This window comes from Chanodichthys erythropterus, chromosome 9 (assembly GCF_024489055.1).
Source record: "Chanodichthys erythropterus isolate Z2021 chromosome 9, ASM2448905v1, whole genome shotgun sequence".
NCBI classification, from domain to species: Eukaryota; Metazoa; Chordata; class Actinopteri; order Cypriniformes; family Xenocyprididae; genus Chanodichthys; species Chanodichthys erythropterus.
In genome coordinates this window covers 20,534,640-20,657,485 of record NC_090229.1, presented here as the reverse complement: position 1 = coordinate 20,657,485, position 122,846 = coordinate 20,534,640, and the positions used below count along the sequence as shown (strand labels likewise).

Sequence of the window (122,846 nt, the reverse complement as noted above, 5' to 3'; positions counted from 1 at the left end):
GATTTCAAGGCAACCAAGCACAATTATTTTCAGCACTTACTGCAAGGAATTTTCTTTGTCAGTTCCATGAGGTGCCAAACATACTCAAACATACAGACATTCACAAAATCATTACTTGACTCCCATTCTTTGCCAGCTGACATTCTACAGCAGATATGTCATTTGCTCAAAAAAAAGGGCAATGGCCGGAAATAGGAAGGCGAGTTGGAAGCTTTAAAAAAAATTACCGGTTTCTTCGAAAGCCTTGTGTGAACTCCTACGCAGAGTCAGAAATGTCAGATGTTCCCTCATGTAAACAAACACCCAACCACCAAAGACGCTTCCAACACTATAAACACACTGTGCCTTACTCAAACTATGGCCTTATTCCAATCAGCATTAAATCAGTAATGTTTTACATTTTCTTAAGCATTCTAATGTTTTTTTATGTTTATTATGGCTTGGAATTACAAAATCCCAAATGACTAAAGCACAACTGTTGAGACATTTAATTCCTAGTTCCTCTACAAACCTTGCAGCTGTCAACAACGCACTGAGCTGCTGTGATAGAGGAATTATCCCACATACAACAGCGGATGCTAATCCTGTTACTCTTGGATAGCAACCGATGCTAATGTGGTTTGATGTAAATCCAGCCGCAACTTCTTTCCTCAAAATACTTCAAATAAAGTTTTATGAAAGGAATACGAAGCAATTTAAAAGACAATATTTTGTTATTGGTTTACAAAGGGAGATTTTTCGGATCACTTTTAGATTATGAATTTTAGATAGTCATGTGTGGAACAACAAAATAAGGCCGGGGGGAACTGATAATTCAGTAAGAGAGGCTGGAGGAGTGTCTTATCAAAGCTGTATAGGAATGTTTGGACTCAGATACAAAACCAAAAAACAGAGGAATGGTTATTAATATTAAACGTTCCACCCACGTTTGTATGACGGATTCCATTTATTTACTCATTGCTATATCGATACTGCATAGAACAATTGTGCAAAAATTCAAACATTTGGGGTTTGTAAGATTTTTTTATTTTTTATCTTGTGCTCACTAAGACTGCATTTGTTTGATCAAAAATACATTAATATTGTAAAACATTATTAAGTTGGCTTGAAAAAGTCAACTTACTGTTATGCTTTTTTCTTCTGAGACTAAAATTTCTGACTCTAACCAAAGTCCCTTTAAGACAAGTCATTTCACTCGGCGGCCATCTTTGAAACGCCTCTTGGGCATCCTGGGCATCATGCAGCTCCTATCTCTTTGAATGGGGAAACATCAGATTCTGCAAAACTGTTCGTCAACCTTACAATTACATTTCAGAAGGTGGGACTTATTCCGCCATATTGCGCGTTACACTTTCTCCCATTCAAAACAATACGAGTGACACGTCTTGTGTTATTCTATAGTCTTTGCTTTAACTTCTCCTAGAGCTTTAACTCTACAAACTCCAAAATCGGCTCAAACCTTCAGACTGATCTGACTTAGGGCCCTATCTTGCACCCAGCGCAATTGACTTTGTACACAACGCATGTGTCATTCCTATTTTGCAGCCGCGCAAAGCGCGCTTTTCCCTCCACAGAAGCACGTCGCTAAACTAGTGAATGAACTTGCGCTCCCTGGGCGGTTCAGCGCAAAAAAGGAGGCGTGTTCCGGCGCAAACAATCCCTGGTGCTATTTTGCTGTTCCATTAAACACTTGCGCCACTGACCAGAAAAAACCTAGTCTAAAGTCAGTGGCGCGTTGCGCGTTGTTCATTATGCTATTTTAAGGGCGCATGCTTGACCATAATGTATAGCGTGCACAACGCGCATACACTTTGCTCATGTAATCTACACAGATGCAACAGTTATTTTTGCAAATCATATGTTACACTAAAAAAATATTAACACATGAGATGACGGAAATCATTGTGGTGTGCCACGAAAATGTGAAAAAACCTGTTTAACCGACGCTATTTTGGGTGGGTTTCTCCCATCCCCATACAACACAACTTCTCTGTCTTTCACTGCTCTTACAAGAACATCAGTCTCCTCGGCTGTGAACCGCTCCTGGCGTGCGCCTGGTAAATACGACATAATAATAGCAATCCATAATGGAACTTGCGCACCTGCTTTTAAAGGGAATGTTGGATGACGCTCTGATTGGTTTATTTCATGTTACGCCCAAACCACACCTATGAATAATGAAGCTACTTCAGACCAACCCATTTATCCCGCCGGGAAAATAGCAACAGCGCCGAGACCCGCCCACAAAGTTACTTGCGCTTTGACACTTGCATTTCAGATCGTTAAAATAGGGCCCTGTGTGTGCTATATCTTTTCTAACTGATCCAACTTACGGTTTTCCTAAAAATGACTATTAAAACTCTGAAAAATCCCATTGACTTTCATTGTCAGAATGTACAAATGAGCCAAGACTTTCAAACTCCAAATCACCCTGGCAACATCCTAGAAACCAGTCCGAGTACCCTAGCAACTGCACAGCAACACCCTAGCAACCACCCAGAATACCTAAGTAACCACATAGTAACACCCTAGCAACCACCCTGAGTACCCTAGCAACCTCATAGCAACACCTTAACAACCACCCCAAGTACCTTAGCAACCTCATAGCAACACCTTAGCAACCACCCCGAGTACCCTAGCAACTGTATAGCAACACCCTAGCAAAGACCCCGAATACCTTAGCAACAGCATAGCAACACCTTAGTAACCACTCCAAGTACCTTAGCAACCACACAGCAAAACCATAGCAACCACCTTGATTACCCTGACCTCTATCTATCTATCTATCTATCTATCTATCTATCTATCTATCTATCTATCTATCTATCTATCTATCTATCTATCTATCTATCTATCTATCTATCTATCTATCTATGTGACAGAGTGACCTGTCCCTGTTGGTTAGCGCAGCACACACACACACACACACTCAGCCCAACTTACCTCATCCTCCATTCCCTGCTGAGGCGTTGTGGGTGCACACGCACGCCATTGGCACGCTGGTCATCATACACGCAAACATATCCACTCCATTTCCATCCCCATCAGAATCCACGCTGCGCATAACAACATGCATACATACCTGAGTTGTTTTCGTTTTTGTTTCTATGTTTTGTCATGTTATCGTGTTAATACATACCTGAGTTGTTTCGTGGTTGTCAGCGTCTGTGTTGCCGGTTTTTCGCGTTGCTTCTCCACCATCAGTCGGCCGAACCCGAGCGTCACCCAGCGGCCAGGATAACTAGTGCCGGGATCGCTGTGTGTGGACGCGTCGGCGCGAAGCAACCGGAAGTCGGCTCGTCCACTGTCTTGTTAATATGGGGGGGGGGGGGGGGGTAATGGAAAGTTGCACTATTATTATGTGTTTATTATTATTTATGTCTATATTTGTATTTGTTATTTTGACTTTATTTTTTTTTGTTCATATATATTTCGTTATTTTATGTGTGTAAATATTTATGTAATGTTGCAATATACTCACCTGAGTACTTACCCACTCATGTTGATGATGGTTTTAACAAATGGGTGGGGCTTGGACTATAAAGAGGAGCCCCAAATAAGAAAAGGTTGTCAGTTAACCTGGCGAGCAAGCGAGCAAGTGTGGTGCCGTGAGCGATTTATTTGACATTTTGACATTGAGGTAGTTTGCGTGTATATATTTATATATATACATTTTTTTCTTTCTTTGTTATTTTGTGCAGTTTTTTTTTCCCTATTTGTTTTTTTTTTGTTTGTTACTTTTGTAAATAGCTTTGGTTGTTTGTCTACTGGGACTGTTTCACCTCTCGAGCACTGTAAATAAACATCATTTTACACTTACATCTCTGCGAGTATTGCCATATTTTTTTTTTAGATTTTTTTTTTTTTTTTTTTTTTTTTTTTGGGCAAACCCAGTTTCGCCTGACAGCGGGCCTGCGAAGACCCGTTGTCCCACATATGGTGTCAGAAGTGGGATGGCTACTCGCAAAACTGCGCCGAGAGGCAGGAAGCCTAGGATGGGGCTTCGGTCCCAGACCCAAGCTGTCACTGAGACGGATGTGGCCTGGGACACTGCTGAGTCGACAGAGGAGGAGAGAGAGGAGAGAGAGGAGAACCCTCCACCAGTTCGTCCCAAGTCCACATCACCTCAAGAGTCCATGTCTTCTGCTCCAGCATCTAGTGGTGGGATGTTTGCAGTGATGCGCGACTTCCTGAGCGCACAGGAGCAGAGAGAGCAGCGGTACGTAATGGAGCTACGGAGTCTGCGTGAGTCGATTATGCAAGCTGTCCGGCCAGCCGAGGTGTTGAGTGAGGCTGAAAGTCCACGGATGGAGCTTCCAACTCCAGCTCAACGTAGAAGCACCGCTGGTCAAAGAGATCGAGACTCACCGACGGACATGGGGTACTACCGCCAGCCAACACCGCGAACGGAGCCGAGGTTGCCAGTCCTCCAGCAGGGGGAGGACATTGAAAACTTCTTGCGCCGTTTCGAGCGTCTGGCCAGAACCTGGAGGTGGCCAGAGGATGAATGGAGTTACCATCTGGTTCCACTGCTGTCTGGGCAAGCGCTGGAGGCCTATTTGGCCATGGACGAGGACCGAGCGGAGGTTTACAACGACCTGAAGGAGGCGCTGTTGGAAAAGTTTAATATCTCGCCAGAAACTTACCGCCAGCGGTTCCGGGCCACTTCTACTCCAGCTGGAGAGTCACCGACGGAAACGTATAATCGACTGCGGAATTTGTACCGACGCTGGGTGAGACCTGAGCTGCGCACAAAGGAGGAGATCGGTGAGACAATAGTCCTGGAACAGTTTCTGCGTGTTCTACCCTGTGAGATTCGAGTCTGGGTCAAGGAACATGAGCCGGCAACTGGACTGGATGCTGCTAAACTGGCTCAGCAGTACATCAACGCTCACCGTGGCAGTCAGCGATCTCAACCAATGAAAGGTAACTTTAAAACCCCTCCCAGTAGTTCTGGGGAACCTAATACAGACTCTAATGTTACTCAGGCACAGAAAGTGGCTCCTGAGAAAAAACTTGTTTGCTTTTACTGCCAACAACTGGGTCACAAAGCAACAGTGTGTCCAGTGCGTAAAGCTAAACTGACTGGCTTTTGTTATGTCCCAAGAGAAGAGGACAGTATGAACAATGTGTGCAAAACCCAGAATGTGCAAGTGACTGTAAATGGAAAATGTATGAATGCTTTGTTGGACACTGGAAGCTCCTTGTCGCTACTAAAAAAAAGTCATGTGTTACATGTTCCATTTGATAATTTGGTCAATGTACAATGTGTTCACGGGGATGTCAAGCAGTACCCCCAAACAGAAGTTAATGTATGTGTGCAAGACCAAACTTACCTGTTGAATGTAGCAATTGTAGATGACTTACCTGCTGATATGATTTTGGGAAGAGACTTACCAGTGCTCACTGAATTGTTGCATTCTGTTGGAACTTGTGTGTCCACCTCGAATGCTGTCAATGTTGCTTGTCCGGTAATGACACGAGCCCAGGTTAAAACAGGTCTGCAGCCATTGCCAGACTTTCATCATAGTCTGCTGCAAGGCGGGACCAAGGGCCCCAGGAAGACACGTCGCCAACGGCGACTGGAAAAAGGCCTGGGTACACCAGCTCCTAAGATCCAAACCGAGGGTCTGGGAATTCATGACTGGCAGGTCCCAAAGAATATTGCAGAACTGCAAAAAGCTGACGAGTCTTTGAAACCTCTGTTTACTAAAGTGTTGGAGGGAAAACAAGCTGACTTGTGTGGGGAAAAATATGTTGTTGTCAATGATATATTGTACATGCAAACACCTGATTCTACCCGTTTGGTTGTCCCTACATGTTGTCGCCCCCTTGTGTTACACCTAGCACACAGTGTTCCATGGGCAGGGCACATGGCACTGCAAAAGACCTATGCACGCATTAGCTCGCGATTTGTTTGGCCCTCCATGTACACTGATGTACAAACATACTGCACCACATGCCATCCATGTCAAAAGACCAGTGCTGTGCGCCAACGAGATAGGGCACCATTACATCCTCTGCCTGTGATATCTGTCCCCTTTCAGCGCATCGCCATGGACATTGTCGGGCCGCTGGAAAGAAGCAGTGCAGGGCACCAATATATCCTGGTCGTCAGTGACTATGCGACAAGGTATCCCGAAGCTTTCCCTCTCCGTTCCATCACTACACCCAAGGTCATCAATGCTCTCGTCCAGCTGTTCTCCCGAGTGGGAATACCCGAGGAGATCCTCACAGATCAAGGGACTAACTTTACGTCACGGCTGATGAAGTTACTGCACCGGCAGCTGGGCATCACCGCTATAAAGACTAGTCCATACCATCCACAGACCGATGGGCTGGTGGAGCGTTTTAACCAGACGCTCAAGAACATGCTTCGCAAGTTTGTGTCAGACACTGGAAGGGACTGGGACAAATGGCTACCATTCGTGCTGTTCGCCTACAGAGAGGTACCACAAGCATCGACAGGCTTCTCTCCGTTCGAGCTCTTGTATGGATGGCGGGTTCAAGGACCACTGGATCTCCTACGTAAAGGTTGGGAGACTGCTTCATCTGGAGAGGTAACTAAGCCTGAGAAGGGCATTGTCCAGTACGTCCTTGAGATGAGGGACCGCCTGGAGAGCTACAGGGAGCAAGCCCAAGGAAACCTCCGACAGGCACAAAAGGCACAGAAGACATGGTACGACCAACACGCCAGATCCCGAGAATTGAAACCTGGAAAAAAGGTTTTGTTACTGCTCCCGACATCGACGAACAAACTACTGATGAAGTGGCAAGGCCCATACACTGTAGTTCGTAAGATGGGACCAGTAACATATGAAATTCATCACCCTGACAAGGGCAAGACTGTACAAACTTATCACATCAACCTCCTGAAGGAGTGGAGAGAACCACCAAGCAAGCCAGAAACATCGCTGCTGATTCGTGAGGTGGAGGATGATCAGGAGGATGAACAGCCAGAGCCGAAGGTGAGAGAGCCAGCAGAGGTTGATCTCCGTCATTTGGGAGAGGATAAACGAGCTGAGCTGCACCACCTTCTGGGTCGATATCCCTCGTTGTTCCGTCAGAGGCCTGGGCGGACCAAATTGGTACAACACCAGATCCACCTGCTCAATCAGAACCCTTCACGACAGCGACCGTATCGTGTTCCAGAGAGGCTGGTGGCACCTCTGAAAGCAGAGATTGGGACGATGCTAGAGTTAGGAGTTATTGAGCCCTCTAAGAGCGAGTGGAGCAGCCCCATAGTTATCGTCCCGAAGAAGGATGATACATTACGTATCTGCATTGACTTTCGAAAGCTGAATGCTCAGTCAAGGTTTGATGCCTATCCAATGCCACGCATTGATGACCTACTGGAACGTATCGGCCAAGCCAGGTACATTACAACTTTGGATTTATGTAAAGGATACTGGCAAGTCCCCCTGGAGGAGGCGTCCAGACCCTACACGGCATTCCGGACCCCACTGGGACTATACCAGTTCACCGTTCTACCATTCGGGCTGCATGGAGCACCCGCAACATTCCAGCGACTAATGGACCAAGTCCTCAGAGGCTGTGAAGAGTGGTCAGCTGCATATCTGGATGACGTTGTCATATACAGTGCAACTACTAAACTAAAACTTTCAAACTGAAAACTTTTAAAATTGCTTCAAACTTTCTGAACCAGCTTTTTCAAGCCAACTTAAAGTTTGTCTCATCAAACTTTTTTCATCTAGTTACAATTTAAAATAACTTTTACATTTTAATATATTTTAAAATGTAATTTATTCTTGTCATGGCAAAGCTGAATTTTCAGCAGTCATTACTTTAGTCTTCAGTGTCACATGATCTTTTAAAAATCATTCTGATATGCTTATTTTGTGCTCAAGAAACAAATTTTTTATTTTATTTTTTTTCAGGATTGTTAACTGAATAGAAATCTTTTGTAACAATATAAAATAAAGTATACACTGTATTCATGAAACAAGATTACAAACTCGTACCAGACGTGTAAAAATTAATTTGGAAAAGTACTTTGAAACTTGCATTTACACACACAAAAAAAGTCTGTTTGTGCCCTGTATGTATAACAAAACTATGTTTATGAACATCTAGAATGAAAACATTAACTGTAGCTATCGGTAACTGTGAGATGCATTAAACTACATTAGCACACATTGTTCCTTTTGAGGGATAAATTACACTTTTCTTATAATAGACTTAAAGGTCAGATAAAAATATATGCACATATCACTCAAGCCTCGATGACAGGGTGGACGAGGACTGTGAGATGTGAGATCTGATATCAAGAGAGCGCAATATCATATAAACCTCAGACACACAGTCCTGGGCCATATCAGCATATATTTTTATGATCTCACTGCATACGAGTAAACATCACATGTAAGTGCCAAGGGACATCATTAGAGGAAACAACTGACTGAGTAAGTGTGTGTGTGTGTGTGTGTGTCCATACACCTCACAGAGGTGTGAACTAAAGAGTTCAACTCACAAAGCTCTGCTAACTTCAGATCTGTTTCCATCCAATCAAATAGCGAATAGCTATAACCTCGGGGAGGTTGAACAGCTCCAAAAACTCCAGTAGGGAAGAAAAAACAGGAATTTGTCTAGTTCACCGACTGTATCATCTTCACTGCAACCATAAAAAATTGAAATCGGTTAAACTGCATCAGTCATTGCCAAATCCTTCGCTTTACCCCCTAAGGAATTTCACAACAGTGATCAATGGCAGCCAAGTAGTGGGTCAGGTTTATAACAGGCATTAGCTGAATATGATAGATGAATCTGAAAATGAAAGTACTGTTTCACTGCTCTTATTATGGATGGAGGGGATTGTGTATGATTCTTGTCCATTCTCCAGCTCGATCGATGCCATCACAAACATTACTCATTTTCTGACCTTACTGACTGCTCTGCTGACAGGGCACAAATAATAAAAAGCCCTACAGGGAACTGACCACTAAATAACAACTCATCTTGACATCAATATCCGATCTGAACACATCTCTTAATCTGAGGTCCACACAATGGAAAATACATGGGTGTTTCAGCAAGGGTAATGACAGAGGTAAATAGGCTGCTGCAGAATGTTTTTTCTAAAAAATGTTTTTCTGCTGTTGCATTGCAGTCGATAATAACTCACGTTAAACAAACTTACACATTATTCATAATGTAGAGAGTGCAAAGATGCCCTCTGGTGAGGCACAGAATTCAAAAAAGGATGTAACAGAGTTAAAAGTTGTTGACTTTGTCTCTCCCATTATCAAATACCCAATATAGCTAAAACAAGTAGTGTAGTACAATGTGTCACCATGTTACTCTATTAATATTCAAAAAAAGTTAAGAAATGAATACTTTATTCATCAAGGATGCATTAAATTGATCAAAGTGTAAAGACTTTGGAAACAGCTTAATGACAAATTCCTCATAACTACTCAATCACTTCAGCCCAATCAAACATAGTAACCTTCAATTCTCTGTTAAGGAACACAATTACCTGATTCTCTACCAATGAATTACTACACTGAAAAAAAAGGCAAATTCTTAAGAATCTATGAATGGATCATTATTAAAGTGATTATTTAGCATGTTATATGTTTGGCAACGGTTCTTTTAACCCTTAAAGATGGAGTGTGTAGCTTTTCATTTCTTAAACAACCATGTTGGAAGACACATCATGGCCATATTCAAGGATGACAATGTCAAGATTCACCAGGGTTAAAATTGTGAAAGAATGGTTCAGAGAGCATGAAGAATCATTTTCACACATGAATCGGCAACTCTGAGTCCAGACCTTAATTTCTTTGAAAGTTTTTGGGATGTGCTGGAATAGACTTTACAGAGTGCTCACCTCTTGCATTGACAATACAAGATCTTGACCAAAAATTGATGTACCTCTTGATGGAAATAACATCACAACATTTATTTCCGTAGAGCGGTGCATCTTTTTTTGGTCAAGATCTTGTATTAACAATGCAAGAGGTGAGCACTCTACTCAAGTCTACTCCAGCACATCCCAAAAACTTACACTGAGGTTAAGGCCAGTGCCAATTCATGTGTGAAAATGATTCTTCATGCACCCTCCCAACAATTCTTTCACAATTTGAGTTTGATGAATCTTGACATTGTCATCCTGGAATATGCCCATGATACATCTTAATACGTGGTTGTTTAAGAAATGAAAAGCTACACATACACCTCTTTTAGGGTTAAAAGAACCGTTGCCAAACATATAACATGCTAGAAAAATAATAATCACTGTAATAATGATCTGTCCATAGACTCTTAAGTACTTGCCTATTAAAATGCAAACAGCAACTTTTTTTTTGGCTGGGCAGTGTAATAGAGTGTAATACATTAATATACAATATTTTTGTTTTACTCAAATTAGGGTGATGCAAAAATGAGCAAAGCTAAATTTTAGACTACAAATGTCTAATTTAACAAGAATTTAACCACTATAGTCTAAATTATTCATTACACAGGGGTCCCACTTTATATTAAGTGGCCTTAACTACTATGTACTTACATCAAAAAATAAGTACAATGTACTTATTGGGTTCATATTGAATTGCAAAACACTATTGCCGCTATTGAGGTGGGATACGGGTAAGGTTAGGGAAAGCTTTGGTGGTATGGGTAGGTTTAAGGGTAGGGGTAAAGTGTAAGGGATGGGTCAACAATGTAAATATAAATGTAATTACAGAAATTAATTACAGATGTAATTACATGCAGGTGTTTTTAAAATATAAGTACAATGTAAAAACATGTATGTACACAATAAGTGCACTGTATCAAATGATTCATTTAAATGTAAGTACATAGTAGTTAAGGCCACTTAATATAAAGTGGGACCCACAGGTGCCAATAGACAGTTGACTGTAAATGAGTGTTAAAACCCCTTCCCATTTCATGCTGTCAGCAATGGCACCACATGGAAGAGAAAAGTCACAGGTCCTGAGAAAGAAAATAATTTCTTTATGCCAGAAAGATGAAGGCTACAAGAAGGTCAGAAAATCTTTACTTATCAGGCAGAATACTGTAGCAAAAGTGGTACAAAAATTTCAAAAATATGGACCTGCAACCATCTCACAGAGACATCCAGGTCGTCCACGGAAGTGAACACCTCGACAGGAGCGTCTTCTGATGAGAAGGGTTGAAGAAAATATCGGCATGCAAGTTCACTGCAGTTATCTAAAGAAGTAGAAAGCCAAACTGGTGTGACTATTTCCCGTGACACAATATGATGTACGCTGCAGAGGAATGGCATGCATGGGTGCCGTCCACGAAAAAAAAAACTCTCCTTAAGCCCAGGCACAAAAAACGCCTGGCTAGAGTTTGCCAAGGCCCATGCTGACAAAGATGAAGACTACTGGGACTCTATACTCTGGAGTGATGAGACCAAGATACATTTTTTTGGAACTGATGGCCTCAAAACTGTATGGCGTCACAAAGGTGAGGAATACAAAGAAAAATGAATGCTGCCTACAGTGAAACATGGTGGTGTCATTTTCCTTATCTGGGATTGCATGAGTGCTGCTGGTGTCGGGGAGAGCTGCATTTCATTGATGGCATCATGAATTCACAGATGTACTGCTCTATACTGAAAGAGAAGATGCTACCATCACTCTGTGCCCTTAGTCATCGTGCACTTTTCCAACATGATAATGATCCTAAACACATATCTAAGGCCACTGTTGGATTTCTGAAGAAGAACAGGCTGAAAGTGATTCACTGGCTCCTGATCTGAACCCAGTCGAACACCTATGGGGAATTCTGAAGAGAAAAGTTGAGCATCACTCTCCATCCAGCATCCAGTCTCTAAAAGATGTCATTCTTGAAGAATGGAAACAGATGTTGCAAAATGTCGCCAACTTGTTGATTCCATTAATATAACAATTGTTATATTAAACTTGTCAACATTTTGGAAATTGTTTTTGTGTTCACTGAGCTATTAAAATGTTACTTTTCAAAGGGACACCCACTCATTTACGCTGATTGTACATGTATAAATGTACATTTATTCATAAGTAAATAAATAAATAGATCAGAATATGCTGATCTCCAGAGCAACATGTGACAAACCACTCTTCTTAGCAGGGTCATGTTTGTCTGTGTTGTTCAAATTAATACATGGCTGTGAGTGGTATAAACTGAGCAACCCTAAAAAAATGGTATTACATTTTATGCGGCAGAGGTCAGAGTATGGCAAAGGGTAGAAGTAAAGCAGGTGAAGAGGATATAGTACATGAAAATGACAGTTTACATTAATGATAGCAGTGCCCTGCACTGCCAGGACAAAGCACTCCACTTAATACCCATCAGCAATTATGCTAAATTGCTCTATTTGCAAAACAAACAGTTGTCCATGAAAAGGATGGGCTGCTATTTCCCAAGGACCTTCTGTAGAGGAGGTGAGGGAAGTCCAGACACCAATCTCAAACTCAAACCAAGCCATTAGTGTCATGATGAATCACAGGAAGCAAGTGCAAGTTAACTCCGTTTATTATAATATTGAAGGAGATAGACAATAATGGTCTGAGACAGGCAGGCGTGGCAGACAACAGGAACTGAGGTGATCGCTGCGTGGATGGTGCTGGTGTGATGAAGCGTGGTGACGGTGATAATCCAATCCAGACGGTGAACGAAGACACGAAGAAGAGAACAGGAACTGGAACGACGAACACAGGAATATCGGTCATGAACGGACACCACAAGACAGGACACCAAACAACGATCTGACAATGGATGGGGGAATGAGGTGAGTATTTGAAGGGTGACTGAATGAGCATCAGGTGGGGAAGGTGATGAGTGGCAGCTGGATCCAATGATGATTGTCGTGGCCTGGACACACCCACAAACACACTCGCACACACTCAACACGCGCACAACTGTCAAAACAAAGAACACGTGACAAGAAGGAAACAATGCATCTGAAAACCGTGACAGTACCCCTCCTCCTAGGAACGCCTCCCGGCGTTCCCCGACTCCCTTACCTGTCGATTGTAATCATCGATAAGGGTGTGATCCAGAATGTCCCTGGCAGGTACCCAACTCCTCTCCTCCGGACCGTAACCTTCCCAGTCCACCAAGTACTGAAATCCGCGTCCCCTCCGCCTAGAGTCCAGAATCCGATTAACCGAATAAGACGGTTCCCCATCTACGAGTCGCGGCGGTGGGGGAACCGGAACAGGCGGATTAATGGCCGAGTGAAAAACGGGCTTAATCTTGGACACATGGAAGACGGAATGAACCCTCCTGTACGCAGGAGGAAGTTTGAGGCGGACTGCTACCGGGCTAACAATCTTGGTAACAGTGAACGGACCAATAAATTTAGGAGCAAGCTTGTTAGAGACGGAGCGGAGAGGAATATCCTTAGTAGAAAGCCACACTCTTTGACCAACGACGTACACGGGAGGCCTTGACCGGTGGCGATCGGCCTTGGCCTTGGTGCGCTCCCTTACCCGGAGGAGAGTCTCACGGGCTCTCGTCCAGGTACGGTGACACCTCTGGACAAAGGCGTGTGCGGAGGGGACCGCGACTTCGGATTCCAGACCGGGAAAGATTGGTGGCTGGTAACCTACGCTACACTCAAACGGAGAAAGGCCCGTGGACGACACTGGTAACGTATTGTGGGCGTACTCCACCATTGAGAGCTGCTGACTCCACGAGGAAGGATTCTTAGAGACCAAACATCGTAACGTTCGCTCCAAATCTTGATTGGCTCTCTCAGTCTGACCATTGCTCTGGGGATGGAACCCAGAGGACAAACTAACAGTCGCCCCCAGCAATCTACAAAACTCCTGCCAAAATTTGGATACAAATTGGGGACCCCTGTCAGAGACCACGTCTACCGGGAGGCCATGAAGCCGAAAGACGTGGTCAATGACGGTAACCGCTGTCTCCTTGGCTGATGGTAATTTGGGCAAGGGGATAAAATGAGCTGCCTTCGAGAACCGGTCCACTACGGTCAAAACAACCGTATACCCTTGGGAGGGTGGGAGGGCGGTGATAAAATCGAGCGAAATGTGGGACCAGGGTCTCGAAGGGACTGACAGCGGTTGGAGCAACCCATCTGGAGCACGATTGGAAGTCTTACCAACAGCGCAGACTGAACAAGCCAACACAAAATCACGAACGTCACGAGCCATGCGGGGCCACCAGAATCGTTGCTTGACTAAAAATTTAGTTCGACAGACTCCTGGATGACACGCTACATTGGAACAATGACCCCACTGGATAACTCTGGACCGTAGTTCCTCCGGCACAAATAAGCGGTTAGGTGGACACTCGGGCGGAGGCGTTACCCCTTCTAGAGCCGCTTTGACTCTCTCTTCGACCTCCCATGTCAGAGTGGAGACCACTAATGTCTCAGGTAAAATACACTCGGGAGTAGACGGGCGTTCGGAACGATCAAAAATACGTGACAAAGAATCGGGTTTGATGTTTTTGGAACCCGGGCGGTACGAGATGGTAAAATCAAAACGTCCGAAAAAGTGCCCACCGAGCCTGCCTGGAGTTCAATCTTTTGGCTGTTCTAATATATTCCAGGTTCTTGTGATCGGTCCAGACTATAAAGGGTACCCCAGAACCCTCTAACCAGTGACGCCACTCTTCCAAGGCCAACTTGACTGCCAGCAACTCCCTGTTACCAATGTCGTAATTACGTTCGGCGGGAGACAAACGATGAGACAAAAACGCGCAGGGATGCATCTTATCGTCTGAAGAAGAGCGCTGGGACAACACTGCACCTACCCCCACCTCTGACGCGTCGACCTCCACCACAAACTGCCGTGATGGATCAGGGGCAACAAGAATGGGGGCCGAAACAAAGCGAGCCTTCAGTTTGGCAAACGCAGCCTCTGCTGCGTCTGACCACCTGAACGTAGTCCTGGGGGAGGTCAAGGCAGTCAGAGGTGAGGCTAGTTGGCTGAAGTTGCGGATAAACCGACGGTAAAAATTGGCGAACCCCAGAAACCGCTGTAGGGCCTTACGGGAATCTGGACTTGGCCAATCTACCACAGCCTTTACTTTCTCAGGATCCATGCGCACTCCCTCAGTCGACACGATGTACCCTAGAAAAGGAACAGACTGTGCATGAAAAACGCATTTCTCCGCCTTGACAAAAAGCCCATTCACTAGCAACCTCTGAAGTACTCGTCGAACGTGCTGAACATGCTCCTGGAGAGACGAGGAAAAATCAATATGTCGTCCAGGTAGACATATATGAACTGATCGACCATGTCTCTCAGCACGTCATTGACGAGTGCCTGGAAGACTGCTGGGGAGTTGGAAAGCCCGAACGGCATAACCAAGTATTCAAAGTGCCCCCTAGGGGTATTAAAAGCAGTCTTCCATTCATCGCCCTCCCTGATGCGGACCAAATGATAAGCATTTCTTAAATCCAATTTTGTGAAAACGGAGGCTCCCTGCAATCTCTCGAAGGCCGAAGACATTAACGGCAAAGGATAAGTATTCTTTACCGTAATGTTATTCAACCCCCGGTAATCAATACAAGGTCGCAGAGATCCATCCTTTTTCCCCACAAAAAAGAATCCCGCCCCCGCTGGAGAAGAGGAATGGCGAATAAACCCGGTTGCTAGTGAATCAGAAATATATTTCTCCATAGCCTCTCTTTCAGGAACTGAAAGTGAATATAACTTGCCCTTAGGCGGAGATTTACCTGGTAATAAATCTATAGCACAGTCATAGGGACGATGCGGAGGGAGAGAAGCAGCCCTGGACTTACTGAACACCTCCTTCAGGTCGTGGTACTCGACAGGCACGTTAGACAGATCCACCGCTTCCTCCTGCAACACAGAACCAGAGACAGACGAACAGGCAGAAACGAGACAAGACTTATGACAGCTTTCGCTCCAGGCCACGATGGAGTTCTGGATCCAGTCTACCCGGGGATTGTGTTTCGTGAGCCAGGGGTGACCAAGTACAACCGGAGAGTTGGGGGAATCAAAAACAAAAAATGAGGTGAGTTCTGAATGGTTGCCGGCGATGGTCATGGTGATGTCATCTGTGATGTGCGAAATGGTGGGTAGGCGTTGTCCATTGAGTGCGTGAACTGTAATCCTGTCGGAGAGGGGTTTGAGTGGGATGTGAAGCTTGTTAGCAAGAGCTCTGTCCAGAAAATTACCCTCTGCCCCCGAGTCCAGAAGTGCACGACACTGGTGAACGTGAGTGGACCACCCCAGTCTCACCGGGAGGAGGGTGGAGGTGGTTGAGGACTTCCCGGCGGAGATCCCACCCGACAGTAGCCTCAAATTTACTGCCGGGTTAGCCCTTTTTAACGGACAACTATACGCAACATGTCCAGGTCTACCACAATATAGGCACAGTCCTTGGGACCTCCGCCTTTCCCGCTCCTCCCGGGAAAGCCGAGCTCGACCCACCTGCATGGGCTCGGGATCTTGAGCTGGGCTGACCGCGTCCCCGCTGCTGGACCTCAAATACTCCGTGTTCCTTAGAATCGGGTCACGCTGCTCGGCCCTGGTCAGCCGAGCGTCCACCCGAAGTGCCAAATCCACGAGTCCATTGAAAGTCGGGGGGAGGTCCAGCGCGTAGATCTCCCGCTGGACGCGATCAGCCAGCCCATGCAGGAACATGTCCCACTGCGCTTCCTCGTTCCAATGGCACTCAGCTGCAAGTGTGCGAAATTCGATGGAATAATCAGACACCGACTTCTCTCCTTGGTGCAGTTCAGCTAGTTGTCTAGCGGCTTCTTTCCCCGCGACCGATCGATCGAACACTCCTCTCATCTCAGCCGAAAGTGCCTGGAACGAGGTGCAGCAGATGTCCTGGTTCTCCCACACTGCCGTTCCCCAGAGGGCTGCCCTCCCCGTCAGAAGGGTGAGAACAAACGCCACTTTACTCTGCTCCGTACTGAAAGTCCGTGGCTGCAAAGCAAAGTACATAGAACAGCGTGTGAGAAACGCTCTGCAATATTTGGGTTCACCTCCATAAGACTCCGGGATCGGAAGACGTGGTTCCAAACTGGGGGCGCCCTCTGGTGATGGTGAGCGAACAGGCGGTGTGGGTGGCGCAGCGGGACCACGAAACAGCTGGAATTGCTGGGTGAGCTCGGACACCTGCGCTGCCAACGCCTGCACTGCTCTACCTGTCTTGTTCAGGTCTCTCTCCTGCGACTCCATGCGGCGGATGCTACCGTTGACAAAATCCTCCAGCGTAGACTGTGACGAGCTTGCTGCTTCCGTTCCTGGGTCAGATCGTTCTGTCCTGATGAATCACAGGAAGCAAGTGCAAGTTAACTCCGTTTATTATAATATTGAAGGAGATAGACAATAATGGTCTGAGACAGGCAGGCGTGGCAGACAACAGGAACTGAGGTGATCGCTGCGTGGATGGTGCTGGTGTGATGAAGCGTGGTGACGGTGATAATCCAATCCAGACGGTGAACGAAGACACGAAGAAGAGAACAGGAACTGGAACGACGAACACAGGAATATCGGTCATGAACGGACACCACAAGACAGGACACCAAACAACGATCTGACAATGGATGGGGGAATGAGGTGAGTATTTGAAGGGTGACTGAATGAGCATCAGGTGGGGAAGGTGATGAGTGGCAGCTGGATCCAATGATGATTGTCGTGGCCTGGACACACCCACAAACACACTCGCACACACTCAACACGCGCACAACTGTCAAAACAAAGAACACGTGACAAGAAGGAAACAATGCATCTGAAAACCGTGACAATTAGCAGACACAAAAATAGTGCTTATACACATGCCATGAAAGAAACAAACGCTAATGGATAGACAAACCCTTTTAACTTCTCTCATTAGCTTCTAACAAGAGGCAAACAAACAAAAAAAAAAATGAATGAATGAGTCACATAACGTAACGTAACAAAACGTAACATAATATAACATAACATAACATAACATATAACATAACATTGACCAAAGACATCTAAACAAACCAATAAATAGAGATTGATAAAGAGAGAAAGATGTCAACTTTTCCGTCACTCCCACAGTCGCTGTCTTAGAAGCATCCTCACAGCAGCGTTGACTAGATTTTTTGTAATTTGATGAAAAGGTAATACGATACTAACTATAGTGTTATGTACATAAATTTAAAAAAAAATGAAAATATAAAAAATGTACGTGGAAAGGGTCCATGCTCAAGCATACCTGGTTTTTCTCGTCATAGTCATGATGTTGCTCATCATGCTCATCAACTGAATCTTTTTGCACCAGATCTTCATTCGTGTGCAACTGAGGAATTCCTGGCACTGTTTTGACTACTTCACACATTTTATAAGTTCTCTGAGAGTTCTAAACCGGTAAAAAATACCATCATATGTACGCATATACAAGGAGTGCATTTAGCCCAGCGCACAACATTGTTTTTTTGGATGTTTGGTAAGTTCCGTTGAAAAATATACTCATAAAAGCCTTTTTTTTAGGTTTAGTGTTAAAAATAACAGTGTGAATGCTAAACAAACCAGTAGGTGTATCATTTTCTTTTTTGGTCCAGACCAAAAGAACCAAGAGAACCTAAGAAAGTGTGAACTTATCCTAAGTCCTGCTAAACAGTCAAACCTTGACCCCTTGATCCCTCCAAGCAAGAGAAACTGATTATCTTGAAAACCTACAGAGAAAAGATTTCTGAATTTCCTGGTGTGGGTTTGATGAAGAGAGGCATAAGTCCGTTCACCTGCAAGGTGAGAGAAAATGTCTGGCGCTGGGCACGGCTTTGAGGTTACAATGCCGCAATCACACCACAGAGAGCTCCAACAGGGGTCAGAGGTCAGCGCAGATGATGAGAGGCAACAGACCGTTGATCTGAGTGAGGAATCAATTCCTTTGAAAAAATAACCGTTGCAGCCTTTGATATGATCAAAAGCAAGATGACAAAAAAGCCACAAAGAAATCTTCTTTTTGGCAACTTCTGAGTAAGGAGGAGGCACATTAATAGTAAATACAGTGGCCCCAAAAAGTATTTGGACATTTAAACAGTACTTAAACATTTATGAATGTTACTGCATTATATAACAAACTATCAAACCAAGTAGTACTTATTTCCAAATATAGCACAAACACACATTTTCAAACAAAACATTTCACATTTTAAATTTCACAACAATAGGTATATTGTTTATAAAGTAAAATCTTTAAAAAGTGTTTGAACACTTGTGATATTAAACATGATTTTAAAATAACGAAAATGGCTAATAAAAGTTGTTACTTCTGAAAAAAGGTCAATCATCATTTGTTAGCAGAAGCCATTTGGTTTAATATTTCGCATCTAGTGCAATGACAATGAAATCTGAGAACTTTCTGTCCCTCCTGCTTTGTTTGCACAAAAAAGTACCACTTTATTTACGAAATATTTATCTCCAATGAGTGTTCGCGCAACAATGTCTGCTCTCGCATCAACACAATACATATACATTAAACGTTATACGTTATTCATTAAAGAGATCTTCATTTGTGTTTTGAAGATGAACTAAAGTCTTACAGGTTTGGGACAACATGAGGGTGAGTAATAAATAACAATTTTGGGTGAACAAACCCTAAGTGCTCAAATTGATTATGATCTCTGTAAATGTGACTGGTTGTACAATTACATTAAAATAAGAAAACCATGGATCTGCCACAATATGAGGTACACAATGCTTAAATGAGATAGATGTACACAGGTCAATTTCACAATAAGTGAGCAAAAGGCAATCTCAATTTAACTGCTAAAATCTAATTATGTTTACTATGAGTCAAATAAGACACATGGCATTATTACAGTCCCAATCAAAAACCAATAAAGCATTTCCTTTACTAGTTAGTGTAAAATGAAATAACAGTTGCAATGAAGATTAAAGCTGGTCTTAAAATCAATAAGAGGCACTGGCCTCAGGTTTATTTATTTGTTTGTTTATTTATTTATTTAGCGTTAGTGTTGTCACTGAGCTATGTTACTTCATACTCCAACATGATTAATGGACCTCACATTCAGTAGTGCTATTGCTAAACATTAGTTCATTTTGAAGTAGCTTTTATTTTTATATTTTCAGCTTTCATTTTAATTTTAGTTCAGGTTTTAGTAATTAAGTATGTGCTGTTGTCATTTTTCTATTTGGCATTATTTTTATTTCAGTTTTAGTAATGATTAGTACTTAAAGTTTAGTATTTCAAAATTTTTAAAAAATCAAAGTTTTTCATCAAATATTCTATTTTAGCTTTATTTCAATTTTAATTGTCTTTGAAATATCATGCATCGATAATACAATTAGACTATAGGAACAATAAGGCTCATGTTGACTTTAACATCTCCATCTCCAAATTTTAGGTGCCGTTTACATTACTCCATTTTTACACCAACTAAAAAAGGAAAACCTTTTTTAACGTTTCAGGGGAAACGTTGAACATGCAAACGGGTTTCAAAGTTTTTGACAATGATAATGTTATCATCTCCATGTTAAAGTACAAAAACACATGTGCATGCATATTACGTGTTCAGTCTATAGGCGCGTAATTTTTCTTTCCAAAGTGACATCGCCAACTACTGGTCTGGCATGCATAATACAGCACTTTTAAACGTTTTTGCGGATCTACGTGAACAGCGATCATTGACAAAATTGTTGTCCGTACACGAAAAACAGCATGCCCTTAGTGAAGTTTTGAGGCAGTTTAAACAACACCATTTTCAACAAAAAACTTTTTTATTTGTTTTGGTCGTTCATTTACATGACAACTGCATTTTTTGGGGGACATGAAAACAAACAGGTTTCTTTTTTAAATTACAGGCCTACAGTTATTGTGTGTATTGTGTAAAATATAAAAATGCTAATTTGTGACGCGCATGCGTCTAGTGTTTCTTTACAATGTGATATCACCATCTACTGGCCTGGCATGCATAATACAACTTTTTTAGTCGTTTTCACTGATCCGTGTAAACAGGGATCATTTTGACAATGGTGTAGGTCTTTAAGTGAAAAATGCAAAGGAAAAACTTTTCTCACTGTGGAAAAAACTTAATTAAAACTAATGAGTTTTCTAACTGCTTCTATGCACATCAGTTCTAATTGAAATTCAAAGCTATTTAATATATGGTTATACTTAGGCCTATAATTCTGATTTATGCCTAGTTTACCACTTTTAGATTAACCATAAATGTAATTAAGAGATCTGAAGAGATTTTTAAATGTATGTCTCAGAAAATTTTGCAACACTCTTTATTTACATTTGACACTTCATTCACTATGCATAAAAAAGTAAATAAGTTAATTTTAACATAGGCCTACCAGATGGCAGACATGCTGGACATTACCTCATTCATTATCAAGCATTCACAAACACTAATCAAATATTCGATATTCTGTGTGTGTGTGTGTGTGTGTGTGTGAGAGAGAAGACAAAAACAAGGGGAAGAGCGCAGAGGGGCGACTAAAGTAAACAAGATCAATCAAGTTGTATATGCAAAATGACGTACAGCCCAGGGATCATATTCATCAAATAGCCTACCTTTACAGCACACTGCTGTGTCAGAGTAATATCTTCCATGCAGTACTTCACATGTCAGGTTTGGCCGATAAACGACATACAATAAGTCAATGTTGATAAAAATGCAAATTCACTGCCGCAGACAACCTGCGTGAAAATGCGTTACTTTTATGTGCGCCATCGTAAAATCGCGAGATTTTCAGAGGTTCCATACGATGCACGACCACAGCTACACACTGCAACATTTACAGCACCACAATATAGACTGCCTGATTTACATGCAAGTTTTAGTTCAGGCCTGTGATGCACAAAATCATACTCTACAAAACATCATTAACTACATGCCAGAACAATGGAAGTGTACTAGTGGAAGCTGAGTTCGCCTGCTGTGAATCCTCATTGAATTCTCTGCTGGTTTGTTTTGATGATGCTGTGTGCATGGGGAAAACTCATCTGGCATATTTACTGCTGCGGTGTAATTTTATTTTTAGGGCATAGGCTACTGTGTGTTCTGATGGGAGACAGCCATCTGGTGGTGAAGCTCTTCACTGCATACTAAATAATAGCACTTGGTAATAACAGGCCTAATACAGCATGTGTTCAGCGTTGGGCAGATGTTTCCTTTAAAACTCCAATATAATGGCTTGACTAGCGCCGTTTTCTTACCTGTGTAGGTCAGCGTTTCTCTTATTGAAGCAGGAACATCTGTGGTGGCTTATGCTGCCTTCACGTGCTCTCGGAATCATCGCTAATAAGTTTCCTATGTAAAAAAAATTGCACATGAACGCCCTCTAATGTCGAAACTAGAATGAAATAAGCTCGTAATCACGACTTCAGAAGTAGAATTATCAAATTTCCTATAGCACGTGAAGGCAGCATAATTTCAAGTCACAACCGAGAACCACCCATATTTGCTACATGCTAACGCTTTGCTACAGCTGTTCAGTTTGTAAAATGCCGATTTTGGATGTATGAGTAGTTTAAGTTTATGAGTATTACACGAAGAGATTTTCGCATTTTGTTCTACAACATGAATTAAACAACGCCAACAAATATGAATTTTGATGTGTGTTGTTTTTAAGTAGGCTGTTAATAATTTGCTATATAGACTACATCACGTGAACATTTCAAGAAGCTAGTATCACACTGAACATATTTCCAATGAGTATGAAAATCATGAGATCCAAAATTAGTTATTTTATCTACTAATTTCTAATAATTAAGAAATTCTGTAATGTTGAATTGAATCTGTGAAGATTCTGGACACCCAAGGGGCAGAAATGGCATGAGACTTGTTTTAGCCATGCAGGCCTGTGGTATTTTTGATACAAACATGAAATGCAGAACTATATTTTCATCACTGAGCAATAACACACAGAAACGCATACTTCACAGAGGCCTGAAATAGAATAAATTTGTCAAGGAATGATGCTGTAAAATGTGGCTTGGGCATTATGAAAGGTTTTGTTGCATAATTCAGGCAAAAACGTATGGTCTTCCATGCATGTATATCTGTTAATATATCTTAAAATCTTTTTATGCACTATTAAATATATTGCTGCTAAACAGATGTTGCATTGTTATTGCAGCATTGTGCAATGCTCAAGGGTTCTGTTTACATATCAGGCTCGCAGTGCCTTTGATATTTTTGTAATTTTTGACCTACAAAGCAAAGGCTTCACATCACGCCTGAAAGGAACGCATACATTAGAGTGCAGTCTTTGTTGTTGACTGTCTGACAAATTCCCTTCTGTGCAACAAATTCCAGAGATACATTTATTGTTTATTTATATCACTACTAAAACCCCATTAGCAATGATCTCTCTCTATCTCTCTCTCTCCTTTTGTCCTGGTGGACATGGTTGTTTTTAGAATTTAAACTAAAACTTAAAAAAAAAGTTAGCACAAAAAAAAAGAAGAAAAGTGAAGAAGTGTTTTCTTCCTCTTAAAAGTTGACAAGTCCATTCACTTTGCTATCAAATTAATGCATCATTATACACTTCTGTTCAAAAGTTTGGGGTGACTAATATTTTTTAAAGAAATTAATATATTTATTCAGTAAGGACACATTAAATTGATCCAAAGTGACAGTAAAATGCATTTAGAATGTGTTCTTTTGAACTATCTATTCATCAAAGAATCCTAAAAAAAAAAAAAATTAAGCAGCAATTTTAAACATTGATAATAATAAAAAAATGTTTCTTGAGCAGCAAATTAGCCAATTAGAGGTAAAAAATGATATAAATACTGTTCGGTTTCTCGCACAAACCAATCGTTTCATGTCTTAAGACATCAATATGTAGTCACGAGCCGCAGAGTTTAATTTGGATTTGTCTGTCGTGTTTTATTTACTCTTATAGTTCAAGTTCCCGCTGACTTGCATTATACCACTGACAGACGGCAACGGTTGGAGTTAAAAAATCATCATTTGTGTTCTACTGAAGAAACAAAGTCACCTACATCTTGGATGCACTGGGGGTAAGCAGATAAACATCAAATTTTCATTTTTGGGTGAACTATCCCTTTAACAAAGATTAATAAATGCTGTAGAAATGCAGTTCATTATTAGTTCATGTTAATGTAGTTAACTTATGTTAACTAATGAACCTTACTGTAAAGTGTTAGCGAATTTGTTGAGATTAACAGTCTGTTAAATTCATTTTACAAGAATAATAAACACAAAAAGGACTGTTTGAGTCGAGTATTGTGCATTTTTCTCTTACTACTATTTTTTATTAGTCATTTAATTATTTTAATGGAAATGGAACTGGAATCGTTAGGTAGAACCGGAATCGGAACCGGAAAATTTCTCATGATTCCCAAACCTACTTATAATTAGTGTCAAGGATACCCTCATACAGACTGTGATCTGCATTTAAAAAAAAAAAAAAACATGTTTCTGAGTAAAATTTTGTCTTGGTGAGATAAAGTTGTCAGTCTAGTAGAGTACAAAGTCAACAAAGTTGTGTTACATAGATTTGGCAAGGGCTGTTGAGTGCAGCATTTTACAAAAGATAAAGAGTTCATGTTGTGCCTAGAACACATTAGCTTTTCTTTTACTGTGAAGTAACAAACATATCTGATTACATCATCTAACAGGTTATTGTCGTCACCTTATTCCTCGGCTGAATTTACCATTAATAATTTAAAACTGACACCTTTGTTGGCAACAACAATGTTTCTGACACTACGGTCTCAGCAGCCTTTGGACTTCTTCAGATTAAATTCTTTGAAAAAGAAGAACTAATAAGCTACAGTATGATAGGAGCTGTCAGTGGATTCTGAATTAGATTTTCATCTGGTCTGGTTTTCTTCTTTAGAAATATCTACAGATTTCTAACATCGCTAGATAAACGCAAATTGAGCTAATAATGGCGAATGAGAAGATGCTTCCAGCCCAAGAGGCTGCTAAAATCTACCACACCAATTATGTGAGAAATGCCAGAGCCATCGGCGTCTTGTGGGCTGTTTTCACCATATGCTTCGCCATCATTACTGTGGTGGTCTTCATTCAGCCCTATTGGATTGGTGACAGTGTTAACACCCCGCAGGCTGGATACTTTGGGCTTTTTCACTACTGTATTGGCAACCCCATCACCTCTGAATTGGTCTGTAAAGGAAGTGTGTTTGATTTTGGCTCGATCCCCTCTGGGGCTTTCAGGACTGCTATGTTTTTTGTAGGCACCTCAATGCTCCTTATCGTAGGCACCATTGTGTGCTTGGGTCTTTTCTTCTTCCTCAACTCCGCAAGTGTGTACAAGATATGCGCATGGATGCAAACATCTTCAGGTGGGCTAATTGTTTTCCAGTTGGACTTGCTAATCAGTATAAATACTGTAATGCTGCTTATAAAACAAAACAAAATGCATTTAACAAAAAATGAAATGTTTCTTAATAGGTTTATTTAGGGTTGACGCCATATTTATTATGTTTTTTGGCGAATGAACAAAAGACCATACAATGACGTATACTATCTTAAAGGGATAGTTCACCCAAAAATGAAAATTATGTCATCATTTACTCACCTGCTTGTCATTCCAAACCTGTTTTGACTTTTTCTTCTGTATATATATATATATATATATATATATATATAGTAGAATATGTATGTACAGTGCTGCTTGAAAGTTTGTGAACCCCTTGCAGAATCTGTGAAAATGTGATTAATTTGAACAAAATAAGAGTACAATATGCATGTTATTTTTTATTTAAACTTCTGAAAAAAATATTTTACATAAAAAATGTTTACATATGGTCCACAAAACAAAACAAAACAAAAAAATAGCTGAATTTATAAAAACGACCCGCTCAAAAGTTTGTGAACCCTTGATTCTTAATACTGCGTTTGGTTACCCGGAAGATCTACGACCGTTTTTTTGTTTTGTGATGGTTGTTCATGAGTTCCTTGTTTGTCTTGAGCAGTTAAAATGCCCAATATTTTTCAGAAAAAGGGTCCCTCCAGGTCCTGAAAATTCTTGTTTTCCAGCATCTTTTTCATATTTTAACCATTTCCAGCAGTGACTGTATGATTCTCAGATCCATCTTTTCACACTGAGGACAACTGAGGGACTCAAACACAACTATTAAAAAAAGGTTAAAACATTCACTGATGCTCCAGAAGGAAACACAATGCATTAAGAGTCAGGGGTGAAAACTTTTGAACAGGATAGAGATATCCAAATTTTTCTTATTTTGTTTAAATATGTTTTTATTTTTCATTTAGTGCTGCCCTTCGGAAGCAACAGAAATAAATGTAAACGTAAATGTTTGCCAGAAAACAAATTAAGTACAATATTCTTTGATCTTCAAATTCAAAAGGTTTTCACCCCCGCTCTTAATGCATCGTGTTTCCTTCTGGAGCATCAGTGAATGTTTGAACCTTTTTTAATAGTTGTGTTTGAGTTCCTCAGTTGTCCTCAGTGTGAAAAGATGGATCTCAAAATCATACAGTCACTGCTGGAAAGGGCTCAAATACGCAAAACCAACAAGCGACTCATGAACAACAATCACAAAACATGAACACAGTCGTGGATCATCCACAGTATTAAAGGGTTAGTTCACCCAAAAATGTCATTTATTACTCACCCTCATGCCGTTCCACCCGTAAGACCTTCGTTAATCGGAACACAAATTAAGATATTTTAGTTGAAATCCGATGGCTCAGTGATGCCTCAATAGGGAGCAATGACACTTCCTCTCTCAAGATCCATAAAGGTACTAAAACATATTTAAATCGGTTCATGTGAGTACAGTGGTTCAATATTAATATTATAAAGCGACGAGAATATTTTTGGTGCGCCAAAAAAAAAGTAAAAACTACTTATTTAGTGATGGCCGATTTCAAAACACTGCTTCAGGAAGATTCGGAGCATAAATGAATCAGTGTGTCGAATCATGATTCAGATCGCGTGTCAAACTGCCAACGGCTGAAATCACGTGACTTTAGCGCTCCGAACAGCAGATTCGATGATTCATTTGTGCTCCGAATCTTCCTGACCTGAAGCAGTGTTTTGAAATCGGCCATCACTAAATAAGTCGTTTTTTTTTTGTTTTGTTTTGTTTTTTTTTGGCGCTCCAAAAATATTCTCGTCGCTTTATAATATTAATATTGAACCACTGTACTCACATGACCTGATTTAAATATGTTTTTAGTACTACCTTTATGGATCTTGAGAGAGGAAATATCATTTCTCTCTATTGAGGCCTCACGGAGCCATCGGATTTCAACTAAAATATATTAATTTGTGTTCCGAAGATTAAAGAAGTTAATTTTCATTTTTGGGTGAACTAACCCTTTAAGAATCAAGGGTTCATAAACTTTTTAATTGGGTCATATTTATAAATTCAGCTATTTTTTTTATTTTTTTGTCTTGTGGACTATGTAAACATCGTTTATGTAAAATATCTTACTCAGGACAGTACTAAATAAAAAATGACATGCATTTTGTATGATCCCTCTTATTTTGTTAAAATTATTCACATTTTCACAGATTCTGCAAGTGGTTCACAAACTTTCAAGCAGCATAGCCTAACCAAATCCCTCACAATTTCGTTATAAGTCATGAAAAATGAAATATTGTGACTATTAATTGAAACAATTTTTCTATAAAAAAGTAGGCCTATATGGAGAAGTTAGAGATTTTTTTTTTTAACCTTTGCACTTGATGTTGTAGCTGTGTTGATGGTGATGGGTTGTATGATATATCCGGACGGGTGGGATGCTCCGGAGGTAAAGCGAATGTGTGGCGAGCGGACGGACAAGTACACGCTGGGGAACTGCACCGTTCGCTGGGCTTATATTCTAGGAATTATAAGCATCCTGGACGCAGGGTTACTGGCACTGCTTGCTTTCACTCTGGGCAACCGGCAAGACAAACTGCTGCCAGACGACTTCGAGGTGGAGGGAGCAAACAACGGATGAGGTAAGAGAAGTAATGATTAATCATTAGGCTAAGAAAAATTGATTTTTGAGATTAATTAGCTATAAGTAGTTATTAATGACTCATAATAGACATGAAGTTACACTGGAGAGATTGCCACTTGAAAACTATTACTAGAAAAAAAACAGATGTGCCAATAAATTATTAATATAATATGAATTATATATTTTAATTACTATTATACTATTTGTAATAATACCCTATACTAAATAATTATTCACGACTGTATTTAGGATGCATCCTACAGAAATACAATACAAAATGCACAATTTTAGTGACGATGATGTTTCCATTTGTTTATAGATAAAACCTAAATCCAACAGAAGATCTGAACTGCAGTGGACATGGAACTGGACATTTGTACAAAGGAAATGTAATCATAAAGTCTTGTAAACCTGAAGAGAAACGGTTTCAATTAAATTTAAATGAATGTATATGCATAGCACATTTCATAATAAATATTGTTTTAATGCATCATGAATGCTTCCAAACTGTTTTTTTTTTTTTTTTTGTCTTAAATATTAAGTGATGACAACCGCTGTGGACTAGCCCATTACCTATGCTACATGACTTGACATAAAAAATAAACTGGCTACAATGTTCTTCTGCAAGACACATGCAGTTTTGTTTATTAGCTGCTAGATTGCCAAAAGTTACATAGTGTACTTTTAATAAAACTATACATTTTAGCTATAGCTGTAAATATGATCACAATAAAATAATTTTAAAAAAAAAATGTAAAAAGAAAAATTGTCTAACAGTACAAATTTCATTAACCCTGAACATTCCAGATTCCTGGTTTATATGATGTATCTAAAATGAAATGAAATCAAGCATGTGCCTTTGTTTTCCAGCATTCTTTTCCTTTTCCTCTTTTTTATTATTTTGCACAATAAATATCAGTCCAAAAGTTTGGTGAGAATTACAGTGAAAGGGAACCTGCTTTTATAGCATTTACATTACCTCCATTTTAGAGCATTTAATTTTTTTTGAGAACAGCAAGAGAGACAAACGGGTGCACCCATCTTCCAAATGCTTTATTAAAACACTTCTATCCAGCTAAATAATCTTAGCTTAGATGCAATAGTAGGATTTTCTTTTAAAAACTGTACATGGCTGTAATATACAGATCAAGGCAAACTCTTTGGTACACATATATACAGACACACACGCATGCACATGCGCGCACACAAACACATACGTACAACACACACTCAGACAATAAATGTTTTTTCTTTTCTTTTTTTTTCCCCCCACAAATATAATTTTTGGTGGCCCTTGACAGTTACTCACTTTGTGTGGAAGCTTCTTGTACACAAAATGTATTGACCATGAGTGAAGACTTCAGCTCTTAAAAATCTAATCTGAGACAGACAAGATCAAAACCTACTGAACTAATAAACGCACACACAAAAGACACTTGTATAGTTGGGAGAGAAACACAGAGGTGTGGCGAGTCTTAACGGAGAACAGGACATCTTAATTTATACTCTACAGTCAAAAAGGTAAACCAAACAATTCCCTTTCCAGAAACCACTTTTTTTTTTTCTTTCACAAGTAACAAAATGATCTCTTGTGCATCGCACTGCAGTCCGAGCTGTCAGCACTTTGGAGGAGTGCACTGCATGTCAAGTAAGTACTGCAAAAAACAGAATCTTAATATTTTCCAACTTCTGAAAATACCCCAGGTACCCAAACAGGTGTTTCCTAGGTCTACATTTCATCATTTACCAAAATAAGAGGGAAGGTAGATCACAGCAGGTGTGACCCTCACAAAAAAAACTCTCAACTCTGAAAAGGAGTAGAATAAAACAGCTAGAACGAAAAACAGACAGGTTTACTATTCCTCTGGTGAACCAAGCAAAAGAAATCACTCAGATTAACCGAAGAAAAATAACTATGCCGATATGCTCTATAAACTGGAAAGTGATCTGTTGCAGTCTCTTTAGTTAAGGGAGTTTGCCTGAAGTATGTGCAGTGACGTCAAGAGGCCACTAGAGGGCAAGCCAAGGGTGTCGCAGACAGTCGGCAGCAGTGGCTCTTTTCTCTGGCAGGAGCTCCAGCATAGGAAGCAGGAAATCAGCGAAGGTCTCGGCCTCCTCACGAGGCCACTCGTATTTATCCATCAGAACGTCCAGCAAACCCCACGGCTTCAGTTTAGTGATGTGCTTCAGGTCACCTACAGAAAGAAGACAATTAAGAGTCCAGGCTTCCTATTCCATGCTGTTCACCTTCTATATTTTATAGTCGAACTGTTGTATAAACGCAATATCACACGAGTAGCCGTGCGATATGGCTGTATATCAGCCATATCGCATGGCTACTCGTGTGAAATTGCTCATATATTATATTATAATATAATATATATATATATATATTGTTACGTCTGTATAAGGTATATATATATATATATATATATATATATATATATATATATATATATATATATAAATAAATATACACACACACACCTTTGTAGTTTTTTTTAACGTCTTGCAACATTTGCCATTAATAACATGCTGCCCCATGAAGCCGCATAAAATCAACATTAAACCATTTTAAATTGATTTATGACATTTTAAAGTGACAATATATTCAACAAGAAAGAAAGAATGCTAAAAGTAGGTAACATCAGGAGGCAGAGCAAGTTAATATATTTTCATTATAAAGACAATTTGTTTGGAATAATGTGCACCGATGAATTAAAAAAAAAAGAACAGGAATGTGCGATAAATTAAATGCAAACTTGTGATTTCATACTGTCTGTAAAATGTACCTAAATCCAAATATACAAAAAAAAAAATAATAATTTATTCATGAAGCTTTGTTTAGAAATAGATACACTACCATTGAAAAGTTGGGGGACACTAAGATTTTTATAATATTTTGATTAAACAAATTAATCAAAAGTGATTGTTACAAAATATTTCAATTTAAAATGCTACTGAACTTTTCATTCATCCAAGAATCTTGAAAATCAGGAAAATGTATCATGGTTTCTAAAAAATGGAATCAAATTTATTTTCATCATTGATAAGAAATGTTTCTTAAGCATCAAACCAGCATATTAAAATGGTTTCTGAAGGATCATGTGACACTGTAGACTGCAGTAATGATGCTGAAAATTCAGCTTTGCATCACAGGAATAAATTTCTTTTTCTTTTTTTTTCTTTTTTTACAAAACAGAAATAATTTAAGTTGTAATAATATCAAATTAAATCAAATAAATACAGCCTTCGTGAGCACAAGAGACTTTGTTCAAAAATATATATACTGTGTATATACAGTTGAGCTCAAAGGTTTACATGCCCCTTGGAGAATCTTTGAAAATGTGAATAATTTTAACAAAGTAAGAGAGATCATACAAAATGCATGATATTTTTTATTTAGTACTGTCCTGAGTAAGATATTTTACATAACAGATGTTTACATATAATCCACAAGACAAATTTTTTTTAATAAAAATGACCCAGTTTAAAAGTTTACATACCCTTAATTCTTAATACTGTGTGTGGTTACCTGGATGATCTATGACTGTTTTTTTTGTTTTGTGATGGTTGTTCATGAGTCTCTTGTGTGTTCTGAGTAATTAAACTGAGCTCTGTTCTTCAGAGAAATCCTCCAGGTTTTGCAGAGTCTTCAGTTTAAGCATTTTTTTGCATATTTTCTATTTTTTCTATAGGTTTTTGCAAAACTTTCTAACAGGATGAAGAAATCCAATTTTTGGACTTCTTCATCTTGTTAGAAAGTTTTCACCCCCCGGCTCTTAATGTATCGTGTTTCCTTCTGGAGCATAAGTGAATGTTTGAACCTTTTGTAATTCTTGTGTTTGAATACCTAAAATCTCCTCAGTGTGAAAAGATGGATCTCAAAATCATACAGAGTTCAAATATGCTGGAAAACCAAAGAATTTTTGGGACCTGGAGGATTTTTCTGAAGAACAGAGCTCAGTTTAACTGTTCAGGACAAACGAGAGACTCATGAAGAACCATCACAAAACGAAAAACAGTCGTGGATCATCCAGGTAACCACACACAGTATTAAGAATTAAGGGTTCACAAACTTTTGAATGGGGCCATTTTAATAAACTCAGCTATTGTTTTGTCTTGTGGACTATATGTAAACATCTGTTATGTAAAATATCTTACTTAGGACAGTACTAAATAAAAAAAATTACATGCATTTTGTATGATCTCTCTTATCTTGTTAAAATTATTCACATTTTCACAGATTCTGCAAGGGGTATGTAAACTTTTGAGCTCAACTGTATATATAAAAAAACACACATATACATATATATATACATATATATATATAAACTCTTACTGACCCCAAACCTTTGAACAGTAGCATACATACTCATTTTTTTAGTTTACAATGCAATTTAATGATCTGAAATGAAAGCATCATGATTAGATCTAAAACTTATTCATAATGATCGTGTTACCTTTCTTGCTGAAAAACTCCTTGGAATATTTTCCGGTCAATACGAGTTTGCGTGGGACGGCCCCCAGCAGTTCAATGATCAAAGCAATGTGATCTACCATCACACACAAGAGTGTGTCGAGCAGGGAGGGGGGTGGTGAGGTGGAGGGGAGGACGAAACAATGGACAACTTGATCAGACAGTGTTAATAAAGTCATTCACCCATCCTGAGAGAAGGGAGACAAGAGGGAAGGCAAGGAGACGCAGCTATGTCCTGACAGCACAGATGCCGGTCACACAGTCAAGAACTTTCAGATTAAAGATTGTAAGAAGAATTGGACTTGTGTGAAGCAGAAGTCTGTTTTTGAGCTTCGGCTGCCTCTGGTAGAGCTTCAAGCATTGTCATGCCATAATTCTGCGGCTTTGAAGCAACAACAGTTCGTTTATTGTCCTGAGGGCCGACTTCTAAGAAGAGCCTCCTTGAAAACAACTGGAAATTTGCTAAGGAAGATATTTAGCCAAACCTTCAGAAAACTGAGTGTGACACAAGGCTGTGCTGTCAATAGTGCAACTGGAATCTCCTCTACTCCCTTCAGACCTCTCCCTCAGGGCAGGGCTCTACCTGACTGACAGGCATACCTTTCCGGCTGAAATATTCCTGTGAAAATTTCCCGCTCAGAGCATAATGATGGGGGATATGCCCCAAAAGCTCAATAATCAGAGCAAGGTGGTCTGAGAGAGAGAGGGAAGACAGAGACAGAAAGAGAAAATGAACATGGAATGGGGACAAGTAGCAAGAACATGGACAGGATCCCAAAAGAAAGAAAAAAGGACAAACTCAAGGCAAATAACAATGGTTCAGAATGACAGATTACAAGCTAAACAGGGTGTCTAACATCTCTGTCTCCACTTAGCATATAAATGTTACATGGCTCTCTGGAATACTAGATTCTTATGGCATTTGGGCATCAACTATTTTTGCAATAGTTCAAAGACACACTGTCTGCTCCTAAAGGGAATTTTACGAATAAAAATTCAGGTCAATACCGATAAGCCAATAATTATTTACATGTTAAGCTAAATATATAGATAAATAATATTAATATTAAGATTTTACACTTTTGTCTAAATAAAAAATAAGATGTTAAAAACAAAGCAAAAGTGAATTTAAGCATCACAACATTATAGAGTATGAATTGATATCAATTGATATGAAATTTGCTAAAAGGTTTTATTTAAGTATGATTATTTTTAAAGATTAACTTTAAGTGAGCATTAGATAATGGCTCATTGATAAATTCGGTTACACTTTATTTTACAGTGCCATAGTTACATTGTAATTACTCAAATAAGTACTGAGTACTATTAATAAACTACATGTACTAACTATAGAGTTACAGTTAGGGTTAGTTGCAGGTAATTATGCATAATTTACTGCTATTACTATAGTAAGTACATGTACTAACATGTAACTACGACACTAAAATAAAGTGTTACCATAAATTCTTGATAAATGCATATCATCAGATACATCTAAATGTAAAAATAGGGGAAATATGTGTGCACAACAAAAAAATAAACATAACATTTATTAGAGACACTATATATTGGTCATTGGACAAAATTATATATAAATCCAAGACTAGTCATCTAAAAGAAAATCACAAAACTCTATATAAATTTATAAAAGCTCTGAGAACATTACATTTTCATATAAATATGGCTATAATAACTGGTGTGCTGTGAAGAGACAAATGATCACAGTTATAGCCAGAGAGCAGGGCTGCTTAATAATCATGCGATTATTTTGGTCAATACTCCGTTACTCATACTCATCATTGGGAAACAGAATGTGGCATAATAATCTTTTTATCTTAATTGTCTTGTTTTCATAATCTTTTAGAACCAAAATCATAATAATAATAATAATAATAATAATAATAATAATAAAAATGATCAACTGCCCAGCTTTACCACAAAAGTAAATAAGTGTCTATCTTCCAGTGTACATAAACATAAAGTAAGGGATGGAACAGTGACTGTAAAAACCATGAGACACACAGATAACTATGGCAATGTTCTCCATGCCAATCCGAAATAGAGAGGCGATTTAAACTTCTAAGAAGAAGTTCAAAGTGTGATCTAATACTGCTCACTTGATATTTAGGAAAATTACATCAGCTGATTCCAGTGCAATGTGGTCTACCACAAAGTAAGAGAATACAGCCTGTTTTCTTGTATCTGGCTGTCTCTCCAGTTTGACTTCTTGTCTGACCAGATTCTGCAAAAAACCTTGCAGATTTACAAATACATTAAGTAAACCACAATACACAATTTACAATCAAATGTCTAACCTCTGTAAACTTGTCAAGTTTCATGAAATGACTCACTTTTGCAATAAATAGATCAACCTGAAATTTCACTTCAATTTGATCAGAGTAAGTAGAGTATCTTGTTACTTATATGTATTATACTTAGCAGAAAACACATTGTAGCTCAATACATGCAAATTCTGATCATGACTAACATAACTGCCAAGGTGTGTTCAAACTGCATTTACGCTCCAGTGCAAACACAATTAAATGCCCAAGAAACAGCTAACTGTTGACTGATTTTAGGTTTTAAGGTTTTAGGTTTAGGTTTAGGTTAAGTGCACAAATTATTCCCACACTCAATCAGTTTCTATTGCATGTTTAGTAACAGTATTTACTAAGAATAAAAGATCAGGAAGAACAAAGAAACATGGGTCAATAAAAAAGGCAGAAGTAGTGGGCGAAAGGTGGAGGAGGAGGAAGTGAATATAAAGAGGAAGTTTAAAGAAAAGGCCATTTTCATGCATTTTAACAGCAGGCTCTGACTGTTAGCAGGGAAATAACCACAGGATCACAGCCCTTAAAGCACTGTAGTGTCAATACATCTCAGTAAAGAAGAAAACAACAAAAAATAAACAATTAGTTATTTTAATTTCACTACATAGTGCATGAAGTGAGAAACTGATATGCCTTTCAGTATATTGCCATTCATGTTATAACTGAAATCATTAGGCATGTATCTTATTGTAGACATGTAATACAGATGAATTATTATTACTGTACAACTTTCCTCAATAAATGAATTTTAAGTCATTTAATTTAATTCATAATTTTTGATAATATTTCAGACAGAAAATTGTGAATGTAAGGAAACAATGCATTACCTTCATCTCTGGAGTAATCTTCACCAGAGTGAGGCTCAAACAAATAATCGCCAGTGGCCAATTCAAATGCCTGAAAACAGAGAAAAAACAATCCAACATCAAAGCTTGAATTGTTGTCAAATTGGTTTATCTGTGCTCACCAGGGTATCTGTAGATTTATGTAAAAATATTGCTTATTATCACTGAACAAACTGATGAAAGACTATGTGTGCAGTTTCCCACCATGCAGGCTGTGCTCCATACGTCAGCAGGTGTGCTGTACCCGGATCCTAGCAGCACCTCCAGGGAGCGGTACTGTCGGGTCTGAATGTCTTCAGTAAAGTGCTTGTGCTGAAGGACAAAAAAAAGTTCACACTAGTGTTGTAGTCAAGACCACCTAAAACGAGACCAAGGCCAGTGTGTGTGTTGAGACCGAGTCAAGACCAAAACCAGACCAGCACTCCTTAAATTCATCTAAAAGATCCATATTTACTGCCTGAGAAATGTCTTATATTTAAATCATTAAATACACTATAAGTAAAAACACTATAAACTGTTACCAATTAAATTAAATCACTAACAACAAAATTCATCTTTACACTGCAGAAGTGACACAGAAGCGGCATCTGAATTGGTACAATTACAACTGCATAATGTTGAGATTAAAGTTTTAAAAATAACTTCTTGTTTATTTAACATTTGTATAATAAACATTATATCATGTTATAATATAAAAATGAGGACCTCACATGTATTTTTTATTATATCTTGAATTTTGTTGACATTTGTATTAATTTTGGTTGTAACATTTTTGGCACAATCCCATTCACATTAATGATGATAACAAATGAATCAGACAATGCACCAGCTATTTAGTGATATCCCAGCAGTTGTTTTAAGACTAGTCTTGAGGTAAAATCCAGAATCATCTTAGTCTGTGACCACGAAAAGGCAGAATACAAATGTGGCCGAGACCATGACAAGACCATGACCTTCAAAAAAATGGTCTTGAGAACAAGAACCAAATCAACTTATACTACTGTCCAAAATGTTGGGGTTAGTAAAATGTTTTTAAATTAAGTCTCTTATGCTCACAAAGGCTACATTTATTCGATTAAAAAAATACAGTAAAACTGTAATATTGTGAATATTATTACAAATTAAAATGGTTTCTATTTTAACATTTTCAAATGTAATTTATTCCTATGATGGCTATCCTTAAATTTTTAGCACCCATTACTCCAGTGTCACATGATCTTTCAGAAAGTATTTTAATATGCTGATTCGGTGGTCAAGAAATATTATCATCAATGTTGAAAAAAGTTGTGCTGCTTAATATAGAAATCATAAATATCTTTACTGTCATTTATGATCAAATAACGCATCCTTACTGAATAAAAGTATTCATTTCTTAAAAATAAAAATACACTGTACTGCCATCAAATGGTACCGTACGTTTCATAACGAGATTTTAGATTTATATACTGTACATAAATCGTACATTGTGAATATCTGCGTTTTTAAACATAAATGCCAATATTGATTTCATCAAATTATTAAGAGTCTTACCACCCAGCAGGCATTGCCAAGGTCAGCAATCTTGACCTTGATCTTGTCAGCGTTGAGTGGATCCAGTGGATTGACCAATAGGCTTCCAGCTGACAACTTATCTGGAAGAGCGAATCAAAAAACAGCCATATATTGTTACTATAAACTCATTGTAGAGTGACTCATCAAAAATTCTCACTTTGCGTTTGCCCGACAATAATAGCATTGAGGGTTTTGAATGAAATGAGGGTAAGTATATAATGACAATTTTCATTTTTTTGAGTGAACTATACCTTTAATATAAAAGAATGTAAGGAGGGACAAGTAGAAAAAAACAATAATATATTCTCTGAAAATCCTTACTAAAATACCAGAAAATCCATAGAAAACCACTGACCATTCTTTAGCTTATCCTTGTTCTGTTCCCTGGCTCTGGTTCTAGTCTTTTGCTGAGCTTGCTCCCCGGATAGAAGCTCTTCCTCCTCCAGCAGTTCTCGGCCTGAGGTGCCGTTACTGTAGCTGGCCTGGTCCAGTTCCGGGGATTCTGCCCCATTACAGTACTCATACATGCTTTGAACTGTGTCCTCTGGGCCTGTGTTTGCATTATGGTGGTCCTCCTGTAGCAGTTGGCCATGTCGCTGGTCTCCTTGATCATCGTCCTCAGGTTGTGTTTGACTGGAGTGCATGCAGCCATTACAATTGAGCTCAAGTGAAGCATCTGATGTGAGTCGCTCTCTGGTCTCCACTATTATCAGAGATGCAGAGAAACAAAAACATAATTGAGATGTGCTAATGGCAGCTGATTTGTACCTTTAATCAAAAGTCACAAAAAAGGCTTTTATAACATATGACTATTTATTAACTATAATGAATATTAGGTACTATAACAAAATTATTCATACAAATAGAAACTAACTTATTGTGTTCTCAGTAGATATGTCCTGCAGAGATGCCTGTCTGAGAGGGGCATAGGAAGGGGATTTGGGAGATTCTGGGTCATCCTCCTCTCCATCCTCCTCTCTGCCTTCAGGCCCAATTTCCATCTCCTCTAAGTCCATAATGCACTTTTCCAGGAGCTCCGCTTGACGCTTCTGCTTCTTCTTTAGCTTCTTTTTCTTGTTTTTCGACATTTTTGGAACCTGAGGAACAGGTGGGCAATCATGTTAATACTAAAAAGCAAAAAGCATCTTAATTGAAACATTCCAGTAGCCTGTTGGATGAGGCTAGCTGAACAAACACTGAGTTTCCATACAAATCCAACCCGGTTTAGATCCAGTTCAGCGGCTCACAATGCTCGATATAAACATTCTCTGTCAAGTGTCAACTTAGGGTTTGATCCAGAATTTGTGCACCTGAAAGTGTGATATGTGCAGCGAACAGCCAATCAGATGGAACATAGAGGCCTGGTTTTAGAGACAGGGCTTAAATTAAGCCAGGATTGGGCCTTCATTAAATTAGTGCATTTAAGTAGTCTTTACATGTGCCTTAGAAAAGAAAAAAAAAACATTACTGGTGTGCATTTTGAGACAAAATAATGGCACTGACATATTCTAAGATATACCAGTGCAAGTTGCTTTCACTTAAAATAGCTCAAACATGTGTCTGGGACTAGTCTTGAGCCTTGTCTGTGAAACCGAGGGGAGTGTCAGTTTGATTCTCGTGAGAGAGCCACACAATTCACTTCTCTGTTGAAGATTAAGAGCATATATAAGGCATGAATAAACATTGCTGCTGCAGTGAAAGTTTGAGAAGACAGCTGAAAGAAAATATGTTAATATGTCAATGCAAGTGAATCAACTGAATTTAAATAATATAGGTTCACAAAAAGCTCAAAAGAATACATGTAAGCTTAGTCATTTTAAAAGCACTATATATTAAAACTAATTATATGTATTATTTAAATGCAAAGTTTAATATTGTCACTTCATATAATAGTTATATGAATATGTCATATGAATTATTTTTAATTATATTTCATATAATATAAATATAATAAATAATTAGCAGCAAAAGGCAATTATATCTCCTAAATTCTTTCACTATAAACTTCTTTAATTTGCAAAAGATACAGGAGGAATTAATCCTGTGATGGCAAAGCTGAATCTTCAGCAGTCATTACCAAACACTTCATTATCACATGATCCTTCAGAAATCATTCTAATATAGCTGATTTGATACTGATGTAATATTTCTTATTATTGTCACCAATGTTGAAAACAGTTTTGTGCTGCTTACAATTTTTTGTGGAGAATGTGATAATTTTTTAGGATTTTTTGATGAAAAGAGAGATTTAAAGGTGCCCTAGATTCAAAAATTGAATTTACATCGGCATAGTTGAATAACAAGAGTTCAGTAAATGGAAATGACATACAGTGAGTCTCAAACTCCATTGTTTCCTCCTTCTTATATAAATCTCATTTGTTTAAACGACCTCCAAAGAACAGGAGAATCTCAACATAAAACCATAACAGTAGGGGTGTACGCCACAAATATTTGCATATTCCAGCCCATGATTGAGGCATTACACAAGGGCAGCCAGTATTAACGTCTGGATGAAAGGCATTAGACAAGGGCAGAACGTCTGGATGTGCACAGCAGAATCATCAGGCTAGGTAAGCAAGCAAGGACAATAACAAAAAATGGCAGATGGAGCAATAATAACTGACAAGATAATTGATAACATTATATTTTTAGTGATATTTGTAAACTGTCTTTCTAAATGTTTCGCTAACATGTTGCTAATGTACTGTTAAATGTGGTTAAAGTTACCATCGTTTCTTACTGTATTCACGGAGACAAGAGCCGTCGTTATTTTCATTATTAAACACTTGCAGTCTGTATAATGCATAAACACAACTTCTTCTTTATAAATCTCTCCAACAGTGTAGCATTAGCCGTTAGCCACGGAGCACAGCCTCAAACTCATTCATAAACAAATGTAAACATCCAAATAAATACTATATTCACAGGAATTGATGTATGCATGATGAACACTTTGTAAAGATCCATTTTGAGGGCTGTGTGAACTTTGCGTTTGCTGTTTAAGGCAGTTGAGAGCTCGCGGGGGCGGGGGCAGGGGAGCGGAAGATTTAATGGGGCCGCACACTTAATCGGTGCATATGTAATGGCTCAAAATAGGCAGTTAAAAAAAATAATTAAAAAAAATCGATGGGGCATTTTGAGCTGAAACTTCACAGACACGTTCAGGGGACACCTTAGACTTATATTACATCTTTTGAAAAGGCACCTCTAGGGCACCTTTAAAAAGAACAGCATTTATTTTAAATAGAAATCTTTTGTAACATTATAAATGTCTTTATTGTTATGGTGGCAAGACATGTAAATAGCCCAGAACATTCCTGGAATTGCAAACAGCAGCTCAATATTATAATATGTATATGATGTGTCTTTGCAAATCAACTTCAGTACTACAGAAATAGTAAGAGACATGTTAAAATTACTTTTAAAAAAAGATGATTCATTTCATCTTTGAAATGAAATGCATAGCGTGAAAATGCTCAAGAAGGATAACATACCTGTTTAGGTGCTGGGGCAGTACTCACTGAAAGACAAAGATCAACACAAGACATTGTAACACAATGACATCTTACAAAGCAAACCATTTTAAGAACAGTATGCTGGAGGGTAAGAATGTTAGCCAACAAGTTGTGTTAAAGAGAGTATGTGATCTACCTAAACAAAAATCAAGCAGGGAAAAGTTGACACATAATCAGTTGAAATGGACTGTAGCTGTGCTTTACTGTGAGTGTGTGTCAGAAAACAGAGGTACCATACCTGCTGACCCAGATGGAGGGGGAGCGCCTGCTCTCTGCCACTCAGTGGCCTCTGCGGCCAACCGCCTGATATACACCTCATCCACACTCATAAGAATGTTCTCTGGCTTAATGTCTGTGTGTATGATTTGACACTTGGTGTGCAGGTAATCCAGACCTTGAAGAACCTGAGAGATTTCAAAAATTCAGACTCTTTCAAAGAACCATAAAAATATATTAGCATCTTTCTAAACATACTTGAGCAACACAACACAATTTTAATCCCAAAACTGAAGGTACCTAGCACTGAATAACTATAACATTATATTTAATAGTTTGGGGTCTGTAAGATTTTTTTTAATGTTTTTGAAAGAATTCTCATGCTAATCAGGTCTGCATTTATTTGAAAATACCATTAAATATTATTACTATTTAAAATAAATGTTTTCTGTTCAATTTATTTGAAAATTTAATTTATTCCTATGCTGGCAAAGCTGAACATTTCTCATTATTATCAATTAAAACAGTTTTGGTGCTTAATATTTTTGTGGAAACTATGGTACATTTTTTCAGGATAGTTGATGAATAGAAAAAACAGTGTTTATTTGAAATTGGAAGCTTTTGTAACATTATAAACGTTTTAATGTCACTTTACATCAATTTAATGCATCCTTGCTGAATAAAAGTATTAGTATTGTTGAATAAAAGTATTACTGAATAAATGTATTAGTATTGGGGTCTAAAATCTTAATCCAAACTTTAGTGTAGTGTACATTATCCCTTCATCCAAAAAAAAAAAAAAAAAAAAAAAAATGACGCAGAAAGAACTTTTTCATTAGCAAATCATTCTGAGTTTTTGATAAAACAAAAAATTTAAAACTGTGTAACTAACACTGAATTACTAATACTAATCTGTAACTGATCCACTGAATCTAGGACAGCAGCTAATTAGTCAGACCATAATTACATGAACACTGATCTGGTTGTGCGATGGTGTGCTGTGTTACCTGTCGAATGATGCTCTTGACACAAGGCAGAGGTAAGCCTTGATAGTTGGACTTGATAATCCATTTAAGCAAGTGGTGCCCTAGAACTTCGAACACCATGCAGACATCTGAAAGTTCAAGTGAAGGTCCAACACTTTTGAAACAGAACTTTCTGTTGGTAGGAATCTAACTAAAAAACAGGATCTCAGAACAGCTTTTCTTAGCATAATTGCTACGATGCAACAACTGTCTCAAAGTCAGCATTCACAAATGCCCTTGTAAAAGAATTTGGGGTATCTTAAAATAGCATGAGACACCTGCTTGAAGACTTCTTGACCCAATTCTCTTTCTCTCTCTCTCTCTCTCTCTCTCTCTCTCACACACACACACACACACACACACACAACATTCTTCATATTCAAGGATACGAGTCCCATTGACCCCTGAGATCTTGAAGTCATCCAGTAGCTGCACAACCATCTCTCTGTTTGGATCATCAGGGTCTGTATTTCTGACCTAAAAACAAAATATATATTTTGGTTTAGTAATAAATCTAAATATGCTTTCCTAAAAATAAAAAAATAAAACATTTTTTTTTAATCTATAATCTGAAGTGGATTAAAACCTTTCATCAAAGTTGTCCTAAAACCTTCTTCTTAGGACAACTTTGATGAACTATATTGATCCACTTCAAATGTTGACTACTGTATATTTTTTCCATCTTCATTGTTTCTTTCTTTTTCTATTTTCTTAAATGATTATTTAAAGCATTTCAATGGTTTAATGGAATACTTACAGATCTGAGTAACTTTATTTCATCCAGAGCTGTTTCAGTGTAATGCTCTGCACTCTTTACCACCTTCATTGCAACAAACCGCTTCCCTCTGAGAAGGAAAAAAGAAAAAAATAGTATCATACATTTGCGATTTTAGCACATTAGGATGTGTCTTATGTTCTTCAAAATCACAAAGATCTTACTGGATATCCCAGGCCAGCCACACAGTGGAGAAATGCCCCCATCCCAGCTTTCGGATCACATGGTATTTACCATTGAATAGGTCCCCTATTTTCACATGGTGATAACCTCCTAACCAAAGAAGAAAAATAATCCTTCAGCTGGTATTCAGAAAGCTCACTGATTGCCCTTTAAGTTGTGTTCACACCACCAGCGACATGTATTGACAAAGTTTCAACAGAGAACTGGTGATTTCCGGCGACACAAGCATCAGTGACCATTGGCGAGAGGATGTAGGCGTGTCCAGCAATGCAACAAAGTTGAGATTTGTTTAACTTGATGGAAATCAAGAGTGACTTTTGGGAGCAACAACCAATAGGAGCAAAATCAGTCTGGTGCACATGATGGGTCACTACATCCTATAGTGGTGAGTGTCTGCGGCAAGATAGAGAAGTAATTTTAGCGGTCAGCAAACTTCCTATACTTGTGATATGTGTCTGTCTAGACATACAGAGGGACTCGCCATGCTGACTCTGAGCCTGAATGGCTTTGTGAACCCAGATAGAGTGGCACTTGAGCTGCAGATAAATAGCTGCAATGGCAAAGAGCACTCACTGTTTCTCGTTCATCTCTAACATTAAGCATTTTATGTACTGATTGCATTCATATTTAGCATTTAAACTTAAAAAAAATTGTTAAGCTGCAAGAAAACAGATTCGATGTCTACAACATGGAATAACATCTGTGAATGTCATTTATAAACATTACTAGTGGGAACGCCCACTAGCGACATGCAGCAACAAATTTGCTGGCAGTGTGAATGTAGCTTCAAAGAGCTGGTTTGATTGTCATTTTGTTATGAACTGATTTTGAGCAAATCCAATTACAGCATGCTTAGACCAAAAATAGAATCTAGAACTTGACCAGACTATTGACATTTTAAAATAATTAATTTCTATATTTAATAAAGCAAAAAATTATAAAATAATTAAGTGAGTAATAATAACATCACTTCTGTTTTAAATTAAATACCAAAAAAAAAACAAAAAAAACACCAGAAACACAGATATATAGAAATAATGACATTCCTGTATTTACAGTACATTTCTTTTGCAGTTTACAGTAGTTATGTACTGCACTTCTAGGAAGATGTTTTAGTTTCACCAACAGATACAACAGAAAAAAACAACTCTGAATCAAGGAACTGCTTATTTTCTTTTTAGCTTTCAAGTCTCATCTATAATAATCAAGCTGTAACTTCTGTTGTCAAAAGGGACGTATCCCTGTAGCCCACCTTTGCAATAGTCATTGGGATCTTCTTGCTCTTCATCATCAGAGCCTAGGATTTCCTCGTCAGGCTCAGCTTGTATCTGGGTCTCCGTAGGGGGCTGCTGTTGCAATGTCCCGCGTGGAGGATGTGCTGGCCTGAGGGATGATAGTACATTTCATTTAGGTCAATGGACATGCATTACAGTAAACTCTTAGAGGGCTGTCCTCTTACATTATAGAATCTTTGATGCTGATTTTACATGGTATAAAATGTCCAGGCAATCATTTCAGCATATTATTTTGATTTCTGATACATTACAAAACAAAATGACCTGCATAAAACTACATTTTACTACATAAAAAATCTATTGAATGAGGTCACTAAATAACTGAAGTGACCTGATTAATGCTACTATATAATCTTCTATAGAGCTGCTTTATTGGTGAAATTGAAATTGTAATTTTAAGTAAAATGGTTGAATCCTGATTAAACAATTTTGTTATATTGTTGCTGTTTTTCTGTGTACTATTGTAAAGCTGCTATGAAACTGCTATGTAAAAACACTATAATATATATATATATATATATATAGATATATCTATATATATATATATATATATCTATATATATAAACGGACTTGCCTGATAAAAACATTCTTATTTTTAAACTTAATGAAATGCACCAAGAAAAGTCATCTAAATCTAAATCCAAGAGGCACTATGTGCACACAGCCAGTGTCTTGTTTTCTACTGAATAAGCTCTTTTGTTACATATAATATTGATACAATACTAAGTAAAAAGTCTGCCAGTGTGCAGAATGCATTTCACTGACTGCATGTGTTCATGCTTGGTTTAACCCATGCAAGAATAACACCTGAGTTTTACATCATCAAAAAAAAAAAAAAAAAAACTGAAGTGAAAGAAAACGCAACTTGATACTGCGCATGCCAAATAGATGACTTCATACTGCCAAATGTTAAGCATTATTGTCAGTTCAACACGGCTCAACAACTAAGACGTAATAATCAGTGCAAAGTCAGCAAACACAGGATGACTCATTCTGTACTACAGTAGTATATGTAATCACATTATGCATCTTCTAGGACATAAGATTTTTAAAAAGTCTATGGACAGAATTGTGGTCTATTTTATGGTTTAAAATATCTTAAATATCAAATCTCCCCCAAAAAGTTTCCTTATGCATGACCCAGTGTACACACAGCCAGTTCTTCTAAGGTCTAGTCTAACACTTCCAGTTCAAAAAAAAAAGTATTAACACCCAAATAAACAAATAAAATAATGGATAAAAGAACAAAACTCACTTCTTGGTCGACTTCTTGGCTTTGGCCCTTTTCTTCCTCGCCTGAAGTGCCAGAACTGGTGTGACAAATGAATGCAACATTAGATGGCAATGAAACTATTTATAAAAATCACTTAAACTCAGTAAGCTCAATGACAGCCAAACATAGCCTGACAGTAATACAAGAGACACACAGACCAGTGATGGTGACCTTATGTAATCTTATGTAATTCACATAAACAATACACAGCTGGGTGTTTACATTATGACAGGAACTGAACATTAAATGGTCGCAGACGTGGGTCTTTAATAACGTGAATGTTTTTATCAGTTTTTAATCCCAACAGGCACAAGGATGCAAAAACTGAAGGCTGAAGGAAATAAATTCCTGAAGTTTCCACGACAGCAAAAAAAAAAAAAAAAACGCTTTCAACTCTCATCCAGCTGATACGTGCACGCGCCTACTCATACGCTTAACGTCTATCTAAAAGAAAAGTAAAATCACTTAAGTGAAGGCGATACAAACCGACAATAAAACATGCCTCTGAGGCGTGATGAAAATAAATTTAGCTCACTTCAGCTGCAGACTGAATGGCTAACGTAAATGCTAACGCTAAAGACACCAACCCATGCGTCCAAAGAACAGGACAAATGCGCAGTTATGCTTTAATATTGCACTACTAGTTTGAGTCAGAATGTGAGTTAGTCGCCTTGTCTCATGTATAATCGTTATAGCTCAATATAAGGCAAATATTATTCAGAGAAAGTCAAGGAAGAGATTACCTTTTCTCTCCATGTTGGCCCCTTAGTTGGCGGCTTGGGTGGCCCTGCGCATGCGCGCGCCTCCGGACACGCGCGTCTTGACTCCTGCGCGTTCACGGTTCGTGCTGTCATGTGTATATTTTTTTTATTTGTCCATTGAGTACATTTGTTAAAAATATATGCTTGCGCAATTAAACATATATAGTAACTAATGTTGCTATGGTAATAACATAAATTACCATAGTAACTAATGTTACTATGGTAATATATGGTTACTATGGTCATTTCTGTAAGAGATCCAGGAAACTCATTTTGGAAGGTGCTTTGGTCAAAAATGCATACAAAAATCAGACATGGAGTGGTGCATTGAAAATTAAAAGGTCAATAATTATTTCACACTCTATGGTTAAACATAAAACCACAAATCAAAACAAGGAAGCAGAAGTTTCTTAAAAATACCGGCCTTTATTTAAAGTAAACAATGGTGTGTTTGATTCCATGTTTATGTCAGGTACTAAAGAAGACAGTTGCAGCTTTTCAGGTTCATAAATACCACCTCAACAGAATATAAATATCTTATTCTACTTTCATATTCGTAAATTCAATTAACAGCAATTTAAAAAAAAAAAAACAGCTACTGGAGACAAAAATCATATTTTCAGATCGCATACAATTCACAGTAGCAACATCAGCAACATCACACACACACACACACACACACACACACACACACACACACACACACACACTTACTCTTTCAGGAAACATACACAAAAGATGTGAAAAATCTGAAATAAAACAGCTACAGAATAGAAAAGCTTTTTGAAACTTATATTTACAAATAGCCTGAACTTATCACTAATACCCACTGCAACAATTTACATTTTCCTTTCTAGCTCTACCCAAAGAGACTCCAACAAATCCCATCTTTTTCAAACTGATTAATAAAGATTGTACTGTAATCATTAAATACAACGCTCATTATTTGATTGGGGGAAAATACATATTAACAGAAACTAAATGATTACACTGTTTTTCACGGTTTAAACAATGTTTTCTGAACATTTAAAAAAACTTAATATACTGCAAATGTGATACATTGTACACAGAAAGAACATTATAATAGCACACCTAAATACTAAGAAATTTCAGGGAGATATTACATTTACAAATGGCCTTGCATTAATGTCATACATGAACATCATAAAACTGACCAGAGCAAACTGTTAAAAAAATAAGTGGTTGATATTCTTATTATCAGACTCAATACTTTTGGAGAGATTCACTGATCTTCTATGGCATCTATTCCTTCTGTTTGGCCCAGCAGACATTTTTTATGTATTTATTAATTTTTTTTTAAAAAAAGAAAAGAAAAGTCAAACATCCTACTGACTGGCTGATCACAATACTGCAAAATTACAGCATTACTGTATAAGTAGTACAGTTGGTTTGATTTCCATCCAAAAGAAAATGTCAAGATTCCATTTCATCTCCGTCAAAGACTGGTGGCTCAAAACTGATCACCTCCTCATATGTTTGACCTGTGCCGGAACAGAAGACATACAAATAAAGATGTGACTGCAACATACATTAAATCTAGCTCATCCTAAAAAAAATGTCTTTATCAAAACTGAACCAACGTGGCCCCTTTTACATGTTCAGGGCAGGGTTATGTTTGATAACTAAAACCAAAACATTTTTCTTAATTAAAATATGGATGGACAAAAAGTTGAAGCACTAAAATTCCGAACAGGAAATTAATAAAAACTAAAACTGAATTGAAACTGCAACTAAAATAAGAATAAAACAAAATATTAATATTTTAAAAAGAAAACCAATAACAAAAATAATGACAAAAACAGAACAAAATAACTAAAAATGAAAACCGACGATAGAAAATTAAAAGCTAATTAAAAATAAGTAATAGTACATAGATATAAATATAGTGTAATAATATAATAGTACATATATAAGACTAGTACAGGGTCGCCTAAATGTCTTAGGCGAGTCTAACTCAGTGGAGCAAGTGAGCAAAAATGCAAAAATTGCTTAAAGCATTTTTAACTTGAACTAACTAGCATTTTCCACATAAATGCCAAAAACTCTTCACATGACTCACGTTTCCACTCTTCAATATCAAGCTCTTGGCTCTCAAAACTCTGGTCGAAAGGTTCAGCCTCAGGTTCATCATCTGGGTCATGGTACTGGGCAAAGTACGGATGCGCCAGAGCCTCCGCTGCGGTGATGCGCTTATCTGTGTCCAAAACTAGCATCTTCTCTAGAAGGTCCACAGCTAAATATACAAAGAATTAAATACTTGATCAAAATTAAATATTGCCAGCATATTTTACCTACATTTGTTCAAATTGTCCACCTACAAAGATCAACAAAAGAACAGGAAAATATTTTATTGCCTTGTTTATTTCTAAACAATGTGTACTTTACAATAAAATATACAAAATAAACTGCAATTTCACAAACACTACAATTTAAACGTTTGAGCCCAATAAGTTTTGTTTTTGAAAGAAATTAATACTTTTATTCAGCAAGGATGCATTAAACTGATCAAACGTGATAGTGAAGACTTAAAATGTTGCACAATTTACAAAATCTAAATGTAACAAAAGCTGGGTGATTACAGTGTGACAGGTTTATATCGCCTTCATTTAGAAAAGATTTCCATTTCAAATAAACACTATTCTTTTGTTCAACTTTCTATTCAAAGTATCACTTATATAAAAATAAAATAAATAAGGATTTCTACAAAAATATGAAAAAAAAATTTTTAACATAAAGGTTTCTTGTGCACCAAATCAGCATATTAAAATGATTTCTGAAGGATCATGTGACACTAAGGACTGGATTCAGTGTTGCCAACAGCTTTCAATTAAAAAGTAGCTAAAACAAGTCGCTAGATGACGTCAATGGCGAGTTAGATCAGTGGGCGAGTATCAGAATCTAGATAAGATTTGTTCAAGAAGTTGCTAGATTTGTCGCTAGGCTCAAAGTCTCAAACGGCGTAGGGAAGTAGCTAAATCTAGAGACAAAAATCACTAAATTGGCAAAACTGACTGAAGTAATGGCTGCTGAAAATTCAGATTTGCCATCACAGGAATAAAAGACATTATAATATTACTCTTTTTATCATGTTGATCAAATAAATGCATCCTTGGTGAGCATAAAAGAAGATTAAAAATGAAAAAAATCTTAACCACCACAAACTTTTGAACAGTAGGGTACGCACAAATCATTTAAGTGTTTTACCTAGTGGATTAGCCCCGATAAACACATCAGCAAAATTCCTCTTGGCCATCTGAGGAAGCGAGTTGATGTAAGTACGAGCCTGTGGAAAGAAACAGGTGAGCCGTGAGCAGTCAGAGGTAATAAAATAATGTTTATTATAATAATGTTAGTAATTCTTGACTTGGTTCCCATGACAACCGCTTGTGTTTTGCACATACATTGCTAACCCTGTGAATCACAACATTGTGCTGTTAGTAAGTATGCAGTGCCATTTGAATAATGCAGCAAACAAAAAGCTTCAGAAGGCAGAGAGGTCTGTGCTGGTGATTTCAGCTCGCATAGATCAGTGAATAACTGCATCATGGTTTAGCGGCAAGCAGTCACCGGAAGAGAAAGTGAAAGGAACTCTGTTGGGTGTAATCTATTACTTTACTTCACTATTACTTTTCCTTAAATTCTCCATATAAAATGAAAATCTTCTAATGTACAACACTTTGTTCTGGTCCCCGAATTTAGTCCAGCAGCAGTGGGATGTTTTGCTGTTTGAATCACTGTGTTTGTCTGCGTTTCCAATGTTTAGGAACAGTATGTGTGCTGTAAGTAGAAGAGTTTTTTGGAAGTCAGAGAAACGGTATTCTCTCTCGCTTCAGGAACACTCGGACCAGGGTTTCTCTCACCAGTGAGTGGGGAGAAGGAAACACACAACCCAGAGTAGAACTGGAGTGGAGTGATTACATAACACATGACGACCGTGTTTACCTGGGCCAAGCAACATCACTCTTAAACATGTGATATCGCTTTATTATACGTTACAAACTTTTTTAGTTCTTCTAAATGTCCATACTTCCAAAGTGAGGGGCATGATGGGTATTCTATTCCGCAAACAAGGGGCTGGGCCACAGTGAGCTCACCTCATGGCTAGGCATCCTGCTTATTAGAGAGGCAGGTGGAGTTCCTGTAAGTCGCATTATCTGTTGAAGCTGGTTTATATCTTTGAAGGCCAGGTCAAGGAGATCACGGTCCACAAATTTAGTGTAATGCATATCTATCAAAAATTAACTGGACACTATATTGTGGTTCTCTCTAAAGGACAGGATAAAAAGAAAGAGAGAGGAAAAGTTTGGCATGCAGATTGCATTCATATACAGCAGAGAAGAACATCATGCACTGGATAGCAAGAGAGCTTGATAGCTTGATAAGTGTATTAGAATCTGTTCAGAAATACAGCTGCCATCAGCAGATCTGGAAGACAAAAATCAGGCCTGTTAATTTCAGTTTAGATGTCAAGATTCAGTCCCAAACAGAACCTCAAATCAGTCTTTCATCTAAAAGTGAAGGCAATGAGAGCACTGGAAAAATGCACTTTTTTTTTTAAATTAGCAACGTCAAACAACCACACTCAACACACATTCCCTGTTAGAATATCCAGTTTAGACTGGTCCAAGCAGATCATTAGCTGGTCAATCAACCACCATGTTCCAAAAACTAGCTTGATCACTTCAAGATAGTATGAACATCTGGTAACTAGTTGTTGTAGCTGGTCTAAGATGGTGTACCAGCTTGCACCAGTTAAAGACCAGCTTACACTACGGTTTAAAAATTGGTCAGGTTTGGTGTTTTTTTTTTGTTTTTTTTTTTTTTTAAAAGGCATTAGTACTTTTGTTCAGCAAGGATTCATTAAACTGACCACAAGCGACAGTAAAAATACAAACAATACTACCATTTCAAATAAATACTGTTCTTTTAAACTTGCTATTCAAAGAGTCCAAAATGTATTATGGTTTCCACAAAAATATTAAGCAGCACAATATTTTAACTGTGAAAATAAGAAATATTTCACCAAATCAGCATATTGAATATAGAATATAGAATGATTTCTGAAGGATCTTGAAACACTGAAGACTGGAGTAACAGCTGCTAAAAATTCAACTTTTCCAAAGGAATTAATTAGATTTTAAAATATATTACAATATATTGCAATAGAAAACAGTCGTTTTAAATTGTAATACTTTTCAAACACAAAATTGCTGTAATTTGATCAAACAAATGCAGCCTTGGTGAGCATAAGGGACTTTGGTAACACTGTACAACAGGGTTCATTTGTTAACATTAGTTAATGTATTAACTAACCATGAGCAAAACATTTGTTAGTTACGGTATTTAATCTTTGATGACGTTAGTTAATAAAAATACAGCTGTTCATAGTTCATTCATGTTATTTCACAGTGCATTAACTAGTGTTAACAGATACAACTCTTGATTTTAAAAATGTATTTGTTAATGTTAATTTCAACATTTACTAAGATTAATAAGCGCTGTACAAGAGCAGTTCGCTATTAGTTCATGTTAACTAATGTAGTTAACTAATGTTAACCAATGAACCTTTTTGTAAAGTGTTACAGAGACGTTCAAAAAAATACCGATCTCAAATTTTTGAATGGTAGTGTATGTCCAGCATGGACCAGATAAAAAGCTGTTTCAAAACACAGCTGCTAGATTAAAATGGATTTTCCACTTTGAAAATCAACACACACAGGTGTTTTTAGCAAGTGCACTCTCCCTAAATATATCAAACTCACAGACTCCGATGATATTTTCATTAACAGCTCAGGTCCTGGAGTTCCAACCAGAAGCATAATAAGCTTCAACTGATCGATGTCTAGTAAAACAAGATGAAGGAAAACTAGGGTGGCTCAGCAAGGAACACACCACAAAGCAAGAAATGCTCATTTCGGTTTCATGTGTACTTAAAGAACAGGAAAGCAAAGAAGCTTTGGTTCACTTCTGAGGTAAGACGAGCAAGCTAGTAAAAATAGCACAGGTTGAATATATTTTCAGCTTGCCCAGCAAAAGCATGTCAGAAGTAGCCGCACAGGTGTGCTCTGCCTGAAAGAGGGGGGAAATATTTGGCAAGTATTTCTGTTCCACGGGGTGTGGAGCCAGATGCATTAAGAGTGGCAGCCGTTCAAGATACAGAGTGTCAAATATGCAAAGCCAGGGGGGACAACATGCTGAAAGTGCTGAAATGTGGACAATTTTTGTAATTAGAAATAAAAAATGAGAAAAGAGAGCGAGAAAGAGAAAGGCATGTCATTTCCTGCAGGGAGTTTATTGCGTTCTCATAATGATGGATCATATATCCTTCAAATCACTGTTGCGTCTTGGGGCACAGCTTGCAAACAGAGCTTAAGCGAAAGGGACAAAAGGTCAGTGTAAGACATGAGAGGCAGACAGATCTGCCAGCTTCTGCCATAGCAAACATTCACACTGCAAGGACAGGAAAATAGAGAACGAGAGAGAGGGAGAAAGAGAAAATAGATTCTAATGTGGCGTTTAAAAACATGTATCCAAAATTTGTATACATTTAAATCAGCATGGTAGCAAAATAAGCTCTTAAAAAAAAACTAAATTATGGATGTTCCTGGCTTGGAGCCATGATGCAATTTACACAGAGTGTTCTGCAGGTCACCGAGGGGAAACGAGAGGAAAAGGATACGATCTGTGCCAGGGAACAGAGTCCTGCCCGTCAACAGCTCAGCCATGATGCAACCCACTGACCAAATGTCCACTGAAAAGAAATCAAGAAAACAACATTAGTGGAGAGGCAGCAAGCACGTTCCCACTATTGTGTCCTGAGTCCTGACCCAGCTACCTTGTCACAGATTGCTGAAAAAAAAAAAAAAAAAAAAAATATTGCATTGTTCAACTGCCACAATCCTCAAAAGACATTTCAGCAAACCCGGCGTAAGACATCAAGATCTGTCTGGCTAGCATTTTTTTTTTTTTGGGTGAAGTTAATAGATTTATTCAGCAACACTTTTAAAAGTTAAAGATTCCAAAAGGGTGTTTTTGCAGTGATGAAGCAGTACCATATTCTTAGGATGAAATACATTTTAAAAATCTAAAGAACCTTTTTTCCACTATAAAAAAACCATTTGTGCAATGGAAAGGTTTTATGGATGTTAATGCTAATGTCAGTGCCAATAAAGAAACTTTATTTTTAAGAGTGAAGAATGCATTAAACTGATCAAAAACGGCAGTAAAGACATTTTTAATAAATGTTCTTTTCAAGATTCAATTAATCAAATAATCCAGAAAAAAAAAAAATGTAGCACGGTTTCCACAAAGATATTAAGCAACTGTTTGTAACATTGATAATAACAATAAATGTTTCTTGAGTATAAAAATCAGCATATTTTAATGATTTCTGAAGGATCATGTGACACTGAAAACTGGAGTAATGATGCTGAAAATTCAGCATAATTTTATAAAATATATAAAAATATATTAAAATAGAAAACCATTTTAAATTTTAATATTTTACAACATTACAATTTTACTGTATTTTGATCAAATGAACGCAGCCTTGTTGAGCCTTCTTTTTTTCAAAACGTTGATTTGTATTGTATCAGATGTGGGTGTAGCCGTGTTACCTGTCATGTTGTAGTGCATCCAGTTGAGCATGATCTCTGGGGCGCGGTACCACCGTGTGGCCACATATCCCGTCATCTCATCATCTGTGTGTCGAGCCAGACCAAAGTCAAGGATCTGAGATGCAAAAAAAATAATAAAATAAAATAAAAGAGAGATGGGAGAAACAATACACTTAATAACAATTAAAGTATGAGTAACCACATTTTCATGACTATGAAAATAATATGACAGACTCACCTTAAGTTCACAGTCTTCATTTACTGCCAGATTACTGGGTTTCAAGTCCTGGTAAACGATGAGTGAATATTACTTTACTGTCTCTTTATACCATTCAACAACCATTTTAAAGGAATATTTGCAGCTATTTATTAATTAAATGTAAAGATATGACATCTTTTTGCATTTCAATTATTACAGACATAAATTTCAACTTGTCACTCAGTTCAAACAAACAAATGAAAAATGCCTATTTTTATTGAAGCAATATGATTTCATAAACTTGAATACTTTTAAAAACTAAAGTTATTTAAGCTGTAAAGAAGTGAAAATCTTTCTATTTAGGACAAGTAAATAAACTTACAGATTACCAATGTAACTGCACAATTTCCTGCCAGGCTTGTAATCGCAAACATTTTTTTAAATTCTTTATTTCTAAAGTAAGAATGAGTCATAATTATTTTCTGGTAATCAACAACATGGAAAAGATGCTGTCCACAGATATCAAGCTGAAAAAAACAAAGACTAACCCTTTAAGACTGAACTCATTTCTAGCAATTTCTAGTTTTAGTCTTTACACAAAAGCAGGCCTGAGCATGTAACATAATGATGCCAGGGAGAATTGGCTCTATGGGGCAACACACACTGAATTCTTTGAGGGAAAAAAAGCCTGCAAGCCATTTCTCATATACCTGAGTGAACACTTACCCTGTGAATTATGTCAGCCGAATGGATGTACTGGTAAAATTAAAAGAAAAATAGAGAAAAAGAGTTATGTGAGATAATCAAATTCCAGCTATGAGGCTTACACTAAAATACACACTTAATTAAGTCAAATAAATGTCTAGATATTGTTTAGATACTACTATTTCAACATAGTCCTGCACAACATACTTTTCAGTTCATTATTTTTATTTAATTTACATCAGCTTTAAGATCTGAGATCCCTGTTTGTATTCATTACGAGACTGAAAAGTGCAGTTTTACCTTAAGCCCTCGCAGGATCTGGTAAATAAGGAACTGAACATGATCATCGGTCAGCTTCTGACACTTCACAATATTATTCAGGTCAGCTCCCATAAGATGAGTCACCAGGTACCTGCCAATCAGAACACAAGAAGAATGTTATTCTCCTGCCAAATGTTTAACCTGGTGTTAAGAGCGACTGCACAAAGTGAAATGTAGGGAACATTTAGTTCTCTTTTAAAAAAATGTGCTCATCTTGTTTTGCTTTGAGGGAAGTCTGTGCCTCCAAAATGAAGCAATATCTTAACATAAATTTTAGTCATGGAGCTGAACAACTAACTACCATCAACTTCAATACGTGCCACTGGATCAGTTTTCCTGTGGGGTAGCTGTTTGCACATATTTTAATGTTTACTGTTGGACAGTGAGAGAGGAAACAGGAAACTGCAGGGAATATATAAACTAGGGTTGTGATGATACAATCAAATAACTTTAATTATTTTTCCATACTATGGAAGTCAATGGTGTCCCACAACTGTTTGGTTACAAACATTCTTCAAAATATATTCCTTTGTGTTCAGCAGAACAAAGAAATTCATACAGGTTCGGTACAATTTGGGGGTGAGTAAATGATGACAGATTTTTTTTGTTGGGTGAACTATCCCACCTACAAACACCACACGATAACCCACAGCAGAGTCTACATAAGCACTGACTCTAAGCAAGAGGGTGGAGCTAGAGGTCAAACAGAGCCACTGCGATACAACACATGGCAGAGCTTAAAATAAGCCATTCTTAATCCCAGAAACACCCTCCACCCAATAGACATGCTCAGCATTAGAGATAAATCAACAAATACATTCCACCCCCACAAAGATTTAGAGGGAAAAAACACAGATTAGAGACAATAAACAAATATACATCGCTTTGACATGCACAGGCAATGAAAAACTGAAGCACACTGATTTAGACGACAAAAACACATGCATTTAAACACCGTCAAAGAAGAACATCTATATTTATTGGAAGAGCCTGGAGCTCTCAAGTTAAGTTGCCACAGATAGGTTCAGTAGTGGAAGAAGTGTGGATGCCCGTCACCTATCAGTGTGCGTCAGGTCTATTTTTGGCAGCAGAATTGATGTTAAGTCACAGCAGCATCTGCTTTTACAACCTGGCTGTATCCTCTGCATTCCCCACTAACCCACGGCTGTTAGGCTGGAGCCAGGCAGCACAAAAAGCTGTCTCTGTGGAAACCCAAAGCTCCATAAAACCATGAGAGCCTGAAAACATGCTTATAATTACCTAACAAAGGCCACAACATAAATAATGCATTATTCTGTTTAGTGTACGAGATATTAGGAGTAAACACATAGGAGTATTATGGCTTTATTATAATCAAAGAATGTGTCATGGCTAATAATAATAATAATAAAAATTTGCTCTAATTATAGGGCTGCAACGATTAATCGCGATTAATCGTTTGCAAAATAAAAGTCTGTTTTTACGTAATGTATGTGTGTGTTCTGTGTATAATAATTATGTATATATAAATACACACACATTCATGTATATATTTAAGAAAATTTTTATATTTATACATAAAATATTTATGTTTATATGTAATATAAAATATATATATTTATAATACATGCATACATTTCTAAACTTTATACCTGTATGTGTGTGTATTTATATATACATAATTATTATACACAGAACACACACATATATACATTACGTAAACACAGACTTTTATTCTGCAAACGATTAATCGCGATTAAAGGGATAGTTCACCCAAAAATTAAAATTTGATGTTTATCTGCTTACCCCCAGCGCATCCAAGATGTAGGTGACTTTGTTTCTTCACTAGAACACAAATGATGATTTTTAACTCCAACCGTTGCCGTCTGTCAGTCAAATAATGCAAGTGGATGGGAACTTCTACAATAAGAGTAAATAAAACTTGCTTAGACAAGTCCAAATTAAACCCTGCAGCTCGTGACGACACATTGATCTCCTAAGACACGAAACGATCGGTTTGTGCGAGAAACCGAACAGTATTTATATCATTTTTTACCTCTAATACACCACTATGTCCAACTGCATTCATCACTCGATTCGTTTGGTCTGATCGCGCTCTGACAGCGGCAGTGATGTCTGATCAGAGCGGGATCAGACCAAACGAATCGAGTTATGAATGCCATTGGACATAGAGGTGTATTAGAGGTAAAAAAATGATATAAATACTGTTCGGTTTCTCGCACAAACCGATCGTTTCTTGTCTTAGGACATCAATGTGTCGTCACGAGCCGCAGGGTTTAATTTGGATTTGTCTGTCGTGTTTTGTTTACTCTTATAGTTCAAATTCCTGCTGACTTGCATTATACCACTGACAGACGGCAGCGGTTGGAGTTAAAAATCAACATTTGTGTTTCTACTGAAGAAACAAAGACACCTACATCTTGGATGCGCTGGGGGTAAGCAGATAAACATTTAAAATGAAAATTTTCATTTTTGGGTGAACTATCCCTTTAATCGTTGCAGCCCTATCTAATTATAATCAACAGTTGTTTATACAGGAAACATTTGATGCAGTGCCATTTTACACCTTCATTTGGAGGACACATTCTATTTTTGACATGCTGTAGCCACTTCATATTGCCTGCCTAGCTGTATTTTAATCAAACCAGTGAATAACATCTTAGAGGAAGTAATTCTCTGACTCACACATCATTAAACTCCTCCAGGGAGGTGGCAGGTGTGAAAACATCCAGCAGGCCGATCACCTACAAGCACAAAGTGCAAAGAATACAAATCAGGATCATTTAGGACTGCACGTACATGTACTGTATTACAGTAAGATTTTATTGCATAACCTTACAGGGAAATCTAGAATTACCACAGCATAAGTTCTAGAATTTCCTGTCAGACAGATTACCCCAAATTCAATTAGGATAATAAGAAAAGTGAGTAATTATGAGGAATTACCATGGTTTTAATACCCGTTTGATTCTGACAGAATAAAGACTATATCTTATAGCAGACGAGGACTGCTGGAATTTTTATGGTGTTTTCAAGGATACACTGAGAAAAAAAAAACAATGTTCCAGAATAGGGGTGGGGGGTGATATGACCAAAATATCATGATACGAGTCATTTTATTTCACGATAATAATAATCACAATATAATTATTTTTGTCTTCAATAAGGTTATTTTATCAAATGTTTTGATACAATTGAAATTTCATAATTATTGTTGCCAACAAATAAACCTCTCAAACTTACTGAAGACAAGTAAACAGTCAGTTATTCTATATAAGAACAAAGAAACTAATTGCAAGCATATAGGGAAACAAACTAAAATAGAACAAAGACACAAAGTATATAGACCTTAAAAATGTCAAGCACTAGAAATACTACATAAATTTTTAGAGTAATCAAATGTGTTTAAAAAAAAAATGCATGGTCTTTACAGTGTAAATTAAATATACATTTATTCTTATTAAGAATAAAGATTAACATTAATGACAGTTGGCAGCAGTTATATTAGGCTGCTGTCACTTTAAGACCAAATGCACAGATCTGTTGATCAACCGGTTGGCCCTTTACCACTGTGGTGGTAAAAAACTGCCACTGTCACAGGCCTAAATTTGCTGCAGTTGCACCAATGGGGTGCGGCACAAAGGGATGCACCCTACTCAAGGGGGACCCTCATGCTGAAAAAAAATGTGTAGAACCACTGTACTACAGGTTCTGACAAAATGTTAATTGCTACAGTCTATTTAAAATATTTTATGAATTTGAATTAATTTTAAAAAAAGTTTAAAATAATGAGTCAAAGACTCAGTCATTAAGACTTCACTTGTTTAATTACTTATTAATGAATCTGCATTTTTTAATGAATCCCTTCAATGAATCCAATCAAAGGCTCACTCATAAAGACTTCATTTGTTTCATTACTGGATGATTCTGTATTTTTGAATGAAACTCTTGAATGATTCAATGACAAATCCATTTTTTAACAGTCCACCTACTGGTGGGGGTTTGAATCGATATTGCGATATTTCATTGATTCATCGTGAAGCCCTACTCCTTATGAAATCTGTAATAAGTCTGCAATATATTTCTTTTGTGCTCCATGGAAGAGAGGAAAACTTTTGGAACAAAAGGTTTGGAACAAAATGTTGGTGAGTAAATGACAAAATTTGAAATATTTGGATGAACTAAGCCTTTAACAATTACGATTACCAACCGCTACTCTGCATATCGGCCTTGTCAGTTTGACAATACCAGGGATCCAAACTCACATTCTCATGTTTCATATGCTTGAGTAGCCGCAATTCCCTGTAGGTCCGCTTGGCATGGATGATGGACTGAAACGGTCTCGACAGCTTCTTCACGGCGACCTTCAATCCTGACTTTTCATCATATGCAGAGCTGAAACAAACAGAAGGACATGACTCAAGCATGCCGTCACACTTTGTTGCACAACTGAAACGCCAACATGCTACAACAGGACCAAAGTTAAGACGGTTGGAAGAAAGAGTCAGCAGCATATGAGGGCAATGAATTAACTTGCCATACAATTCAGACTGGAACAAAAGCTGTCCAGATTCTCACTTCCTCGTTTAAGTAACCAGCGATGTTTACAGACGGAACTAAAGGGTAAAACGTAGCTACTGCAACCAATCATAAAGTACCTTTGCAAGGACAAACATAATCATTTGACAGACATTGACCACCACATGCATATGTAGTAAAACTAACAGTGAAGGTAATGATATTACCGTTTAATACACATAGGATATTGTATAACTTGACCTGAGACCTGCTACCGGTCCTAATTTTTTAAAGTCTGTTACATAAAAAGGTAGACTGGTGTAATTGAAATTGGAAAAATAACATTGATTACCCCTTGGTTAACTGCAAGTTGGTCAAACTAGTTCTTAAGACACAGTCTTAATATAGTGACTAAGTTTATGCAACTGGCCCCTGAACTGATAAAAGAAAATCTCAGTGCTCTGCTTTTTCAAATACACTAAACAGGCTGAGAGATGAGCCTGGCACTTCAAACCCAGTGCAATCTGTTCATCAGATATTCAATTACACAGACACAATAAGGGGGCCCATGAAACATAATCTAGATATCACGGTTGCCTAGCATTGCAATTTCTAACAGTCACTTTGGTGCATAAACAACCTGTCTACCCTGAGGAGGAGTAATTTAGAAAATGAGCCTGGCCTTCAAACACCTGTCTGCTTAAGAGACACAGACCTTTCTGAAAATCATTTGCAAACATTAAAAAGTGAGGTAACACTTGTTTTTAGTTTAAGAAAGAAACCAAAAGAACTCTTTAGATGTGCACAAATATGATTGGATAAAACAAGATCACATTTCCTCAGAAAAACACCAATCATAATTTCTGATCACAACAATTTTTTAAAGACGAAAAATGCAATTTTTGCAAAGTAAAAATACTTTCTCTAATTCCACATTAATATGCAAATACAACAAGTAAACCATTTGTAGGCTCATTTCCCTAAAAACAGCGTGTCGGTTTCAAAACACTACAATGTTTGTTTGAGCACCTGACACCACAACATTGTCTCTAACAATGGCCCAATCAATTAAAGGTGCCCAAGAATGCTTTTTCACAAGATGTAATATAAGTCTAAGGTGTCTCATGAATGTGTCTGTGAAGTTTCAGCTCAAAATACCCCATAGATTTTTTTTAATTAACTGCCTATTTTGGGGCATCATTAACTATACACTGAATTTAGCAGCGCGCCGCCCCTTTAAATCGCGTGCTCCCTGCCACACGAGCTCTCGACTATATTACCGTGCATTTACAAAGTTCACACAGCTAATGTAACCCTCAAATGGATCTTTACAAGATGTTCGTCATGCATGCTGTATGCATGCTTCGAATTATGTGAGTAAAGTATTTATTTTGATGTTTACGTTTGAGTCTGTATGAGTTTGAGGCTATGCTCTGTGGCTAACGGCTAATGCTACACTGTGGGAGAGATTTATAAAGAATGAAGTTGTGTTTATGCATTATACAGACTGCACATGTTTAAAAATGAAAATAGCGACAGCTCTTGTCTCCGTGAATACAGCAAGAAACAATGGTAACCTTAACCACATTCCACATTTAACGGTACATTAACAACATGCTAATGAAACATTTAGAAAGACAATTTACAAATATCACTAAAAATATCATGATATCATGGATCATGTCAGTTATTATTGCTCCATCTGCCATTTTTCACTGTTGTTCTTGCTGGCTTATCTTGTCTGTGCACAGATCCAGACGTTAATACTGCCTTTCCTTGTCTAATGCCTTGAACATGGGCTGGCATATATGCAAATATTGGGGTCATACATATTAATGATCCCGACTGTTACGTAACTGTTGAGATCTGCGTGTTTTCCGGAAGTCTTTTAAACAAATGAGATTTATAGAAGAATGAGGAAGCAATGGGGTTTGAAACTCAATGTACATCTTTTCCATGTACTGAACTCTTGTTATTTAACTATGCCAAGATAAATTCAATTTTTGATTCTAGGGGAACCTTTAATAGTATGTTTGGGAAAACCTGTTTGAAAATTTAGTTTAATTCCACTTGGTGGCACTAGTGCTGCAGAAATAACAAAGTTTAGCCTTAAAGGGATGATAATTCACCTAAAAATGAAAACTGTTATTATTTACTCACCCTCAAGTTGTTCTGAACCTGCATGAAGTTATTTCTTCTGTTGAACATAAAGGAAGATATTTTGAAGAATGTGGCTGGGTGACCAAACAGTTGCTGGTCTCCATTGACTTCCATATATATATATATATATTATATAAAATACACACACACACATAATGGAAGTCAATGGGGACCAGAAACTGCATGGTTACCTGCATTCGTCAAAATATCTTCTTTTGTGTTCAGCACAAGAAAGAAATTCAAACAGGTTTAGAACAACTTCATTTTGGGGTGAACTATCCCTTTAAAGGTGCACCCAGTAGGTTTTTGTTTATGTTAAGCTCACTCTCATGCATCCAATAATCCCAATAATAATACGTTTTAGACTTTATACTGAGGCCAAAGCTGTTTATGCATATTTTGTGTTGTTTATTTTCTTGTCGTTCTGCAATCAATTGCGTGTCATGTTAATCATGTGATGTCAACACCGCGGCGCCCTTTGCTCTACGTAGAATAAAGCAACATATTCAGACTGGACTGGACTGGAAAAGTCTGTTTGGTTGATGCATTTATTTTTATCTATAATGCTTTGTTAGTACAAATTACTGAACGCGCCTTTAAGTGAATCATAACTGAGTGTCAGGAAACAGCACAGAACCACCAATAAACTTCCTCATCGCAACTAAAACCGAGCAATCTATAGAAATCAATCACGAGATTAAGATAATAACATCCGACAAACCCTATGTGTTTTTCTTCATCTCATCCTGGGTGTTACTACAAGCAAACGAGAAAATTAAGTGCCATGAATCACTGACAACAGTCGTGAAATTACACGCAGCTCTGACTCATCGGTGCGTTCCAAAACCTATCGAGTTACCTACAAGGTGGTCAAAACCGGCAGCTCCCTTGGGTTTCAGACACAGTCATGGTGCATCATCTGTGGGGTGACCTCATTCAGGACAAACCCCACCAGATGTCCTCATTAAGACCACCCTACACCACTAAATAGGGCGAATTAAGGACAGTGTGGGTCTGTATCATAAACAACGACCACAATTTGCAAGATAAACAACTATTCAGGTTTATCGCGTTCATCTCTTCGACTTGCAACAATTTTAACGTGTTACCTCATTGTGCATCACGTTGCCCATCCACCGCAAAGCTTCACTTTGAAACTGAAGTGGCATGCATGCGTGCACGCGAGGTGGCATTTGCAACGTACGAGACTTGAAAATGTTTATAAAGCGTAACCACACACGTTAAAACACTTTGCAACACTACAAGCACTTTAAACTCGTTTTTTTTGTGACTAGAAATCCCTCTTGCGCAACAAACCACGGACTTTAGTCTTATTAGCAAGTTTGCTAACGCAGTGCAATGCTGTACGGGCCCGTAAGAATGAATGGGACACAGCGTTCCGCCATAGAAACAGCAGATACATATTTACCAAACAGTTCCATATGCACCAGAGCCGACAGGAGACAAGTTCTGATATCGCACAGGGACTTCCCACATCGTCTTGTTGACCTCCTGTCGATAGAAAGTGGGTCTTTCTTTCTGCGACATGCCTGCAGAACGAGCACCCGAGGCGACTTGAGAGACTTCTGCTTTCCCTGCCTTGCCTGCCTGTGATTCAAGGCGGTTGAGTTTTCTTGCAACAATCAAAAATGTAAAGTAACCGACCGATAAAGTCGCTCGTGCACGCGAATACTCAAGAACGAACCGTCCCAGTGTGTTCAATTCATGCCAGCGGCTCCAGATATTCTTGGAATGTGACTGTTCGGAAGTTGCTCGGTTCCGGGTCACGCTGATCTCGAGCACTATCCCGTCTACGTCTCTCCCTGCTGCTACAAATGAAAGTCGCAGTAAAAAAGCGAACTCAGTTCACAAGCGCGCCCCCTGCAAAACATTCACACGTACACATGAGGTTGTAGATCTAGCATACTACAATGCAGAGCACGATAAACTAAAAGAGACATGGTAAAGTTTAATGCAAATATCTGAATACGATATTTTTAGGTGGTTTGAACTTTACAGCGCACAGTAACATGAGAGAACATACGTACATAACAAGACATCATCAAATACAGACCACAATATTTTTTTATGTAATAATTTTATTTATTTATTTATTTATTTTAGATTGAAACATTCTACATTTTATTTATATCTTTAACTCACTCGAGGTAACTTTACAAGGACATAAAGAAAAACAAGAAAATTAATTACATAGAAATGAGATAGATATAAACAATATAGTTACAGACTGCAGTAATGAGCAGAGAAAAAAAGACCATAAATTAACACTGCAGACTGAACCTAATAGAACAATAACAAAATAAATCAGTGGTTAGAGAAGTGAGAGAATATGTTTTGTCTGAAGGTGTGTGTGTGTTTAATTGGGCCTTTAAATCTAAGATGGATGTGATTTTATGGAGATTTTACTACAGGGAATTTCATTACACTGAAATACTTGTCACCCATGGAAGAGAGTCTGAAGCTTGGGACAGACCAAGACTTGAAGACTTCAGAGTGTTGACAATTATCCTGTATTTTTTAATGGAAATATTTTAATATAATGCTGTACATATATATAAAAAGGTATACAGTCAGGTGCCCTTGAGGGCTGGTAGAACACAGGGTTCAGAGGTTATATTTGCCATTGGCATCTGGCTTATAAAGGTCAGGCTATGTTTCTCGTCGGTAAACCTGTGAAGGAAACATTGTTAGACTTTAATTTTAAATAAGAACATCTTAAAGGATTAGTTCACTTCAGAATTAAAATTTCCTGATAATTTACTCACCCCCATGTCATCCAAGATGTTTATGTCTTTCTTTCTTCATTCGAAAAGAAATTAAGGTTTTTGAGGGAAATATTCCAGGATTTTTCTCCATATAGTGGGGGACAACAGATTGAAGGTCCAAATTGCAGTTTCAATGCAGCTTCAAAGGGCTCTACACGATTCTAGCTGAGGAATAAGGGTCTTATCTATCAAAACTATCAGTCATTTTCTAAAAAAAATATAAAAAAATGATATACTTTTTAACCACAAATGCTCATCTTGCACTGCTCTAGGATGTGGCACAGATTACGTAATCATGTTGGAAAGGTCATGCGTGACAAAGCTAACGTGCAAAGACTAAGTCAAACGGCCTTTACAAAAAAAAGGTAAAACAACGATGTTGGACGATTTTGAAGTTGAAGGAGAAAATGAGATGGAGTTTTTCGCCCTACCACGGTACTTCCGCCTATGTCACACGTGAACTTTCTAACGTTATTACGTAACGCGTGGCGCATTACAGAGCTAGTGCAAGATGAGCATTTGTAGTTAAATTTTTATTTTTTATTTTTTGAAAATGACTGATCGTTTCACTAGATAAGACCCTTATTCCTCGGCTGGGATCGTGTAGAACCCTTTGAAGCTGCACTGAAACTGAAGTTTGGACCTTCAATCTGTTGTACCCCAGTGAAGTCCACTATATGGAGAAAAATCCTGGAATGTTTTCCTCAAAAACCTTAATTTCTTTTCATCTGAAGAGAGAAAGACATAAACATCTCGGATGACATGGGGGTGAGTAAATTACCAGGAAATTTTAATTCTGAAGTGAACTAATCCTTTAAAAGACAACAAAATAGCAGTATAATTATTCCAAACACACATACACACATGCACAAACAGTTATCAATCACAGTGCTGGACCCTTACCCTGCATCACTGCTAACCTGGATCTTCTCTGAGGAAGATGTTGATAGAGCTGAAGAATGGGCTGGTTTCCTGTCAGGGGATAAAGAAAAACAAGAAAAATATTTTTAATTGTAATAGAGAACCATGAAAGCCATTTAGCACTGTGTTGTCTGTTGCTACATAACCCAGGACACTGTTGATCATGAAATGAGCATTTGGGACCCTGAACCGCTCTTTGTTCACTTTTGACTGAAAAATGTTCTGTTTTGAATTTTTAAAAATCACAGATTCATCGAAATGGAATGAAACTAATAATTGAGGCCATGATTCGAGCAGGCTAAGTGGTCTTACTTAAATAGTCACACTTGTGGTCTTCGGTCACAAATGACGAACCATAGGAAATGAATGGGAAATCGACAAAAACACAAAAATTCTCTGAATTGTACAATCTACAAATTGGCCACAATGCTGAAAAAACAGTACACAGCAGTAAAGGGATGACACTCTAAAACATCAAGAGTGTGCTATAGACACACCCACTCACACAGATGCACATGCACACACACACACACACACACACACACACACACACACACACACATTATACCCCTCTGGTATAATATAACCCCTCTGGTTTGTTTTCGTGAATTGTGGGGACATTCCATAGGCGTAATGGTTTTTATACTGTACAAACCGTATTATCGCCCTACACCTAAACCTATCCATCACAGGAAACTGTGCACATTTTTACTTTCTCACAAAAACTCATTCTGTATGATTTATAAGCCTTTTGAAAAATGGGCACATGGGGAAATGTCCTCATAAGTCACCCTCTCCTTGTAATACCTATGTCATACCCATGTCATTATACAAATTTGTGTCCTGATATGTCACAAAAACGTGCACACACATTATACCCCTCAGGTATAATATAAAATAACATAAAATTTTACGTTTTGAATTTTAACAAAATCTTAGCTTCATCAGAATGGTATGAAACATGGTGACTTTTATGGCAATTGGTATGTGAGCAAACAAAAAAAAATTGAGGGCATGATTCAAAAAGGCTAAGTAGTTAGAAAAAATAGTCACACTTGTGGTCTTCGCAGTCAAAAATTACCACCATAGGAAATGAATGGGCGTACAATCTACAAATCAGCCACAATGCAAAAAAGTGCACAGCAATGAAGGGGTGAAACTCAAAAATATCAATGTTGCAAAACACACTCACACACACACACACACACACACACAATTATACACACAAATGAATTGGTAGGGCTATAACCATACATCAAAAGTGAGTCAGAAGACTGAAATAAGAGGGTAAAATAAAAAAAAAATAAAAAAGACAAAAAGTAGTATTTAAGAATTTCTAAATATACATCCAAATCTACAACTTAAAAGTAATTAATTTTGCCTTAAAACTTACAGTTTTTTACAGACGCTAGGACACATTTCTCAATACTTAGGTCACTTTTGCAAAACTCTTCACACAGTGAGCACAACAGAAGTCTATGTGGGCTAAACTGAGGATCAGTTATCATTGCTTTGGCACAAAATGCATTCAATGACTACATCTCTCAAATTTCATGAATTCTTTTCTCATTCAGACACAACAACTGCCAAAACTCTTTGTACGTACAGGCCAATTTGCACATGCTTACATACTGTTTTCAAAACTGTTAAACTTATGTTCAAAACAATAAAATAATACAAAACTGAATAAGACAGCAATTTGCTACATTTCTACAGTAATATTGTAATGAAATATATGCTGAATCTAAAAAATCAAATACTATCAAAGCAATTAGATGAAACTGAACGCCTACACAAGCATTCGTTTTTCAATTTCATTATCATCCATTCAAAGAGGAAAACTTCGGAATCATTTTGTACTGTTATGTAAACAAGGTTCATGTAACAAACTGCAGTGTTATTCTTGTTTTGTTAAGAAATTTTACAAAACAAAACATTGTATAATGATACCTGATGTTAGTGTTTTTAGGTCAGTATTTTATGACTGACAAAGTGTGTTTGCTGGGTGAAAACCTTTGCTAGTGTTCTGGAAGAATGAGTTGATTTGAGACATGAATGAAGTGTTTTGGTAGATTTAGTGCATTTTGAATGTGAAATTAACAGCTGTGCCAAGATGAAAGTTGGTTAGGAGAACTGTGTGAAGAGTTTTGAAAAAGTGGCCTAAGTATTGAGAAATGTGTCCTAACGATTGTAAAAAACTGTAATAGGGAATTCACAAGCCTCTCCATAGGGAGCTATACAGGCATCTAGTGGTTACACCATGGAATGACATGATTTTCTTTCTTTGCTCTTCCCAGGTGATGCTAATCTATGGAATGCCAAACCTGCCAAAATTAAAAATAAATATATATATAAATAAATATACAAAGAAAAGTAAAATAATAACAATTATTATTATTATTATTTATACATTTATTTCCTTATTTATGTATATTTCAATTTTTTTCCACATTTATTTTTTTCTTTTATTTATTTATACATTTATTCATTTCTACATTTCTTTGTCCGTACGGTAATGAGGAGGGCGTGGTTTACCTCAGACATAGCAATCGAGCTCAGCCAAGCCTGTTGATAGTGGGAAGAATGACTTGGATGGCCAAAATCTTATTAATATCACGGGTTAAGTCATATAATATCACCCTAACTGTACTGTGTGACATGGGTAGGCTACTCTTTATTCCGGACATGGCCGTAGAACATCGTCTGTTCTGGATTTTTAAAATGTCTGTAGGGCAGTTACGGACAAAGAAATGTAGAAATACATAAATGTGAAAATAAAGAAATTTAGAAATAAAGCAATGTAGAAATGAATAAGTGTGGAAATGAACAAATATGGAAATAAATAAATAAAAAAAGTGGAAATAAATAACATTTGAAATGAATAAATGTATAAATAAATAAAAGAAAAAATAAATAAATGTGGAAAAAAGATAAAAATATACATAAATAAGGAAATAAACGTACAAATAATTATTTATTTTTATTTTTATTTGTATATTTATTTATGTATTTATTTATTTTTAATTTCGGCAGGCTTGGCATTCCATAATAATCTGCCTTTCAAAGGCCCAGTCTCTATATTCATCAGAAATACTGCATTAATTGAAAAATAATTGAAAAAAACAAAAAGAAAACAAAATTTTGTATTATTTTTTTAATGGGGGAAAATGGACCACAATTATTGCATAAATATTAATAAGTATCATAAAATTGTCTCAAAATACTAAAGAAAAAAAGAAAAAATATTATTGAACAAAAAAGTATTACATTGGTTTTGCTGAGGGTTACATTTCAGCTGTCCGGTCACTTTTGAACACAAGTGTGACTCCCAAATGAGGAGCACCAGACTTGTGAAATGCAACGAAATCCAATATTGAATTCCATGTATATTAACATTACAAAAAAACAACCTAATCAATAACAGATCCAGTGTTTATTGTAATATATATATATATATATATATATATATATATATATATATATATATATATATATATATATATATATATATATATATATATATATATACAGTCAAACCAAAATTTATTCAGACACCTTGAACATTTCATTCATTAATACAGTTTATTCACTATAGTTTAAAAAAATGGTAATACAATATGGCAAGATCTCAGAGTTAAACTGTGTGGGAAGAAATTAATCTTAATTATGTCAGATAACATTTAAGCAAAACATGGCCAGGTCAAAGTGTGAATAATTTTTGGTTCCAAATTTTTATCAATTTTACTGGTAGTCCACTGTATGAAGATTTTTTGGGTACAATATGTCACAGTTTACTTTATTTTGCTATGCTCACTTACATATTATAATAACTAAATATAATTTGCAATAATTATAAATCTGTTTACCTTATTTTTTGTCCATTCAATTTAGCAAAAAGCAGGTTGAGCAGTCTCTCTTTCTGCTCCCATGTTAGATCAGAAATATCCACACTGGAGCTTTTCAAGTTGCTCCTAAAAATGAAACCAGAGCATTTTCATCATCACAATCATCATGATTAAAGATGCACCTGAAGAGTGATTAGAAATTCTGTGCTAAAAACTCTCACACCATTTGTCAGCCTCTTCCAGGTCAGTCTGAACATCATTGGTGCTGTTCGGGGCATTAGAGAAGGTCCGTATACGAGGGTACTCCAACCTTCCAGCCCGTGCCTCATTCATTCTCCAGCGATAGGCCTTCAGTGCCTCCTGTCTATACATACAAGATCATCTTCAAATACATGAAGCACTTCCAAATGTGAAGCTGAATCTTCAATATCCCCTATTAAAAATATTTTACAGAGCAGTATTTAGTTCAACTTATGCTAACCTGTAGTGCTGTTGTTGTTTTCTTATTTCCTTCCTCACATGGTCAAGAGCTTCGTGAAAGAAAAGCTCAAGTTCTTTGCGCTGCTCCATGATGCTTTGCGCCAGCTGTTTCACTCGGCCTAGCTCCTTCTCTCGAACAGCTAGAAGCATTTCCAACTTCTCAAGGTCTGTGCTGTTGTCCTGCGTGTTGACCATGGCACGCTGTTCCACCTCTTCTCTCTCCTGCTCAAACTCCCCAGACATGATGCCCAGAGCTTGCTCAAGTGTGACCAATTTAGCCTTTAGTTCGGAGATCTCATTTTGTTGGGACTTTAACTGGGAATTGCCTTCCTTTCTCATCAGTTCATTCGTCTCCTGCAGAATCAATCAGTTTGGGAGTCAGTATTCATCACTGGACATATGCAATGTGCTGAAAACAATGGCAAACATGAGCACATCTCTGCAAGCCAGCTTAGTTAAAATGTACTTTGGTTTTATTAAGCTTATGCTTTCATGAAATACTCTTAAGGCAAGACACTACAGGTAAAACCATTGTTTTTTCATGCACTGGTCAATTTTGAGATTTTGGGCTATTTTGCTTCCATAACATGTCTTCTGTCAGACTAAAGGAAAGAAAACATCTAAAATATACAATTAAGTGTTTAATTTATTAAACTTTATCTATCTGCGTTCATAGGTTTCAATTATAATACATATCTTTAAAGGCCGTTTTCTCAAAATCATATCCTGCACCAAGCCAGAAATCTTCACTTCAGTAGCACTTACATTTACCAAACGTTCCAGTTTTATTCTTATCTATTCACCCTTTTCCTATGCCCCATGACGCTTTGTGCAAATTATGGGAGTTACTTCCATTAAACTGTAAACAATCAGCAAAAAGTTTGCTCTATGAACATAAGTATTTTCAAAAACTGGGAACAATGAGATGACATTTATTCTACTCACCCTTCAACCATTAAAAGGACATTTAAAAAAGTGCAAAATCATTAAAAAATTACTATAACAGGCCATGAATGAATAGAATAAATATTCATTAACTGGAACATTGAGTGATAATATTTCAAAGTGATTTCCATCGTTTTGACAGACCAGTTATAAACATTCCAGTGAACACCGCTAATAGGGATTAGCATCCGTGTGATAACAAACCTGGAAAGAGACGTGAGGATTTGGGGAGAAAATAGAGATTCTTAGTACATTCCAGTGAATAATTCATGGGATATATCTTAAAATTCGGGAGGGCAGACCACAAATGTGCAGATTATGTTGTCATTTTATTTTACAGTGGAATACAAAGGGGGGAAAAACAGGAGAAAATAATACAGTGACTGAAAAGAGCTATAGGTATTCTGGTGATACCATGTCACGTTAAAATACCAAGGGTTACGTTATTCTCCTGAGATCTGAAAATAGAATGAAAACATGAAAGAGAAAATGCAAGACATGAAAGAAATTTTACAGCTCATTCAGTCAAATTGACGGATAAGGATTATTTGTAGTGCAACCGTATGATTTGAAATTATTTGTTTCAGTCTTTTTGAGTGGAACTTTCCCAAACCGGAAGTGCCTCCCATAATTTTTACAGGTTTTTACAGGGTTTGTATTGTTCTCAGCTTGTGGAAAAGCTGCTTGTGATGAACTTTGATTTATCATGTGACTCTCATCATCACTGTGTTTGGTGGTTGTCAGTGTATTTCAAAGGTACAAAACAGATATTAGTACTTCAATAGGTTGGTAAATTAGCATTATATCAGTTAATGAAATATGTTTAAAATTAATTAAATAAATTTAATGGAATTTTTTTACGGTGTGTAAAATAAACAGTTATGAACCGTAATTATTACAATATAATATAATTTAAATTATACAGTTTTGAACTGTAAAATAGTGCTTTCCCGTAAAACCTAAAATGTTGCTACAATATTTTTTACGGTAAAGTACTGGCAACTACATCTGCTGTTTTTTTTACCGTAAATTTTACGGGGATTTTTTTTTTTTTTTTTACAGTATACTCGAATATTCCAAGTTCAGAACTATAAAAATGTATGAGTATAAAATAAAAATCTTAAACTTTGAGTTTCTTAACTTAAATAAAAAGGTTAATTAACTAAATATTTTGTTAATTGCTATCAAAATGTATGAGTTAGCTAACTCAGTACTTCAAGTTAGGAACAATTAACATGCATGAGTACTACAAACTCAAAACTTGACTGTTCTGCTTACTTAAAATTGGGAACATCATCACTGAAAAATTTTTGATGTAAATGGTTACCTTAAATATTTTGAGTAAGCCCAACTTATTTGGGTTTACAGTGTTTTCACATGTGGTGTCTTGCCTTAAAATCACTGATTTTCAGCTAGCACTAGCACCTTCAAGAGAGCAAGGGAAGCATTCTTCTCTGTCAAGGCTACATTCGTCCTCTTCAGTTCCTCCGCCTCTTTCACATGATAATTCAGTGCCTCATTTAATCGTACATTCTCCTTTAGCACACTATGTGATGCTGTACCGAGTTGCCTGTTGGGAGCCAAAATTGAACACCATTATACACCAGAAAACACAAATCATATTTGCAGGTTTGAATGAGGGAATGAGTAAATGATTCATTGATGGAACTGAAAGAATAGCCGCTCACACAATAGCTTCATGATGCGCTCGCTCTGCAAGCTGAGTGATCTTTTGCTCTGCTTCCTTCTCAAGTTGAATCTATATAGAAGAAGACATTGCTGACCATTCTAGCATGCATTTAAGTGGCACAAGAATCTAAAAATCTATAACAAAAGAATTTAAAATCTGATGGTAAATGAACTTTGCTACAATTTATGCAATATATTTCTATGCATTATCTCTACTGTCTTGTTTATAGATGGATGCATAATAATTTAATATCTTTTTCTTACCCTTGCTGTGTAGAACTTGTACTCTGCTCTCGCCAGACTCTCTTGGTGTGCACGGTCAGCGATATAAATTTTTTCTCTCATCTTGAAGCACAAGAAATGCATAATACATTATATTTCTGGAGTTTTCTGCATTGGTTTCTATGTGAACTTGCATAGTTTGTGTTGTGCAGTACACTGATAAGGTCTTCTTCCAGATTGGCCTTTATTTTTCGAAAATGCTTAATGGTTTTGAGCTCGCCCTGCATCCTCTGGAAGTCGCTTGACCTCTGCTTAAACCTCTCTTCTAAAGCATCAATCTTCTGCATGTATTCATCAACCTGCAACAGCCAGTCAATTAAAAAGAATGAGGGGTAAAATTCAAGTCTTGCATGACAACATTGCTTTTGAAATTCAATTTTGTTACAGGCAGCTTGACATAGGCCTACTCCTACTTTGTTTGGAAAATAACTAGTATCTCAGTGCTTACCAAAAGGTCTCTCTCTTGTGAAGTTTTTGCTTTTTCTCTTTTCAGTTGCTCTTCTAATGCAGCAGTCTTATAGAAACAAAAAATAGTGGGTGGATAAGCTTGTGCTCTTGTTCCTCAGCCTTATAATGGAGATGTAACATAAATGCAGACTAACCATTGCTGTTTTTTCACGATCTGTCCTTTTCAGAAAAGCAATAATATCATCCGTGTCTTTCTTGGCTCTGTACTGCTGGTTCGCGAGCTCCTCGTTGGCTTTGGCAAGCGCGCGAGTAGCTTCGATATACTCAACACGTGAAATTTCTGTGATATTAAACTTCGCCTCCCATAAAGCAGCGTTTGATTTGAACTTTTCGATCTCTGACTCCCTGTCTGCCTTAGACTCATGCTTGCCTTCTTTCTTACCTTTTCTGTAAAGAAAGTGTAAAAAAAAATAGCGAAAAAATAAAATGAGAGAAATAAAGAGAAATACAACATTTGAATCGACTTAGTTCATTCTCACCCTTTTCCCTTGCCCTTGCTTCCTTTCTTTTTCGGCATCTTTCGGCTCTTCAGACGACTCAGATCACCGGACCTGCACTAGCTCATATTCTGTTTACATTCGTTACTATGGAAACGGTCACCTCACCTTCGGAGCCACTGCGTTGAACAAATTAAAGGATTAGTTCACTTTCAAATTAAAATTTCCTGATATTTTACTCACTCCCGTGTCATCCAAGATGTTCATGTCTTTCTTTCTTCAGTCAAAAGGAAATTAAGGTTTTTGATGAAAACATTCCAGGATTCCAAGGTCAAAATTACAGTTTACAGCGATCCCAGACGAGAAATAAGGGTCTTATCTAGAGAAACCATTGCTCATTTTCTAAAAAAAAAAGTTTTAAAATTTGATACATTTTAACCATAAATGCTTATCTTGAACTAGCTCTCTTCTTCTTTATTTGAATTCCAGCAGTGTAGACACTGCTAAAGCCGCGCACACACTTAACGATTGTAAGGCCGATTATGAATGTAAATTGATACTTTGACTGATCGCGCTCAAACGCGTCCAGTCAGAGCCAGTTGCGTTCAGTCGGCGATTACAGTCGGTGTTCAAATTCCATGTGTAAGTATTTAAATCTGCTTCAGTCGCAGGAAACAATCGCTGTATGTTAACCACAGAATGTTTTAGCTAGTCGTTAAATGTGTGCCCGGCTTAAGTGTATTACTGCCCTCCACAGGTCAAAGTTTGAACTAAATTGTCATATACAATATTCTACTGCAAGTATATAACAATTAGTTCAAACTTTAAAGGGTTAGTTCACCCAAAAATGAAAATTCTGTCATTTATTACTCACCCTCATGTCATTCCACACCTTCGTTAATCTTCGGAACACAAATTAAGATATTTTAGTTGAAATCCGATGGCTCAGTGAGGCCTGCATAGCCAGCAATGACATTTCCTCTCTCAAGATCCATTAATGTACTATAAACATATTTAAATCGGTTCATGTGAGTACAGTGGTTCAATATTAATATTATAAAGCGACAAGAATATTTTTGGAGTGCCAAAAAAACAAAATAACGACTTATTTAGTGATGGCCGATTTCAAAACACTGCTTCAGGAAGATTCGGAGCACAAATGAATCAGTGTATCAAATCTGCTGTTCGGAGCGCCAAAGCCACGTGATTTCAGCTGTTAGCAGTTCGACACGCGATCCGAATCATGATTCGATACACTGATTCATGTGTGCTCCAAATCTTCATGAAGCAGTGTTTTGAAATCGGCCATCTTGAGAAAGGGAAGTGTCATTGCTCCCTATGAAGGCCTCACGGAGCCATCGGATTTCAACTAAAATATCATAATTTGTGTTCTGAAGATGAACGAAGGTCTTACGGGTGTGGAACGACATGAGGGTGAGTAATAAATGACAGAATTTTCATTTTTGGGTGAACTAACCCTTTAACCTGTGGAGGGCAGTAATACACTTAGCAGTGTTTACCCTGCTGGAATTCTAATAGAGAAGAAGAGAGCTATTTCAAGATGAGCATTTATTGTTAAAACTTATATCATTTGTTTTTTTTGTTTTTTAGAAAATGATCGGTGGTTTCTCTAGACCCTTATTCCTCATCTGGGATCATGATGTTACAGTTATGCCTTGTTTATCTTGGTTTCATGAACTTCTAGTTTTGTTTTCATGTTACATGTCTTCCTTTGTTCTGTTTTTTCCCGCCACCTTTCAGTTGTCATGGTAATTCATTTAATCATCACAGGTGTTCATCATTAGTTCCCTCATTAACCTTGTATTTAAGTTCCTGCCTTTTCACCCTTTAGTTTTCCAGTATTGTTTGTGTTGAAGCACCAACGTTTTTGGATTACCTTTAAGCCTTGTAAATAAACCTTGTTGGATTTCTATATTCGTCTTCGTTTTCCTGGGAGCGCATGTAACACATGTAGAACGTTTTGAAGCTACACTGAAACTGTAATTTTGACCTTCAACCGTTTGGGCTCCATTGAAGTCAACGATATGGAGAATAATCCTGGAATGTTTTCATCAAAAACCTTAATTTCTTTTCAACTGAAGAAAGAAAGACATGAACATCTTGGATGACATGGGGGTGAGTAAATTATCAGGAAATTTTAATTTGAAAGTGAACTAATCCTTTAATTTCAATGACAATGGAGTTTTTTATTTTTGTCCTTACTGATATTATTAGTTGTTTTTGTAGTTTTGGTGTAATTAGTTAATCTCAAGATTTAATAAACAATGGACACAGCAGCTTTTCAATATCAAGTATATTATTTCTTTAAGAAAACCATCAATTACACAACATTTCCTAAAATACAAATTATGTTTAAAAACGAACAACAACAAAAATGTCCACACAACATAAATTCTAGTATACCAAAACATTTGAGTGATTTACAAATTGAAAAATGCAATATATTGCAAGCACTTTGTAACCCAGATAGCAACTCTGATCCGGCACAGATCTGCCATGTGTGGTAAGATGATGTAGGCCACATGTGTGGAATGATGGCACTTGGGCGGACCGCTCCCGAGCCACAAAGAGGCCATAGCAATGCCACATGTCAGCCAAGAGCAAAGAAATAAACCAGAACTGACCTTATCTGAGCCACAAAATCTTTATATATAATTTATAAAATCACTAAGCATTACCAAGCCTGTTAACAAGCAGAATCACCGAAGGAAAGAAAAGAACAGGAAAAAAAGAGACTAACAGAAACACAAGACTAAGATGAAATGAAATGAAGATAAAAGAACAAATCTCTCCAGATCTCAGCAAATGAGGATTAAACAACTCCACAAACAGCATTATAGCTTCACATATTACTGACTAGATTTACTTTATTTCTGTCATTCATCTACAGAAGTTTTAAACACTCATATTTGTTTCATTTGAAGTCACCATAATGATTATTGGTGTTTCCATTAGTTGGGCTCTTAACTCTTATAATATGTTTGTCTTCTCTGGCTGCTGTGATAATGAAACACTTTTGCACAAAGCAAAGAAAGCTGAAATGAGACCAGATGATTTTTAGCTATTGATGGTTTTATAATCATTGTGAAATAGCCTGAATCACTGATGTCATTTGTAGTAATTGTGTTGTGCTATTAATACATTTAAACTTCAAACCCTATTTTACTGCAATATCACGCTGTATTGCAGATATCACTTAGAAGATGGGGAAAAATAAAAACAATTTTTTATATATATATATAAACATGAACATAGAACTACAATGACAAACACAGACATAAGCAATCGCCATTTTCAACAGTGGTAACAACAAACAGATAATCTGATTAACTCTAGTCTGGACATCACAAAAAGCTACTAAAAGACAGAACAAAAACCACAGCAAAAATAAAAGCAAATAGTTAGAATTAAAGACAATAATAGGACAATTCAGCTGCATAATTTATTCATGCTGTGATGCATGCTGGGAGTTTTGTACTATAGTTCCCAGCATGCATTGTTGCATGACACTTTTGATTGTCACCATTGATGAAATTCATGTGGTGATTCTTGATTTCTTTGTGTCATTTTAAGATCATTTTTGTGCCTTTTTTATCTTCTGATCGGTTTTGTTCCATTATAAGATTTCTCAATCGGTTTCATTTCTTTATGAGATTTCAATAACGGTCACTTTTGTTCCTTTAAATAAAATTTCTCACAAAAATACATGTGATATTTACATCTTTAGACTCAGGACACATATGACTGCTTGTCATTTTCATTTGTATATAAAAGCTCTTATTGCACATCTTGTAGATGTCCAAGAAAACTCAATTCAAATATTGAACTGCATCTACATCCAAGAGGGTCCCTATTCAGACATTCAGATATTGAACCAGTTTTGCACATCTACAGATTTCCAAAAGGGGTCCTATTCAGACGTTTAAATATTAAACCTATTTTGGTGGTTTACAGAAGTCCAATTGGGGTTCTGCTCAGACGTTCAGATATTGAACCTGTTTTGCATGTCCACAGATGTCCAAAAATAGTTCTAGTCAGACGTTTAGATACTGAACCAGTTTTGCACATCCATAGACGTCCAAAAGGGATCCTAGTCAGACGTTCAGATATTGAACCTGTATTGCACATCCAGCAGAAGTACAAAAGTGGGTCTGACTCTGAACTTGGGGACGTTATAAAGACATGATCTGAACGTCTCCCTGACATTGCATGGTTTGCTGGGCTTTAATGCGCCTACCACTGGACCTGGCACCACAAAACGCAACTGCCACTATGCAGCGGCCTCACAACGTCACTCTTATGTGTGCCTGGCTCATCTATACCTGTTATATTGCTGTTACATATTTTTTTAAATGCTCGCTTGTTGCCTCTTCAAATCCTGTCTTTTGCACAAGAGAATATAACATATGAAGCCTACCTTACTAATATATTTGCTCGTGAATTACAGTTAAAGTAAGAATTCCTGATTTGAACGAGACGTTTGAATGAATGACTCACTCATAAAGACAGTAGCTTGCTGCCACTTACTGGCCTTTAACTTCATATTTATATAACTTGGATGGGCAATGTCGGTCCTGGAGTGTAGAGTTTAGCTTCAACCCTATTCAAACACACCTAAATCATAAGCAATGTCTCTGAAAAAGCCGTTTCCAGATCCCTGGCAATGTGACCTAAAAAGTTGTTACTCAAGGATATACAGATACAAACTGTTTGTGATGGAGCTTACAGTCTCCAGAGTGATACTGGATACGGCAGTAATGAAGGTGAGAGCACTTTATTACAGTTCATCGGAGTTGATTTACAGATTTAAAGTATACCCGTTTATTAAGCACCACCCGAAAAGGCATAGGGTAGCAATGCTTTTTGGGAAAGTAGCGATTCCTTTTGGGAAAAGTAGCGATTCTATTGGGAAAAGAAGCAATTTTTATTGGACAAGTAGCGATTCTTTTGGGGAAAAGTAGTGATTCTTTTTTAGGAAAGTAGTGATTCTTTTTGGGGAAGTAGCAAATCTTTTTGAAAAATGTAGCAATTTTTTTTTAGGAAAGTAGCGATTCTTTTTGAAAAATGTAACGATTCTTTTTGATTATAAAAAAAATATACATCTGTCAAAATCCACGATGCTGGACTCGAACCTAGGATACTTTGTATGCAACTGCACCAAAGGTTAGCACAGTGTCCACAAAGACATCGAGAAGTGTGAGAGTGAGCCAGTTTGATAAATAATAGAACCTCATGGGAGGGGAACAGAATTCGATGGCAAATATACAGCTGTCAAAGATGTTGATGCAGTGACTTAAAAGATGATGATTCTATCCTCTGTGCGGATGGATTTTAACCAGCACCCGTTTAAATGTTCAGTTTTTGCCTTTTTAGAACCTCATGGGGGGAAAAAGAATTCGACGGCTAATATACAGCTGTCGAAATCCGTTCCCCACCCCTAAATGATGAGATGTTGATGCAATGACTTAAAAGATGCTGAATCATGTGGATCGAGTTTAACCAGCATCAGTTTAAATGTTCATGTTTTGCCTTTTTGCCATTTATTTGCCCCCATATGATGAGAGATGTTGATGCAGTACTTTTTCCTGCTGTCATATTCTACTTATAGAGACACTCATGGTTGAGCAGTGTCTGGGACATGAGAGCTCATACTAGTAATTATTGTAGTATAAGTATACTAATTTAGCATAGTTATAATTAGTCCCCACACTCTACTGAAGAACTGCCAGTTAATACAATATTATCAAAATGAAATTAAATAAATAGGTAGCCTACATTAGGCCCAATTAAAGGGTTGGGTTACCCAAAAATGAAAATTATGTCTTACCCTCGTGTTATTCCAAACCCCTGAAATCTGAGAGATTTCTGTCCTTCCATTGACTGCTACGCAACTACCACTTTAATGCTTCAAAAAGATTAGTAAAACTAGTCCAAATTAATTGAGCAGCTTAGTCCAAATTTTCTGAAGAGACACGATCACTTTATATGATGAACAGATTGAATTAAGCCTTTTATTCACATAAAAACATTCATTAGCAAACACAAAACAGAAGCTCAATCACTTAGACATTGTGATAAAGGAAGCTTATCTATACTTTTTCCATTTTTAGTTTAATTTTTATAAAAAAATTTAAGACATGTAGCTAAATGTAACATATAACATGAATGACCCTCCACAAATTTTACATGACTGTTAATAAAATTCATAACTACCCTCAGTCTTTAAGAAATGTACCTTTTCTGTGTGGTCTTGTTTATACGTGAGGGATGATTTGGCTGCTATTAGACAGAAGGAACATTGTGCTCCTGTAATTACACTAACTAGCCACTAGATGTCAGCATAAAATGGCCGCATTCACCCTGAACAAATAGTATCTTACAGGCCATTTCAAACTTTCAACGGTTGAAAATAATTCAGTGCCATTTCCTCGGAATCATAAACTGATATGCTGGAGGATTTTGCTTAGAACTCGTGGCAGGCAGTAGACAGCCCTCATTTTCAGTCGTAAAATAAGCCATCTGTCCATAATTACATCCTAAATTCACCAAATTCCCATAATTTAATAGTCAGGATAGACGACATATTTAATTTTAAGCAATTACTTGACACAGTTTGGCTATGGGGGACAGACATACAGTCTGTACAATAGGTTGTACTGTATTAAGTTGGCCAGAATTAGGCCTTGGTTTAATAAGGGCATTTAAATAGCTTTTATAAAAGTGCCTTAGATTAATAAAAATTTTTTAAAAAACATTATTGGTGTGCATCTTAAAACAAAAAAAAAAATGGCACTGACATATTTTAAGATAAGTTTCTTTCAGATAAAACAGCACAAACATGTATTTTAGGTATAAGCCTTGTCTGTGAAACAGGGTAAGTTTTTTATTTTATTTAAGCTATTTTTAGCCATATTTTCAATGTGTATCCACCTTTTTTTAAATGTAAGAGCGGGTGTGGCCACACTGGTTTGTAACGCAAAACATTTTACCATTTAGGCCTACTGCACTTTATTTTTCTAAGTATTTACCTATAGCAGCTAATGAATCAGAAGTCTTCACAGAAAACAGCTTACTTCTACATTGTAAAATAAGGTTGATACAACAGTATTGCTCAGACTGTCTCTCACAGCAGCATTTTCATTCACATACATCATTTTCATTCATCATTTCATTGACATCCACCCTGTTCCATAAGACTGATTTTTGGAAATATTTAAGGAAAATAAAAGCAATGTTAAAAGTAATGTAAAAAAAGAAAAAAAAATATATATAAAAAGTTTATTTTGGAGTGGCTTTCCTGTTTATATAAAGGAACCTTGAATAAAAAATTTTTTTTTTAAAAATTTAGAAAGTGACAGTCAAGTAGAGAGAGAGAAAGAGAGAGAGAGAGAGAGAGAGAGAGAGAGAGTAAGACCGATAGACAGAGACTTACTTTAAGGCATGAGGGGCAGGACCACCTAACGCCAATGCCCAACCCCCTCACCCTCTGAAGACACTAACGCACATTTACTCTCTCTCACTCTGGCTCTCAGTACCTCTGTCCAGACTGCTGCTCCAGACCTCACCGCCCCTTTCCATTCAAACCAACTTTAAGCCACACGTCTGTGCTTGTGAGCCAGCATTTCATCCAGACCCTACTGTGTGCTTTTAGGAGCCTCTTAGTTTGTTAAAGTTTCAGTTGGAGGATAGTGACCAACACTGACCAAGATGAGGATCATACTGCTGCTGCTGGTCGCCCTGGCAGGGCCTTTCTGTACCTTTACCCAAGCAAGTAAGTCAACACACACGCACAATGCTATCCTTTCTTTCACACACTCTGTCCATTGTCTCCATCTATTTCTACTTCCTTATAGTGGCCATAACTTTCATTAATTCAATTCAGTTTTGTTTGATTACACACAGAATCTCCACTAAATGATGTTTGTTTTGTGTGCGTGACATCTAAGCATGTGCTGATACAGTGTTTCTCTCATTTGGACCTTGTGATGGGAAAGTGATGTAATGGTGCTATGATTGCTGTAGGCCATTATATACCAGTTTTAAGTTAGTCAGCACAGATCTATTTCTATGTTTCTCCCTGTTTCTCTCAATCTGGACAGGGTTACACGTGTGTATTAATAGAGCAGACTCTATATTTAAGGGAAGCATTTGACCATATAGTACACAGGCTGGTTACATCTAAGAGAATTGCAGGACGAAGAGAAAGAGAGAGACGCCCCACATGCGCTTATTTTGTACGTCTTTCTCTCCTCTCCTCACCCCCCCCCCTTCGTTTGTAACCATCTTTGGCAGGGTATCAAGCTTTCACCCCTCTCGGAGGTGGGTTGGAGGGGCATGTGTGTTATTTTTAAACTGCAGCGCCTCTGACTCACTGCTCAGGGTTGGTTACAGCCCTCTAAACATCACATTAAAATGCTGAACAAGTTTCAAACTTTGGAAAACTTAACTCCCTGCAATCAAAGGAGCGTCACCAGTACACAGTCTTCCTCTCCAGACTTCTATCTGTCTCTCTTATTCTTTCTCCTGCTGCCATTCGTCTGCCTTTTTTTCCCCATTCTCCCAGTCTGTTGCTGCCACTCCCTGTTCTAAAAGCAGGGCTTCATCAGACAGTTAAAAACTTGAACTCTACACTCTGTTTAAATATACAGCATTATGTACAGTTTTATTTTGAAGAACAGATTAATATTTGTGTTGTTCTGTGAACATTTTAACTTTTCAGATGTCACACTCTGTTATGTGTTGTGTGTGTTATGAATAGAGCAATGGTAAACTGACACGTGAGAGCATATCGAGTTATTGGGTGTACTGGGTGTTAATTTAGCTACATGAACCCTGAAACTCTCTCAGGGTCTCTGAATGTAACCACAAACTCAGACCTACCTATTCACAGAGCTTACTTCACATTTGACTTCAGAGTGCAGTCAGATTTTCGATGAATCTGAATGAATTTGTTTTGAATTCATCTTCAACTCAAAATACACAAAAGAATCTGAACTGAACTCAACTGCTTTGTCTTCAAAATAAGTAAACTTCACAAATGCATTTAGATTAGAATTTTGATTTGTGGGGAAATGCAGGGCTCAAGTATAGATATTGAGTTTTGTCTCCCTCAGGTCTGGAGACCTGTTGTATTTTAGATTAGGAAGTGTGTGTGTTAGTCTGTGATATGATGTTCCCTGGAGATTGTGAGTGTGAGAGCCTAAGCATGTGTATGTGTGCTGTTCTAGTGATAAGAGAGATTTTCCACTTGCTCTGTCCTCTGCTGCCCACTCATGACATGTAATGTGTGTTTCTGTGAGAGGGAGGGAATCTGCCTTTATGAGATGTTCTTCACTAGTTCTTGCTGTACAAAAACATTCCAGCATCATATACTCCCTCACAACATCCCTCACACATGCTGAAACAGTAAATGGAGTGAATAGATTCTTTTTATATATATATAGATTGAGAGTATTTGATTAGGATAAAAAAAAAAAAAAGATGTTTTATGTATCTGTAACCCTGGGGGAAAAAATCTCCCTGTTCAACAGACACCCAGTACTGGCCTCTTGTGCTCTATTTCCCTGGTTCTTTGCTCATTTCCTCTATATTTGTCTCTCCTTTTCCTTGTCTTTCCCTTTTATGGTTTGTTTTTTTGTCAGGGAAAGGTTTCAGGCTTGGTCATAGATTTGAATTTGATCATCTAATGGGTGGTTTTTCACTGACACGTACACATACCTGCACTATTTTAGTGGGTTTTGACTCATTGCAGTATGTACTAATAGAAAGGCTGCTTCTCACGGTCCCAATTCTCAAATCTCCCTCCCCTTTATTACACTGCGCTCTGAAATTACTCGATTCTGATTGGTCAATCACGGCATTCAGTGATCTGATATTTCCAATTCACCGCCACCAAGCGTCTACAAGCCGTTCGGAGAATGGATGGATGATCACCAATGGCAATGTTGTATTCACCTTATTTTTCAACGCAGAAAATGTGAATCTTGTGAATGTTAAGATTAGCGGCACAAGCCACATACACACTGTAAGTTTCAGGAGTGACAACCGCATTTAAATGCGATAGTGAATCCCCTAAATCATCATTAAATGTGTGAATGGAACTGGACTCACTCTCAAAACAGCGATGATTTATAGCTCGGAAACCATAGCAACGTTCTGGCATCTCGCGCATGTTTGGCATCCATTATTGTGACAAAAGTAGCCTAATATCAAGACGCGTCACTCTTATTGTTTTGTATGGGAGAAAGTGTAACGCGCAATATGGCGGAATAAGTACCACCTTCTAAATAAGAGCCAATCGCCGATTGGTAAACTCATCGCGTCACTGCAGCGGCCAGAAGCTCCGGTTCCTATAGAAACAGTCAGACTCGCGCCTCAGAAATGAGACTCGAGACGCACATTTAGAACTGCGCATTGATCTAGCCTGAAAAATACCGAGTTTTTTTTGTCATGATTCGAGCGTTTAGAAACAAAATTCATGAGACCGTTGTTGTTAGATTTCATTGGTGATATGAAATTTATTCGAAAGCTTTGCAAACAGCTTTGGAGAATTTGATGTTTCCCCGTTCAAAGAGATAGGAGCTGCACTTGAATGCCCGAGAGGCGTTTCAAAGATGGCTGCCGATTGAAATGACTTGTCTTAAAGGGACTTTGGTAATATTACAGTGACAAAACACTTATTATAGTGAGCAGACACGAATCACAATATTTTGGTCTTATTTTCAGCATTAAGCATTTGGATTCATTTCGGTTTATTATGGGCTTGTTCCTGTTCGCTGATTAGTTGTTCAGTTCGGATCTGTACACACTGCATAGAATTTCTGCAAATGAGTGTCACTCCGGTATTCTACTGAACTGTGTTTACAGAACGGGAATAAGCACTAAAAGGTGAACTGACAACTGAATTTAGCTGCAGTGTGTACCTAGCTAAAGCGCAGTAACTGTAAAGATTGTGCTACAAACCAGTGTGTTTATGATTACAATAAAAATTAAACTAATATGATAACAAACAGGCCTACCAGTTTGTACGGAGCTCATACAAAAAAAACAAAAAACAAAAATATATATTTTATATATATATAATGGCCACAAATTAATTTGTTCCCAAGAATTAAGAATTTGTACTCGTTTTACTAAATCGAGGCCATGTTGGGGAATGAGTTGTACAGTGGCCACTATATAGGCCTACACATATTCACAGCATGAACTGTTTTCATTTAAAATAATTGAAAGCGTCTGATACCGGAAGCCTTGCACATTGAAGGTAAAAATGGTGCCGTCTGCTCTTATGCTAAAAATAACGTGGATAGCAGTCTGTTCATAAATAATTGAACCGGCGCTAATTTCATGTCACCGCGGACGTGCTTTCATACAAACGCAGCTGCCACCATCTTGCGTCTCAGTTGTCAATTTTTTGAGCCGACTTCAGTATTAATATTACAGTAATATTGCTGCAGTGTTTGTTTTGCCGCAATTGTTTTGTACATAGACATAGTTTTTTAGCAGAAGCTTAGATAAAATATAGAGGTAAGATTACAAAATAACGAATGGCCATCATAAGTCCCGATCACAATGCTGAGGTTTATTTCGCGATAATGAGCAGTTGACTGTATTTTTTTTTTTTTACATAACTTACAGTTACAGTTTCTGCACATGTCGCTGTGTACAACTCAGAGAAAGAGAGGGAGAGAACAGCTGGCTCTTTCTCCATACTCTGCTCCTCCCATCACATCATGTGCATTTATGTGAGTATGTGTGCTGGTGGTTGGAGGGGAAGAGAGCCATACTTAGAACTAATTGTTGGGGTCTCAAACATAATGAGCTGATTGTTAGCAGCAGTCAACAAGAACATTAATATAAACACACAAACTTACACACATACACACACAGGACATTCTGATCTCTGACCCCACCCCACCCTTACATGTTTCTTAATAGGACAGTTTTGTTTGATTGTGGCACTATGAAAAGCAACAGTGATCTGAGGACCAGAATAGATTTTTTTTTTTTTTTTTTTTTTTACACCCACTTACAATTAAATAATGTTTTCCTCTCACGTAAGAGGTCTTAAATTGGAATGATGCTTTATTTTGGGAGCCTAGTTAATTAGGTTATATAAATTTGAGCTTAAAATTACAAACTGAGTGGAAACATGTTATTAAAAGAAGTTCTTTCTCTCTTCTGTGGAACACAAAAGAACATATTTTGTATAATGCGCTTGTCATTCATTCAATGCCTTCACAATGAATGAAGATGAACTTCAAAAAGAACTCAAAAGTACCATAAATGTATCATAAAACTATAATGTCTGTTATTAATTTAGTGAATTGAACTTTAAAACCGGATCATTGTGAAGGAATCATTCCAACTGGGATTGTGAACTGGATCAACACTGACATGATTCATTCACAAAATGAGCATTGCCTCACAATGAGCCATATGGACTATTCAAAAATAAGTATTGTGTAATCAACATATTAAAAATAACAGCCAGGATATGCTTCTGAAATTCCCCTTTAGGGCTTTACAGAAGAAAGACAGACATATGGGTTTGATAAATGAGGGTGAGTAAATGATGACACATTTTCATTTAGGCGAACGACCCTTTAACTTCCACACTGCTGTAAGTGTCTGAGTAAAAAAATTAATATAAAAATGTTCTATTACAAAAGAACCCTAACATTAATATGCTATTAAGCCAAAGTGTGCTGCGTTTTTAACCCATGCTGAGTTTGATATTTTAAACCGTGTATTTCAGCAGCTGAGGTGGTGTTGTTGTAAAGGGAGTTTCCCTACAGATCGCCAAGAGAAAGTCTCTCATATGCAGTCCATCTGGCTTTGACACAAGCACAGATCTAAAATCAGTTTTTGCTGTGTCTCTGATGGTTGCTGAAGTCATTGTGAGTGGTGCAGAAAGATCTAAGATCACCCCCTGAGGAAACATGCCATCTTTGCCATGTTTTTTCCTCCAATGCTTCATTTCCATGTGTGCAGTTATTGCCGGCTCAACCCAGGAAGTGAGACATTTAGTTTGGTTGAAGGTATGACGTAAAAAGGAAGTGATCTCATTAGTGTGGAGCTGAATAGTTAGGGCGTGACCTTCTGTATGGTGGTAAGGCAGAATGTTTTTGTAGGTAAATGTCTAAGTGAATGTGTACGTGTGTGTATATTGGGCTGATGGAGAGGCTGGAATGTTCTCACTATTAACAGCAGGCCATGGGAAATTTTTGGCTCACCCATCTGATACAACCACTAGAGAACCAAAATACACAGCAAACTGTGTGTGTGTTTCTGGAATTTCTCCATTTTCCTCCAACTCTATCTCTAAAGCTCTCCCCTTATGTTGAAATGTTACATTTGTATGAACATTTGTATTGTTCTTGTACCAGGTACTCTGGTGGTGCCAACAGCTTTTGATCTGACTCTAGTGCAAGGAACTGTATCTGAAGCACCTGATGTCATAGCCACAACAGAAAAAATAGCTCCTCAAGAAGCTGCTTCAACACCAGCTCCTGTTCCTGTGGCTACAGAAGCAGCTGCCACAACAGAAGCACCATCCTTAACAGAAGAAGCACCATCATCTTCCTCCACAGAAACACCAGTGATTGGATTAGATGACCAAATAAAAACAGCAGCCCCAACAGATGCACCAAAATTAGAAGAAGCTGGACCAGAAGAGATGGCCACCACTGAAGCCCTTACTGAAGATAAAGAGCCGACAACACAACCTGAAAAAGTTGAAGAAATAGGATCAGAGTCTCCAACTAATGTAAAGATAGACGGTGAAGAAGGTTAGATATACTCACAGACATACAGTGTATATATTGTTACAATTAAGAATGTGAATTGAGAATGTGAGTGAGGATGAGCAGTCATGATATCTGGTGGGGGATTTTTCTTATTCCAGATACAGGCACAGGACAGTTGGTGGGGATTGTAATCGGCGCTTTGATTGGAGTGATTGTTGTCATTGCTGTAATCATCTTGGTGGTCAGAAGAATGGGCCAGTATTCGTAAGTACTTTTTATTACTATGAGCAGAAAATAAAATATATTAGTGCTGTCAAATCGATTAATCGCAATTAAAGGCACAATATATAACAATTTTGCAGTAAAATATCCAAAAACCACTAGGCCAGTGTTATATATTTTGTTCAGTTGAGTACTTACAATATCTCATATGTTTCCAACTATTTGTAAACCGTGAGAAAATCGCAATTTTAACCAAGGATACTGGACGTGTGAGGAGTCGCCTGTCAATGGCGTCATATCCACGTTATAGGTTTCCGGTTTTATTTTGTAGAATCCATGGAAACACCAAAGAGAATTTAATATGTTACATATTTTCTAAGACAAGGGAACAACTGTTTGGTTACGTATATAGACAGAAAACGAATTACTGTTATGTAGCTCAACACGTTTAGTCTTATTGTTTAAATCTAGTTTTATTAATTTTCCGAGAGTACCATGCTTTACCATGCCTCAGAGAAAAACACTATTTTGTCAAGTAGCTAACATAGTATAATCAGATACAGCTTTATTTTTAGTAACAGTAATACAGCATTTTCCCCATCATTTTAAAATGAATTGCATGCCATTTATCAACACAGCCCACCCAGCATTTATTAATATGATTTTCTAAAATCGACCAAATATATATATATTCACACAAACCTTTATGTTAGATATGGTTAATCGATTTGACAGCACTATATATAGAGAGAGGAGATTATGTGACAGATGTCAGTGGCTGCTTTAGGAATGTGTTCTCTGTATGAATGATTGAAGTGAAATTTTGCATGCTGACAGTATATGATTTTTATGTTTTAGGACTGCAAAGAAACGAAAGCCTCAAAAACAAGACTCTGTAACTGTCTTACTGTTTCATAGATAATCCTGATTAATCAGTGTAACCCAGTTGCTCATAAAATAATGTAAACATATTACAGCTTAACAAAACTATGTTGCTACTCCAAGTGGCCTTCTACCAGTGTTCATCTAAATGGCAAATATTGGAGAAACACTGAACCGTATCAAGAATTTGAAAAATCACTCTGCAAATTTACTGTTTTGAAATGGAGTGGCAATACAGTGCTGTTGATGCTATATTATTTGTGATACTAACATGGTTTTGCCCAAAATAAGAGGGCCAAAAATAACCAATTGTATTAAAAAACACTTCTTTTTAAAAATTTTTTTACTCATGAATGAAACCGATCAATGCAATTGAAATTTTCAATAACCTATTAATGTATATTGTCATGTACTGTTATTTATTTTTTTTGTTTATCTGTGTCTGTTACATGTATAAAATAAGCTTTAATAAATGTCTATTGCTGCTACATTTGTACTAATCTGCTTTGTCCTCTTTCTTTCCCAGCCCCTGAAAAGGAAGGCACGACAGGAAGAGAAGAAGAAGAAATTGCGGAAGTTCTGAACTATTGTTCTAATGTTTAAAACAATATAAGCAGCACACTCACCATCCATCCATTCAGGACTACAAGGGGAGTAGGAGAGTGCCACATCCCCTTTCCAATTGAAAAAGATACCTTCCCCAACCCTCCGACAAAAACCCTCCCCAAAATTTAGAAGCCTCATTTATATCCTAACAGTGAGAGGCCACAGGAAGTTACAGTATCTTTTTTAATGCATATTAATATAATAGGATATGAGTGAACTCACTGAGTTTATGAAGGGCCTAATGAACAAACAAAACAAGCAAACAACTGCACATGCAAGCAAAAGCTTGTATGTTTTTTTTTAATTCAACTGAGTGTAAATATCATACAAAGAAACGTAATATCTTCATGTGTGAAAAAAGCCAATCCAAGATCATTATCTTTCTCAATTTCTTACTTTTTCCTCTCTACAGATGTGTCCAATAGGACTATGACGCATTATGTACAGTTTGTGATACATATAGGCAGATGCTGTGGACACATTCTGTTCTCAGAATAGGCTCAAGATGTGTAATTTAGCGGCATTAATATTTTTGAATTATAGTTGAGGGGAGCAGCACACCATAAGTGCTTGAGATTTACTCTTTTGAAGTGCCTTAATACAGAGTGACTTGAATGTGTTGTTCTTAACTGTCACCCATTCCAAAAGTGACATCACTTCCTCTGGGATGCATCATTATTATGTGTTCCAATTAGCTTAGCTCCATTGCACGCAGCTGCTATTGGCATGTATCACTAAAATTCTCATGTTCCTCACCCTGGATTAAACATTTCAACAGCATACAGACATTTTGCATGGTTTAGTTTGGATTTCTTTTTTGTCAATGTTGGGTTTGTGTTTCTTACTGACGTTCTAGAGCGTGGCTATCCTGGGCTTTGCTTAAGAGATCAGTAATAGGTGCACTGAATGATGAAGAATAAATGTTCAATATTGAGAAAGGACTTTAGACACTGCAAATGTTTGCAACGATTTTTTTTTTGTTGTTGCCAGATTCCTCTTTATATCCCGTCACTTCATGATTTCATTTTCCCATTGAATCCACTTAAAACCAAGTGTTTGTCTTTGTATTTTGGGGTGGTGTTTTTTGTTTTGTTTTTATTGTTCAGTTTCAATAAAAAAAGTTCCAAAGTTGTATTGCCATATTGTGTTGTTGTGTTAGTGGAATTCAGATAACATTATCTGTTTGTCTGTTTACTTTCAACCCCTTTTACTCAGCATTCCGGCTTCTCTCTCTCTCTCTCTCTCTCTCTCACACACACACACACACACACACACACTGGTATTCCTATCATTATGAGGACATTCCATAGGCATAATGTTTTTTATACTGAGTTAATGACACTTTCCAGCCCCTAACCCTAAACCTACCCATCCCAGAAAACTTTTGGCATCATTACATTTCAGGAAAAAAAAATGTCCCCACAAGATCAAACATTTCTGGTATTACTATCCTTGTGGACATTTGGACATTTGGTCCTCAGAACATAGGGTTTACTAGGCACACACACAAACAGGCCTATACTCTGTCTCTTTCTCACACAAACACACACCCACGCATTCCCTCTTTGTCTCTCTAATCCCTTATAAAAACTGGCAGAGATAGGAGGAGATAGGGGGAGTCAATGAATAAAGGAACCTTTGTAAATATAAACATGTTCTTAAGTGGCCTCTCTGGATAAGTAGGGTAAATAACAACAGAGTCCCAAACAGCTGCCTCCAAAACATATTTAGGCTCTTAAAGTGGACAGAATTAAGGCATTTTTACTATACACTCTTAGAAAAAAAGGTTCAGTGAGGTTCTATATATATATATATATATATATATATATATATATATATATATGGTTCTTGACCCTTTATGCCAAAAAGGTTCTATATAAGGAGAAATGTCTTAAATTATTACATCATGTTTATCAAAAATGTAGTGATAAAGTATGTTTATGAGCTGTTTCACGAGTTCATTTCCTCATATAATCTTTAAGCTAATAAGGTTAAGCTTATTTGGCTTGCTGTCTGCAGCGGAGGGGCTCGAGGAAGCAGCTTCAACTCAAGCTTGCACCCAGTGGGACTATAATGCTTGGATGATGGGTATGGTAGCAAGATGCCTAAATTATGTTGCTGGAATTGGGGAGGTGGGGGGATGCCAAAACAGCTGATGCCAGAGCATGGTGAGCGGCTGCTTATACACTATAAAAAAGAATTGTTGGTTTAACTTAAAAAATAAGTTACCTGGTTGGTATGTTCATTGAAATTAAAAAAAAAAAAAAAAAAAGAGTTGATACAATGAAGGTGATTGGTTTAATCAACAGAAACTCAAAATATTATGTTATCTGAACCACATTAATTATTTAAGTTGATTTGACAAAAGGAAAAATGTTGTGATAACAAATCATGAAAATATTTTTTTACAGTGTATGCTCTGGCGGTTAATTGAAAGATTAGATGTGTTCACTCCTCCTGAAATTAAAATTTCATTAAAAATAAATTAATTAATTAAACGGAAATCCATAAAATGATCCCTTACAAACCCCTAAAAGGATCTACATGAATATATAAAACCACTAAAAGGATCTACATATATGACAGAACCCTTTAAAGGTTTATAGACCTTTTATTCTAAGAGTGCTCATTTTTCAAGTATATGTACTCTGTCAGAGTATTGATATGTTTGGCCTTTTCATTGCTTTTACTTTGCTATTCCAAAGCACAATGTCTGACTTTTTACTTCATTATGGTCAATCTACTTATGCTTATGATGCTTTTGGGAAATTCAGCCCTTTCCAAAGCAGGTATAACTCACTGATCCAATGACACAGTCATCTAAAAAAAAAAAAAAAAAAAACGTAATCAATGAATATCCGAGTCAAAATTAGTCAAGATCCTTAATATAAGCTTGAATGTCTCCGTCCAGCACTGATTGGGTAAAACTAAATATGAAATCAAGTGGCATTTAATGCAATGAAAGATAGTACACACATCATTTTGAGCAAAAGTATTCACAAAAAGAATTATAATTATATATATTTAGAACATTTTATAAAGTATTTAATAAGTATTTAATAAGTATTGTTGGGGATAAACAGTTTAGGACCCTTGAGACCAGATATGTTGAATAAAGAAGCCAGCTTCAAGTCTCCCAAAGAGTTCGTAGGCCGCTCTGCGTACATTCACATTTCCACAACAATTATACTCTAACAGAGTCAACTAACTACGTCATTACTTCAGGTTGGATCATTCTGATTTGCTAGAAAAATAGACAAGATTAGAAATTTTCCACACGTGGACAGTTAGTAAGAAGCATATCTCCTTTCGTCACGGTGATGACGAGGGGGACCCTGGATTTAGGTACCGGATGTCCTTTTGGGGTCATGATGGGGTATCTGCTGGTCTCGAGCAGAATGCCAGTTGTCCAGTACAAAGGGACCTGCACAAAACACTTAGCGCACATACACAGATACACATGATTCACAGCTTCTTCAAGGCTGAAGTTGATCTGAGCTCTGCGCTGAGCAGGAAACTTTCCCCAAAACATACTGATAACATGTTCTTTTCTCTCAGTGACAGGTACAGAGGAAAATAGATCCTTTAACATACATTGAAGAAGTTATTCAAATAATTTAACAGACATATAAATGTTGATTAATAACTTAAAAGATATATATTGAAGCGGCAGTGGATTCCAGAATCCACCCCTTCAGTCCCCCCTTAAAAGGCCGATGTGGATCTGGTCTTAACAATTTAGGCCGCTTCAAAATTTAACATTGCTCACCCATGCTCCGCTGGCATGTTACAATTTTATAAAATAGACAATAGGTTTTCCTCGAAGGGGTTATTGACCTTCAGTTCTTACACATAGTCGTCTTACATCAATCTTTGTTATTCGGTTTTATCATCAAAATCCTTGACTACAAAGCATATACATATTTATTCTCTGGAAGCCAGGCTAAATGAGCAAGCACTGTTACTGCATTCCTGGCATGGGCCAGACCCTCAGTCACTACTCAGATACTAAATACAGACATTGCCTGTAATCATAAACACCAGGATCTATACACTGGTTTTTAGAAAAATATAATTTCCAATTCATTATATATTACAAGGTGATGGATCGTAAATCCACTCCTTTCACTATACCTTTATAGATAATTTTTAATATTAAAAACAAAATTGTGGTCTAATTCAAAATAAACAACAATAAATAAATAAATAACTAAGACCCATCATAATCCAAGTATTTTAAGTTTCTTAAATCATTTTGTTCAGTTTACAGTCTATAGACACAGCATGTACCACCTTAATTGTAGAACATCTTTTAAATCTCTTTTTTTAAAAAACACCTTTAAAAATAGAAATAAAAGAAAACAAATTTACATGACCATTTCAATTATTTTCAATAAAACATAGAATTGTTACTTTTACTTGATAATCCTTTTGTTAAGATTTCTTTTCACAACAGATCCATTAGAGCCCACAAAAAAATAAACAATATAAATAAAAATAAACATAAACCTAAACCTAAACCTTTGAATTTTAAAACATTTCGTTAAAAACTTTTAATCAAAATGAAAATCATCAAAACATATAAATTTAGTTAGTAACAATTTCTTTGTCTTGACTGATATCTTTATCATGACATTCACTGTTAGTAATACTCAATACCTAATTATTATTAATCTGAAACTCAATTTTCACAACATTTCACAGTATTGAGACTGTCAAAGTACAGCATTCAAAATAATTTAATAATAATTAAGACTTCCTTTAAAGTCAGTTTTAAACTCAAGTTTCTTGTCAATTATAACTGCATAGGCTGACCAAAATATTAACCCTCTTCTTTTGCAGGGATCTTTTTCATTTTTACTCACTGCACCAAAATTGTCAAACAAAACACAAACGGACAGATTTTCTTCCATAACACTTATAAATTATACAAATTTGTACTATAAGACATTATCAATTTCTTTTTGAAACAGTTTCTCTCTTTTTTTTTCCATCACAATAACTTCAACTGCTCATAATTTTGTCACTCTATCCCATCAAATTAATATTCTGCAGATCTAAAAATATATTATCGTTACTGTCTCAGTCCCACTAATCTCTATTGTTTTTCAGAAATTAAAAGTATTATTTTACTCAAATCTCAAATCCCTTGGTTTACACAGACAGCCTTATAGCTTCTTTCACCTTCAACCTTTATTACATAAATTACATTTCTCTAGACATCTAATGTCATGCATCCATTTAATAGATGAAAAAAAAATAAAACTTTTATCAGTTATATTCACTCCTCCTTTGTTTGCCCATCGGCCTTCCATAAATTTGAGGGATTTCTCTGGATAATTTACTAGTGACTTAGCCAATGTGTCACTTTGTCTCTGCCGTCAAATCTTATAACATTTACGTTTATCATTCTGATCAAACAAATAAGACAGTGTTTAAATTTAGACCCTCAGTTGAATTTAGACAAGGGTTTTTAACCCATGGACGGCAATCTTCAATTCCACAATTTCAATTTATATAAATGTTCTTAAAAATACTAATCCAGAGAATAATTAAAATCAACATCATAAATGACAAAAGTCATAATTACCATTAGCAGACAGAGCTGGATATCCAATCCACTTAAAGCTCGTCCCATGTTCTGTATCGTCTTTTCATAAGATTCAATCCGAAATATCGGCTTGTCGAAATTTGTCATTTCACTTAACTCATCTGTAATGATAAAACAATCATTCCAGAGGTTAATGACATATACACACTGAGGAAAAATTATTTCCCCATACTAACACATATACAAAACATAACGTTCAGCCACCATCACACACACTCACACTAGACACATGAATATGAACCTCTCATTGTCAAGGTTTGCTTTTGGTTTTAATTCTAAAAACATTTAAACTTCATTTTTTCCGGTAGGTTTACTCTTATTCAGTCTCAAATTATGTCTCTTCACTATAATTTGTTTTCAGAAAAGTCAGCTGGGTTGTTTTGGTTCTAATCTCATTGCTTTGTTTAAGCTTTAGCAGGCTGATAACAGACAGACAGAGTATCCTTCCCTCTGCCCCAACAGTCTCTCTCTCTTACTGCACTAATAATCTTTTCAACAGAATCAGTCTGTAACTTAGACAGAATTTAATATTAAATTATTATATAGAACCCTTTGTTTTTCGCAAAGGTTAAAATGTAAATGTTTAACTTTCAAATAAAAACCATTTCCACCATCTAAAATATGTTATGCTAGTAGCCATTTTTGAGGTTATCTTACTTTAAATGCTGAATGCACTTATCTGTCACTTGAATCTTCAACATCAGTCTTTATCTTTAACCACCACCATGTCTACAAATTATTCTCTGCCATGTCCAATGACCTGCAGGAGTAAAAACTATAATACAGACACATTAGTTCAAAATCAACACAGTCTCGTGGATCCAGGGATTTTGTAGTACTGCTGAATCTAAAACGACTATACAGTTCTTGCCAATAGGGCAACCAACATCATGTTAATTTTACTCTGGTCTCCCCAGAAATTACGGACAATCACATCATGGTCTCAGTCGGCTCTTTAAAGCTCATTCCCATCAGCTCTTTATCAATAATCTTTTCCTCAGGGTCTTGTCCCCTGGCATAGTTGTGGACTTGTCACAATGAAAAAAAAAGACATTTTAGGAATGCGGTTTCTGGTAAGTGGTATAGAGGAACATTTTTGGGGCGGACTGCTGTACCTTTCACAGCTCCCCACTTAATGATGCTGCTGGCCTCACAGACATCCTGCTCAACTCTCATACCCATCTCACATAAACACCTCCCTCCAGGGTAGATGCCCAGTGGCGGCGGCAACCCCTGCCTTAGGTTGTCCTCGTCTGGCCAAAGAGGATCTTACCAGTCATTGAGAAATCACCTCGTGCACACTGGTTACCGCTCTTTCCCATTCCAGATCTTTGACAGTTTTCTTCACCAGAATCAGGTGTTTTCTGGAGCTTAGGGAAGTTGCATTCAAGAGCCACCAGAGCCATTGGACTGCCTAATAGTGTTAAAACATGGAGACAGGTTAATGACAGCAGTATTTAATCACTAAAATCATTAGATTGTGCATTCTCTCAGCAGCAACATATCAGTGCTGAGATTATTCTCAGCGATTTTAATTCTCACAACTGTCCATTTAGAGTAATGTTCTGCCACATCTGTAACTGGAGCCATCGGCCCTGCACATGGTGGTGACAAAGATCAGACAAAAAAAAAAAAAAATTACTGGTCATAGAATAAATTAATCAAAAGTCTCTTCTATCATTCAAGGTCTGTATTACCATTTTAGAGACCTCTTTATACTCATTGAGTTTTCCTTTGACAAATTTAACAACAAATTTAACTAATTTAACAACTTAAACTCTTTATGGCAATTATTTCTTTCAGCATCTCTGTGTCCATGATTTTCAACTTAGACACTGTGCTTTTATAAATAGCTTGTTATCACTTATGACACAAGCTCAGATAGCAGCCTTTAGCTTACTTTGAATGAGAGAGAGAGACTCTGAGGATTTCAGGACTGGTACACTGTCTTTTTATAACTTTTAACATCAAACTTTACCTATTCCTTGTAACTCTGGCCCAACTTAAGACTTTGCCAGACTTTGACATTTGTTTTCAAATAAACATTATTTTTATATTTGTCTTTGACCCATATATCAGGGAACTTAGACATTACAAACTTCCGATCAGGTTGAGTCTCTGTGACACTGGCAGTCTCATTTTTGCCATTTAAACCTTCTGTCATTTTGACCATCAAAAATCAAACATTTAGAACTTAGCGTCATTTAGTTATTCACATTCACAGTAGTGATGTGCTCATCACAAGAAAACATACTTGAGACTGTTAAAATATTTTTCCATAAATTGAAACTTTCAGAACATCCAATCATCCCTATTTCCATCCTCTACTTACTTTTTATATATTTTTGTAAATCACGTTTTAGATTTGTTTTCAGTAATTTACATTAACCTGTTTTTGTCTATTTAATATAAAACTTATTATTATAGATTTCCCTTCAAAAGGAATTCCTTAAGACTACAATCTTTTTACCTTATCTCTTGTTCTTTCTCAATTTCACAAGCTAATCAGACAGAGTGGAAGTCTTCTTTCTTTTGTTTACAATATTTTGCAATATGGCTAAGTTTCCCACACTGTCTACACCTTTAGGTGGATTTTTACAATTACGGGCGAGATGGCCCTTCTCACCACAATTAAAACACTCCTTGTCATCTTTATCCCATTGGGTAATCAAATTAAACCATCCCTCAGTTACTTCTGGGATTTTTCAGTCAGGGGTTAATGGTGCCCTGACCATTTTAAAAATATGTGAATAAGCACAAATGGCTAAAAAGTGAATTTTTCTGGTTCTTTCCTGTTTGTAGCCAGTCAGGTTGTTGTTTAATTTTCCAATCAGAATCAAAACCCTGACTAACCATTTTCTTAATAATCTCTGCAAATGTTTTTGAAGTGAGGGTTTTAGAGCTCTCTTCTATCTCATTATCTGTATCAGAACTGATCAAGTTACTGATCAAGTTACTCAATTTGTCAGCCATATTTTAGTCAAAGTTAATACTCACCTGAAAGAGATGGAGGCGGCGATCTTCAAACAACACAGCTTTGGCTTCTGCTTGATGAAACTGCAAAGTATACTCCAAAACAGTTACATATACTGGTCCGATCCAATTAGGGTCACAACATTTTTTTTCCAGATGCATCCCAGGCAAACAAGAAACCCTATCTCTATTTAATTTTTATTTTGTAATTAACTAATGGTTTTAGTCCCTAACTGTCTGAATCACTAAGTTCGGGGTACCCCTATCTGATGTGGAAGAGACAGAGTTAGGTTCACGGTGCCGCTGGAGCTTCTGAATCCAGTGCCTTACACTCCCTGTAGGGGTACCTCTGTACACCACGCAGTGTTTTAATCACTTTGTGTCCCTGTATTGGAGTGCGTCCGATGCGCTGCCTGCCGTCACGTGGCTTCAGCGACTTCTTACACTATCAAATTCAATGATCATCAATATCATAAAGCTAGTAAAATTAGTGTACCTCCCCGGCCTCCAAATCCGGTTCTACGGTACTCCTCACTCACGTCTGAGTGAAGCTGTGCCGTTGTCCTGCCCCAATCTCTTCCACTCAGACAGCCCTAACCAAATAATAAAACTACCTTGTTTGTTGTTTAGCCAGGGATGTCACCGAAGAATGATTGCTCGCAATTCCTCCATCATAAACTGTTGGGGATAAACAGTTTAGGACCCTTGAGACCAGATATGTTGAATAAAGACCCAGAGTAAAAGTTTAAAAAAATAATAAATTGAAGAAAAATTTAATGAAGAATAGTTTGCAGTTTCATCAGCAGAAGCCAGCTTCAAGTCTCCCAAAGAGTTCGTAGGCCGCTCTGCGTACATTCACATTTCCACAACAATTATACTCTAACAGAGTCAACTAACTACGTCATTACTTCAGGTTGGATCATTCTGATTTGCTAGAAAAATAGACAAGATTAGAAATTTTCCACACGTGGACAGATAGTAAGAAGCATATCTCCTTTAGTCACGGTGATGACGAGGGGGACCCTGGATTTAGGTACCGGATGTCCTTTTGGGGTCATGATGGGGCGTCTGCTGGTCTCGAGCAGAATGCCAGTTGTCCAGTACAAAGGGACCTGCACAAAACACTTAGCGCACATACACAGATACACATGATTCACAGCTTCTTCAAGGCTGAAGTTGATCTGAGCTCTGCGCTGAGCAGGAAACTTTCCCCAAAACATACTGATAACATGTTCTTTTCTCTCAGTGACAGGTACAGAGGAAAATAGATCCTTTAACATACATTGAAGAAGTCATTCAAATAATTTAACAGACATATAAATGTTGATTAATAACTTAAAAGATATATATTGAAGCGGCAGTGGATTCCAGAATCCACCCCTTCAGAATTTAAACAGTATTTGCATGTTTAATTGTTGAACAGTTGTATCAACATGTTTGAGAAATATAAGGTAATCAGTTTTCACATATTTGTCTAGTGATGTAAACAAGCTTGTTAAGAAAACTGTTTTGTTTGAGTTCAATGTACTTAAATATTTAGGTTGACTGAACTAAGTACTCAACTTATAATTAAAAGAGTTACTAGTACTTAAGTTTTCTAAGGAACTAGGACTGCATCATTTTAGCATCGATGTTGCGATGTGACTATTGTGGATGCGCACATCGCAGGAAGTGCGATGTCTAAAGGGGTCATTAATCCATACAGACCAGGCACCACATTTTGAAAAGCATGTGATTATCGGATTAAATGCTAAATTTAACCATCATAGAGCGAAAGTTCCTTATTTGCACGTGTTTTAGTTCCTGTCAGTTGTGCACGCTATTTTGGAGCCGCGCAGATGCACGTGAACACCAAATTGCGTTCACTTCCACGTCTTTGTGTTTGAACGGACACATACACGCAAAATTATGTCAAAAAGTCCATCTCAAACAGTTGCTTATGGCTTAGATAACACAAACAAAGAAAACTGATGTGAATCAATATAATGGATCCGCACATTTGGTCTTAAAAGTGATAGCAGGCTAATACTCCTGCTACTTTTTTGTCATGAATGTTAAACAAGAAAATACAAAGAGAAAATCACTTTTGCAGATTTAACAGATTAATTATATTCAATTTATAAAGAAGATTATGCAGTGTTATTTTACATTTGATTATACACTTACCTGAAAAATATAAAGCACTGTTTATTTAATTTAAAATGACCCCAAACATTCTAGAATTATTCATTCCTTCCAAATAGAGCTATTCAAATAATCTGTTAAATTTATTTAATATCACAATATATATTGCAGAAAAACAAAATATCGCAATGTCAGTTTTTTCCAATATTGAAGCCCTAATCGTGTGTGCGTATATGTGGGTGTGCTGTGCATATGTGTATGTGTCTGAATGTGGTTTTAGGCAGTAGCCCAGCCACTCACTCTCTCTAGCTGTGAACAATGGACTCTTTTAGTGGGAGACCCACTCTGACGTCCTGCTCACAGTCTGAGCTCTATAACAGTGTGTTTGTGATACAATGATTTCTACATTCCTAATGAGAAGGGCACTTCCTGACCAGTAAAAGCCTTCATGTACATTCACATGAACACACAGGAAAGTCCTAGAAGTGCCAAAACAAACAAAGCAATGTCTGGACAAGCACACTCTGAAATACAAATATACACACAATTTTGCAGATACGCAAAAAAATGTAAAAATAAAATCTCAGTGACATCACAAAACTATAAGTAGCTTACACTGAATAAATGTATTCGAAAATATAGGCAATACAGACCCTCTGACATTCCTATAAAATTTTGCTTTCACAAACACACACAAATACATGTAAGATAATGATAAAAATAAGCTATCACAGAAGAATGTGAGTGTGTTCAAAGGAGGATGGCTAATACAGCAGCCTTGTGTTTACTTCAGAGCCTAAAGACACACATGTGCAGCGTCTCCCAGTGTTTCTGGTCACTCCCCAGGCCTTGAGAAACACTCACTCTCAGTGCTGTCCACTCGCTGTGATATATTTCTAGGGAGGGTGTGTACAGTACCAGCGAGAGACTGGACTCAACTGATATGCTGAGGCTCACACAACACTACAGTCATGTCACTTATTCAGTATCATACCTATTTGATTTTTCAAAACGTTCTCTTGTCTCAATTCCTTTGTGTGACTTTGGTGATATAAAAATATATATATAAATATTTATATGTGTCTTACATTTATGTATGTATGTAATGTAACATACACATTAGGTTGTCATGTTTTATGGGGACATTCCATATATTTTTTTAACATTTTCAAAAAGTTTCACTTGTTGCAATGCGTATGCTCTGTTTTGGTTTAGTTTCATTGTATTTTGGTTCTGCCTTCCCTGTTCATGTTTGCCTGGTGTCCTGTCATTGTAAGTTGAGCTTGTGAATCAGTACATCGTGTACACAAATCCCCAGGCATTGTTAAGGACCCTGCTTCACTACACATTGGAACAGTTATAACTCAATTTCTGGCGACATGACTACGTACAACAGTGCCGTTTCTAGGCATAGGCAAACTAGGCGGTCGCCTAGGGCGCAAACAGCTGGGGGGCGCCAGTGAGAGCCCCCTCCCCACCAAGAGATTTATATATAAACACTAATAAAATAAAAAAATATATTATTACCATTATTATTATTTCGTACTTTTGCCATTTCGAGGCATTATGATTGCTTGCATATTATCTGAGTGACAAGTCTCCTGTTGATAGTGGCCGCAGCTGTTAGGAAGAGAATGAGAAATGAGATGAAGAAGGCGGCAAGGAACGTCGTCATTCGTGCTTACCTGGATTAAGTGTTTTAGTTTCATCATCATGAAAAGGTCAAAACAATCAGGGGCTCAGTATCATAAAAACAAAAATGAGGATGAGAAAAAGAAAGCAAAATATACAGGTATGTTACTAATTGGTTAATTGTTCTGTTCTACTACAAATTAGTCGCTCCATCATCACGAGCAAAACATGACATCTCATATCAGCACAGGACAGATAAGTCACGCAGCAGAATCTCAGTAAACACAGAACGTTCCCCTAACGTTTCAATATCGTTCCCGTATGGTTATTTTTCGGGGGAACCAAATAAGTTATGGGAACGTTCTCTATTGGTTATTTATTTTAATTTTTTGTAACCTAAAGGGAACGTTCTATTTACATAAAGAAAACTTTCCTGGCTAACAAACAGGGAACGTTAGAATCTTCTGGGAATGTTTTGGGAACCAAATATTATAGCATATAATATTAAATAAATGCATTTCTTTATGCTGTAATAGTGCAGTTGAAGTCACAGACAGACAGGCATTGTGATTTGGGCATGTAGGTTATGAGAATCTGTTTGTTTATGCTGGAGTTTTATATTAATGATGCATGATGATAGATGCTGTGTCAATAGGGATCTTGCCTAGGGTGCCAAAAATGATAGAAATGGCAATGTCAAAGTACTGTCACAGACACGCCAGGTTCATCACTCACCCAATCACAACGCACTCCCTCACCAGAGTACTGATCACGCACACCTGACACTCATCACCATCCCAATCAGCAGCACTAGAAAAGACACTCACAGCCACACAGTCATTGTCCGGGCTCGTTAACGCATGCTTACCTGAATGCTTACTTTACAGACTCCTCGAACGACTACTTACCTGTCTCCAGTGTGTCTCCTAGATCCTCCGTGTTCTCCTGTCTTCTGTGAGTGTCTCTGTGTGTCTTCAGCTCCCAAGATCATCCTCCATCCAAGAATCCTAGAAGAAAGTATTCCAGTCACCCACGATCACTAACTCTGTCTGGCTTCACTCACCTGCACTGCTCTGGTTGTTTCAATAAACATCATTAACCTTTACCTGTGTCTCTGATCCCCTCTGTACTGTAACAGAAGACCGGACCCTCACCGACTGAACAACCACGATGAGCACTTCAGATCCTTTCCAAGACCTGGGGCCTCATGTATCAACTTTGCGTACGCACAAAAACTTTGCGTACGCCAGCTTTCACGCTCACGGTCGGATGTACTAACACTGAAATTAACGCGAGAATGTGCGTTTCTCCACGCCAATTTCATGTCTGGCGTACGTACATTTCTCATTGTTTTTGTCCGTTGGCGACTCTTACAGGCAATGAAGGGAAGTTGCAAACATTACACAATGAATTGTTCTACAAGTCTATCGCACCCACCACCTGTGGGAAGCATTGCTATTAATTTGCAATTTATAAAATAATTGACATATATTGTCACACAAGCCTTATGGGAATATTCTATCAATTATGCAATTAAGTAAGAACATATAAAAGCATGTGCAAATTGATACAACCCTTAGTCTATGGCAATGGCAGCTTTGGCCTTATTAGAGGATATTGCTAATGGCAGAATCCGAAGAGAACGAGTTTTTAGGGACCACAATGATTTTCTGGCCCAGGATGATGACTGGCTTATCAGCCGTTTCAGATTTCCAAGGGCTATCCTCTTGGAACTCTGTGCTGAGTTGGGTCCGAATCTAGAGAGAGAGACAGCGAGGAGCCACGCAATACCCGTTCCCTTACAGGTGCTGACAACACTTGGTTTCCTTGCAACTGGTTCTTTCCAAAGGGAACTGGCAGACCGCTCAGGAATAAACCAGTCGTCTTTGAGCCGCGCAATGCCAGCTGTATGGGACGGGATCATCGGCATGTCTACCAGGTATATAAGGTTCCCATATGATGCAGTTGACCAGCCAAACATTAAAACGCAATTTGCAGCGATAGCCGGTTTCCCTAATGTAATCGGAGCGATCGACTGCACACACATTGCTATAAAGGCGCCATCTGAAGATGAATTTGCATATGTGAATCGGAAACATTTCCATTCAATAAATGTGCAGATAATATGTGATGCACAAATGCGCCTAACAAATATTGTGGCAAGGTGGCCTGGGTCAACCCATGATTCATACATCCTAACCAACAGCATGGTTGGGATGAGGCTCCAAGCTGGCAGGGTGCGCGATGGGTGGCTTCTTGGTGAGTGATGCATTTAAAGTTATGGTTCTATCTAATAGTACTTTTTTATTTTTATTTATTTGCATTTAATTATTCAACAACCCTTCAGGAGACCGCGGTTATCCACTAAAGACGTGGCTGTTAACCCCCCTCACCAACCCACAAACTGACCGAGAGCGCAGATACAATGATGCCCATTCTCGCACTCAGTCAGTTGTAGAGCGGGCGATTGGGCAGCTGAAATGTCGGTGGCGCTGCCTTGACAGGACTGGGGGGATGCTGTTATACCGCCCTGACAAGGTATGCCGCATTGTGCTGGCCTGTGGTGTGCTGCACAATGTTGCGCACAGGCATGGCATACCACTTGGTGAGGTGGCAGCACCGCCAGATGACCCTGACCCAGGACCAATGTATGTGCAGCCCAACCAACAAGCCATTCAGGCCCGTCAACATGTGATTGCGACAATATAAATGGTAACTGGAGACGAAGTTCATTTTTTGACCAATTCCTTTAATGAGTGGCTTATGTCTGTGAGTGCGTCAGTGATATTTTTCAGGTGACTGTTAATTTCTCCAATGGCCATAACGATTTGCTGTTGTGACTCCAGAACTGCATGCGTCAAGACGCGGCCAGACGGACGGGCCTCAGCACTGGGGGGAGCACCGGAAACTCCAGAAACACTGGAGACGCTGGCCACAGTGGGCGCTGGCTGCTCAGAAGGGGCGGATTCCGAGTGCGTGCCAGTGGATGTTCCGGCTGTTGCACCATATGAGTCTAAATAAACACAGGCACATGTTAACGGTGATTTGAGTCTGTTCCTTATTAATGGGTACACGCATTTGCCATAAATGCAATGATACGTAAAATCTCTGGTGTACTTTTGGTCCGCTACATTGCATGCATTTGAAAATTAAATTGTTAAGGTATTTGTACCAAAGTAAAAACAAATGGAAATTGGTTACCTTCGTGGCAGTCCTGCAGTAAATCCGAGTCTCCCACAGCAGCAGATACTACTCCAGAGAGTAAAGTGTCACCTATAATAGAGGCAACTCTCTGCTCAAAGGGTGTAAGTTCATCGACCCCTTTACCACCGCCTGTTCTGCCCACACTTTGTCGGTGCGCAGCAGTTCTCCGTTTAACGTCCACCTTTATATCAGACCATTTCTTTTTAAGATCATTTACAGTGCGACTTTCAGATCCCACCGCATTGACGGCATCAGCCAAACTCTCCCACTCATATTTTTTCCTTTTGTTATTAATTCCGGAGGACAAAGTTCCAAATAAAATATTTTTTCTCGTTTCTACCTCTGATAGTAGCACCTCCAATTCACTTTCTGTAAAGTTTCGTTTCTTGCCGCTTGCTTTAGCCATTTTCTTACTACTTTCTTTTGCCCAAGTGGACTCATAAACATATTTAAATAGATTTAATTAAGGGAGGAGACTGGGTGGGGTGTTGTGCTCGTGCATGTGCGCTCAATTTTACATTAATTGGGATGTACAAAGAGAATATGCGTGGGATTTTTCGTACGCAGAGATTCATACATCTGGGTTTTTTGTGCGTACGCACATTTTCAGCTTTGTCCGTACGCAATGTTTTAGAATGAATTCAATGCAAGTCTTTGTACATGAGGCCCCTGGTAACAGCACTTCACCACACTCGCACCACTACATCCACGCCAGCACCACCAGCGAGCACTTCCGCATTCCCCGCTGCAGCCTCTTCGCCGTCTGTGATCGCCAGTCCCATGGCCAAACCGACGCCCTTCTCTCGTTCAGCGGATGATTGCAACGGTTTCATCCTGCAATGTCGCGGATTTTGGAGATGCAACCGCACGTATATCCTGACGAACCAAAGTCACCTTCATAATTCAACAACTTGATGGTAAAGCTCTCCGCTGGGCTGAACCACTCTGGATTCAGAATAGTCCCGTCGTGCAATCACTATCAAGTTTCATTAACCATTTCAAGTTTTTGGAAAACCAGCATGGGACTCGTCAATTGGTGAGAGACTATGTAATTTAAAACAAGGTTCATTATCTGTTTTTGATTATGCCCTACAATTCAGAACCCTAGCGGCAGCGAGTGGTTGGAACGAACAAGCCCTCATTACCCGGTATCGTCAAGGTTTGGATTCACGTTTGAGGTTGCATCTCGCTGCATATGAGGATACCATCGGGCTCGAGAAGTTCATCCAACTCTCAATAAGATTCGCCACTCGTATGCAGCTGTGCATTGAAGAGCACCAAAACCCGAATCCATCAGCTCCCCAGAACCAGCCGGCTATGAGATGCAGATCGACAGATCACGTCTTTCGTCTGCTAAGTGATAGAGGAGGCTGACCCAGAGTCTATTTCTGTATTGTGGTCGTCCTGAGCATTTCAGAGCTGAATGCCCCACTCGTCCTGTACAAGCTATGGTGATTGTGATCCTGCCTTCACTGAATCGTAAAAATCCACTTACCATTGTTGCCAACCTTACTGCTGCTGCTGTTTGTCTTCCAGTTAACGCCTTCATCGACTCTGGGTCAGCTGGAAACTTAATCTCCGGAGCCCTCTGTCGCCATCTTAACCTCAAGACTACAGTTACGCCGAAAATCTACCAGATCCACTCAGTAACGGGACGTCCTCTCCGTCAAGTACGTTACATGGTGGGACCTCTAAAACTGCAAATCGGTGTTCTACATCATGAAGAGATCCATCTGCTGGTTCTGGAGGATTCAACATCTGACGTGATTCTGGGGCGCCCATGGTTAGAGCAACATGACCTGATCATCTCCTGGCGGACAGGAGATGTTCTGAAGTGGAGTAACCAATGTTTTCCTGGATGTTTTCCTGAAGTTCCTGTTCCAAGTTCTGTTCCAAGTTTTCCAAGTTCTAAGAAGATCCAAGTCTGTGCCACGTCCATTGAGAGTCCACTTAAAAAATGTTCCACAGAAATTCCTGATTGTTATTCCCACTTCAGTGACGTTTTCTGTCCGAGGAAAGGCCTCCAGGCTGCCTCCCATTGACCTCATCCCAGGTGATTTAGTGCCCAGAGGGAAGATTTATTCCTTGTCCGTTCCGGAGGAGAAGGCCATGGAGGAATACATCAACGAGACACTATCACAAGGTTACATCCGCCCGTCTACTTCCCCAGCTGCATCCAGCTTCTTCTTTGTTGCCAAGAAGGACGGAGGCTTGCAGCCTTGCATAGATTACAGAGCCCTCAACAAAATAACAATCAAGTTCAGATACCCTCTTCCACTTGTCCCATCTGCGCTGGAACATCTCCACAGTGCCACTGTGTTCACTAAGTTGGACCTCCGCAGCGCATATAACCTCATCCAAATACGTGAGGGGGATGAATGGAAGACGGCTTTTGTGACCCCTACCGGACACTATGAGTACTGCGTCATGCCCTATGGAGCCTGGCCGAACATCGCCAGCACGTTGCGGAGGTCCTCCAACGCCTGAGGGACTACAACCTGTTCCTGAAAGCAGAAAAGTGCACGTTCCATCAGCCCTCAGTGCAGTTCTTAGGAGACAACTTCGATCACAGTGGCGTCCGCATGGATGAGAGGAAGGTTTCTGCTATAAAAGACTGGCCCCTTCCTATGACTGTGAAATAACTGCAAAGATTCTTAGGATTTGCCAACTTTTACCGAAGATTCATCAAGGGATACAATACTGTCACTTCTCCACTTACCAACTTGCTCCATGGCAAGCCCAAGTCTCTGTCCTGGAATCCGGCAGCTAAGCAAGCGTTTGAAGACCTCAAGACCGCCTTCATAACCACTCCCCTTCTTGTTCATCCAGATCCAGAGCTTCCCTTCGTGGTCGAGGTAGATGCATCTACCACAGGAGTGGGAGCAGTCTTGTCTCAGCAGCAGGGGAAGCCAAGTAGACTCCATCCATGTGCCTTCTTCTCCCGCAAACTCAACCTGGCAGAGGTTAATTATGATATCAGCAACCGGGAGCTTCTCCAAAATCTTGGAGTACCTGCATGATGCTAAAAGATTGAACCCACGTCAAGCCAGATTGGCCCTGTTCTTTACTCAATTCAACTTTACCATTTCCTATCATCCTGGTTTCAAGAATGTAAAAGCTGATGCTCTGTCACGTATCTATAGTCCCGAGGAGAACACTGAAGATCCAGAGCCCATTCTTCCAGAGAATCTCATTGTAAGTCCCATAACCTGGTCTGAGGAGACACTGCCCGAGTCCAATGCCTCCACCAACACCCCGCCGGGTTGCCCCCAAGGTTTGCTCTACATCCCATGGACACAACGCATTCCCCTCATTCACTCCTCACATTCGTCGCTGGGCACTGGCCACCCAGGGGTCAATGAAACCCTCTCGTTGTTAAAACAATGCTTCTGGTGGCCCAACATGGCATCAGATGTCAGGAGGTACGTAAAGGGGTGCAGGGAATGTGCCATAGCCAAGAGTCCTCGTCATCTTCCCTCCGGGAAACTACAACCTCTGCCCATTCCAACTGGTCACATCAAGGTATGGATTTCATCACGGATCTCCCAGTCTCCAATGGACACATGTGCGTAATGGTTGTGGTGGACCGGTTCTCGAAGTCCTGTCAGTAAATTCCACTCCAAGGACTTCCAACTGCTATGGATACAGCAGAGCTTATCTTCAATCACGTATTCAGATACTATGGATTGCCCGAGGATATTGTATCTGACAGAGGACCTCAATTCACATCCCGTGTCTGGAAGGCTTTCTTCAAACTCCTAGATGTGACCATCAGCCTCTCCTCTGGATACCATCCCCAGACGAACGGGCAGACGGAGAGGAATATACAGGAGATTGGCCGTTTCCTGCGTACCTTCTGTCATGGCCACCAGGACTCCTGGAGCCAGTTCCTGGGCTGGGCCGAGTACGCCCAGAACTCCCTCCGTCAACCCACCACTGGTCTCACCCCTTTCCAGTGCGTACTTGGTTATCAGCCCCCACTGTTCCCCTGGGATGAGGAACCGTCAGATGTCCCGGCAGTGGATTACTGTTTCCGGGAGAGAGAGAGAGAGGGTCTGGGACTCAGCTCATCTTCCACTTCAACAGGCCCTCAGGAGAAGCAGATTAACAGCAGATCTTCGTCGTTCTCAAGCACCTGTATATCAACCTGGAGATAAGTAGAAATATTCGGATGTGTCTAGTCCCAGATTCATTGGCCCCTACACCATCATCTGTCAAGTTAATCCGGTCACTTATCAGTTACAACTTCCACCTGAATTCAGAATCCATCCCACGTTGTCTCTGATCCCCTCTGTACTGTAACACGTACAATATATCTATACAATTACATACAATATATGACCTATATCTTTTTGATATTATTTATGCTGTTTAAAAACATTTTTCTGTTACATATCCTTACAACATTTCAGCCGAATATGAATTATTTTAACTAGATGTGTTCACTACCTGCCTAGCGATGTGTGTTCATACTGACATATAAAAAACGGTTTCTATAGACCTTTTTCACAAGAATCGGAAATCACGTGACGACGGGTAAAGTTAGTTCCGCTGTGCGTCTACGGCTATTAGATTGATATGCTTTTTCCCAAATATCGCTTCTTACCTTTTCTGTTTTGCAACCTGCTGTTGTATAATATACAAGGAAATTATTTTCTACTGGTTTGTAGCTTATATCGCCACTCAGACCGTTGCTCGTATTTACCGGCAGGTGGATTTATATCACCAGCTGTCATACAGTAAAGGCTACAGCTACTCATTCAGCAATTTCCCCGATCGTATCACGTACGACGAACATTATTTATATAATTTATTAATTAAAAACATATTGTCGTTTAATATGTTTTAAAAATATATAGCATGTAATCTCATATGGCATCACATCCCACATTCAAGCATATGTTATAATTAATCATTTTAATCGATCAGGATTAAACTAAGACAATTAATTTCCAACACCACACTGTACAACTATCAGTCTTTGCATTAATGTTGCAACAGCACAATACTGTGCATAATACACACTTTATGATGATGACGACAGGAAAATACGAGAGACTGAAGTGTTTATATCCAGAAATATCAGGGTGCGAGCGGTCCTGTTTCATGAATCGGAGGATCAAGCTTGTGTGATAAGGGAGCTGCCAGCTGATCATTTCCCCAGCACGTCGCTAAAAACAATCTATATAGCCTACATCCCAATGTGCATATCCAACCTAAACAGTACTGAATATTACTAATGTCACATAGACTACTATTTAGGATGTATAGTATGCACGTTGAGAAGCAGGCACTGTCTTTACAGCACATGGAGCACGATAATGCACTGCCGCGCCAAACAGGCACGAATAATTTAACCAGTTTATAACCGCCATCACTTTGAATTATTTATTAAATGTAGCTCTTAATGAGAGCTCTGTAGTCTCACCAATAATTCACCAAGAACGTTCAAACATTTTCATGGCATTTAATTCATAAAACGACTTTGATTCCCGAGCTGGTTCTGAACAAGGCCATCTATCACTGCAACCGGAAAAACTTTTACACGGCGAGGGCCATTCCGGAAGCCAAAAACCCGGAAGTGTGAAAAAGGTCTATTGCGTATCATTATATTTGAGAGTTGGCTCTTGCATTTTATGTTTTGCACTTCAGAAATGTGACGTAATTTCTGGTAAGGGAGCATAGGGAGCATCCATGCTCACTGGTTTTTGCAGTGCATTCAGGGATTTTTTTTTTTAGGGAGTGAACGTCCCAGCACAATGGTAGGATTTTGTGATTGAAACTGCCTTATAATGACGACTCCCTGATCAGTGCCCTGACTGAACTAGGGAGCTGATTGAGACATACTCCCAGTTTCCTAATGTGTGCCAGTTTGTTCCCTTAGTTACTGATTACATTCACTTGTTGTTCATTTAGTTACGTCATTGCTCTCTGGCTGCATCTGAAAACTTAAAAATGCTGCCTTAGAAGGGATTATTCCCAGGTAGGAAGGCATCAAGGCACATCCTAATCCAATGTTAGCTTCTCTTCTTGTCTCAGCTTCATCTGATCGATTTTTGAGGGCAGCACAGATGTATCCTTCACTGCCTTTGATATCCCACAATCCTGTGCATTCCATTAGGTGACAGTTGAGCTAGAAAAAGAAAGATGGCATCTGAAAATTGCGGTTTCTGGTCAGTTTGTGTGTAAATTAGGGGTGTAACGGTACACGTATTTGTACCGAACCGTTTCGGTACAGGGCTTTCGGTACGGTGCACGTGTGTACCGAAGCATTACATTGCAACCAATATTCACCACCAATAACCGCAATAAGCTCTGCGTTTTGTTAAATATAAGAAAATAAGAAACAAAGTGTCATCCTTCAAATTCTGTCCACGAAATCATGAAGTTTAAACAGAAAATGCCATTTTGACGTGCTTTGATGTGGGGTGACAGATCACTGTACAGGCGCCTCAGTTCAACCGGCAGCGCGAGCGCGGAGCGCAAGTGAATGTGTTCATCTCTTCCTCCTTAATACTAGTTACAGAATAAACATGAAAGAACATCTGAAGGTATGTTGCAAGATTCAGTACAACTTACTGAAACGGTCATATCTCATGTAATCGCTCATTCAGTGTTTCAACGGTGGAAAGACATCAATGAAAGTGTCCGTATTCAACAATATGTCATGATGCATTTACCTCAGAAAAGCCATTCAGTGTTCACAGCTTGTTAGTTCGCTAGAGAAATGAACTCTTTCGCTTAATATAGCCTATGCACTGTATTAGCCAATATATTCATTATTTTACTTAATCTTTTAGTAAAGATTTAATAAATAAATAAATCTGATGTTAAAATAACAGCCACTGTGTAGAAATGATTATATTTCAACAACGAATTGGAGTAAAAACATTTAGAAGTTAATGCAAAAACTGCCTTAGGTGCAGCTTACAGGTTTGCATACAATTTGTTATTTGAGTGTTGATTATTTTATCTAAAAATAAAAAGCAATTGAATTTAGGCTAATAGCTTGGGCTTCTTTCAAGTTAGGGCTCCCTACATAGTTTATAGCATTAGCAGAGATAATTTTTTTTATCCTTAAGAAACTTTTAGTTTTAAATTTAATTTAATATATTTAAAGACAAAAACACAATTTGTTCAGTAAACCTGTTTAATAATAAAAAAAAAGCAATTTTATGTTTAGTTTTGTCCCCACCTGCTGTACCGAAAACTGTACCGAACTGTGACTTCAAAACCGAGGTACGTACCGAACCGTGAGTTTTGTGTACCGTTACACCCCTAGTGTAAATGTATGTTTTTGAACGATGTTTTCCACTGATGCCATTGCAGGCGAGTAATTACTACTGTAGTAATTAAATATTTGTTTAGTTTTCACCAAAGCTTGTGCTATTTTGCTGTAATTTTATATAATTGTAACAGTTCGTAGATACAGGAAGAAGGAGGCGGGCCACACAAACATAATAAAACATAACGTAAAGTCCAGGGGCCTGATGTATAAACGTTACGTACGCACAAAATGGGGATAGAAATATGCGTACGCATTTTTCCACGCACATATCGGGATTTATAAAAAATAAACTTGGCGTAAATAAGTGGCGTAAATAATTTTTTTTTTTTTAATGAATGGGCTATAAAAAGGTATGTGCGTATATAACATATCATCATAATGGATGCTCCCCCTCAGGGGAGACAAATGTGATATGAATTGAGATAGTAGATGTGCTACTTTCGATCACTTTTCCAGTGACACGCTGTTTTAATGACAGCGAGGAGCGCTGGAAGCACAATAATTCCTCTTTAAACCACACTGCAGATGTTATGACAAAATACTTTTTCGAGAATGACGATCAGTGATGCACACTTAACTTAGATATTATGGAAGACACTGCTGGATTCGGTGGTCAAAAACAGTCCGTTGTCCAGTTTGAATAGGTCCAATAATATCTTACTGTACAACCACAGCTGCAGGAGGTGTTCGTGTGAAGGATCTTCAAATAATTACCATTTGAAGGATATAATTTGAGTAAAATGGTAAGATTTGCATGTTTTCTTTTAAAAATACTTTGTAAGTGACGCGCCGTTTCAGACAATTGTATTTACACTGCAATAAATAAGTGCCAATAAATAATAGCCTATAAACTTCCTAAAAGATATGTTCACCTTATCAGCAAAACTGCATAAATTCGATTATTGATTTGAACTATTCAAATACTACCTGGCCAGTGGAAATGAATGAATCAACTCTATTCTAAAACCTTTATCTGAAGTATTTTATACAATTTTGTTTTTATGGATATTTTGATATATTTATTCTAAAACAAAGAGGATATTGGATTATCTTTATCAGCATAATGTGTGGCACAAATTGCATTTATAGTCCATATCTAATATTTTCCAATGTCTTGTACCTTTGACGGCGTTAACCGTGGATGTCATGTGAATGGGAACATGTATGGAAATTATATGCAGATGAGGTTATGCATAGTAAAACTAGGCGTCGTAAGCTCCATATATGGTGATTTCGGGGAAGAGACAGGGTGGAGATGCACGTAAACACAATCTTCCGCTGACTGGGATTTATAAAGGGATTTGTGCGCAGGATCTGGCGTACGCATGGTTTTATAAATCTGATTTTTTTTGTGCGTATCTAGCTTTTGCGCGTACGTACACTTTTAGGATGAAATCTACTTAAAGTTTTATAAATGAGGCCCCAGGCCTGGTCCTCTCTCGTCCTTCACGGTCGTCGCTCCTCCTTTTATGCTCCAGGAGCTCCTCCGTGAGAGACTCAAGGCCGGTGCGCCTCCCAGGTGATGCTCGTTATCACTTGCATCACCGGCCTCGCGCCGTTCCCTCACGGCTCTCGTCCACCTTGGTCGTCACAATAATTTATTTATTAGGATATACACACACAGATCAGGCATAACATTATGACCACCTTCCTAATATTGTGTTGGTCCCCCTTTTGCTGCCTGACCCGTCGAGGCATGGACTCCACTAGACCCCTGAAGGGTGTTAGCAGCAGATCTTTTAAGTCCTGTAAGTTGCGAGGTGGGGCCTCCATGGAACTGACTTATTTGTTCAGTACATCCCACAGATGCTCAATTGGATTGAGATCTGGGGAATTTGGATGCCAAGTCAACACCTCAAACTCATTGTTGTGCTCCTCAAATCATCATTCCTGAACCAGTATCCTGCTGAAAGAGACCACAGCCTCTAGGGAATACCATTTCCATGAAAGTGTGTACATGGTGTGCAACAATGCTTAGGTAGGTGGTACGTGACAAAGTAACATCCACATGGATGGCAGGACCCAAGGTTTCCCAGCAGAACATTGCCAAAAGCATCACACTGCCTCCACCGGCTTGCTTATTTCCCATAGTTCATCCTGGTGCCATGTGTTCCCCCAGGTAAGCGATGCACACACACACCCATCTATCCACATGATGTAAAAGAAGACATGATTCATCAGACCAGGCCACCATCTTTCATTGCTCCGTGGTCCAGTTCTGACGCTCACGGGCCCACTGTTGGTGCTTTCGGCAGTGGACAGGGGTCAGCACGGGCACCCTGACTGGTCTGTGGCTATGCAGCCCCATATGCAACAAACTGCGATGCACTGTGAATGCTGGTTCTGATAGAAAGGTGTCAGAATAAACTTCTTGAGCAATTTGAGCTACAATAGCTCATCTGTTGGATCGGACCACACAGGTCAGCCTTCGCTCCCCACTTACATCAATGATATGCATCAAAAATAAAAGACAATAAATTATTTTTTTTTTTGCAGTGTAGTCCAATCTGGTGAACATCTATTATACACCTTTCTGTTATTTACACACAAACAATGTACAGCTCACACTTATGTACAAGGGTCAAAGTTCAGAGATCTTTCCCTCCCTCTCTCATATACACACGTGTTAATGCATCTGTGTCTGAACAGCCTAGTGAATGAGGGCATATGAAGTTAGGAAGGAGTCCATTTATCATAAGACATGTGTAGGTTTATTGACTGAATAATATGATTATTATTATGAATATGAATATATGAATATGAAAATCTAATTTAAAAACTGCTCAAAATGCAGTGGTTGCCCCTAATTTTAAATGGCTACAGATAGTTCAGCCTGTAATAGAGCAAATAAACATCTTGTATGAAGAGATTCCTTTTATTAGTACTATTTATTTATTTGATTTAGGATTTGTTTTAAAATTTCTATTTAGTTTTGTTATAAAGATTATAAGAGCCATTAGTTGAATGATTCAATTTAATACTAAAGTTAGAAATGCATGAATAAGATAAATTTTTATGTGTTTGGATATATATGTATATTTGTTAAACACCCCTATGTTTATTCTGTAATGGTTTGCTCCGTTTTATTATTGGACTGCCTTGGTGCCTTTTGTTTTTGGCGCCTCTTATTGAGAAAGAAGTTTTTTGACCGGAGTTTATTTTATTTGTTGTACAAGAACATTCATTAAAACACTGAAATCTGAACGAAGACCCGAGTCAATTCTTTGCCCAAGAACAACTAAGATTTTTGCTACTACAAAGATTTTTCAATTTCACAAAGAAATATGCTGCATTTTGTCAGAGAAATAATAAAAAGACACTTTCTAATTTAATCTAATTTTGTTAAAAAAAAAAAAATCGTGAGAAAATCGAATCGTGAAACCAGTATCGAATCGTGAGTTGAGTGAATCGTTATCCCTAATGTGCGTTGTTCAAGAATCAATTTAGAGACCATGATTTTCCTTCTAACAGAACTGCTTGCTAAAATACATTAACAAATATGAATGTTTTTCATATAGCAGTTTGAAATCGCAGGTTTACCTCACAGTCAGGTGAACCGATTGACACTTTGTCACTCGCAATAATGTCAGTTTTATGTTTTGTGTCTAAATGATTGCATGGTTTTCGGCTAGTTTGCGCAATTTAAAGCAAAGTATTGAGTCAAAATGATCACATTTTATTTCATATCAAAATTATTGCATTATTATTATTTTGTCAGCTTGATCGTGGGATTATGATCAATAGGCTATTCATGTTTTAACCATCAATAGGCTATTCATGTGTCTCCTATGAGACACAATGCTCTTCTGTAAGTTGTACTGTATCATATAGGCCTACCTTCTGATGTTCATATTTCATTCTGTAACTGGAAAAAGAGGAAGAGAAGATCGGTTCATGTGCGCCTGATTGAAGCGTCTGAAATGATTATGGTTTTTCAGAGCAAAGTAGTGAGATGATTTGTTGTTCCTAATAAGCATAAACATGGTTTAGTTTTGTATTTAAAGTTTCAAGTTATGTGTATTTATAATTATGATATGACACAAACTTAATATTTAAAACGTTACGGACATGACAGAGCACTGAAGCGTCGTGACCTCTTAATTATAGCCCTTATAAATTAATCAGGCAGTCCTGTTATGACAAAATTAGTTTATTTATTTCTCAGGCATGCCTCCATCTTTCTACACATTGCTTACTGTTAAAATAAAGTTTAAAAAAAGGGGGTCTTTGATACCTTTTTTGAAAGCATGAAATATGGTTGGTTGAAAATTTAATTTAAGCATTGTTGCTTACCTCATATGTTGTGGATAAACAAGGCAATTTTCTTAAAATTTCTGTTAGTGCACATTAATACAGTATATTACAGACCTAAATGGACAACTTAAAAAGGGTTTTGTTCTTTTGGTAAAAACTTTTACCAAACCAAACTTTTTTCTTCTCTTTATATCAGGTACTTAGGAGTCCACTATCTTCACATCACAGCCACGTATGCAGACAGGAACATTTTGATTCTTTCTTCTCGAAAGGATGTGTAAATTGAACATGTATGTACAGTGCTCAGTGTAAATGAGTACACCCCCTTTGAACAAAAACAATTTCGAAAATGTTGACAAGACTAAGTTTAATATAACATCTGTTTAACTTATAACATGAAAGGAAGGTTAATAATATAACTTAGAGAACAAAATTTTCAGTTTTACTCAAATTAGGGTGATGCAAAAATGAGTACACCCCACTGAAAGTCTCTGAAGCAAAGCTACATTTTAGACTACAAATGTCTAATTTAACAAGAATTCAACCACAGGTGAGTCTATTTATTCATTACAAATGTGTCCAGCAGACTGTTGACTATAAAAGGGTGTTAAAACCCCTTCCCATTTCATGCTGTCAGCAATGGCAATGGAAGAGAAATGTCACAAGACCTGAGAAAGAAAATAATTTCTTTATGCCAGAAAGGTGAAGGCTACAAGAAGGTCAGCAAAGCTTTACTTATCAGTCAGAATACTGTAGCAAAAGTGGTACAAAAATTTCAAAAATATGGACCTGCAACCATCTCACAGAGAAGTCCAGGTCGTCCACGGAAGTGAACACCTCGACAGGAGCGTCTTCTGATGAGAAGGGTTGAAGAAAATCGGCATGCAAGTTCACTGCAGTTATCTAAAGAAGTAGAAAGCCAAACTGGTGTGACTATTTCCTGTGACACAATACGGCATACACTGCAGAGGAATGGCATGCATTGGTGCCGTTCACAAAAGAAGCCTCTCCTAAAGCCCAGACACAAAAAAAGCCTGCCTAGAGTTTGCCAGGGCCCATGCTGACAAAGATGAAGACTACTGGGACTCTATACTCTGGAGTGATGAGACCAAGATTTTTTTGGAACTGATGGCTTCAAAATTGTATGGCGTCACAAAGGTGAGGAATACAAAGAAAAATGCATGCTGCCTACAGTGAAACATGGTGGTGTCATTTTCCTTATCTGGGGCTGCATGAGTGCTGCTGGTGTCGGGGAGAGCTGCATTTCATTGATGGCATCATGAATTCACAGATGTACTGCTCTATACTGAAAGAGAAGATGCTACCATCACTTTTCCAACATGACAATAATCCTAAACACAAACCTAAGGCCACTGTTGGATTTCTGAAGAAGAACAGGCTGAAAGTGATTCATTGGCTCCTGATCTGAACCCAATCGAACACCTATGGGGAATTCTGAAGAGAAAAGTTGAGCATCACTCTCCATCCAGCATCCAGTCTCTAAAAGATGTCATTCTTGAAGAATGGAAAACCGATAGATGTTGCAAAATCTAGAAGACTTGGTGCTGTCATTAAAAATCATGGAGGCCATACAAAATACTAGATGTAGTAGTTTTTGTTGTGGGGTGTACTCATTTTTGCTTCACCCTAATTTGAGTAAAACTGAAAAATGTGTAATCTAAGTTATATTATTAACCTTACTTTCATGTGATAAGTTAAACAGATGTTATATTAAACTTATTCTTGTCAACATTTTGGAAATTGTTTTTGTGTTCATTGAGATATTGTTTTGAGATTCAAAGATTTTCAATGTTCTACATTCATGTGTTTGTGTGTTGTTAAAAGTCACAAATTAATAGTACATGAGAAGCTGATGTAATGAGCAAGGCTGACATTTGAATTTATTGGACAGCTGAATGGTGTGTGTGTGTGTGTGTGTGTGTGTGTGTGTGTGTGTGTGTGTGTGTGTTGGGTGGGTCAGGATGGAGGCTGTTGTTGAGTTCACATCTGGTGTTCTGTGATATGCAAGTCTCTCTCCCTCTCTTTTGTTAAGCAGTTCTTTGTGCCATGTGGATGGAACATGCATTGTGTATGTGTAACACTAATTGCAGCTCAGAAGTGCCTATTGTTTAATGTGTCTACTGTGTGTGGCATTGGTCGGTAGTTGGCACAAACATGTATCTACCACACACAGTGTCCTGTAGATTGTTCTGCATTCATGTCTTCATTCTCAGTACATGAATGAAATGCATAAAGAGAGATTACGGGCAATATAATTTTTGTTCTTGCTGAACCTATTTGTATGAGGCAGAGTGTTTAGACTCTTGTGCAGAAAACCCATTTGCCAGACTATACTGCATTTACTGTGACACTTGTGACTAAAAAGAGAGGAATATACATATTTTGGTTATCTATGCCTGATGATAGTTATTAGCAAGTTATCATTTTGTTTTCTAGAAAAACCCAAGATAATTTTTTGTAAAGATCTGTTATAGTTGTTATGTTTGCTATTCATTATAGTGCCCCAATTATCTTATAATCTCTGTACTGATCTAGGATGTCGTTATCTTGTAAATGAATCAGCGCTGCATTTCCGCACTCAAGATTTTCTCACAGTTTCAGTTCTATGCTGGATCTATGGACTTGCAGATAGTCCAGTTGAAACCTGCTCTTTCACATATTCAAGAAATATCTTTTATATCTATAATATATTTTTTTGAGTCGGCTTATCACTCTTTACTCTTTTTATATATATATATATATAGATTCTTTTTTTTTTTCCTTTTGGGTGAGCACTTTACATACTCTCCAAAAAATGTTGGTTCAGAAATGTTTGGTTAGGATTGCAACCCGATCAGAGTCATATATTTCCTCATATATTTCTTGCTTTTTATTGTATATGTTTTATAATGTGCAAAATAAAAGAAAAAATAAATATAAAAGAATGAGTGAAAATAATGATAATAAAATGGTCAATGATGGTGTAACCTGCTTTGGTGAGTATTTTTAGGGGTTGATGGGTAATTATGAGGATTTGTGAAAAATCTGGGGGCTTTTGGGGTTACTGCTAGAGCTCATGGGTAACGGTGAGAAGATGATGAACACTCAATTCTCAGATTCTCACTCTTGTGAAACCGTTTCATTGTGTGGTGTGAGTGAGAACATCCATAGCTGATCCTGGGCGTTTTGGTCACACATGATCTCATTCATTAACATGCGAGAGGAATATGCATGGCACATGCATGTCTGACTCTCACACAAACGCATTCTAACGTAAAAGAATGTTCAGTATGATGGTGAAAGTGTGAGGGTGGAAGGCAGATGATTGAATAAGAGTGGGACGACCCGCACATGAAGGACGAGTAGGTGAAGATTAATGCAGAGTAATGTGACAGTTCTATAATGGGTGATTGTTGGATAGAACAGAATACAGATAGCCTATACATTCCACAAATTGCACATGTGCTCATATCAGACTTGTGATTTCACAATATACACTGGACACAGATGGTTCCCACTCCTCTTTAGACAAAAATGTAACCCAGGGTCCTACTTGTTGACACAGAAAACAAACACATGCATAAACTTACACCAACTCACATTAGAAGTCAGATATAGGAGTAATACAGTGGCTTAACGAACTTAATCGGTTTGCAACTGATTATGACCCTTGTTAGTTCACTCAAAAATTAAAATTCTGTCATTAATTACTCATCTTCGAAACACAAATAATCTTTTTAATGAAATCTGAGAGTTTTCTGTCCCACCGTTGACAGCATATACGCACCTAGCCTACCACTTTCAAGCCCCAGTATAATGACATGATTAAAATAAGCCAACTCCAGTGGTTTAACTTCAATTTAATGAAGTGACGAAAGTGAAAAAACATAATTTACCGATTCATTAAAAAAAATAAATGAATTTCCAACGCGAGTTCACGCAACAACGTCTGCACAACACGCATGCGTCGTGGTGCTCTCGTGACGTATACGCGTTGAAGATTGATATTTAAAATTGAGGGTGAGTTATTAATGACAGAATTTTCATTTTTGGGTGAACTAAAACTAAATCTCAAACATATTGTACTGAGCAAATCCCCAGTTGTGGAGACAATACGAGCTCTCAGTTTGCTTCAGTAGGCTACAGATTGGGACAAAGCGGCCTCTAGTGGTCGCTAGTAATAACTACAGGAATGTGGGTTTCTGGAATTGAACAGGGCAGCGTTTCCCAAAAGCATCGTAAGCCCAAGTTGGTCAACTTAAGCTTACGATGCTTTTGGGAAACGCTGCCCAGATTGCATCGCTTTAATTCTGATAAGACCTTGAATCAGATAGTGTTTATTATCTAAAGCATACATAAACGAACACACCTGCTGCTGGCAATAAACACCGTGCTCCACTTTGCTCTTCTTCGAGTAAAATGCATTTACTAACGTTATAGGCTATGATTTAAATTTCGTTTTGAGGTTGTAGCCCAGGGGTGTCCAAACTTTTTAAAAAGGGGGCCAGATTCGATGTTGTGGACACATCTGGGGGCCGGTTCTCATGTTTTGTTTCTTGAAAACATAACAGATTTGACAAAAGCTTGAGCTGTCAGTAGAGTAGTTTGAGATAGGACACAGATGCAAATTTAATACACAAACAATATCTATAAAACTAAAAAGGGTGACATTTAAATATTATTACTGAGTTAGAATTATATTCTTTTTTAAATTAAAAGTAGCCTACTCTAATTAGATCACCCTATGGTTAAACCACACATGGCACCTCACTACATGGTAAAAAGTAAAAAAAATATTGTTTCTATCTAGAATGGCTTTTGTAGTATTTGGTCTAAACACATTTAATATAAATAGGAATGCACAAAACTGCAAGTTTATGACAAAAAAAAAAAAAGAAATAAAATCAGATATTAGGCCTAACCTACATTTCTGACAATATACCACGGTTACAGTTAGTGTTATCACAGTAAATCCATAATAAATGTTGTTGAATTGTTGGTTTAAAAGTATTCTAACTGGATCGGCTCAATGTTTTTTCCTGATTTGCACGTTAGTGTTGTTAAGTCAGTGCTGTTTCAAATGGCTTTAAACTGAATTAAACCACAGAGAGATTTGCAGCTTGTACCTGAGACCTCTGTGCCGAACTTGAACACTTCTCGCTGGCTGTTTAGTGGTCGTGTGATCGAGACACTCAGCAAGTAAACACATTTGTGAGCTTGTGAGTAGCGCAGCGCACAAGTAGTGCTGTTTCGTTCCGCTTTTGGTGCGCTAAAGTTTCCCTGGCCTAAAATCTAGTACTGCCGCCTTGTGTTGACATTGTGAAACTGCACGATTTATAAATTATGCATGGCGGGCCACACGTTATATTTTAAAGGTGCCCTAGAATCAGAATTTGACTTTTCCTCGGCATATTTGAATAACAAGAGTTCAGTACATGGAAAAGACATACAGTGAGTTTCAAACTCCATTGTTTCCTCCTTCTTATATAAATCTCATTTGTTTAAAAGACCTCCAGAAAACACTCGGATCTCAACATAACACCGACTGTTACGTAACAGTCGGGATCATTAATATGTATGACCCCAATATTTGCATAATGCCAGCCCATTCGACGCATTAGACAAGGAAAGGCAGTATTAACGGCTGGATCTGTGCACAGACAAGGTAAGCAAGCAAGAACAACAGCGAAAAATGGCAGATGGAGCAATAATAACTGACATGATCCATGATATCATGATATTTTTAGTGATATTTGTAAATTGTCTTTCTAAATGTTTCATTAGCATGTTGCTAATACTGTTAAATGTGGTTAAAGTTACCATCGTTTCTTACTGTATTCACTGAGACGAGAGCCGTCGCTATTTTCATTTTTAAACACTTGCAGTCTGTATAATTCATAAACACAACTTCATTCTTTATAAATCTCTCCAACAGTGTAGCATTAGCCGTTAGCCACAGAGCACAGCCTCAAACTCACACAGAATCAAACATAACCATCTAAATAACTTTACTCACATAATCCGAAGCATGCATACAGCATGCATGACGAACATCTTGTAAAGATCCATTTGAGGGTTATATTAGCTCTGTGAACTTTGCAATGTATAGCCGAGAGCTCGTGTGGCAGAGGGAACGCATCTCTTAAAGGGGCCGTGCTGAAAAAATCAGTGCATAGTTAATAATGCCCCAAAATAGGCTGTTAAAAAAAAATATTTAAAAACATCTATGGGGTATTTTGAGCTGAAACTTCACAGACACATTGAGGGGACACCTTAGACTGATATTACGATCTTGTAAAAAAACAATCTAGGGCACCTTTTAATAGACAAGCTGTGGGCCGCTTAAAATTCATCCCCAGGCCGTAGTTTGGACACCCCTGTTGTAGCCTATACATGTAGGAGTGTACTTAGTTTCTATTGTAATCTATTGTTCTCTACCGTAAGGCTGTCATCTGACACAATGGATGATGAAAACACACCAGCAAATGATGGATGTTGCCTAATTTGTAATTAATTTGCACAATTTGCATAGAAGATTTTCCATTGTGTATATGCAATTTTTACTAAGCACAATTCATTTAAATAATAAATAAATAATTGTACATGCTTAAAATATTAATATTTTTATTAATGACCATCCTTCAGATTCAGTTGCTGGATAATACTCCATGATGAGTTTGTTGTTTATTTTTAATACATTATGGGATATACTAGCCTAATATAATCTCCTTTTA

The 122,846-nt window shown here is 37.8% G+C and overlaps 5 protein-coding genes across 10 annotated transcripts; 2 read left to right on the top strand and 3 right to left on the bottom strand.

Moving 5' to 3' along the window:
• The first annotated feature begins 24,851 nt into the window (after positions 1 to 24,851).
• Positions 24,852 to 27,901, top strand: lhfpl5b (LHFPL tetraspan subfamily member 5b). Its single transcript, XM_067393777.1, has 2 exons — positions 24,852 to 25,269; positions 27,654 to 27,901. The coding sequence occupies exons 1-2, from the start codon at positions 24,852 to 24,854 to the stop codon at positions 27,899 to 27,901; spliced, it is 666 nt and encodes a 221-aa protein (XP_067249878.1).
• A 722-nt stretch (positions 27,902 to 28,623) lies between these two features.
• Positions 28,624 to 46,223, bottom strand: srpk1a (SRSF protein kinase 1a). Of its 2 annotated transcripts, none has more exons than XM_067394955.1 (16): positions 46,137 to 46,223; positions 45,376 to 45,430; positions 44,077 to 44,207; positions 42,806 to 42,914; positions 42,624 to 42,711; positions 42,256 to 42,343; positions 41,849 to 41,955; positions 40,864 to 41,029; positions 40,605 to 40,630; positions 37,985 to 38,207; positions 37,466 to 37,813; positions 37,090 to 37,190; positions 35,764 to 35,871; positions 35,542 to 35,611; positions 32,985 to 33,077; positions 28,624 to 30,099 (listed from the first exon to the last, which is right to left on the bottom strand). In XM_067394955.1, exons 1-16 carry the CDS (start codon positions 46,147 to 46,149, stop codon positions 29,915 to 29,917), a joined length of 1,911 nt encoding a protein of 636 aa, XP_067251056.1. In that variant the 5' UTR covers positions 46,150 to 46,223; the 3' UTR covers positions 28,624 to 29,914. The 2 variants fall into 2 exon arrangements, with proteins under 2 accessions (XP_067251056.1, XP_067251055.1); XM_067394954.1 differs by lacking the exon at positions 32,985 to 33,077 and adding an exon at positions 32,368 to 32,460 and having other exon boundaries at positions 28,626 to 30,099.
• Positions 46,224 to 46,560: 337 nt separating this feature from the next.
• On the bottom strand, positions 46,561 to 63,536 carry mapk14a (mitogen-activated protein kinase 14a). Of its 4 annotated transcripts, none has more exons than XM_067394957.1 (12): positions 63,124 to 63,536; positions 59,282 to 59,411; positions 57,702 to 57,760; positions 54,996 to 55,107; positions 54,717 to 54,746; positions 54,030 to 54,077; positions 53,792 to 53,906; positions 52,855 to 52,926; positions 51,938 to 52,017; positions 49,380 to 49,458; positions 48,235 to 48,408; positions 46,561 to 47,656 (listed from the first exon to the last, which is right to left on the bottom strand). In XM_067394957.1, the coding sequence occupies exons 1-12, from the start codon at positions 63,240 to 63,242 to the stop codon at positions 47,589 to 47,591; spliced, it is 1,086 nt and encodes a 361-aa protein (XP_067251058.1). In that variant the 5' UTR covers positions 63,243 to 63,536; the 3' UTR covers positions 46,561 to 47,588. The 4 variants fall into 4 exon arrangements, with proteins under 4 accessions (XP_067251058.1, XP_067251059.1, XP_067251057.1 ...); XM_067394958.1 differs by lacking the exon at positions 51,938 to 52,017 and adding an exon at positions 50,270 to 50,349; XM_067394956.1 differs by having other exon boundaries at positions 53,792 to 54,077.
• A 570-nt stretch (positions 63,537 to 64,106) lies between these two features.
• bbof1a (basal body orientation factor 1a) lies at positions 64,107 to 73,636 on the bottom strand. Its single transcript, XM_067393776.1, has 12 exons — positions 73,590 to 73,636; positions 73,245 to 73,497; positions 73,091 to 73,156; positions 72,798 to 72,941; positions 72,625 to 72,705; positions 72,360 to 72,430; positions 72,097 to 72,241; positions 69,728 to 70,080; positions 69,470 to 69,610; positions 69,268 to 69,372; positions 65,384 to 65,452; positions 64,107 to 64,385 (listed from the first exon to the last, which is right to left on the bottom strand). Exons 1-12 carry the CDS (start codon positions 73,625 to 73,627, stop codon positions 64,286 to 64,288), a joined length of 1,566 nt encoding a protein of 521 aa, XP_067249877.1. The 5' UTR covers positions 73,628 to 73,636; the 3' UTR covers positions 64,107 to 64,285.
• A 7,419-nt stretch (positions 73,637 to 81,055) lies between these two features.
• si:ch211-156j16.1 (uncharacterized protein LOC564557 homolog) lies at positions 81,056 to 90,160 on the top strand. 2 transcript variants are annotated; one of them, XM_067394951.1, is made up of 5 exons: positions 81,056 to 81,339; positions 86,957 to 87,358; positions 87,475 to 87,580; positions 88,397 to 88,433; positions 88,947 to 90,160. In XM_067394951.1, exons 1-5 carry the CDS (start codon positions 81,276 to 81,278, stop codon positions 89,001 to 89,003), a joined length of 666 nt encoding a protein of 221 aa, XP_067251052.1. In that variant the 5' UTR covers positions 81,056 to 81,275; the 3' UTR covers positions 89,004 to 90,160. The 2 variants fall into 2 exon arrangements, with proteins under 2 accessions (XP_067251052.1, XP_067251054.1); XM_067394953.1 differs by lacking the exon at positions 88,397 to 88,433 and having other exon boundaries at positions 81,059 to 81,339.
• The last annotated feature ends 32,686 nt before the right edge of the window (positions 90,161 to 122,846 follow it).

Coding starts and splice junctions, on each gene's coding strand:
- lhfpl5b (XM_067393777.1), top strand. CDS start 24,852: ATGGCGAATGAGAAGATGCTTCCAGCCCAAGAGGCTGCTAAAATCTAC. Junction 25,270..27,653: donor ATGGATGCAAACATCTTCAG/GTGGGCTAATTG, acceptor TTGATGTTGTAG/CTGTGTTGATGGTGATGGGT.
- srpk1a (XM_067394955.1), bottom strand. Junction 37,814..37,984: donor ATCTACTGAGAACACAATAA/GTTAGTTTCTAT, acceptor CTCTGATAATAG/TGGAGACCAGAGAGCGACTC. Junction 35,872..37,089: donor TTGGCAATGCCTGCTGGGTG/GTAAGACTCTTA, acceptor TTTGTCCTTCAG/CACAAGCACTTTACTGAAGA.
- mapk14a (XM_067394956.1), bottom strand. CDS start 63,242: ATGTCGCAGAAAGAAAGACCCACTTTCTATCGACAGGAGGTCAACAAG. Junction 52,927..53,791: donor GATGCACTACAACATGACAG/GTAACACGGCTA, acceptor ATTTCTTTTCAG/TGGACATTTGGTCAGTGGGT. Junction 52,018..52,854: donor TCTGTTCCCTGGCACAGATC/GTATCCTTTTCC, acceptor TTGTTTTACTAG/ACATCGATCAGTTGAAGCTT.
- bbof1a (XM_067393776.1), bottom strand. CDS start 73,627: ATGCCGAAAAAGAAAGGAAGCAAGGGCAAGGGAAAAGG. Junction 72,942..73,090: donor CACAAGAGAGAGACCTTTTG/GTAAGCACTGAG, acceptor TGGCTGTTGCAG/GTTGATGAATACATGCAGAA. Junction 70,081..72,096: donor CTTCCCTTGCTCTCTTGAAG/GTGCTAGTGCTA, acceptor TTGATTCTGCAG/GAGACGAATGAACTGATGAG.
- si:ch211-156j16.1 (XM_067394951.1), top strand. CDS start 81,276: ATGAGGATCATACTGCTGCTGCTGGTCGCCCTGGCAGGGCCTTTCTGT. Junction 87,359..87,474: donor AAAGATAGACGGTGAAGAAG/GTTAGATATACT, acceptor TTCTTATTCCAG/ATACAGGCACAGGACAGTTG. Junction 87,581..88,396: donor AGAAGAATGGGCCAGTATTC/GTAAGTACTTTT, acceptor TTTATGTTTTAG/GACTGCAAAGAAACGAAAGC.